The following is a 144,179-nucleotide window of genomic DNA, read 5'->3' as shown; positions in this document are numbered from 1 at the left end:
AGGGAGTAATGAACGAAATAATGGTGCTTGGGGGTAAAGGGTGAGCTGCCCATCAAGTTAAATTTTAATATGGATTGCCAAGAATTTACAGAGTTCACCGATAAAGCAGAGTAAAAATTAAGCTTCTTATGAGTGTGCTGGTGAATAATAAAAATAAATGGATATATGCATTTTAACGTTTCAGTAAATGTCAACTTGAGGTTTAATAAAATCCCGTATTGTGGAACGGGGCACTAGACGTGAGTGATGTGATTTGCTGGGGAAGAGAAAGTCGGGGCTCTAACAACTACCAAAGCATGTTGTTGCATGTGACAAACAATATCCTTGGCAAGAGATGATGATGCCCGCATGCAGAACAAGTAGGTAAAGCAGAACCTGCGGAGATGTGAAAACATCAGGGTGGGTATAGAAGAAAATGGGAAATGTAGTCCATGGGAAATGTAGTCCATGGACTACATGAGAAATGGGAAATGTAGTCCATGGACATCTGGAGGGCTGCAGTTTGACTACCCCTGGTATAAAACATATACAAGTCTGCCTTACACTGAGTTGAACCATTGGTCCTCATAGCTCACTACAGTCTATTCTGAGTGGCAGATCAGTGTTGATCTGATACAGCAGAACAGTGCAGTGTAGGGATCCCCAGCCAGGCTTCCAGAGAACCCTGGGGCCGGCCAAGATCTCCCCAGAGGTTACGTAGCCTTTCCCAGAAGTTCAGATGACCGCAGACATCACTAGACATCACTGAATCCCACTTCCCCACAAGTAGACTTGATTCCAGGTGATTAAAAATGTGACAAACATCAACATGCCAATGGGAGATGGAGGAGGACCATGCGGACGAGACTTGAGATCCTTCCCGACGGTTTCATGTACCACTAAACTGAGCTCTGCTCTCAGCTACACTTGGTGTCGGAATAATAAGTTATGTCTTCTTGCCTCCTACCCAACTGATAGCCCAAGGGACAGAGAAGGGAGGGAGTCATAGAATGGAGCTGAACAGCAGGCAAAAGTTGCTTAGATGGGGCTAAAGCAAAGAACTTTGAGGCAGAAGAGCAAAGGAGTTGTCCACAACTAAGAGGAACTGAAGAGCTCAGCAGACTCAATGGTCCATCAGCAGTTTCCAGTCAGTAACCAGGTGGCTTAATTGTGGTTATGTCAGCTTGATCCATCCTGGTGCATAAGAAGAGACCCCGATCCAGTAACCATTGAGATCTTCTTGTCTGGAACTGGGCTGGAGAGCCATGTTGCCAAGCAAGTGCTCATCCATCTTTGAATGGCTTCCATCTGATATTAGGGTCATTCCTGCTGGAGTAATTTGGAAAGCCTCCAGAGACAGACCAAGAGATGCATGGGGCGGGGGGTGTCCCTGAATTTTCTGGGGCCCAGTAGCTGAGTGCCCTCCATAAATATAATTTCAGAATCTCCTCAAAGAGGTGCTGTATCTTCTTGAATCCAAAATACTTGCATTGTATTTCCCCTCCTCTTCTGAGGAGGTCCCGTCCTTTTGACAGGCTGAGGGATCTGGTTAGTTTTGACCGCCACTGATGTGAGGTGGGTGCAAGGAGACCCCGCACATCACACGCAAGTCATGTTAGATATTACAAAGAAAAGAAAAGCAGAAGCCCCTATGTGACTGTGATGATGTTTCATTGCCCCTCAAGAAGGATCCTTGAATGGAATCACTGGGGGGTAATGGGGAGACTGCTGAACTAGGAGTGGAGGCCTGAATTAAAATCTCATGAAAATCACGGGGTGTCCTTCATCCTATCCCTCCGTCTCAGTTTAACCAACTTTCCAGGTTTGTTATGAGGATAAGAGGGAGACGGGGATATGCAGCCCAGAGACAAACGTGATAGATCTCACAAAAAAAAATGGCCTCCCTACAGAGAGACCAAACAAGGCCTACGGCTAGTGTGTTCCATATTTTCAGTGTCTCACAATCCCAAACAGAATCCGTGGGGGCCTGGTTATTTATTTCATGACTATCAGATCCCTGTAGTACACTGGCTTTTATATAAGCCTGTCGAGAGAATGCCCGGCAGCAGGCCGTAACCATGCGTGGCCTCGGAGTGCGCTGAGGTAAAACAAGGGACTTGTTTATGTACCAAACGGCTGTTGGAGGCCTTTTTACGGTCGTTATGGTCGCCTTTGGGGCCCCAGTGCTGCTGCTGGATGTCTCAAAGCCAAGCCATCTGGCTTTACACATGGAGGGACATGAAAGATAGCCTGCATATAAAAGAACTTCCCAGCTTTTCAATGCCCGACCCAAAGCCCTTTCAACAAGGTTGTGAGGTGGTGCGCTGATCCGAGATAAAAGGGTCCCCAGGACCGTTTTCACTATTTGAAAAGAGCCATGGCGTAACCCACCGGTGGAGACGGTGACTTGGCTGTGCCCATCCTTACGAAACCTTCACAGAGCCTGTGCTAGAAAGCACTCCCATATATATTGCCCTCGTTCTGCACCACCTCGCATTCTTAACGGTGACTCCAGCCCACGCTGCCTTCCCCCGAGCAGGCGTGCAGTAATGGATCCACATGACAATAATGCTGGTTTCTGTCCACGTTTCTCATTGTCTGACTCTCTGAGGTGTTGCCAAGAACAATTAGATTAATGACGTGGCATTGAAGGCTGAGATATGCATCTGTTCTCTGTTTTGGAGTTTGTTTTTTTTTAAGTCTGAAATCCCGAGCTGAGCAAACTCAAACGCCACGCTTAGAGCATGCACATCTGCAAACTGAAGGCCGTGGCATGGACATCTCTTGGGTTGCAGGAGTTTAAAAGTTTGTGGAGTCAACGGCAATGGGTTTATTCAGTTAATAAGTTGGATGGAAGAGGGGACAAGAGGGCAGAGCTTCAAGGGCTTATTAGCCCCGGGGCATCAGGGGTGGGGACCAAAAGAAATCATCAAGGCTGCATATGTTGTTGCAGTGGACCTGAAGACCAGCTTCCTGGCAAACGGGTGCTCACCTTATGTAGTTTCTAAATCTTCAACAGACACTTTTCACATTTCATTATTTCCCCTTTGCAATCATGAGAACTAGAAAATGGAATTGATCTTATAAACGTTACAAATCCTTAGAATGTCAAAAATTCTGCCAACATGATGGAGTGGAGCAGCAGTTTCTGTTGTGGTGAGCCCAGCTGGATTCCCCCACTCCCCCACGTGCAGCCAGCTGGATGACCTTGGGCTTGTCACAGCCCTGATAGTGCTGTTCTGACAGAGCAGGAATATCAGGGCTCTCTCAGCCTCACCCACCTCACAGGGGAGAGGAAGGGAAGGTGATTATAAGACACTTTGAGACTCCTGATAGTGTAAATCAGTGTATAAAAGTCAATTCTTCTTCTTCTTCTTGGTGATATGAAAGAGCTCCCAGGGAATTGGTGTTTATTCTAGCAATGCTGACATCAATAGAATAGTGATCTGACTCAGATTATGGAAGATCCATAATGTGTTCATATTTCCCATTGTTAATTTCAGCCCAAATTGGGAACCTTCTAAATATCATTTCTGCAATTGCAGCGTTGGCAGTTTTCCTCCTTTCATTCCATTTTCCATCTCTGTGTTATCAATGCCGTTACTAAACACCATGGGGAGGGGGGAATCATTTCAGCATAATTGTAAAAGAACAGTCCAGTGGCATCTTCAAGACTAACTACATCTATTTCAATAGGAGCTGCCATAGGCCGCAGCTCAACTTTCCAGATTTGTGAAGGGGAGATCATACTTGGGATTCCTCCAGGGAAGATTACAAAAGGATGACGGGAAGAGGAGGAGTTGAGGCAGAGAGGTTGAGTGTGAATTCATTCAGGAATCTTCCAAGTATAAACCCTCTCTGTAAGGCAGGGGTAGTCAACCTGTGGTCCTCCAGATGTTCATGGACTACAATTCCCATGAGCCCCTGCCAGCAAATGCTGGCAGGGGCTCATGGGAATTGTAGTCCATGAACATCTGGAGGACCACAGGTTGACTACCCCTGCTGTAAAGGACTGAAGCAGTAACACAGAATGGATGATGAGTAGCTATCAGTTGGCTTTTGGCCAGGCTTGTAGAGCTTCATGTTGTTTTTGGTACTGCTCCCCCTCTGACCCTGCAGTCTTGTGTTCATCAACTGACTGCCACCAAATACTGGAGGGCTTTTCTTTTGGCTAGGCTAAATGCTTCCCCCTCTACTGTTGTGATGGGTAGATTCCAGGGAATACCCAACTCAGATAAATTATGTGCATCCATGGCAGTCTAGAGCCATTGGAATGTTATCTCAAATGTTGGCATTTTGACTGCCCCTTTGAGAGATCTGTGGATGCAGCCAGTGAGAATTTCCAAGGTTTCACTTTCCTGGTAGTTGATCCTGATCCTGGTATCACTTTGGCTGGGATTAAATTTCAGGCAATGGCTAAATTTCAGGCAGTGGCTTCTATCCAAGAATGGAAATAGAGGGTAGTGTTCATAGGACTGTTTCTGTCCAAGACCACTGAGTCATCAGATTGTCAAAACAAAGGGATGATGAGAGAGATTGGAGAGGTGTCGGGCCTTCTTAAGTGTCAATCTGCAAAGGGGCAAAATTAACAGCCCACTTGTGCTTTCTCCATTGTGGCTTCCATGAGAGTCGGCTTGGTGTCATGGCTAAGAGCGACGGCCTCTAATCCGGTGAGCCAGGTTTGATTCCCCATTCCTCCACATACAGCCAGCTGGGTGACCTTGGGCTAGTCACAGTCCGGGTAGAACTGTTCTCACCGAGTAGTCCTGTCAGAGTTCTCTCAGCCCCGCCTATCGCACAGGGTGACTGTCGTGGGGGAGAGGAAGGGAAGGCGATTGTAAACCGCTTTGAGACTCCTCCGGGCAGTGAAAAGCGGGGTATGAAAACCAACTTTTCTTCTTTCACACAGAATGGTCCTTAATCCTCAAAGGCTACCTCTTGATGGGAGGGAAGGAAACAGTTAAAAGAACTGAGGGTGTGGTAAGGAGTCAGATGACCCAGAGCAAGGGAACATAAAGGTGGGGGGGATGGGCAAAGCAACTTCAGGGCCAGTCCCCTTAGGGAGTTCTGGGACTTTGGTCAGCCAATTCATAGCAGGTACTGACACCAGGAAGGGATAATTAGAGTCAAGATGCATAAATAACAGAGCAATAAGCACAGCTAAGACTGCATTAAAGCAGTTGGTGAATAGCAGCAAATTAGCATTAGATCACAAAAAAAAAACAGATATAAGAACGAAGTCTGTGTCCAGTGGCCCCCTTTTAAGACCCACAAAGTGTAATTCTGAGTTTCCAGTATGCTTGGTTGATTCTGCAAGCAAGACTGGATCGCCCCAAAGTCCTCTTGAAATTCACAAGGGAAATGTGAAAACCTCATTATTTTCACGACGAGGTAGAAACCTGTCCAATCAAATCCTCAGTCCAAAAGGCAGAGGAAGCGATGGCCCGGTCATGTTGATGAACTGCAAACATTGTCTGCGGGAGAGGGTCCCTTTTACCACCCCCTGATTATCAAGCAGCCTCTGAGTCAAATCACCTTTAGTGGGCTAGAGGAAGAGTGCGGCAGGGTAACATGGGAGGTGGAGTGTGTGTGATTTCCATTTCAATCATGAAAGAGAGACAACAGCGGCGGGAAAAAAGATGCGGTGTCAGAACCTGCTACAAACTGCAAGTTGTTACCTCGATGTTATTGATTTCCAGCCACCTGTCTTCCCCGGTTTTAAGAAGCCTGTTTGATTGCTGACAGGTTTATAGGATTATGGCTTTAATTGGATGTCTAGATTTTTGCTGGATGTAAGTAGAATTTATGGCAGGCCTGCTTCGCTGCATGGAAGGGGAGTCCTTTGCCATCCGCTTCAGGGAGCCGGGAAGGGGGAGGGGGTAGAGCCAACAAGAGGCAGAAAACATCCACAGGGGACAAAGGAACAGGGACCCAGGAATGTGTGCAAGTTAGAGAAGGCTTTCTCAACCAGGGTTTCGTGAAACCCTGGGGTTTCTTGATGGCCCTGGAAGGGTTTCACAAATGGGTGGAAATTAATTGAAATTTGTTAACCATTTGTTGGATGATACGACCACGTGGTCCTGTCAAACCACCCTCTTTCCCAAAATGGCCAGTGATGGGCTTGGAGGGGGTGGGAAGGGGAGGGGCCCCAGGTGGACGTGTCCACAGCTCTGCTTCCCAACCATATTCTGCACGATCGCACCACTTCTGGGATTTCTCAAAGCTTGAAGAATGTTTCAAGGATTTCTCAATGGTAAAAAAGAGCCTGTGGTTAGGATCTAGGAGACCCAGCTTTGAATCCCCACTCAGCACAAACACATGGGCAAGTTGCACACACCTGGCTTAACCTACCTGGTTTGTTGTGAGGCTAAAAAAGAAGAGGGGAGCCTGAGGTTGTCAGCAGCTTTGGGGCCTGCTTAGGATTGCCAAAGGCCTGGAGGGCAAATGTCCTTTGGAAGAGATGAGACTAAGGAAGAGAGTCAGTGGGGAGACATCAAGAGCGGTAGGGTATAAATCCAAATAATAAAATAAAAGGGAAACAACATCCGTGAGACTTTCGGATGGAACTGGGTGACTAAAGAGTGCTCCAGGAACAAGATGGCAAAACCATGTCTGTTTTCATCCTGCTCTAGAGGAACTGGCTGGCCATTATGTGAACCAGGAGGCTGGACCAGATGGACTATTTGTCCGATCCAGCAAGCCTCTTCTTGTGTTCTTATGTTCACTGGGCTCAGAATGGAATTTAGATAAGACAAATGTCCTGATTGCAGCTATTATGGACTGACAATCAGTTCTATCTAAAAAAAGGACGATATTTTAAATCCAAACCCCCTGCTTTCCAATAAAAAAAAACTAGGCCATTTTCTGCACAAGAAAATGAGGGTCAGCAAACATCATTGGAACCTTGAATTTTACCTGAAGGAGAATTCCTAGATTGAGAATTTAAGAAGTTCTCTTTTGAAAAATGCTTATAATGAAGGCTCAGCTTGGAATCTGCAGAGGGTAAATACTACTGAGATGGGCAGATGAAAATGTCAAATGGAAGGAATTATCTGGGGATATTAATATGAATGGGGTTATGTATGACAGCACAGTGCCGCTTGGTAATACTCCACTGGTTGATGTATATAAGTCCTTTAAAAAAAATACTCTTTTTATTTTGCTACCCTCCCCATGGGCCTTGTTTCTTTTGGAAAGGTGGGTGTATGTATAATAAATCAGTTGATAAATGAATACATTTTAAGAAATACAGACAATCTTTATAGCCAGCAGAAGTTAATGGAGCGGATTTTTATATGGGCTGTCCCATACGGACAGGCGATGGTGGAAACGTATATCAAAAAACTCCCCGCCCCCCAAAAAAAACCCAACCCCCCATCCTTTTAGAAAGAAAATTAGCTTCTAGAGGAGCAGGATTCTATGTTAAAATTATCCCCTTCAAGGGAACATTCCGACCTGCAGTTTGATTGGATATGCTGCATCACATGATTCGGTTGAAATGCATAATGGGTAATAATAGTAAGACAATTCACCTGTCATTTTGATTTGAGAATGCTAGGAATAAAAAACCTAGGAACTGTGACAATTTCAGACACAAACATGATCCACCTTGTTTGAATTCCCTCAGGCAGGGGTAGTCAAATTGTGGCCCTCCAGATGTCCATGGACTACAATTCCCATGAGCCCCAGGGACATCTGGAGGGCCGCAGTTTGACTACCCCTGCCAGGTATACGGCAAGTACTCTTGGTCAGATCATCTCAATGTCCTGTGGTTAAGTCTGTTTTAAGATCGAGGAATAAAATGGACAATGGAAGAAAACGTGTGTAAATTTTACTATATGATTTTTAAAAGGTATGGGGAAGCAGCAGATAGGATTTTCAGCAGGCCTGGAAGGGGAACAAATATCAGGTCCCTGTGAAAAAGGAATGCTTTACTTGATATAGAGGTAAATAGCATTACCTAGTGAATGGCAGACCATTAAACCTCTATAAGAATCCCCCCTTCAGGACTATAAGAATCCCCCCTTTAGAATCCTACCAGCAGATGAGAAGGAAGTAGCAGGAAGTTAATCTAATTGTGTGAGAAAACAATTTAATCGCCCAGATCAAATGCACCTGAATTTGCTCAGATACCTCTGAGCAGCTCACCGCATCATCCATTCCCTGCACACATCTAGTGGTTAAAATACGAGCCAAGTCCATGACACTAAAAGCGGCTACAAGTGGGAAATTAGTCTGATCTTCTGCAATTCTAATTAACTCAAATGTTGAAATTCCGATTGACAGGAGGGTTTCCAGGACAATGCCCGAAAAGAGCTCTTGGGCCTTTAAGAACTGCAGAAAAACTCTGCTTTTCTAATGGTCTTGAGATCCTTCATTGTTTCTTTGCTTTTCTTCTTTCAGAGCCGAGGACCAGTGTCTGGAGAACACCGGTGGCTTGCAAATGCATTCCGTGAGGTTCTCATTCTGCAGATCAGCTTGCTGAACGAGGGCTCTGTCACCAAATTTCACTGCCTGCCCAACTCCATTTCCCAATGAGCTCTGGGTTTCTCTGACTCAACATGCGTGAGAGACTGGACGCTTCAGAAGTGCCCAGCGGGAACAATGCTGTCGTACCGTACATAACAGTAGAAACTTCTATGCCTGGGAGGCAGCGGTGAGTCAAAAGCAGTTACCTTTCTCCTCTGGTGGCAGAGGACCAAATAGCCAGCAAAATGAATGAGCTTGGCAGTTTCAAATTAGCCCCTCAATGGAATTCCGACCAGGGCAAAAATTCATCATTTTATGTACGCCCAGGCAATCTCTTTGACAAATTGTCCAGGAATGGAACAAGGCAGTGAGCATGGAGAGAAAGAAGGGGAATGGAATATGGAAAGGGATGGAGAGTAGGATGAGATAAAGTGGAATAAAGAACTCCAATGGCACCTAACAGCGGGGATGACCAATTTCAATGGAACACAGAGCTCTAGAAGGTAGAGTGGTTAGAGTGGTTGACTGGGATCTAGGACATCCACCCTCAAATCCACGTTCCTCCTTGCATGGGTGACTTTGGGCCAGTTGTTCTCTTTTGTCCTACTCGCCAGGGTTATTGGATAAAATGGAGAAGGGGACCTGCATTGAGTCCTTGCTGTGGAGAAAAGTGGGAATATTAATCGCAATATACAGAAACACCATTGGCCAACATCCCAACTTGCCACAGTTCCTGTGTGATTAGAAGCATTTGGAGGCATAGAATCAGAGAATCATAGAATCATAGAGTTGGAAGGGGCCATACAGGCCATCTAGTCCAACCCCCTGCTCAACGCAGGATTAGCCCAAAGCATCCTAAAGCATCCAAGAAAAGTGTGTATCCAACCTTTGCTTGAAGACTACCAGTGAGGGGGAGCTCACCACCTCCTTAGGCAGCCTATTCCACTGCTGAACTACTCTGACTGTGAAAAATTTTTTCCTGCTATCTAGCCTATATCGTTGTACTTGAAGTTTAAACCCATTACTGCGTGTCCTCTCCTCTGCAGCCAACAGAAACAGCATCCTGCCCTCCTCCAAGTGGCAACCTTTCACATACTTATAGGGCTATCATGTCCCCTCTCAACCTCCTTTTCTCCAGGCTGAACATTCCCAAGTCCCTCAACATGTGTGTCTATGGTGGGAAGTGCTGTTAAGCTACATAATAGAGCTCTTATGGTGACCGCCCTGTGAAGGTAACAGGTAGCCTTCTCTCGTTGTCTTCTAAACAGGCTAAACACAAAGGAATTTTCATAAGCACCGGTCATTCTTGGTGCTAAGCCCCTGCTGTTTGTAAATAAACAGTTCCTCCTGGTCCACTGCGGCTTTTATCTCTAGCATGGATTCCTTGGGATTCAGAACCTGTAAAAGATCTCTTGAACCTGTCATTGCTCGGGGAAAAGGAGAACAATTATTTTTCAGAAGCTGACACTCTCCTTGTCAGCTTCTTACATCTGGTTCAGCCCTGCCTTTCAAGAACCGGGTGGGTGTCCTCATTATCCCTGCCCTTTGTGCTGTCCTCTTGAGGCTCCTCACACTGGATGGCTGGAGAAATGGCAATTCAATGAGCCCACCTCTCGCGGTGAGCACACCGCATCTGAGCTCTCAAACGACGGGGATGCTGTGGGTCTTGCGGCAATTTAGTAGCCTTGTCTATGAAATCCTCTGCTTGCTGGAACTCAGTAAACCACCATCTTTTCATTCCCCATTCATGATTCTTGGGTTAGAAGCACCGTGATGAGCAAAGGATCTGACATGATCAAGTAGCTCTTTGGAGATCTTGCACTAAGAGTAAGGGGTGATATCAATAAATTTTGCATGGTGTCAAGCACCATTGAAACCCAGTTGACTTATGCTGACCTCATAGGGTTTTCAAGGCAAGTAACATTCAGATGTGATTTGTCATTCCCTGCCTCTGTGTCATCACCCTGGAATAGTTCTTGGAGGTTGCCCATCCAAATGCTAGTCAAGGACAACCCGGCTTAGCTTCCCAAGATCTGATGAGATTGACCCAGCCTGAGCCATCCAGGTTTAATTCATAAATCCTCATTTAACTCATGTTTTGTGCCTTCATTCTGGGACATAAGGCCGTGCAGGCGACCTAGATGTATCTCCACCATGATTGAAAGAGAATTGACCATTAGCAGGTGGACAACCTAAGCATCTTAATGAAAGAAAGTTGAGTCCACTTTTGCTTGTTTTGCTACCCATGTCAGAAATCAGCTTCCCAATCTGTTAATCAGGTATTGTTGTTTTCTTTAAAAATGACCCTCCTGCAGACATTCCTTCGTTATATAAAATATATGCTCATCCATCATAATCTGCGTGCTTCTCCGCCTGGACGTCATCAATAGTTGGTTGCATTTCCTTTTATTACCCAATGGCAGCCATTACAGGACATGAAGAGCTGTTTTAGGAAATAAATATCTATCTTCTTGTCAGGGAAGCATGGCAGACGCTGGTGCCTGGCTGTCTGGGACAAGTGACAAGGTCTCCATAAAATTTAGGAAAACAGCTCCAGTAATGGATTAAAAAATCGACAGGCAGAGATGGCTTCAAGACGGATGTTCTCAGGGTTCCGTCATGACCCGGGACCCACATATCTAAGGGCCCATATGTATTCATGTGTGCCAGTTGCGATTCTGAGGACCGTCTCTCCTTGCTGTCTCCTCCTCATTGTCTGTTTGCCTTCCAGGAGGACCAGTTCCTTTCTGTGGAGGTTGCAACCTATATTTCAGAATCCTCATGGTTCTGCCATGATTTAAGAGGTTGTTTGTCGCTAGGTGCCTGAGTTTGGCCTTGTAGTAATTAAAGCAGCTTGCCTCTAATGCATGGTTTATGGCGCTTTCCCTTTCCCCGTCTACATTCCATCCCCCCCTCCTTTCCTTCACACACCATCCCCTCCCTCTCCCTGGTGTCTTGGAGTCTGGGTCCTTATCAGAATGCTATGGTTGTAAAAAGGCCCATCATTTGTAGGGACTTCCCAGGGGAAGATATATACAGAGATCTGTACCCCAAACGCCAATTCTGTCAATGCCTTGAATGAGTGTACTTGCTTGACTCAATAAATGGAACTTTTACTAAAATAAGAGTTTACTTTTTGCCCTAATGAAGATCCTCACATTATGGAATGGGCTTCTGGAAGGAGGCATCCTCATTTCTAGCTTTTGTTGTTGTTGTTTTTAAGGAAATATAGTGAGTCATGATTGACTGCCTTTAGAGAGGGGTGTAAGCTGCTTCTTTTTTTAAAGTCATGACCTGGATGGCTCAGACTAGCCTGTTCTCATCATATTTCAGAAGCTAAGCAGGAAGTCAGCCCCAGTTTGTACCTGCATGAGAGGCCACCATGTCCAGAGGCAGGCAATGGCAAACCATCTCTGAATGTCTCTTGGCGAGAAAATCCCAAGTCAGCTCTGAACTGATAGCACTTTACATACACAAGCATTTTTTTGCAAATGTTGGTTAAACTGGGAGACAGTGACTAACCTGGAACCACCCAGCAAGCTTTACAACATGGTGGGATGGATGCCACTGGTGGCTTTACGTAAGGAGTAGATAGATCCATGGAGGACACGTTCATCAGTGGCTACTAGCCATGGTAGCCAGTGCTGGAAGGTAACATCAGGGAAGACCTTCACCTCTACGTCCTTATTGTTGTCTATAAATGGAAACCATTTAGCCATTGTATGAAACAGGATTCTGGACTAGATGGAGCCGTGTGATCTGGCAGAAGACGTTTCTTAAGGACCTTACAGAACTGTGAGCTCAGGTCTCATAGTAAGAGTGGGTAAGACTGTTGGACTAGTATCTGGGAGACACAGGTTTGAATCTCCACTCATGACTTGGAAGGTCATCCATTCATGACTTAGAAGGCCATCTACAGCCCCCCTCCAAGTCCTTTTCAAGTCTGCCAGTTAAGGCGGAGAGTGATATCTCTTCCAATGACATGTCACTTCCGGGAGGTGTGGCAGGAAGGCGTGGCCAGCCTGAAAAATTATTCCAGGGGCTCCTCTATGGTCAAAAGGTTGAAAAAGGCTGACTTATGCCATGCCTACAAATGCATGGATGATGGCATGTCCCATGTTTCGTGGTTGTACTGGCTCACCCTGCATAATCTGCCTGGAGTCCCCATGAGAAAGGTGGATTATGAATCACATAAATTAAATTAAATAGAATAAGCTTCCCAAGCTACCTCTTTCTATTCATTCTGCTTCCTTTTGGCTTCCCTCTTCAGATTCTTCACTTCAGCAGACCTTGGGCATTCCAAGCACACACATCTTCCTCTGGAGGAAATTCTAGCATTACGGCATCACTCAGAGACATCCAGCTGGGAGAGGAGAGCTATTTCCTCCTGCGGACGTTTTTTTTCATTATTGCTGGAGCATCTGCCTTCTGCTTTGCATCCCTTCCTCTTTCCGTTTTGCTCAGCACATCTGTGTTCCTGGCTCTACCCTGAATAATATACCCCCCTTACCCAGAATGCTTTGCCTCCATATCCCCCCAGGGGATGCTAGGTGTTTTCGTCGACTGTGTTTGGAGCGGGGAGACCTCTCTGACTTCCGGCCCCTCCTTTCCCTTCAAATGAGATTCTCCAGCTCTCTTCGGGGAAACTCTCAAGATGACCCCTGGGGAGTATTCTATTTTCTGCACAAAGCTTGAATTTAGAACCCAGGAAGTTTCCAGACACATGGAAATAGTGCATAGAGAATGAGCCAGCGTTCAAAGTCCAGGAAAGAGAGCTGCCATCATTTCCGGACAATTTATTACAGATATTATTGCTGAACAGTTTTGATAACATGCTCTAAATTTTCTAGTCCTTTGGGCAATAAAGGAATCCTTTTATTCAGGCACACTGGAATATATAATGAGATCGGATCTGACAAATCTCATACTGAGATGTGTATAAGGACATGGGATGTATTGATGGTGGGTAGACCTGGACTTTACTAGGCCCTGCCCTGGATGGCCCCTTATATATGAGTGTGTGTGTACAATATATGGTTGTGTGCATGTGTATAGATATGTATATGGGTGCATATCTCTGTGTGTGTATATATGTGTGCATACATGTATGTTCTATGTGAATGTTCAAAAATGTTTTATGTAAACCGCCCAGAGCTGTAGGGAAGGGCGGTATAAAAAAATTAATAAATATACATATGAAGAAGAAGAGCTGAGTTTTATACTCTGCTTTTCAAAGGAGTCTCAAAGCAGTTTACAATCGCCTTTCCTTCCACTCCCCATACCAGACACCCTGTGAAGCAGGTAGGGCTGAGAGGCTGAGAGAACAGCCCTAGAAGAGCTGTGACTAGCCCAAGGTCACCCAGCTGGTGGCATGTGGAGGAGGAGCGGGGAATGATTCTTCCGATTTGAGTTGAGAATTAGAACCGACTCTCTTATAGCCAATTTGTTAATGTATATTTTATTCTGTTGGTCTATGGCCATAACAGGTTATTGATGTGAATACTCCCTCCTCCAAATAAATAATGTGTAAGTTGCTTATGAAGCTCATGCATCATGTGTACAGGAATGCAAACTAATTCAAACCCAAGTGGGCAATGGTGGATGCAAACAGTGGGGGAAATAAATAAAGGAGTGAATGCAAAGCGAACAGCAAGACAGAACAATTTGCCCAACCCTAACTGGATTCCTCTTTGTCATTTATGACCATTCTTCAGCGAAGAAGCCACAGTCCCCGTGCTGCTAACTGCCCTGAGCCACAGGAACAGGGAAGGGATATACATCTAATTGAGGATCTGTAATTATAGTGCTTGAGACAAGTTATAGAAACACTGATTATCCAGGCTCCTATCACCCCTTCCAAGAGATTAGCATACCATCTGTTCTGAATTTTGGAGAAAATATATCCCAACCTACACTTTTATCTCTGTGTTGTCGGAGAATATTTACCGATATCCAGAGTGTTGGGAAAGAAAAGGAAGGGAGGCAAAGTAGCGGCTGCTACCGGGAGTTAAATATATTAGTATGGTGAACGTTCATATCTATCACCTTCACAGACTGATTCTGGCAAACGCAAAAAATCTCCAAAACTTTTAATAGCTGGGTAGAAAAAAGCATTTTGCCAGGTGCAGCATGATGCGTGGGGGAGGAGACACACACCTGCCGAAACACCAACTTCTACACACTGATGAGGGGTTCAGGAGCCCTAATTTGGGAATGGTTGTTCATTGGGTAGGAGAAGAAGGACGGTGGGGACTGGAGGCTGGTGGTGGGGCATACTTAGAATGAACTGAAGATTCAGGATAGAAAATATTGCTTCAGCATTGAAACTGATAATTGATTGCACTGCTGGGGTTCCACAGGGTGAAAAAAAAACACACCATTAAAATCAGATATCTATGTTGCAGCCAATTGGCCAAGTTGCAGCCAATTGATGGCAGACCTGTAGGGATTCCAAGGCAAGAGACATTCAGAGGTGGTTTGCCATTGGCAACCTCTTTGTAGGAGCCCTGGACTTCCTTGGTGGTTTGCCATTCTAGCATCAACAAGGGCTGATCCTGCTTAGCTTCTGGGATTGGACGAGATATCGGGCTGTTCAGGACTGCCTCGGTGAAAGCAAAACTTAGTAGTTCTAAGAAACTTCTCTGATCTGGTAACTTTAGAACACGGGGGTCAAAGAGTCTTCCATATCTGCTGATTCAGCTCAAACTTAGATGGTTTGAGGGGTTCATCTAAGCTACAGAGAGCCAACATGGTGTAGTGGTTAAGAGTGATGGCCTCTCATCTGGAGTACTGGATTTGATGCCCCACTCCTCCACATGCAGCTGGCTGGATGACCTTGGACTAATTGCAGTTCTTTCAGAGCTCACTCTGCGTCATCCACCTCCCTGGGCGTCCATTGCAGGGAGAGGAAGGGCAAGTGATCGTAAGGCGTTGGGGCCCCTTTGGGTACTAAAAAGTGGGATGCCAAAAAACAGTTCTTCTAAAGTTGAAACCGTGGCCTCTGAACTTATTTAGAAAACTCCCCATAGCGTTGCTAGCTGAGAATTTCCAGGAACAATGCTGCTCCCTTGTTTCTCTTTGGATGAGTCTTTTAAAAAAATCATACAAGTAGAACACAGATGGGGAAAAAAGCAGATTTGCTACCCAGTATCAGGACCATGGAGAGAGCAACCCTGAATCCTAAAGCACCCTGGATGATTTGCAATTCTCAATCTAGCTTTTTCTCTGTTCCAAACAAAATGGTTCAGTTTTTGAAAAAACAGCTTGACCTTGTGCTGAGCTGGGAGCAATCACTTCATCCAAGCTCCCCAGGGAACTTAAGCAGAACCATTGGGAGACTGTTTCCTAATAATGAGTGGCGTGGAGGAGACACACACCACCTTCGGGGGTCTTTTGCCTAGGGCCTGAGTCCCAACAGGTGTGTGCTCAGCAAAAATGCTCAAAAACCATTGAACAGCATTATTGTCAATTGGGTACATGCGTGTCTCCGAAGCTGAACACAACCCGAACTAAAGAACAAAACTGTGGCTCTGATCCATCCCCCAGGGATAGGCAATGACCTCACTCCTGTGGAATGGGGAGATTGAGTCTAATTCTTGTCTTAATAAATTTTGATTGTCCCCCTTCCAATCAATTGGACAAAGAAAAGCTGGGTTTTTGTACCCCATTTTTTCTCCCTGAAGGAGTCTCAAAGTGGTTTACGATTTATTCTCTCTACAACACACACACAGTGTGGTGGGTGAGGCTGGGAGAGCTCTGAGAGAACCATGACTGGCCCAAGGTCAGCCAGCTCTTAGCCATTACACCACAATGGCTCTCTTAGAAGGCACCATCTTGCCAAAGAGACAGTAATTCCCACGATGGACAAGGGACAGCATCTCTCATCTTCCTAAAGAGAAATCAAAGAAGAAAATGCTTAAGAGCACCCTAAAGATACTACTTCCAGCACAATCTGTGGTTCCCATATTAATGCACCTTAGCAACGTGCTCTTTTTTTAAATTGCTCCTGACATCTTCATCAAGTTGTCCACGGTGAAGTCTGTATTATTTTCCTGAGAGGCTACAATTAATTCAGAAGCCATCAGGGTGTGTGAATAGTTTAATTGTTCCTCCCAGTGAGCATTCCCCTGCACTTGTCTGTGTTGAATAACATCTTCTAACATCACACAATTACAGCACAGAACTTGGTTAGGCCCCCTCTGGATTTCTCTCAAGGCTCCCATGGCTCGTGTAACCTAAATGCATACATCTCTTCTGCAACCTCTTTGTTGGTTTTTTTCTTAGTACACCGTGGACTCCTGCTTCACCAGGAGACAAACGCATGGAGCGCAGTGCACCAACTGCAGCACTGGCCACTGTTTTAGAATCCTGACAATAATTTAGAGGAGGGACGGGCACCAACCAGCTCAAAAACTAAACTGGCAGGTCACCCCGGACAAACCTTTCATGAACTTTCAAACTGTTACTGCCTGTTCATGCTGGTTTGTGAGTGGAGACATCTCCAGACCGAATGTTTCCGCTCAATCAAAATGTTTACAGAGCTTCCAAGCAATAACTTGGAGGGCATGTAGAGGAACATCTTGGGGAGGTGGTTCCCTGCTACAGTAATGCCTCTAGATTGTACACTCCTGAACCTTTTTCATTTTGATAAGCCAAGGTTCAGGAGTGTACAGAATGGGTCCTGTGCAAGTCACAAACACCAAACTTGATGAGGATCTCTGGCTAACTCTCCTCTACCTGCCCTCCAGGTTTAATGAAGATTGGATTTAAGGGGTCCAAGTCATAGCTCCCCATAAAAAAGTGCTTTCTGGGGAAATGACCACAACCACTTTCCTTGATTTACTTCTTTGGGAAGTCATAACTAGGACCACTTAAATTCCATCCTCACCAAACTTGGAGGACAGGTAGAAGAGAGTTAGCCAGAGATCTGTTACGAGTACAGTGTCTCTTGAGCACTACAGTAGGCATTCTACTCAGTCACAAGCCTCACAAATTGAAGAAGTTCACGAGGTGGCTAAAAAATTCATGAAGGTTCATAGTTCATGAACGATGCGCATCACCAAACTGCATTTTCCTGATTCATGACCACTACTAATCTAGAGGAAGCCAACATCTGAACATCTCAGCCTTTCCCCCATGCTCCTTTCAGCTAAATGCATCTATCAATCCCTGTTTTTAATTTAGGGGAGGGCCTTTTCAACATGTGTTCATTTGAACCTGGCCCATCAAGAGTGGAACTATGTAGCACATCACACTGCATAATTTACAGAGGTCAATGCAAGCTCCAAAGGCCTTCAAAGGAGCACCAGGCATACCACATGAATAGGTGAAGCAGCTGAACTAGAGTTTCTAATTCCATCTTGAGAGATTTTTATTGGGATGGGCTTGGGGAGGGAACAGATAATATCAGGACATAATGCCATAGATTCCATATTCCCAAGCAGCCATTTTCTCCAGCAGAACTGATCTATCTAGAGGTCTATTAAAATTCTGGGAGATCTCTTGGTCTCATGGGTAAGTTGACAACTACTTGGTCAACACTGAGTCAGAACATTGGTCAATCAAGGTTAGTTTTATCCATTTTGACTGATGGCAGCTCTTTGACGTCTCATGTAGGTTTTGCATCAGCATCTACTTGATCCTTTTAGCTGGAGATGCCAGGGATTGAACCTGGGATCTTCTCCACCCAAAGCAGATGTCTCTACCACTGAGCCACAGCCCCAATCTTAATTTCTTAGTACCAGTCAATGGTGCCAGCATCTTCTTAACCACAGCCAGGCCCATCCACATGGACAGGACATCAACGGACCCCATGAGAATTCCCTGAGAACTGCCAGGCGTTTGCTGAATGGTATCTGTGCATTGTACTTAATGAAAACCAAGGAGAAGGAAAAGACTTTTGTTCCTTGTTAAAATGGGATTAAATTAGAAGACTCGTGAGATACCAGAATATTCATGAAGAATGTAGGAAGCTATGCAAATTATAGCCCAGCCTCCCCACCTACATGCCTTATAAAATCAAACCCGAACATTTTCAGCACAGAAATCAGCTCTCTCGTTTGTTGGAAGGGAGGACTGAATGTTCACTCCCCACACATGCTGCTGCTTTAGACATGATCACAGCTCAAGCATTAAGGCAAGAGGGGAAAGGCCATGGACCCCATCCGGAGTTCCCATAGAGCCCCAGGGGTGGGCGGATCCCTGGTTGGGAATCTCTGCCCTGCAGTGTGGTACAGTGGTTAAGAGCGGTGCCTTCTTATCTAGTGAACTGGGTTTGATTCCGCACTACTTTACATACAGCCAGCTGGGTGGCCGTGGGCTAGTCACAGTCCTTTTAGAGCTGTTCTAACAGCAGTGCCGTCAGAGCTCTCTCAGCCCCATCTACCCCACAGGGTGTCTGTTGTGAGGAGAGGAAAGGAACATGATTGTAAGCCATTTTGGGGCTCCTGTGGAGAAAAACGGAGCATAAAAACCAACTCTTTTTCTTTTGCTTCTTCTATATATTTACGTAATTGATATGGATAAAGAGGCTCGCCTGTTTCCCCCTTTGTCTCTCTTCATACTCTCTTCATCCCATCTTCTCATGTTGCTTCTTCTCTCCCCCCCCCCCCCACTGTCAGCCTGTTTCCCCTCACATAACCTCCACCCTTCCCGGATCTTTGGTGCCTCGAAATGAAAGCGCCAAACCTAGTGGGTTTTCTTCTCTTTTACATCAGTCTCGGCTCTTGACAATTTCCATACAAATGTCACATTCCCTGCTGATTAATGAGTGAGCAGAGCCTGCTGAGCTGAAGATATTGAGGCCTACCAATGCTCCCCTCCCCGAGGAAATCTTCCGTGAGGGCAGGAGGGAGTGGAGCGGGAGGCTGTTTGGATCCAAGCCAAAGGAAAGGCTCCTTATCCCATCCTGGAGCAGGAAGAAAGAAGCAGGCCGAGTCTGCTGCATCCCATTGGGCAAGGCGCACATGATGCATGATGAGGGATTGAGGATAGACAGCTCTTCCTATAGGTAGGTAGGAAAAATAGGGAGGACATTAGTGGTTTCTCAGCTGTGCTTGCAGATTGTAAGAGACAGCGCAAGACTTAGGGCTTGAGACCTGAGGCCAGGATCCTGAGCCCTTGGCATTCGCCAGCCCAGGGTTCTTAGCCAATAATAAAAAGAACTTATGGACCAATCGAGAGCTAGACCTAAGGTCCAATCCTGGAGGGACGGACCAGAACCAATGGGATGAAATTAATCCAAAATAAATTATGTCTGAACATCCGGAAGAACTTCCTGATGGTGAGATCGGTTTCTCAGTGGAATAGGCTTCCTTGGGAAGTGGTGGGTTCTCTGTCTTTGGAAATTTTTAAACCGAGGCTGGATAGCCGTCTGATGGAGAGGCTGATTCTGTGAAGGTTCAAGAGGGTGGGAGGTTACAGTGGATGAGCAATTGGGATGTGAGTGTCCTGCATAGTGCAGGGGTGGGCTAGATGACCCAAGAGATCCCTTCCAATTCTGTTATTCTAGGATTCTATGATTCTACGGGCCTCCATTAAGGGCCAATCACATGTCTTGGCAGGAGTTCTGAGCATGTTTATAAGTTCCATTGTTTTGCTTTGCTGTGTTTGGTATTTCTGGTTCCAGTAAACACTCTCCATGTTCTCAAGCATCTACATTTAGCAGAATGCAGAAATACCAAGAAGAAATGCACGCTTCTAAACCTAGCCAGATGAGGGAAGTGGTTAAGAGCCAGCTAGGAGTACTGGTTAAGATCAGCGCCTCTAATCTGGTGAGTCGGGTTTGATTCCCTGCTCCTCCACAGGCAGCCAACTGGGTGACCTTGGGCTAGTCACAGTCCTATTAGAGCTGTTCCCACAGAGCAGTTCTCTCAGAGCTCTTTCAGCCTCACTTACCTCAGAGGGCATCTGTTGAGGGGAGAAGAAACAAGTATATAGTGAAAACACGATATACTAATATTGTTATCACTAAAAGGGGAAAGACAATTTGCTACCCCACTTTTCACTATTCACTACCCGGAGGAGTCTCAACGCAAGCCTTCCTTTCCTCTCCCCACAATGGACACCCTATGAAGCAGGTAGGGCTCAGAAAGCTCTGAGAGAACTGCTCTGTGATAACAGCCCTAGAAGAGCTGTGACTAGCCAAAGGTCTCCCAGCTGGCTGCATGTGGAGGAGGAGTGGGGAATTATTCTCCCAATTAGAGTTGAGAATTAGAGCTCAAACTGCTCTGTGAGAACAGCTCTGACAGGACTATAACTAGCCCGAGGTCTCCCAGCTTTGTAGAGGAGTAGGGAATCAAGCCCAGCTTGCCAGATTACAGGCCACTACTCTTACTCACTATAACAAGTGGATTGGGGAAGCTGGGGGTCTCGGGATGTTCTTTTCAAACATAACTGCCCCCTTCTAATCCAACGATCCCCTAAATTCCAAACAGAATGTCCAAAGGGGTTCAGTTTTACAACCCCCTGAAGTGGGTGCCTTTTGGTGCAGACACACTGCACTACTTGGGGGGAAATGGCCATGGCCCATCAGGAGTGCGCTGGCCACCAGCATGAAAAAACACACAAGCGGCACCACCATACCTCTGACATCCCTTTTAAAAACGTAATCTGCTAGTGATTGAGTGACAAAGAAATTACCGTTCCCCTGAAAACTCTGCATTTGCCATCCTTCCTCGCTTGGCTCCATTGTTCCCTTTCACAAAGGAAGAGAAGTTTCCTTTGCAGAAACCACCCCACCCACCCTGTCCCTGCAATTTTTGAAAACAGTTCAGGTTTTTCAAAAAAAAAAAAAAAGAGTATGTGTGCAAGAGATTGCACATGATGAATCAATCATCCAATTGCTATGTGACGTGTCTCCATGCTGGGCTCTCACTGTAGGGGGACCTGAACCAGTAATTAGTAGTACTACTATTTAAGACAGTCCTGGACGAGGAGGGGGAGGAGGAGGCTGAGATGGCAGGGCTTAGGTAGGGGAGTCCAGGGCTGAATTATATATGTTGCCTTGGTGTTTACAGCTCTGAGCAGCGTCTCGTGTCAACTTCTTTTGATTTAAGATTAATGGAAACTGATTTTGCTGATGAAAGGCAGCATGGGTGCAGGAGGGGGCTCTTGGGGGGGGAATAAAGATTCAGTAGCCCAACCGCAGTATCCATTTAATGGAATCCTTGTGCGTACAGCTGTAATTCTTTCCCCCTAGTGCACGGAGTACACGGGCATGGAAATGCTTGTAGCATGGGTTCTAATAATGAAATAGTTCTTGCTAGGTCATCAACATATGATCGCAGCTGGTCAAGAGGGCACAGTGATATAGATGCTAAAATGAGGCACTTAGGTCGATGTCGAGCAGAACATTTAAATACGACTGGAATGCTCTTCAAAGAGATGCTAGGCAGAAATGGTCTCCACTCTGCCTGAATTCAATCTGCCTTGGAATATTAACAGTTCCTAAATTGAGGAGAAGAAGAAGAAGAAGAAGAAGAAGAAGAAGAAGAAGAAGAAGAAGAAGAAGAAGAAGAAGAAGAAGAAGAAGAAGAAGAAGAAGAGTTGGTTCTTATATACCGCTTTTCTCTACCAGGAGACTCAAAGTGGCTTACAATCCCCTTCCCTTTCCTCTCCCTGGTCATAGATGATTGTGCACTGCTATATACTACTGGCAGCTCAAATTAAGTGTCGTTTTCTTCAAATACCCTCAAGGCAGCACTACTTGGACTACCAAATGGCGGGCCCTGATGCAGCATCCCATGTTCACCTTTACTGTCCAAAATATGAAGCAGAAAGAGGCATTTCTGAGAAAACAGATCCTGAAATGCTTATCCTTTTCTGATATTGTAAGATCTAGATGGTTTTTGAGCTACGTATTTCAACATTTTATCATTGACGTAGCCAACTTCTGGTTTACGGTTATTTAAATTCTTGAACTTTTAGGTGTATGGCTTATGGGCTATTAAACCTTAATAAAATGGAAATGGAGCTTGCAGCAGCTGAAATGCTGCTGATTACACATTTTCTTTTCTTTGGCAATAGTGATGAAGTACAATATTCAGTCTACAGTTGCTGAGCCCCCTGCTATGGCAGGAGTCCTCCCACTGGCCACCCTTACGTCCTGCCAACAATGAGATGTCATATCACACTCAGTTTTACTGGAAACTCTATGGTTTGACCACAGACTTCCCAACACTTCCTAGAGTGACACAATGTCATTTCCATTTTTCTCCAAAGAGATGTTGTGGCACATGGACTACTGTGACATCCTATGACCCTGCCCTCCCCACAAGCTCTCGCCAGTTGCCAGGCATGGCCAAGAAACCCTAATTCAAAACATTTACAAACATGGCATAAAGTTCAGCTTGAAGTGAAGTTGCCTGGGTTCAAATTCCCTGATTTGTATCTCAGGTTCTTGTGACAACCCTGTAGTTTCGGCAGTGAATAACCAAAGCATGAAAAGTATATATAGAGCACCAAATGCACTGATGACACATGTCAAGGAACTATGGCCAGTTTGGAGTGTATTCTCAATTGGAGACAAGTCAGTGGAATTGCTGTGCTCTGCACTGGAAAATGCCTGCTTATTTGGGGGAGAAACCTGGGGAGAGAAAGGGATCTCAGTGCAGAAGAAGAAGAAGAAGAAGAAGAAGAAGAAGAAGAAGAAGAAGAAGAAGAAGAAGAAGAAGAAGAAGAAGAAGAAGAAGAAGAGTTGGTTCTTGCCACTTTTCTCTACCCAAAGGAGTCTCAAAATGGCTTACATTCACCTTCTCTTTCCTCTTCCCATAACAGACACCCTGTGAGGTGGGTGAGGCTGAGAGAGCCCTGATATTATTGCTTGGCCAGAACAGCTTTCTCAGTGCTATGGCGAGCCCAAGGTCACCCAGCTGGCTGCATGTGGGGGAATACAGAATCGAACCCGGTTCGCCAGATTAGAAGTCCGCACTCCTAACCATTACACCAAGCTGGTCATAGTATCCATCTCATGCTTTTTCCTATTGGAGGCTAAGAGTTTAAGAAAAGTCCTGCTGGATAGGACCTGTTGTCCATCTCTTCTCACACCTTCTTTCATACAGTGGCCGACCAGTTACCTTGGAAGGTAACAAGTAGGGCAGAGAGGCCAAGACCTTCCCTTGACATTACTTCCTCACCCTGAGGCTTACACTGTGATCCACCTGGGTGTACAGGTAAAGAACGGTGCCAGCGGCCTCTAATCTGGAGATCTCAGTTCGATTCCCCACTCCTCCTCCACAGGGTGTGGGGAGAGGAAGGGAAAGTGATTGTAAGCCACTTTGAGACTCCTTTGCGTAGAGAAAGGTGACATATAAGAACCAACTCTTCTTGTTCTTCTTCTTCTTCAGTAATCTCAGGGCTCTCTCAGCCTCACCTCCCTCACAGGGTGTCTGTTGTGGGGAGAGGAAAGGGAAGCTGCTTTGAGACTCCTTCGGGTAGAGAAAAGTGGGGTAGAAAAAACTATCTCTTCTCCTTCTTCACCTTGAGCATCCGCAAGAAAGGCAGGCTACCGATACAGTATAACGATTCAGCATTTTAAATAAATTAATGTCACAGAGGCAAATTAAGTCAATTGAGAGTGAGGACAATGTTTTGATAATTGGTCACATGAGGGATCGTGGACAATCTGGGATGCTGCAGGGAACAGATTGTCACAGTTAGGCATCACAAAATCAGCCACATTTGGCCACATGACAAGATCACCGATGTAAACAAACGGGACAGTATTTTTGCAAGCTGCGCCAGAGTCTCGTTTTACAAAAGGGAACACTGCAGACAATGTTCTCTAAAAATGGGAAGTAGTTACAGTTTAGCCATATAAATGTGTGCTGGCACCTCCATACAGCCCAGCTGGCAGTAATCTCTCTCTATGCAGTGATGCACTGGCATATGTAGAGAAATTCAGCATCAAAAGTTGGCGTAGGCTGACAGCCCTCCACATGGAGAAACAAAGCGGGCATCGGAGGTGAATGAGAGCTCGCAGAATTCTCTTGGGTTAAAAATATCCTAGAAAGAACTCTTGAAAACTGAAAAGGCATAGAGGGAGAGACCTTCCATCACAATGCCTACTAGCCATCGATGGACGTCTCCTCCAGAAATTTGTCCATTCACGCTCAGTAACATGCGTTATCCTTCCTTAGAAGAAGAAGAAGAAGAAGAAGAAGAAGAAGAAGAAGAAGAAGAAGAAGAAGAAAAGAAGAAGAAGAAGAAGAAGAGTTGGTTCTTATATGCCGCTTTTCCCTACCCGAAGGAGGCTCAAAGCGGCTTACAGTCTCCTTCCCTTTCCTCTCCCCACAACAGACACCTTGTGGGGTGGGTGAGGTTGAGAGAGCCCTGATATCACTGCTTGGTCAGAACAGTTTTATCAGTGCCGTGGCGAGCCCAAGGTCACCCAGCTGGCTGCATGTGGGGGAGTGCAGAATCGAACCTGGCATGCCAGATTAGAAGTCCACAATCCTAACCACTACACCAAACTGGCTCCCTCTTAATATCTGAATGTCCAGCTTGAAGTCTACCCTTCGTTCCTTTGCAACTTTAATGTGTGCTACTGTTGCATGTGGATCCCCCCAAAACGTATTTTATTGGGTCAACAATGTCATTTCCACATTCCTGATTTCCTTTCGTACATTTTTGGCAGCAAAATGAGGGGGAGAAAGTTCTGAAATGAGGGATGCGGTGGGGAAAATTGGGGAGGGGGGAAGGAAACAGAAGTCTCCAAATTACAAATCGACTGCCTCGCCACTGGGAAAACAAAACAAAAGAATAATAAGAATAATAATATTGAAAAGTTGGTGCTGAAAAGCTGCAGAAAAAGAATCATTTTGTGGTTTTGTTTTCCGCAGAAACTCTAATATGTTCCAAGCCTGCCCTATGCCTGAGCTGGGAGCAACAATGTTTGCGAAATAGTTTACTAAATTTCCCCTGAGGCAGAAACAGCCTCTTTGTATTTTTCTTCCCAATGAGAAGAATTACGCTTTGCAAAAAGTTTTTTTTTATTATTATTATTATTTAATAAGCGTCAGTCATCCGAAAGGCCCCAGCGGAGTGCTCTCGATTCCGTATCTTACAGCTCCGGTCTTCTGGGTACGTAGATGTTAGCTTTCTTTTTTGCCCTAAAATAAAGTTGTAGCGTTTTTTTTCTCGTGCCATACTTAAAACCCATATTTTTTTTGTGTTTTCTAGATGGGGAACGTGAACGAACGGCTGTCGGTTTCAGCAGTCCTAATGGAGTATTTGATCAGCAAGTGATTTTTATGTACGTTAAAAAAAATCCCCTGGAAAATTTAGGACCTGCAAACATGGAGAGTGTTGATGGGTCAGGAAGGCAGATTTATCCACTGTGTTGACCCTTGGGGTCATGGAGTTGCAACCCAGGGCAGCCCCAGCCTCAAAGACTGCAATGAGTCTGCCCAACAAACCCTTATCCATCCTGCCCTGCTGGAGTATTGGACTAAATGGACCATTGGCCTGATCCAACATGGCTTCTCTTATGTTCTTCTCCAAGCCTCATGGACATAATGTAGTGCCGCTTTCTCATTTGAGGAAGGCCTGAATTCAGATGAAAAGCAATTTCCTGTTCACAACCTAATCAGGTTAGGTGGCTTCCTCTGGCAGTGCATGAAGAACTCACCTATATGAAAAACATCACAAGTGTCCCTGTTGAGGGCATTCTTGCTGTCTGCATGAGGGCAACAGAATGCAGGACACTCATTTGGAGAATGCTTCGAAAAGAAGAGAATTTGTGTAACTGTGGCCTCCGGAAGGGCCCGTTGAATTGTCTTAATCAGGATACCCCTAGATACTTTGGCCAACAGGAATGGATCTCCTTGACATGGTGCCATCGATGGGTGAGGTCACCTCTGACACCAAGCGAGAAGTGACATCATTGCATTGGGGAGACACTCTGGGAGTTACCCAGAAGTGACGTCATGCCATCAAGGCAATGTCAAGGCAATGGTTGCATTTTTGCCTCAGTCGGCCGTTCAAGAGGGTAGACTACGAGCCGTAGTGGGAAATTTGGTTTCCCCGTTTAGTTTACTATTTGTATTTCTGAAGCTGTTTGATGTTTTCATTTCTTGAAAAGTATTCAGTGTTTGAATGGTGTTTTCCCACCAACTGACCTTTCGTTTGGATGGCTCTATTATATTTTCTAACATTTTACATTTTGTTAAGGTTTGAGCAGACTCTGCTTCTCTCTGTGTCTTTCTTTTGGTAGATATTAGAGCAGCTGTGTTGTGGTTAAGAGCAGTGGCTTCTAATCTGGCGAGTTGGGTTTGATCCCCCATTCCTCCTCCACATGCAGCCAGCTGGATGACCTTGGGCCAGTCATGGTTCTCTCAGAGCACTCTCTGCCTCACCTTCCTCACAGGATGTCTACAGTGGTGAGAGGAAAGGTTGGTGATTATAAGCCACTTAAAGACTCCTTCGGATAACAAAAAAGTGGGGTACAAACCCCAGCTCTCCTAAATAAGCCAGGGGGGGTCAGAGGACAGAAGAAGCCCCACTAATGAGGAGTTGTTGCTCAGAGAGAAAGCATTCACTTTGCATGCAGAAGAGCCAAGGTTAATTCTTTGAGAATTAAGTAATGGTTCATAATAAGGTGGTTTGTAGAATGCGAATGTTCAGAGATGAGAGACATGTGTCACAAGGACAAAACAAGTGTAGTTACAATTCCTCAAGTCAGCTGGGGGACAGTTCAGCCCAGAGTCCCTTCCCACCCTTCCAGAAATGGGAATTTCACAAGAGCCATAATGAGAGTTTGGAGATCTTCGCAGGGTGTTTGCCTGGCTCTGGTGCTTGGCACACATTTTGTCTTATTTGATTAGCTTTTGATGTTCCTGATTGCAGCAGCGTTAAAGAACCGAAGCCAGAAAGGAGCAGGAGGTGACAGGAAATGTTATCACTTCATTCCGAGAGAAGGCTAATGAATTGGGCCGTGCAAAGAAAATTAATTTAAGGAAACCTACTCGGATTCAAAGTGAGATTCCCCAAACTGCTAGCAGCTTGTCAAAACAGGGCTTGGGGAGAGGTTGGTGTCAAAGCCAAATAAAAAAATAAAATAAAATCAAACTGTTTCCTCCATTTTTTAAAAAAAGTCGAGTGCAGTGCTTTCTTTTCTCCTTCTGTGCCTAGGCATGCTGCCAGCCCCCCAAATTTGGCTTCTGTGAAACAAAAACCTCCAAAGGGGTCTCCCACAGCTCCTGTCAGAAATAAAGATGCAATTGAGGCCTGTTTTTAAATTGGCAGCAACAGCCAGATTGGGCCTGATACTGAGAGCTTGTGTAAAGTAGCAGCTAAGAAGGTCAGCTAATGGCTGGGAAGGCCTCCACTTCAACCCTCTTCTCTTCGATGGGGCAAGTTCTTTTCTCTCGTTCCCCTACAGATTGTCTATCTGTGTAGGACTGTTGAATGCAGTTGTGACCAAAACTGCAACATCTGTAATTTAAGCCAAGGTCCTCCAGACCTTGATCCAATGCTCCAACCACTATACTCTACTGTCTCTTAGCAAACAATCCCATTTATTTCAATCCTAGGACAAGTTTGGAAGTGTGGTGGCCACTCCAGATGTTCAGTGGCTGAGAAGTACGACTCTACTGAGGAAAAATAGTGAATGACTATTTCCCCTCCACACACACCTTTCTTATTATGATGTTTTGCCCCCTCCTTCTATGTTTTTTTTGCCCGTCAGGAATGAAGCATGCCGATGACTCTATTCCCCGTGAGACTCTGGATTTCTCAGTGTAAGTCAGCATGGCAGAGCTTGAGAGCCAGCCTTTCCATCCGTACTCTCCGTCTATGAGATTTAGAGGGATCCAGGAAAGCCCTCTGCTAAGGGAAACATTTTATGGACTAACATTGCTCACGTTCCCCTCCGCGGCGTCTTTCTGCATCTGGAATTCTGAAAGTCTCAGCACAGTCATTGAGACCTCCAAAATGTTGTTTCATTTCCCCTTGACATCTTTATTTCCCTCTACTACCCAGGTTATGTTCTGAACTGCTCCTCCCGGTGATGGAAAGTGCTCCTTGTAAAATAGAGAAGTCCATTTATTACTATCCGCCGTGAAGTTAACTGGGGGAAATGTTACTTTCTTCTGTTCCTTTAAAGACCAAGAGACAGAAAGAGAGAGAAATATATAGAGAAAGAGCTGACAGGGTTTTTAGTATAAGCTTTTTCTCTGAGGGTTCTAGGGCAGGGGTAGTCAACCTGTGGTCCTCCAGATGTCCATGGACTGCAATTCCCATGAGCCCCTGCCAGCAAATGCTGGCAGGGGCTCATGGGAATTGTGGTCCATGGACATCTGGAGGACTACAGGTTGACTACCCCTGTTCTAGGGTACTAATTCAGGAACAGAATTTGCAATTTGCTCTAAAGCATCCATTTTCTTGAGAGAGATGAACTGTAATTCTGGGGGATCCCCAGGTCCCACCGGGGGGCTGGCCTTTCTATTTCTGCCTTAGAGGACAATGCAGCAAAGCTGATGTAGCAGACACAGAAGTATAGCAGTGAGCATGAATTGCAACAGATAATCTCTCGGAGTTCAGTCAGGGTCTTGGTGGGAAACTTTGTGATCAACGGAGTGCTCCTTCCAAGTCCACCACGGTGCAGGATTCTTCTCCTCCCGTTCTCTTTCCCAAGGATTCAGTGCCAAGAAACCGGACAGCGCAGTAATCAGACAGCAGTCTGCCGCTCGAAAGACAGAGCGCTCCAATAACAAGATAATTAACTCCAATAATGCAGTTAAACTAAATTTAATCATCCCCTTTACGAATTCATTTTCACATTCCAAGTCTTCCGATTAGCTTACACGAAAGCCCAGGAAATTTTATAGAGCAGCTACCCAGCCACTATCGTCTTTCTCTGTTGCTCATCTCCGTATGCTAAGCCTTTCCCTGCCGGGCTGGACCAACTAGTTCTACAGCGGTGTGATGGTCGAACTTTATGTGGAGAGATGAAGGGATTGGGCTGGCCCTCTTCCCTTAGCTCTGTTTCCCATGAACAGGCATGTTGTGAGCTTCAATGACATTTCTCACACTGGAATCGGTCCTCCCTGGCCTGTCGCAATCAAATATTAATATTCTACCAGTCTAAGTTATTCTTGAGCTGTTTTCTGAGTTATTAAGCACAGACTAAGGATGAATTTCCTGCTGACCATTCTATGAAGAGAATCCAACGCATTTGGGCACTTCCTGGGAGAATGTGTTGTGCATAAGAATAAAGACAATTCGGAGGTCCCTCCTCAGATTCTCCTTCACAGTGAGGAGTTCAGATTTATTTAGTCTGGAATGGATAAATAAGCAACTTTCCAGAACCCCTCACAAATGCCTGCATTTTTTTTTAAGAGAAGAAAAAGACATGGTTTCTATATCCTGCTTTTCATAACCCAAAGGAGTCTCAAAAAGGCTTCCAATCATCTTCCATTCCTCTCCCCACAACAGACACCTGTAAGGTAGGTGAGGCTGAGAGAGCCCTGATATTACTGAAGAAGAAGTAGAGTTGGTTCTTATATGCCACTTTACTCTACCCGAGGGAGTCCTCATTCCTTTGTTCTTTGTCTTCAGCCTTGTGGGATCGACTGATTTTGAATTTGGCACCTCCAGGGCTGATTGCCCTGCCCTGTCTTGTCCTGTCTGAGTACAGGAAACTTAAATGAACAGGATCGATCTGGTCCTGAACAGCCAAACTGTTCAACGGAAGATCAGCAACTTGTTTGGGACTGGTGAACAGAACGGACCCAACAGGTGTTCAAGTGTATTGAATCAGGACGCTTTCATGTTCTCCTCCCTGGTGAAAAATAAAGCACATGTCAATAAAGAAGCACCTAGAGATTATAATTATATAAGAAAACAGAACCTTAAATTAGTATCTTAACTAAGGCAGCAGTCCCAAAATAGCTTCATGAAAGTACGTCTTCTTGAAATCTCAATGAACGAGTGAGAAAATAGATCTTGGGATGCATCTCCATCCACAAGGAGATGTTTCTGCTTCAGAAGGCTCGAACGTGTGAGGTGGAGTTGACCTGTGAACTCTTAACCACCACACCAAGTTGGCTGAACCATATGCAAGAAGTGCTATAAAGGGGGTGAATATTTTTCAGTGCCGCTGATCGTATTCACATACACGTTCCGTGTTCATCTCAGCTCTGAAGAAGACTGACCCTAAGCCACCCGGTTCCCTTCCAAGATGGCTTCTTCAGATCCAGTGTTGGAGAAAAATCGTGGAGCAGGGATGTTACTGGCAGTCTTCAAGCAAAGGTTGGATGCACACTTTTCTTGGATGCTTTAGGATGCTGTGGGCTGATCCTGCGTTGAGCAGGGGGTTGGACTAGATGGCCTGAATGGCCCCTCCAACTCTATGGTTCTATGATTCTACTGAAGGCGGGAGAATTTAATGTGTAGAATTCCTGGCTGAGCGATTAGCCACTAGCCCCTAATTCCATAAATGCTTTGTTGATGACTCACGGAGATGCTTAGCAGCTGATCTGCTACACCACTGCAGTGTTAATGGGCCAACTGTATTATCACACATTTGCCTGCGAGAGACAGTAATGCTCAAAGAAATTGCAGCGTGCACATTTCAAGCACACACACCCACAATACTAAGAGATGAGCGAAGGAAACATGGCCCAGGATGACAGCTGGGTCTTTGAATAGCACTGACGTGTGTCCTCTGGGTTATCACTTTCTTTTCAGGCACGGTAGCCTGGCACCCATGATTTAGGGAGTGAATGGGGAAAGATGAGAGGGTGGGAGAGGGTGGGGTCTTCTTGGCACTTTGAATGGGGAGGAAGAAAGACTGGTACATAATCCTGATTGGTTGTAATTGAACCTGCAAGATGTGGATCAAAGTTCTGAGTCCAGTGGCCCCTTTAAGAGCAAGACAGTTTTATTTAAGGTATAGGCTTCTATGCACACTCATCAGATTCCATGCACACAGAAGATTACACCTTGAATAAAACTGTCTTGCTCTTAAAGGAGCCCTGGACTCTAACTTTGTTCTGCTGTGACACACCAGTATGGCTACCCACCTGCATCTACCTGCAAGACATGGAATGGTTAAATCTGAGAAGGAACAAACAGTCCTTTTTAACATTCAGTTGGATACTTCCTTCCACAGTTTTGGAGCTATGCTTTTCACCTACGGCTTCGTAGATTTATCTGAATTTTGAACTCGAGTATAAAAACATGTAGAGCCTCTTGTGGCGCAGAGTGGTAAGGCAGCAGACATGCTGTCTGAAGCTCTGACCATGAGGCTGGGAGTTCAATCCCAGCAGCCGGCTCAAGGTTGACTCAGCCTTCCATCCTCCCGAGGTCGGTAAAATGAGAACCCAGCTTGCTGGGGGGTAAACGGTAATGACTGGGGAAGGCACTGGCAAACCACCCCGTATTGAGTCTGCCATGAAAACGCTAGAGGGCGTCACCCCAAGGGTCAGAGATGACCTGGTGCTTGCGCAGGGGATACCTTTACCTTTATACAAAAATGTACGTTTTATTCCTTGTAATTACAATAATGGGGAGAATCAGTTATCAAGCCTGCGGCTCAGCTCTGTGCCATCTTTGACCTGTCTGGATGTCAGTTTGGTTGGCCTGGAAATGATGTAGCAGCACCCTGAATGGGAGCACCTCCTCCCTAGTAGAGGAATGTAAAAGGCAGGTGTGGTCAGGGCACATGGTGGCTGATAAGAGAGACTGGGAAGAAGGAGACTGACATCTCCAGGGCACTTGGACGAAGCTACAAGTTAATCATTATAGCAATAGCTGAAACTCCAGGGTAAATTGGTGAGCCAGGAGGTTTAATGATCCAGACCCAAAAGAGAGAAGAGGTAGCATGAAAAGGTATAGCTGTATTCTAGGGCTAGCCTGATTTAGGGCCTCTCATTGTGAATGATTCAAGACATGGCCTATGATCATTCTTGGAGGCTGGTAGTCCTTGCCTTGTATGACCACATGCCCCTGAAGTTCCCTTCTCTCAGCATACACCTGTGGCTCTGCCCAGGAAACAGGGTATGTTCCACCTGCTTTTCCTACTGAGCAAAGCTTATTTATTTATGGAAATATCCATGCCCTGTCTTTCCTTTGGACTCAAGTTTGAAGCCTTGCTCCCATCTTAGGAGGTGTCTTCCATCTTAAGTGGATCTTCCACTGGAAACAGCAAATGGCATAGAATTTTTTTAAAAAGGAGATTGATTTGCATGAAAAAGAAAGATAATTAAAATGGAGATTTGGGGACTGAAACAATAAGAATGAGAAAATTCAAAGTCTTTCTGAATCGAAAGCTTCCTGGAAAGGAAATGCTGTTTTCACAACATATGGGAGAACACAATGGTGTAGCTTGTCACTAAAGACGCCACATCTCTTTTCCCCCCTTAGGCCATAGTCATGCGCTCCCTCCATTGCAAGAATCATGTTGTGGGATGATCTTGTTTGTTTTCTGATAAAGGATGTGCAAAAATCCCCCGAGAACCTGAGTTGCTGTGTTTGAAATCCTTTTGGTTGCCATGAACATTCTTTCCATGTGTCGCCTGAGGGATCCCCTTGAATTGGCTTTGAATTTCACTGTTGTTAAAATCTGGTGACATTCTAGGCATCTCAGCAACTGAGAGATACACTTGACTTGCCGAAACTCTTCCAACTAGGGTTGGGCACTTCGGCGCCCGAAGTGGCTGTTCGCTCCCAACGCAGCCAGGTTCCAACTTCCTTGTCTTCTTCTTTTTCTTTTTTTGTCTGAGAAGAAATCCTGACCTTAGCTTGAAATGACTGTGTTTGTCAAAATGTAGTGGCAACCTTAAACCTGGATAAGCCAAGGGCACCAAGGTCCCTGCAGACACTTCTCCTGGTGCACAGGAAGTAATTTTCAAAAATGGCGGTGGTCATGGAGGAATAGGGCTTCTGACCGGCCATTGAAGAAATGATGGACTGTGCCTTGACTGTAGCACAAGGATCTGCACTGAGAAGGTATGGGACAGCAGCCATTTTATGGCTGACTCCACTTCCTGTGGCAGCCATTTTGCTGTGTCAGAATTCAAAAGGTGTCTGCTGGCCGAGAAGCCTTAGTCCAGAGCCTCAGGTAGTTCAGGGTCCTTCCCAGCACCTAGCAGACTTTAATGGGAGAGGTCAGGGATTGAACTGGGAATCTTTTGCATACATAGCAGATGATGTACTCATGGCCAAAGGGGCTATGTTTTCAGAAAAGGATTTGAATCCCTATTTGTGGAACTCATGTAGTAGATTTGTGGCTACTACTGGTCCTTCTTCCACTGCTGCTTCTACGGGTATGTAAATTAAGGGTGTTGAGGAGGAGGGAAGGAGAAATAGGAGGGGAAACTCTTCTCTGGCTTGGATCCCAATCCAACCTAGAAAGCAGTGTACTGTCCTAATCACTGTACAGAAAGCAAGACCATTTCCACACAAGGAATCTGTCCCTGGACAGTCTTAGAGCCCCCTCCACATGACATCACCTGCATCCCTGATATAGCCTGTTCAGGGGCTGGCTCACGTTTTACACAGATTTGCTTCCGTTTGAGGGAAATCATAAAAAGTGGATTTGCTACTTTTATCTCACATCCCGTCAGTGAGCAACCAGGTTAATTTCGGGGTTCGGGGAGGAGAGAAAGTTTCAGTACACAAGAGAACCGCTGTGCTGTGATTAGTTGCTTGCTTTGATTGACAAGCCAAGGAGCAGGAAGTTCAGCTTGTTTTCCCTTGCAACCTTGTCAGAAGGCAAAAAGCCATGACGGGGCAGAGGGAAAATGCAGGAGGGGGCTCTCCGTGAGGAGGGCAGAAAATGCAAGGTTTATCATCCCACGTTTGCAAGCAGAAGGCCATGAGCGTTTTACCCCTCCAAGTGGAAATGGTCCAAGAGTTGGAAGTCACTCCAGTTCCTATCCGGAGTTTAGGGAGTTCAACAGAAGCACTGTTTCCATCTCCTCAGCCAATAAAATAGTTCCATTTTAATAATCCCCTGCTCCCATCCTTCTAGGATCAAAAACTGGGCCAAGGAATGGGATTTGGTCCGCATATGTGGCCAAGGCTTTAAAAGGAAGCACTGCTTGCATCTCATTTTATTTGAGTGTTAACTAAAGGCGAGGAATTCATTAACGTGGGTGATTTCTTCACACAAGTGTTCTTTCAAAAAACAAAAATAACAAATGCTGGCCTAGAGGGGGGAAATCACAGACCAAAATATATGTGTCAATTAATGCAATTGGGAAGAAGGTTCTGACAACATACTGAATTTCTTGCACTGTTGAGGATCATGCTGGCTGTGCGGCTGGATTCCGTCTTCATTTCCTGACTTTGTTTGTCCTCTCTAAAGCCACTTCCTTGCCAGTATTTTGTACTCAATGGTTTCTCCCCAAAGAGGGACAAAGATATTAGATTGGGGTTCAGATTGGGTGCATTTTTGTTTAGATTCTTGAATATTGTGACAATATGATCTGCCGGTATTTGGTTAATACTTCCCCTAGGGATCATAGGCAAACATCTTTCCACCAGTAATATTTGTGTCTGCTGGTCAAATGAGATGAGATGCTGAGGCTTTCTACTTCTCACCCAAGGGATTCTCCCTCCAGCTTTCCAGACAGCTGGAGAAAACCTTCTGCTTCTAGAGGCAATTCCGTTTCTTACTTTCACAGGAAGGTGGGGGAAGCTTGTCAAAACACCCAAGGGAAAAACACAACAAAATAATGCAGGGAGAACTGAGTTTGCCTCGCCTAACCTTTTGTTTTATCTGACTGTTCTTTTTCCTAAAGACTGCATCATGCTTTAAACATATGATGTTGGGAGTTTTGTATAACAGGTCCCTCATGTCTGTATCTTAACATGTGAGACATTCTCCCAGTTCTGCACACGTTGGGTAACACCCTTGGCAGCTGGATTATCCGATGTGTGCAGAATTCTGAGAAAGATGATGTGATCCTTCATTATCACTCTGATTTCTTTGAATGCTGTTTCGTTGTTGTTGTTATTTTGCCGAAATCCATTACCAAGTCCCTCCCATCTACAGGTTGGATCTGCTGTACATTGACGGGTGGCCAAAGGCTATCACTCTTTCTCTCTCTTCCTGTAATCAGGAACACAAACTGAGACAATCCTGTGTTTGGTGTGAACATGGGCTAAAGGTTCTGGTGAGACACTGTTAATGTCAGAACCAGAGCTCCTGAGTCAGTCTTTCTCCTTTCCATTCCTTCTTTCCCCCTTACTAATTGGATGACACATGGATACAGGAAGCAGAAGGCCTCCACTGACACTTAACACAATGTGGATGTGGATATTATTTTCCGTAATAAAAATTGGATGTATTGTTCTTTACCTTTGCTACCCGTCCGAACAAACAGGGAGAATGCAGATCAAATGTGGATAAGATATGTAGTGCATGTATAAGCTCCCCCCCCAAAAAAAACTAGATGGTTTATTCCAGTAGGTACAGAATCAGTATATGAAGCGATTCAGCAGAGGAAGAGATGCTTATCCTATTGTCCGGGGACATCTGAAAAACGCGTATGTGAAAATGAATTAACAAAGGATTAAATTTAGTATACCTGGTATTGTGGTTTTAATCGCATTGTTGCTGCAGAGCTATGTCCTTCAGACTGTAGATTGCAATCTGGTTACTGTGCAGTCCAATTTGTTAGAACTGGATGCCCTTGAAAGAGAAGTGGTTGGGAAGAGTCCAGAACCTTGGTAGAGTTGAGAGGTGGGGCTTAACCCACCATGAAATGTTGCAAGCAAGAACCTGCCGTTTAATTGAACCAGAGAGAGAGAGATTATCTAGCACAAGTGCTTGCCCACTGCTGTATGTATGTGGTACCTTTATTTATTTTTATTTTATTGATAATTCAGCTTCTATCCCACTACTCCCTGGAACTGGCTCATGGCGGCTAACAAATTATAAAACCCCACACTAAAACCTACCTTAAAACCACAAAACCTCTTACATCTAAAACACAGCCAATTCAAGACAGCTGCAGCCAACCCTCCCTGCCTGCATAAGCAGGCAAGCGTTCCCTTGGGTAAGTGGGGTCCTGACCAGGACCTTAAACCTGATCTGGGGCACAACTGTCAACCAATGCAGCTGCCTCAGCACAGGCTGAATATGGGCCCTCCAAGATGTACCTAATGAATTTTGCTGCACTATTCTGTATGGAAGAAATATGGAGGCAAAGATTTTTTAAAAAATTTAAATCAATTTGTCTCAGATGTCCTTTACCTGAATTAGCCCCACTGATCGCACACAGGAACAATCATTAGAGATGGGCACAAACCTAAAAGTTCCAGTTTGGTTCGGGGCAACCACCAACCTGAACCCCAAACCAAGCCAGAATTTTCTTGAACCAGCCAGTCTGGACCCTTTTTCTTCTGGCCATTGGGATCAGTCATTTAACCTGTCCATTTCACTTTCCCTACTTCAAAGCAGGTGGGAGTGAATTCGGTGACTCTCAGTCATTTAAATCTAATCATGGATTGGCACACTTGCCTTGCTGTTAACCTTAAATGGCTGGTTGTCATTTCATTTGAACAGCAGTGTAGATGCTCTCCTCCCCTCTTAGGCTGAAATGGCTGCTAACTATTTTTTGCTCCCCATTTCACTAAGCAAAATGGGAAATAAACTAGATAGGTTAAACCTAAGAGCGGATGTGCACACCTGTCACACTACTAAGTTTAAATGGCTGGATGCCATTTCACAGGTTGGTTTTGTTTCCCTTCACTTCCAAGCAGTGAAGTGAAACCAGCTGGCGAAATTGTTCTCATGTGGGGAGGGCTGTTATGCTGAGAGGGTTGCAAGCCATTTTACTGATCCATTTCACTTCCCCCCACTTGGAAGCAAGGCAGAGTGAAACGGAAGAGTTAAGTGGTCTGCAGCCATTTAAACCTAACAGCTGACAGGCAGACCCACCCTGCTTGGCTGTTCAGTTCAAATGTCGAACCAAACTGAACAAAAGTCCGGTATATGTTCAGGGAAGGCTCCTGAACATCTGTTCATGGGCTCCAAACTGACTCACATTCGTGCTGAATTTTGGCTCATGAATTATTTCATGTCCAACCCGTGTCAAATTGTATTTTCCTTGGGTTCTTATCACGCTGAGAGATGCAGAGGATGGTGACTCTCTCACTGGGGCACAAGATTCAAAGGGCCCCAAACAAAAGGACCTGATATGTAATTCTCTCCTATGACAGCTCTTTCTTGCAGTCTGTTTTCATACTTCATCCCTTGCATGGTGGAAATCACAAGAGGGATGAGAGGGGATTGCCTTTCCTTCTATTTGGTTGATAAATAATAATCATCATCATTACAATAATAGTGGTAATAATAAAACCCATCCGTTGCTCTTTCCCTTCTTCCTGAAAGTGTTCCTGATTTCTCGGCTTGCTCATTAATCTCTTGGATGTGGGGGAATGCAAAACATTTGACTTCAGCTCGAGCTGCTGTAGAACAAATATCCCTGCAGCACGTTAGGAATTAAAAGTATTTTTCACAGATGAAAATCTTTCAAGTGGAACCCTCCGTGCAGCAATCATTTTGGGGCTGGGGAGGTTCCAAATGCAGCCCGAGAATTTTCTGTTCTTCTGAAATCCTTGCCAATATGTTAGCAGTCTGGGAACAAGTGCGAAAATTTCCTGGAGGAATCATGAAGCATTATGTTCCCCGTTGTTTCTTGTTTCTTCCATATTTCTCATCACAAGCGGCAGTGTTGATTTGCTTGCTTTTTGTTTCTGTCACTAATGTTTCTTTGACGCTGTTTTGATGCCATTTTTAAGTCATTTATTCATAAGAGGGGAGGGGAGGAGGCATGGTAGAGCGTGCTCTTATCAGATCTCGGATCATAAGCAGGGTCAGTACTTGGAAGGGAGACATCAAGATCTCTCTCCCCCCCCCCGCCCGCTCCTATAATAGAAGAGTTGGTTCTTTTTTCCCCCGCTCCTATAATAGAAGACTTGTTTTTTATACCCCGCAGCAGCTTATTGTTATTATCTTTCCTTCCTCTCCCCACAACAGGCCCCTTGTGAGGTAAGGGAGGCTGAGAGAGTTCTGAGAGAACTGTGACTGGCCCAAGGTCACACAGCAGGCCTCAGGCGGAGGAGGAGTGAGAAGACTCAGACCCTGTTCTCCAGATTAGAGGCTACCGCTCTTAACCACTACACACCACACAAACATGGCAAAATTCACCATGTTTGTTGCCACACATCCCCTCCTGGCAGGCGCTAACAGTCTTGTGAGTGAAACAGGGATCTGTCCGGTTTGACAGTGACGCCTCCTCACGGATGAGGGATGCGGGTGAAGACGGGGGCATCTGAGGCACCTGACTATTTATGGCTCCCGGCGCTGCAAAGGAATCCGTCATAATTAACACTCTCCCTCTGAATGTGTCCCCCCCCCCCCTCGAGTATGAGGGCCTTTCATTTGCCGTCCGTGCTGAGTCAGTTATTCTGCCTCCTGTAATAATTACCCTGTCTGCTTGGGATAATAGATGCCAGCCGGGGAGGCAGGGAAATACGCAAACACCTGTGTGAAGGCTGCAAGTCTCCAGAGGTAACGCCAGGCAGCTCAGAAGCGCTGCGTGCTTCTTGCTGTGATCCAAAGCTCGGGGAAGCTAATGAGAAGCTGTCCATTAACTTTCAAGGGCACAGTGGCCAAGTCCCTGAAGCAACACCTGAAAATGAGCTGGGTGTTGGGGGGGGGGCGGGCGGGCGAAATGATTCTTCCGGACCGAAATGGAATTAGAGTTGAATGAATATTCAAAAGCAAGGCTTGAATTTCGATGCATGTAATGAGGCGCCTCTGCCTGTCATTCTGAGCCTTGAGGGGACCAGGGTTCCCGGATATTCAAGTAGCTTCATCCCGTAGCCCAGGGGTAGTCAAACTGCAGCCCTCCAGATGTCCATGGACTACAATTCTCAGCAAATGCTGGCAGGGGCTCATGGGAGTTGTAGCCCATGGACATCTGGAAAGCTGCAGTTTGACTACCCCTGCCGTAGCCAATCGGATCAGGGGAGGAGCGAAGGAGGATCTACTACCGGCGCTCTCTGGAGTCCCACATGGCTAGAAAGTGCGAAAGTGTAAAGCAAAGGAAACTGCCGCTGTGATAATACTCTGCCCTTGCTGTGTCCTGTGGCCTTAGCCGGGGAATAGTGTGCTTTTTAATGCAAATATGATCAGCAAGCTGATTTACCCGGATCAGACTCCATCACAGACATGTGGTCAAAAGTGATCTGATCTTGATGTGTTTGGAGAAAACTCTTCTTTTCAGCCGTGTGGGAGTTCCTTGTACTATGGGTCAGATCACACTGGAAAGCAAGTGTGGACTGTGTTGGGTAGGTAAGAGATCTCGGAGAACCAGAATCAGAAAAACAATTGAGCCATTATTATTATTATTATTATTATTATTATTATTATTATTATTATTATTATTATTATTATTATTATTATTATTATTATTATCATCATCATCATCATCATCATCATCATCATCATCATCATCATCATCATAGTATTAGTATTAGTATTAGTATTAGTATTAGTATTAGTATTAGTATTAGTATTAGTATTAGTATTAGTATTAGTATTATCATTTTATAGGCCACTCCTCCCTACTAGCAGGCCCAAGGCAGCTTATGGTAAATTTAATAGTAGCATCAATGTTTTTTAAAAAACATTATAGCTTAAAATTGTGTCTTGCTAATCCCTTCCCATAGCTCCCCTGGCATTTTGTATCAAGTTATTCCAGACCTATGGCGGGAGGTCTTTCCGGGTGGGGAGTAACTGGTATCCCTAGAGATGCTGATATGAGGGCGGCAAAGGAAGGCCTCTAGCTGTTCTCATTGTATCCTGGCCTCAACCGTTGGCTGAGCGGAAGAGCACCATTTTACGTGTCCTGTGGAACTTCACTAGCTCCATCAGGGCCCAGATCTCCATGGGTAATTATTATTATTATTATTTATTTATTACGGTCATTGACCAGCATCCTCCATGGGTAATATGTTCCACCAGGCAGGAGTGCCGGCTGTCTGGGGTCAGGCATAACCAGCAGAATTTTATTTGCAAATCATAGCATTCACAAGGGGACAGACTAGGAGAGGCGGGCCTGTAGGTATGTAGGGCCAAGACTGGGGTTACCAACCTCCAGGTGGTAACTGGAGATCTCCTGGGATTGCAACTGACCTCCAGGCAACAGAGATGAGTTCACGTGGAGAAAATGGAAGGTGGACACTATGGAATTATAGCCCATTGAGATCTCTCCCCTCCGTAAATGCCACCCTCCTCATCTCCCACATCTCCACAAATTTCCAAACCTAGAGCTTGCCGCCCTACCATTTGAAGTTGACAAAATCCCCAGGATTATCTGAAACGCAGGAAAAACCTTGTGCTCAGAGGTCCTTGGAGAACCATCGCTGGTCAAAAAAACAGACCAATGCCTCACTCCAGTACTCAAGCCCCCTCATCGGCTCAGTGCAGACTCAAAGAGCTTTCCTTCTTGCTTGCTAATCCCTGTCTCGCGACACGCCTTCTGGAAGAAGAAGAAAAAAAGGGAGAAGGATTTGCACTCTTCTCCCTCCTTACGTTTCCCTCTCTTGCAATTACAGTGGCCATTGATTTGAGGAGAGAAAAGGCAATATTGAAAATGGTCGGAGTCTGTTTGCCCATAAACCTTTTAAAACCAATATGCACTAAAGGATATTGATCGGGACGTGTAATTTATCATGTTGTCTCCCGCACGAGAACATTGATTGTTTAAGGCTTACATTTAATACGAGCAAGAACAGATACTTGTCCTCGTGGTGATCAGCTACTGAAGAAGCATGGGGTCCACTGAGCCTTTGCGTCTCTTAGAGTCGCCCCGTCGTTCACTCGGCTCCCTGCCTCTTTGTGTACAGCGGGGATTAGGGGAAAACATTGGCTTGTGCGGTGCAGAAAACAGCCGAGGATAATTCACAAATGATTACTTGTAAAGCATTAGACCTTGGAACAAAAGGAGATGGGAAAGCAAACACGGCTTAAGGGGGGGGGGGGGGGGAATTGCTAAGGTTGAACTCATCCAGTTGCCTTTTGCTGACTCAGATTCGCAGTCTCTCAAGGCCGGTATTGACTGACATTAGCTTTGCAGAGTTTCGGAGCTTTTTCCAGCAACTATTGCAGGGGTAGTCAAACTGCGGCCCTCTAGATGTCCATGGACTACAATTCCCAGGAGCCCTTGCCAGATAAAGCCCTCCAGATCTGGAGGGCTTTAGCTGGCAGGGGCTCCTGGGAATTGTAGTCCATGGACATCTGGAGGGCTTTAGCTGGCAGGGGCTCCTGGGAATTGTAGTCCATGGACATCTGGAGGGCTTTAGATGGCAGGGGCTCCTGGGAATTGTAGTCCATGGACATCTGGAGGGCTTTAGCTGGCAGGGGCTCCTGGGAATTGTAGTCCATGGACATCTGGAGGGCTTTAGCTGGCCGGGGCTCCTGGGAATTGTAGTCCATGGACATCTGGAGGGCTTTAGCTGGCAGGGGCTCCTGGGAATTGTAGTCCATGGACATCTGGAGGGCTTTAGCTGGCAGGGGCTCCTGGGAATTGTAGTCCATGGACATCTGGAGGGCCGTAGTTTGACTACCCCTGATCTATTGCATGAGCTTGCCCTGCTTGCATAGCCCAGGCTAGGCCCATCTCAATGGATCTCAGATGTGAAGCAGGGATGGTCCTGGTTAATATTTGGAAGAGAGACCACCACCAAGGAAATCCAGGGTTGTGACACAGTGGCAGGTAATGCCAAACCACCCTTGTATGTCTACTGCTTTGAAAATGTCACGTGGTCACCATGAGTCGGATTTGCCTTTTTATACATAAAGAGATAATTGAAAACAGAGAGTTCCCTATCCATGAAAACAGGGCTCACGTAGGCCCAGCCAGACTGAAATCCTGACACCCGGCAATAAGATCTGCACAAATCCTGCAATCACAGAATTTTGATCCGGGGGATGATTGGTTGAAAACATGGATGAAATCACTTTTACCCAAAATCCATAACCTGATAAAAAACCAACAAGAGGCCTGCAGGATTTGACTTGCCACATAAAGCATGGAAGATGGCTAATAGTATATGAACAAGCTTTGGCAGTTTTGCAGACCTGTTGTTTAAACAGGGCAAGATACCTGGTCCTGAATGTGACTGAGGTGCAGCCTACCAAGCTATTTTCCCTCTGTCCCAGGAATGTGAGGCTTGTGCTTTCTGGGGAGATGTGACGGAGCTTTTGGAATTCTCCCCAGCTGCGACTGAGTGGATTGAAAATTGAGATATTTGTACTAAACAATCTCAGCATGGTGCCCATTTTCTTGTTAGGAAATGACAACTCAATTTTGTTTTTACTTCATTTGTTTCCCTATCTAAAGGTAAGCATTAGAAAATGTGAAAAATGCAAACGGTAACAGAAAACTGAAACAGGAACAAACTGGATTTAGCCCTAGCTCAGTTCTGCTGACAGTTTGGACACTTACTGACCTGGTGGTTGATCTACCTCAGTTTTGGCAACTTAGGCACTTCCACCTGGAAGGCTATAGCAGCAAACAGGAAGCATTCTACTACAAAAAAATGCTTCCTGTCCCTGGAATTTAGACCAACTTTGTGTGTGTGTGTATGGTGACTGGTGTGTCTCCTGCCAATCCTGTAGCCATCCAGCCTCACAACAACTGGAATAAGGGTGACCTACTTAAATCTGAAGAATGTGCTGGGAATACATCTTCTGTTTTAGTGGGCCAATCACTTTCCAAGTGCATTGTCTGACTTCATGTGCTGATCCCTGCTCAAAGTTGCCTTGGGGAATTTGAACAGCATCTAAAGATGCTGGTCCTCAGCTAGGACGTGGGGATCCCCTGGTTTTACAGCTCATCTCCAGGTGAAAGAGATCGGTTCCCCTCGAGATAATGGTTGCTTTGGAGAGAGGACACCACTGAGGATCTTCCTAGCCCCAAATCCCGCCCACTTCTAGATCTACCCCCAACATTCCCAGGTAGAATCATAGAATCATAGAGTTGGAAAGGACCCTACAGGCTATCTGGCCCATCCCCCTGCTCAATGCAGGGTTAGCCTCAAGCATCCAGGAGAAGGATCTGTCCAGCCACTGCCTGCAGACTGCCAGTGAGCTGGAGCTCCCCACCTCCTTAGGCAGCCCATTCCACTGCTGAACTAGACTCAAAGAATCCTAGAGTGGGAAGAGGTCATCCAGGTCATCTAGTCCTGTCCCCCACCCCCCGGTGCTCAATGCAGGATCAGCCTCAAGCATCCAGGAGAAGGATCTGTGCAGCCACTGTTTAAAGATGACCAGTGAGAGGGACTCCCCACCTCCTTAGGCAGCCCATTATGCTGCTGAACTAGACTCATAGATCCCTAGAGTTGGAAGAGGCCACAAAGGCCATCTGGTCCATCCCCCTGCTCAATGCAGGATCAGCCTAAAGCATCCCTGATAAATAATGTCCAGCTGCTGCTTGAAGACAGCCAGCAAGGGGGAGCTCACCACCTCCTTAGGCAGCCGATTCCCAACCCAGAGTTGGCAACCCTATTTCCCTTGCCCAAACTCAACTCACTGTTCCTCGCGTGACATGAGCACTCAAGCTCCTTGGCTCCACAAGTGCCAAAGGAAGGAAGGCGGGACCCCTGAGAGTGCTCTTCTGGCCCGTTTCCTGTTACTTTCCCATGCTTACGTTGTTGGCTCCTCTCCCAAGTACAAATAAGCCGCTCGGAATCTTCTCCTTTAATGCCCTTGTTTGAAAATGTTAATAACTGGTCACTGACAGCCTGATTAAACCTTCCTTTCTCCCTTATTTAGATTGGTGTCACTGGGCCCGCTTTAACAGAGCCGTAAAGAACATTAACACCCAGGCCGCAATGACAGGGCAAACCATTCCCTGGAAATTGATAAGGGCTTTTTCTGGAAACGAATCTGGTGCGGGCAAACAAACGGATGTCTTGGGCTTCATCCATCTCCTTTCCTTTAATAACTTTCATTTGTTTGGCGCTATCTCCGGCACCGATGGGTGTAACAAATGCTTTCGTCTCTGAAGGATGTCTCTGCTGGAGTTTTCGAGACGCCCAGGCGAATCTCTCCTGGCTTGCTTCTCACTCCTTCTCTTTAAGCTAACTTGTATATTATCACTTGTTTCCTGCTTTGTGCAGCTTGGAGATCTCCAATGGGCCCCGGCTGTATCAGCAACTGGACGGATATAGGACACGAGGGGGAGATGCCCGGTGCAAAGAAGGAAAATAAAAACAGGGGGAAGCGAATAGCCTAGTCTTATGACCTCTTGAAAGTAATTGATTTATTGGGGCCTAAGATTTTGTGGGCCTTGGAGATTAAAATTCTGTATTTGTGGAGGGGAAGGAAGGAAAGAAGGGAAGATATACAGAGAAGATGGGGGGAGGGAGGGGGTGGATCTTTGATTGCCTCTGGGAATCCCACGTTTCCCATGGATAGTTTGACCCTCCTAGCCTGTAGCATATCGCCACTAGGATATTGGATTTAATTGCTTGTGGGTTTAAATGGGGGGTTTATTGGGGGAATGAGTCCTGTTACCCACCATGAGCTGCTTGTTGGAATGGCGGGCTAGTTATAATCAAATAAGTTAGCCAATTAATTAATTAATTAATTAAGGGTGTGCCCGTGGAAAGTGAGTGGGCGGGGAATGGTGACGCAAGGGGCGGGGCCTCCCCAGGGAAATACCTGCTCGCAAACTCTCTCCCCAGCGCTTGATGTGGCAGCACTGAAGCCAAGTGTCTTGAGTCGCAAGTCCCTAGAATCATCTCTGCTCCTGGGAAGGTGGAATGTGGGGCTGATGATCATCAGGGAGCAGTCCACACTAATGCACACACCAGAGGGAAGGCTGTGGGGGGGTTGTGTCAGGTGGCCATTGGGCATTGCACCTTTGTGAGCATCTGTTATACCCTGTCTCAGTTCTGCAGCATCCAGGGACTAGGCTGACCATGGCTAGGATACTCTCCTCTGAGCCATCTTCTGGCCATTGGGGCGGGTGTCAGGGATGTGGGTTAGTCAGGGCATGTGTCTCCTATCACCTTCAGGGGCTCGATGGGTTAGCCCCAGGTGCCATGCCATAGTTTCTCTATTGGTCCTAGCCCCTTAATGTCCTGATCTAATTGGCCCAGGGTAGAAGAAAAAGAAGAAGAGTTGATTCTTATATGCCACTTTTCTCTACCTGAAGGAGTCTCAGAGTGGTTTACAGTCACCTTCCCTTTCCTCTCCCCATATCAGGCACCCTGTGAGGGAGGTGAGGCTGAGAGAGCCCTGATATTACTGCTCAGTCAGAACAGCTTTATCAGTGCTGTGGTGATCCCAAGGTCACCCAGCTGGCTGCATGTGGAAGAGCGGGGAATCAAACCGGCTCACCAGATTAGAAGTCCACACTCCTAATCACTACACCCAACTGGCCTGATGTTGTCAGATTGTAGAAGTTAAGCAGAGTTGGCCTTGCTTAATATTGGAGGGAGGGAGGGTGGCACCAGCAAGGATGCCCAGGACTGCTACACAGAAGCAGACAATGGCAAACCATCTCTGTTAGTCTCCTGCTTGATCGGACGGCCATCGTTCATCCACCATGTCACAGCCCTTCCTAGCACCAGCCCCTTAATCCTCATCCCTGGCTGAAACAAAGCCGACGTGTGTGTAAAAGTCCACGTCCGCATAGAAGCACATCAACCTTTCATCGGAGAAAACTGAAGCAGCCTTTAAATTTGCTCTTTTTTCATACTCAAGATCGATGCCAGATTCTCCCCATCCCATTACACCTTTGCTGAAGGCTCTCTTCGGTTTGTTGCTGGGTTCATTTGTTCTGCAATAGCCTGTCCACTGCTGCTTGAAAAGACAATGTGATGTTTGTTCTTTCAGTTAAAGACATATTGGGAGGGGGGGGGGTAGGTGGGATATAATTGTCTGACAACAGGTTCTTGCATTGCAAAGTATTCCTCAACAGCTGCAGGGTGTGCAATGAAGGCGTTTTGGGGATTGCATGTGTGCATGTATATACCTGTACGCACAAGACAAGAGATATCCACCCAGCCACTGAGAAATACAGGGGCCCCTGGGGAGGAACCTGAACCCTGAAAAACCCTAGCTGCTGATTGGGGAGGAACCAAAACCCTAGCTGCCAATTGTGAGGTGGAGCCATCCGATCTTTCCATTTTTCTTCTTTGCTATAGTCTTTCCCCCTCCTGGCTTTTGTCCATAGAAGTCTCATGACCTTCAGCATATCCTTTTGAGGTGATCAAATTCCTACCTTTTCCCATCAGCCCCAAAGCCAGTTTCATCCATTTCCCCAATTTAAGGAAGGCAAGGACAGATATGAAAGCACATCTAAACACCTATGAAGCCACCTTATAGTGAATTAGACCACTGGTTCATCAAGGTCAGGGTGAAGTCAAAGGATGTTATGATTTGCGCATCTGAATAAATGTTTCCAGTTGTTTTTAGTATCTGTTCTGTTTTAATCTTCTCCACTTGTGTGGCATTTCTTGAAAAGCATCTTGGGGAAAGCACGATAAAGCACTGTAAATAAGCCCAGGATTATACCAACAATGATAGAAGACTTGATAAAGGCTGGCGTCATCAGGGGCCAGAGCCTCTTGTGGCGCAGAGTGTTAAGGCAGCACACATGCAGTCTGAAAGCTCTGCCCATGAGGCTGGGAGTTCAATCCCAGCAGCCGACTCGGCCTTCCATCCTTCTGAGGTCGGTAAAACGAGTACCCAGCTTGCTGCTGGGGGGTAAACAGTAATGACTGGGGAAGGCACTGGCAAACCACCCCGTATTGAGTCTGCCAAGAAAACGCTAGAGGGCGTCACCCCAAGGGTCAGACATGACGCAGTGCTTGCACAGGGGATACCTTTACCTTTACATCAGGGGCCATGAGTAGATTTAGCCCCACCATTCTGATATACTGGGGTATACCCCATCACCCCAGCAAAAGTCACAAACGAAGAAATACGACAGCGCATAAAGCCCGATATATCACTGGAAGGCAAAATCACAAAACTCCGGCTCACTTAGTTTGGCCATATCATGCGATCCAACTCAGAGGAGAGAGCAATTATGCTAGGATCGGCCAGTGGAAAAAGGAAACCAGGTCGACAAAGAGAGAGGTGGTTAGATAGGATCAAAATGAATAATGCTGGCCGGAGCGTTATTCAACTACAAGAAGTCGTGCAAGACAGAAAAACGTGGCGCCAAAAAATGAGCCACAGGATCACCAAAAGTTGGATATGACTGAATGGCTGACTTCATCATCTTCACCCCGTCGCTGTCATCCATATTTTTAAAAATGCCTTCAGTACTGTAAAGAAAAGTCCTGCACTTCAGGGTGCTGGATCCATGAGGGCAAAATGTGCTCTCCTCTAATGACATGGTATGGTCCAGTCCAATTCAGCCTAGAGTTGCCAGGCTGTACTTGTAAATATTTGGGGGGTGAGGATATAGGGCATGTATATTGCATGCAGCAAGCCTGGAAATGATGTCATGTCACTCTAGGGCTTGCCTGAAACTCAGTGGTAAAATCCTGGAAATGATGTCATAGCATGAACAATGCTGTTTAAAAAAAAAAAATCTCTCCATACCAATAGACAGCAAGGATTGACAGTAAGATACATGGCAAAATCCTACTTCAGTTCTCATAACAGTGTTGCGGGTAAATCTGGGGCATTGGTTAGGATTTTGTGTTAATCCAGTGCATATGTATCCTGCTGTTCTTTTAAGTTTCTCAGGGCGTTATGCATCATCCCCCCCCCGCTTCCGTTTTATCCTTACAACAACCCTGTGAGTTAAACTGAGAAAATGGGAGTGGCCTAAAATCACTCTGTAATCTTCCGCGGCACGGAAGGGATTTCAATTTGGCTGTACCAGATCTAAAACTAACACTGTAACTCCCCCAGCACCCTGCCTTCCCGCATATTCCCTCCCTCCATGGAAGCCCAGTCCATCATAACAATGACCAGTTTTTGTGAAAGCAACACAAAATGCAATTCTATTATTATGATTAAAGGGAACATTCTCTTTCCAAGTAAGTCTTTTACTTCTCAAAGCTCTGGGAAGATATTCTCTCTCTCTCTCTCTCTCTCTCTCTCTCTCTCTCTCTCTCTCTCTCTCTCTCTCTCTCTCTCTCTCTTTCTCCCTCTCTCTCTCTTTCTCCCCCCCCCTCTCTCTCTTTAAAATCTTCCTGAACTTTTGTCTTCTATCCCAAATGATTTTCCATTTCATCTGGTTGGACTATAACAGACGAGGAACGGAGTGCATGAGGCAATGGGGAGCTTTCACTTTTATGGGCTTGATCATAGTGTTTGAAAATAATCTCCTATTTAATGAGAAATAAATGTCACCGTGAGACAAACTCTGATGAGCTTTCCTTTTTTTATAGGGACTGGCTGATCATATACCCTTATAATGTCTTCTTTCCTTAAGCCAAGCTTTCGCAGCCAGGATTTCATGAAACCCTGGGGTTTCTTGATGGCCCTGGAAGGGTTTCCTGAATGCGTTAAAAATTTATTGGCGATCTGGCCATATACGGTCATGTTGACCCATTCCTCCCCTCCCAAAATAGCCAGTGATGGGCCTGGAGGGGGTGGGAAGGGGAGGAGCCTCAGGTGGGCATGTACACAGCTGTGCTTCCCAATCATATTCTGCACAATCACACCATTTCTTGGGTTTCTCAAAGCCTGAAGAATGTTTCAGGGCTTTCTCGATGGTAAGAAAGTTGAGAAAAGCTTCCTTAAACCAACATTTCCCTGAAGCTGGCTCCACAAACATGACCCACACTCCTTCACGGATAGCTTCGTGGGTGGCATCATTACAACACTTTCCTGGCATGCTCTCTGCATTCACCAAATGCCGATTTGTGGGAAATTCCCAGCCCCAAAGAGATCTGCCTGGCCTCGACTAGAGCTATGACCATGATGGCCCTGGCCCCACCCTGGTGGAACGACTTGCCATCAAAGATTAGGGCCTGGACAGAGTTATCACAGTTCTGCAGGATCTGTAAGATGGCACTCTTCTGCCAGGCCTATGGCTGAGACTGGGGAGGCTTAACATCCCCCCCCCACCCCTTGTCTCCTTGGCTGGACATTTGTTCCCAGCCAATAGCCAGTCTGTAGGCCAGAGGGAAGATGCTTGTGTCAGAGTGGGATTCAGTGAGCAGGTGGGATGGGAAGGGTCTGGAGTTTCCATTGTAGGATGCTGTACAATTTGATGATGAATATTTAAACTTTTTGTAAACCCCCCCAGAGCCTGCTTGCAGGGAAGGGTGGTCTATAAATCTAATGATAGTGATGCTGCTGAAGCTGATGCACAGATAGATAGTGGGAGCAAGTATACAGGCCCTGCACAGTTGAATGTACTGACCCCAGCTTCAGAAAACTTGTGGCTAGCTAATTGTTCATGATAGATCCTTATTTTATTTGTTTCCTACCAGGGCAGGAGTGCCATATGCTATAAGGATTTCTTCCCCCTCGTTGCCTTGGGCAACAGAATGCCTCCGATTATCTCCGGCTCCCAAGCAGGCGGGAAAGAGGTTTATGAGTTTGAGAGCTAGTTTGGTGTACGTCCCTTCCAAAAGAAATGGAGGCTGTCACAATTGAGCCTCCTCAAGTTAATTAGATGCCAAGACAGGAATGTTCTCTCCTTTTTGAGCCCGCACTTCTTTAATGTCGATCGCTCTTCATTTGAAGAAGTTGACTGACAGGTTACTCAAAAAGTTCATTAGCTTTCCTAAATGCACAGCTTGGAGCTCAGCCCAACTAGATGTGCTGCGTTTTCCGATGGAAAGGCACGAATTCTAAAGAATCTTAGTGGAAGAGCGATCAACAATGAGCTACAAGGAGAGAGGGAGGGAGGTCTACAGCAGGGGTCCCCAGCTTGGTACCTGTGTGGGCCATAAGAAGGCCAGTCTCCAGGTAGGACCTGGAGATCCCCCAGAATGACAGATATTTTGACTATAGAGATTAGTTTCCCTGGAGAAAATGGATGCTTTGGAGCAGGGGTAGTCAAACTGCGGCCCTCCAGATGTCCATGGACTACAATTCCCAGGATCCCCCTGCCAGCATTCGCTGGCAGGGGCTCCTGGGAATTGTAGTCCATGGACATCTGGAGGGCCGCAGTTTGACTACCCCTGCTTTGGAAGGTAGATGTTAAATCTGTGGGTTCAGAGACCAGAAGACCCTGGGAGTTCATTTCAGCAGTATATTTTTTTCATATTACCCCCTTCTTTCCCTTGCACTTGGGCTTTGTCTGTGTGCATGTGAATCCTGCTGCGTCCATTTTGAGGCTGACTTTGGCAGCTATTTTGTAGTAATGCCCATCACCTTTGGTCAGAAATCCAGAGGCTCTCCCAGATTCAAAAAGACCAGGGACCCCTGATCTAACGAAACCTTCCATTGGGTGGTCAAAGGTGTTCTCCCTGGACTATACTAATTCCAGAAGACAAGAGAGTAATTTTGTGAAGAGTAATTCTCTGGGCCATTTCGCACGGCTTCAAAGTAGCACAATGGTTGCTATTTGGAAACGCTACTAATTTGCCATAACCCACGATGTCGTAGACAATCTGCAACAATCCTGAAACCGACCCGCAAAAAGCGCTTCGTTGTAGCGCTTTCAGGGGAATCCAGAAAAGTGGATTCACCCTCCGGATAGCGATACACTCCTGCAACCAATCTGCAACAGTAGCGCTAAAGACCTGTGCGTTACCATTGTTGCTGGTTCTTCAAAGTCCCTCCCCCTGGCTCTCTCCTCCAAACTTCCGGCGAAGCGATCGCCATTTTTTTTTTCTCCGAGCGAGCGGGGATAAATGCACCAGCGAGCCTCTTTCTGTTTAGAGGCTTCCCTGGCTTCAGTCCTTCACCTTTAGTCACTAAGCACAAACCACTGAAAAGCCCGTTTGCTGAAATAAAGTCCCTTTATTTTTTACAAATAAATTCAGCCGAAAATCGGGCCCGTGAGAGGGGGGGGGATTTTTTTTTTATCACTCGAGGCAGCGTGCAAACGATCATACAATCAAACGACAGCTCACATTAGGCAGCTGGATGGGTCTCTCCGTAGCAACGAATCTACCTAGATTCGTTGCTATGGGTCGTTTTTTTTTTTTAAAAAAAAACCTTTCTTAAAGGGAAAGGGGCTGTTTGGGAGCATGCTAACGGCTGCCCATTGGCTGCTTGACGGCCAGGGGCGGGACGAGCTTGGCAATAGCGCTTCCTTTCTAGCGATTTCTGCCGAGACCGGAAGCCTGTGGGAAACGCTAAAAAACGCAACTGATTCCACTACAAAGGCAGGTATGCATAACGACGAATTCCACTATTTTAAATGGCGATTTTTCATTCCGCAAACAATTTGCAACAAAGATCCCCGTGCGAAAAGGCCCTCTTAATTCCTCTTTTCTTCTCATCTTTTTTTTTTTGGTATTTGGAGTTTTTGTGAGGATAAATAGGGGAAAACTACATACTTTTCCTTGGAGTAGAAATGGGATAAAAGCAAGAGAAAGAGAACATTCAATCGGTATTGGTCTGATTTATTTAAGGGAATCCTGTTTACCACTATGTATGGCTGGGTCATTTTTTTAAAATTATTAACCAAGAAGTAAGGCAGAATAGGATATATTAAGAGAAAGTGTTGCTTAAAGGATCAAGAAAGGGGAAGGGGGAGAATAAAGGGAAGCTTCAGGTGAGCAATAAAGATTGAGGAGTTTCAAGGGCCTCTTTGCAGAAGGAAATCCCTTTTAAACGCACCTCTTGAAGAAGGCTGGAAAGCCGAGGAAGACAGGTGTTGGCAAGAAAACCTCTAAGGCAGAAGGCCCCCGGAGAGAGAAATCTCTCATCCTTAGCGGAGATAAGGGGGGGAAATGCTGCTGCAACTGATACGGCTAAGAAAAGGAATTGTCTACTTGATCTCTCTCAGTCACCTTTGGATGACCTCATTCCACCCCCTTTGTGGTTGAAGGGCTTTTCTTGTCCTGAGTCCTCCTCCCCCTTTCCCCATCTCGGTCAGACACATAAAGCGCCAGCAGCTGAATTTCACAAGAAGCAGGCAGGGGATGTGTGAGAGACCATCCCATCTTACCTCCTAATCCACCCCTCCTTAAATCTTTGACTTACAGCGGTCTGATTTCAGGTCCCCGAAGAAGAGCTCTGAAGAGTCTGCTGTGGTGTGAAGGTGAAGAGCCTGGTCGCTGAAGGAGCTTTGTGGGCTCTAATCCAGGGGTAGGCAACCTGTGGTCCTCCAGATGTCCATGGACTACAATTCCCACGAGCCCCTGCCAGCGTTGGCTGGCAGGGGCTCGTGGGAATTGTAGTCCATGGACATCTGGAGGACCACAGGTTGACTACTCCTGCTCTAATCCACCCCAGTGCAGAAAGACATCGGTAATGCTTGGAGACCGAATCGTCTCCCACAGCTAAAATGAGCAAGGGACATGCAACAGTTCGGCATGCGCATTTAGTGTAGGCGTTGGGATCCAAGAAGAAAGTTCTCTGTCATCTTGAGAGACTGGCTCGAACGACTGTGTCCTCTGTGCTTTTGTAGGAGAAATGCATGAGATGAGAACAAAGCATTATGAAGGGATATTGAAGGAACACACAAGAGGTGTGATATCCCCTTGGCTGGGTCCTCCATGCTACGTCCTCTTTTCCTAATGTCTTAGTCTTTTCCTAACATATTATCTTTTCCAATGAGTCTTTCCATTCACGATGTGAAAGTACGATAGCCTCAGTATAGTTGTTTTAGCTTCTAGAATATTTGTTTTTTTTTCCTGGCAAGAGTCATTCAGAGGTGACTTGCCATTGCTTGGCTCTGTGTAGTGGCCTCTGACTTCCTCAGTGGTCTCCCATCCAAGTACTAACTGGGGCCAATTCTGCTTAGCTTCCAAGATCTATAAGACAGCAGGTTAGCCAGGGTGGCCCCAGTCAGGGATACAACTGGTTAAATCTAATGGAAGAACGATAGTAAGAGAATGGCAAAATGAATTAAGCCTGGGCTTTGTCTTGTTAAAGGTAAAGGTATCCCCTGTGCAAGCACAGGGTCATGTCTGACCCTTGGGGTGACGCCCTCCAGCATTTTCATGGCAGACTCAATACGGGGTGGTTTGCCAGTGCCTTCCCCAGTCATTACCGTTTACCCCCCAGCATGCTGGGTACTTATTTTACCGACCTCGGAAGGATGGAAGGTTGAGTCAACCTTGAGCTGGCTGCTGGGATTGAACTCCCAGCCTCATGGGCAGAGCTTTCAGACTGCATGTCTGCTGCCTTACCACTCTGCACCACAATAGGCTTGTTAGGCTTGTTAGGCTTGTTTGTCTTGTTAGGCTATAACTAATTGGAAAGAAGAGGGTGGGTTGCTCAAGATAGGTAAGGATAAGGCAAGCACCTCAAGGCATCGTGCATGATGGAGGATCATGTCCTGAACCATCCATCACAAGCTTTATGGCTGGGTGGGTTGTGATGGAAAGCCCTTGGTGCTGAGTAGCATTGCTCCAGACGTGGTACAGGCAAGTGCACCAGGGAGTGGAGTGAGGCCAGGCTGTTCTCATTGTATCACATGCACAGGCAGGGCTGGGGAATTGTTGGCCAAGTCTGGAGCCAGGGCAGATCTGTCCAGCAAAGGCAGCCATTGGTCCAATGTATTAGCATAGTTCAATAACTGATGACATTGCTCAGCTATTACTTTTTAAAATTAAAACAAAACAATTGGTAAATGTTGAAATGTGCAAGATTTGTGGGGTGCGTGATTGAGCAGTGTCCTGCAGGGGGCATCAGAGGAGATGTCTATTCGGCATAGAGAGGAGAGGAATTTCCTGGTGATTTTCAGATTATCTCCTGGTGATTTTCAGATTATCTCTAGCATCCTTATTGGCTCAACAGGAGACGTCCTGCGTTTTGAGCACATTTCCTCCCTGCTTGCCTTCAAAACAATGGAACAGCAGAATGGCTGTAGACAACAGCTAGCTAGACAGTTAGATCTCTCTCTCTCTCTCTCTCTCTCTCTCTCTCTCTCTCCCTCTCTCTCTTTCTATGCAAAGCAGCCACTTCATAAATACAAATAGTTTATTTGTTAAGCAGCCTAGTGCTCGTCTCGGCTCTCTCTGCATATTCAAACTCCGCCCACAAAGCCACATTTTTGCCTGGCGTCCTTGTGAGGGGGGAGGGGCTTGGCAAGGTGTTAGGTTACCAATTAAATAAACATAAGAAGAAACCGGCAATAGAGAAGATCCCGTTATCAATTAGCAAAGCCCTTAAATCAAGACCAGGCAGTTCTTCAGCACCTCAAAATCAATTAGCTAGAATTGCATACACAGCCCGGCTCAGGCCAATAATTCAATCTTTTGCTCCTGTGATTCATGCCATGGATACAACATGGACGTTTTTGTTACCTTCAGCCTCTCCAGTACTGTCAAAAGTGCTACACAAATTGGACAGAATTCCTTCCCCCCCCCTCCAAGCCAATTTCTTGTTCTTAACCTTTTGGCTAATGCTATTAGATAAAATTATAGCATTTCCCGCTGGGAGCTATTTCTCAGCCCCTCGAAATAACCAGCCCGCGCCGGTGCTGAAGGTGAGGGCCCTGCCGCCCATCATGCTCCCCTAATCACATCCCAGTCCTCATTTCATAAGATGTTTTGAACATCAGGCCTTCCCCGCCCCACAAGTAAGAAGTCACTTCTCTCATTCTCCCAGGAGAGAAAAGCCATGCATGGCATTGTGCAATGACCTCACGTTTGTGCGTCTTTGTGGGTTTTTCTCACACTGCTCCCGAGCTAGGATGCGGGCTTGAGGGACGAAGTCGATTTCTGCTCCTTTATGATCCTGTTTTATTCCCCCAGTGGAGCGTCTCACATAAAAAGCTACATATAATTCAAATAAATAACTGTTGAACAGGCCTAATACAACAGGAATGAACAAAAGCAGGACAAAAATAAAAACCACACGGCTACATCTTGAAGGAGTTCTGACTCCTGTGAGGCGGTTTGCAGAAGGGTGCCAGATCCTCTGGGTCTTGTACTTGGGCTCACACCAGAAGGCCTCTGGCCACATCCATGCTTTTATACCGGAGACAGCTCTGGGTGAAGAAATACCTGGAGCCTGGAGAGGGCAGGGTCCGAGGAAGAGAGGGACCTTCATTCATTCATTTGTTCGTTCATTTGTTCATTTGTTGGTTCATTCATTTGATTTATATACAACCCCTCACTGTGATACAGGATACAATGCCCTAGATCGGGGATTCCCAACCACGGCTTCCTGGGGCGCCATGAGTGCTCCCAGGGGTCCCCTGGCCTTTCCCCTATGTCCTGCTTTAATGGACTCAGCTACAAGCCATCCCTAGCATCGCCATGAAAGCAGGGAACCATTGACCTGGGGGTGGTGTTCTCACATGGTAACCATGCCTGGGAAAGGGAGCAGAACCTGAAGGTCCACTCCTGCCTCAAACTGCTTCATTTCTCCTTGGGTCTGACAGGGAGGTGTGATCAGCGAACGTCACTTCTGGCCCATTTCCAGGGCTCCTTGAAGTCTGAACTTTATTTCAGGGGCTTCCCCATGGTCAAAAGTTTGAAGAAGGCTGCCTAAGAATCTACCGTCCAAAGCAACCACTTCCTCTTTGTAACAGCAGGAGATCCCCAGGCCCTACCTTGAGGATGGCAACCCCATTTTACACGAGCAGGCAGGACAGAGACAAAAACTTGGCTAGATATACAGATGTCAAGACGTCCCTTGAAACTCCCTCCCTCTGTCCTTGTTTCCATTTGACAAGGAAGACCACGTCTCTTCCCTTCACACGATGTAGCTTGACTTCCATGGGGATCTTGTAAGATCTGGCCTTGCTCACACATCTGTGCAACCGAGCCAACTTGAATTTGAATGGTTGAGTTGGAATGCTGGAGAAATCGCCACTTCACTGCGGAGAGCCTTTTCCCATTCACCTGTTCATCAGCCCTTGTGATCAGCATCCTTTCGGGAGAGGATGCATCTCACCGGAGAACTCCTTCAGATGCCGCGTGTGAGCTTCTTGTCTCTGATTAAGTGCAAAGAGGAGCGCTATGAGGGAGGCTGCATGGTGCCCCTGGAGGAAATGAATCAGCAAATGTGTCTTGTCCCATCGCCCCAGAATGGCAGCATGACAGGAGCCGGGATGTCAGGAGCAGGCAGAGAGATGATGGGCTATTTTGGCTGCAGCGATTTGTGTTTCCTGAGCCCTGGAGCTCACAATTGGATTGATTGAATAGAAAAGCTGTGCACTTGCCTCTCAGCAAAAGGAGAGATGGGAACATATCAGGAGCTGCATTATGCACTATTCATCAAGTTCAAAACTGCCTACCCAGACTGGCAGTAGCTCTCTGGGGACATGGGCAAAGGTCTTTCCCAGAAATGCTGCTCTGTTTGAGATAAAGATGCTGGGCAGGGGGTGGAATATAAGACCCAAACCACATGCTCCTGTCATTGAATGATCATAGAGTTGGAAGGGGCCATATAGGCCATCCAGTCCACCCCCCTGCTCAGTGCCGCATGAGCCTAAATCATCTTCGATAAGTATTTTTCCAGATGCTGCTTGAAGACCACCACTGATGGTCTTAGGCAGACGATTTCACTGTTGAACTACACTGAATGCAAATCCCCCCCCCCAATATCTACCTGGTACCATTCTACAGGTAGTTTAAACCCATTACTGTGGGTCCTATCCGCTGCTGTGAACAGGAACATCTCCCTGTCTTCCTCCAAGTGACAACCTTTCAAAGACTTACTGAAAGACCAAAAAGGACCTGGACCTGGTCAAGGCCAGATGAATGTCCTGGGGGCCAGGGAAAACCAGCAAATTCCTGGCCACAGAGTGAAGAGCCCAGATAAGTCCCTCAGAAAAGTGGGGCCCATGCCACAGATGGCCTTAAAGGTAAGTACCAAAACCTTGAATCTAATCTGGAAGCCGATTGGCAACCAATGTCAATGGATCAAACTCAGGACCACCCCCCCCCCCAAGGCATTTTATCTCTTTGGGAGCCTGGATGCAAATTTTAATGCATGCCTCTAGAGGAAGAGCACCATTCCTATGAGGTTCTACCTAGATCAGTGGTTCTCAACCTTCCTGATATAGTTCCTGGATGACCCCCAGGGATAAAATTATGCAAGGGTTCTTTCACAGAAGTTAAACCAAAACTGACCAATGGCATGAAGATCCATTGCTCATGATTGTATATAAATTGGGTTTTTTCCCAGGGGTTTCTCGGTTCAGCTCTGCCACTTGTCCCACCATGCCCATCTCGCTCTTTTCCGCTGCTCAGATGAATGTTCTATCTTGATCTACCCTGCAAGGCTGTTGTGTGGATGGCGCCCCCCTCCACCAAGCTGCTTGCCCTGCCGCGACCCTTGTGAAAGAGTCATTTGACCCCAAAGGGGTCCCATCCCCCAGGTTGAGAACCACTGACCTAGATGGAAAGAGTCAGGCCTATCGATGCAGCAACACCTCTAAGCCCTGCAGGCCTCTCCACGAGACCGATTGCTTTACAAGAGGAAAGATCTGGAAAACATCATCGTCGTTAGCGCTATCTGCCTACATTATTCCGGTTTCAGAAACGCTTTCCCTCCAGCTCGCAGAATGAATTTGGGATATTAGCTCCCTCCGCACCTCCGCTAATAACCAAGTCTCAATTATTCAGCAGGCTAGTCAGAGTGTGCTAATGTGAAGCATATGTGCAGGTACTGTGGTGCATGAGGGTGGAGAAAGACCCTTCCGGGGCAACCCACCGAGCTGCTAATTATTGGCCCAAACACTGTTGCACATGATGTGAAACCTCCGTCAACATGTAAATGACTCGCACAACAGAACCGGGGCAAAAGTCGCTGCAATTATTGTCAGGAAACAAACAGCTTGACCATGTCTCCGAGCTGGAAAGAGCAAATGGAGAGGTGTCTCATGAGAACCAACAGCGGAATGCTAAGCAGCCTAAACGGGCATCACTGGTTTTCTTTTGGGGGTGAGCGTGGAATGGTTTTTACCTGCTAAACAAACATTCCGGTTCTCTCTCTCCCCCTCCCCCCCCCCCCAGCCTGGGAACATGGCCCTCATCCCAATTAGCCCAGCAAACACATATATCGGCGCCCCTCTGATCATGTCATTTTTTGAATGACCCCCTCCAGGAAATACGCCCCTGGCAGGCTGATTCCCGCCCCAGAATCATGATCCTCTCAGCATCCAATTTGCATGAGCCGTTTCCGATGTTCAGGCTTTAAAACACACCGGGAGTCTTTCTTAAACACATATCTGACAATATTAAGCGAATGGTTCTGACAGCTGAGTGACTTCTGCCGACTGAGTGGGAAAAGAAAAATTCCACAGAGATAAGTTGCCTGCAGCACCGTGCTGCTTTTATTAAGCTTGTGTGTCCGTGTGTGTGTGTGTGTGCGTGTGCGCGTGCGGGGGACGATATGCGTGGACGTCACCTGCCACATGGGTTGCGGTTATGTCGATAAAAGCATTGATGGGCACGCAGAGAGATATAGACACATTTCTAGGGAAATGAGGACTTGGCCATTGAAATCAATACCATTCCTGAGAAGTCCTTTTTTGTGGTGGTGGGGGGGGGGGAGTCGCCAGTGAGATGTAGAGGTTGGTCTAGCCAGTAGGGTTGCCAGACTCCAGGTGGTCAAAAGTATAAGGCCAAAGGGTACAGGTTGAAAAATTAGCAAAAAAAAAAAAAAAAAAGTGAGCTCATATACCATAAATATTACTCACATAGGATATTTTTTTGATTTTCCTTGTCTCGAATGGTTTCTGCTAATTTTTCAGCTCCCGGGTGGTAACTGGGGAATCTCCTGGGATAATCAGTGATCTCCAGGTCACAGAGATGAGTTCACGTGGACAAAAAAAGCTGCTTTGGAAGGTGAACTGCATCACCAGGGGTGGTTTATTCTAGTAGCACATGCACCTTGTATTACGGGGCCCCATAGTCCGAGGGAGCCCACGATGCAGTACAATTAGGGGGCCTTCCCACTGTGCTTCTTACGGGTCTTCATACTTCTGCAGCTTGCAGACTGTAAGAATGAAACAAAGAAGCAGGGAGATGCGGCCAGAATGCCAACTATCCCTGGAATGGTGCTGTAGGGCTACAGCAAGTAACCAGTTGCCTTTTGCTAAGGCCCTGCAAAACCTTAAAGTGGCTCTGGTGCTAGGGGCCCCACAAACCCATTATTATTATTATTATTATTATTATTATTATTATTATTATTATTATTATTATTATTATTATTATTATTATTATTATCATCATCATCATCATCATCATCATCATCATCATCATCATCATCATCATCATCATCATCATTATTATTATTTGATTTATTTCCCACCACTCCCTGGGTAGGCTCGTGGCGGGTAACAGTTGTCTTAAAAACCCCAATTAAAACCCCATTAGAAGACATTAAAAATCATTAAATAACATGGTGGCAGCCAATCACAATCTACTCCCACCTACCAAGGCGATAGAGAATGGCGGGAGATGATGTATATTTCAGACCCCCCGGGGGGGGCAACGCTCTACCTCGCAGACCCCAGCCCCAAGCATACACCTGGCGGAAGAGCTCCGTTTTACAGAGCTCTTGAACTGGCTCAGAGCTACGGGCCTCTCGAATCCTTGAATCAAGGCCGATTGTAACCCACTTAAGTCCCTCCTCTCCCCAACTTGCCCTCCTTAGGCTCCACCTCCCAAATCTCCGACTATTTCCCGATTTGAAGGTGGCAACCCTCCCAAGGTCCTACATCCGAAACAGGCTCGTCTTTCTTACCAACCATGCGCTGTAATTTGAGCGCCACATTAACGAGCAGCCCTCAGCCCCCCTGCAACCTCCTTTGAATCCTTTGCTAACCCATTAAAAGCCGCGAGAAGACGTTCTGCGCAGCGCCCAGCAGGATGGAGCAGCTCCGGGCGACTGACAAAGGACCCCATGTCAGGAAGCAGACCCTGCATACCTTCTGAAGTAATGAGCCCTTCCAAACGCTGCCCCTCGCTGAGAGCTACTGACCCGTTTTTGCTGGCTGTCAATTAGACGCCGTTTGGGATATTATTTGTGTGTCTGTTGCTTGTCAGGCCAAACGACAACAACAACAGAAGGGTGTCTAAAAGGGCCTGCGATCGGAATGAATGATTAATTGGGAACAGGCCGGTCTCTCGCCTCACCCTCCCTTGCCCTGGAGAGAGCTGTGGGTCAGAACTGCAGCAAGGTGAACCCTCGGCCCTTTCGAATGTTTTCCGTCTCACGTATTCCCTTGGGAGGGGCTGTGGCTTGGTGGGGAAGGATCTGCTTTGCAGGCAGAAGGTCCCTGGTTCAAGTCCAGAGATATCCAATTATTTTTTTTTAAAGGAATGGGTGATGTGGGAAGAGAGGGGAGGAGAGGGGAGGAGATGTAGCATAGCCCAACCTCACCCGATCTGGGAAGCAAAGCAAGGTCAGCACTTGGGAGGGAGATCAGAAAGGCAATGGTAACCCACCTCTGCTTCTCACCTGCCTCGAAAACCCCTTGCTGGGATGCCTGCGACTTGATGGCACTTGAGACGCACCATCGGTGATGTGGAAAGGCCTCCATCTGACCTCTGCCTGAGATTGTTGAAAGCAGCTGCCGGTCTGAGCAGACAATCCCGACATTGAAGGACCAGTCAGGCCATCCATCTGTCAAGATCAGCATTGCCTTGCTCAGACTGGTAGCAGCTCTCCTGGGTCTCCAGCAGAGGTCGCTCACATCGCCGATGGCCATGAGGCTGCTCGGCATGCCAGGATTACAGAAGTGCAACGAACCCGGGAGCTGCACTGCAAGGATAAACCCTCCAACCTTTCACGGGGCAATTGAGATGAGGCTTTCACGCTGCGTGCAATCCCAAGAAGAGTCGCCCCATTTCACGTCCGTTGAAGTCAATGGCCTTCATAGGGTGCAGTTCTGCCTAGGATGGCACAGTTGCTCTCCTGCTAAAGATCAATGCCTGATTCCGCCCCTTCTCGTTACGCATTTGCTGGAGGCGCTCCCCTGCGGCACGCTGAGCTCATTTGCTCTGCAATAGCCAGCTCTCTGCTGATTTGAAAGACAAGATGGTGTTTCTTCTTTTGGGTCGGAAATACATTAAAAAAAAAACACATCATTATGGTCTGACAACATGGCACCACTTTTCAAAACATCCCTCGGCAGGCTCGCGGCACGGAACGGCCAGCTGCACACGGCAAGGTGCTTTAGGGATCATGCACATGTAGTTCCAAGCCTGTGCAGATGAGGCAAGAGGTGCTCACCCAACCACTCCGAATTGCAGGAGACCCTGGGGAGGGAGCTGAGCCCTGACGAACAACAACGGGAGTGTTTCAAAGAAGGCTGCTGTTCCAGGGTGTCTTCCAAAGAACGACAAAGAGGGCTTTTCTCTGGGAAATAGGGGCAGCTGGAGTGTTTGCATGCAAGGGGATGTAGTTGCTTGCATTCACATGCCATTCAGAGAGGACAGCCAGGTTGCCCACAATAGAAGAAGAGTTGGGTTCTTATTCCCCACTTTTCACTACCCGAAGGAGTCTCATAGCAGTTAACGATCACCTTCCCTTCTTCTTCTCACAAGAGACACCCTGTGAGGAAAGTGGGGCTGAGAGAGCTCTACGAGAACTGTGCCCAGCCACAGGTCATCCAGCTGGCTGCACGTGGCGTAGGAGTGGGGAATCAAACCCGGTTCTCCAGATTAGAGGCTGCCGCTCTTAACAACTACGCCAAGCTGGCTCTCCAGCTGCTCTTAACCACTACAATGGCTCTCCATAGCAGGCTGCCGCCCACACACCCCTGAGTCTCGGCTCCTGCCACTGCTTGTTGGAGTAAGGACAAGCCATCAGCCGAAGATGGGCAGACAGGAGAAAGTAGCTTTCCAGCTGGCAATGGCAAAAACTTTATTCAAACAATATAAGCAAATATAAGCAGAACGAGTTCTTAGGTACAACAGGCTCTTTTTTGTTTTATCTTCATCAGTGAAATTTTTCAACATAATGTGGTATTTCTTTAAAGTCGGTTTCTACAAGGATCCTAACAAAATTACACAGAGTTACTTCAGCCGACTGGTATCCCTGGGCTTAGATTAGATAAACTATGCATAGTTTTGCGCTGTCAAATTTTGTGGCCTCCCTGTTTTGGTTTCAAATCCCAGTTCCTTCCCTTCGCTGCTTGAGCCGAAACTGCAGCTGCATTTTCTTCGGGACTAGACTAACAACATTCAATAAAAAAATGCCATTAAAATGGAGGCCTGTCTCCTGTGTCTACTGTGTCTAAATGGAAAATAAATGGCATATAAATGGCGCAAAGGAAATGAATAACTTGGGAACACAAACAGTGACAATGGGGAAGGTGAAAAGGCCCCAGGGGACTGACACACTTGTTTGAAGGCAAGGGGAAATGAAAAAGGGACCCCAAACTCATGCAGGGTTATAAAATACGTGTGGCATAGTCTGGAGACACCCCTCAATGATGTCCCTGGACTCTGACCAGAACTGGCCAAAAAGTGTTATGTCTAGGGTGTGTTGCAGAAATATATCCATTCCAACTGGATGACAGCAGCCTGAGTTCTGACTGGGGCAGTCCTTTGCTTAGCCTTTTGTATTCTTGTTCAAATCTTTCCGGAAGGGTAGCCAGGTTTGCCTGTTGCAGCAAAACTAAGCAGAAGTCCAGGCGTTCCTGAAAGGCTCACAAAATGTATGCAAGCATAAATCTCTATATTCATAGAATCATAGAGCTGGAAGGGGCCAGACAGGCCATCTCATCTGACACCCTGCTCAATGCAGGGTCTGCCTCAAGCATCCAGGATAAGTATCTGTCCCGTTGCTGCTTGAAGACCACCAGTGAGGGGGAGCTCCCCACCTCCTCAGGCAGCCTGTTCCACTGCTGAACTACTCGGACTTTGAACATTTTTTTCCTGATATCTAGCCGGTATCGTTCAACATGTAGTTTAAACCCATTACTGTGGGTCCTCTCCTCTGCCCTCAACAGGAACCACTCCCTGCTCTCCTCCAAAAAGTGACAACCTTTCAAATACTTAAAGAGAGCAATCATGTCCCCAAATTCCTCAAAGGGCTTGGTCCCCAGGCCCTAGATCATCCTCATAGGTCTCCTCTGCACCCTCTCAATTTTGTCCACATCCTTTTTGACGTGAGGCCTCCAAAACTGAACACAGTACTCCAGGTGTCGTCTGACCAATGCGGTATACAGCGGGACCAGAATATCTTGCGATTTCGATGTGTTGCCTCTGTTGATACAGCCCAAGACTGCATTTGCCTTCTTTACCACCACATCACCCTGTCTGCTCATATTTAGCTTAGAGTCCACCATTGCCCCTAGATCTCATTCACACACATTGCTGTATCTCCCATCTAGTATCCGTGCTTCTCATTTTTGAGACCCAGATGTAGAACTCGGCTCTTTATTGAATTGGACCCTGTTCTCATTTACCCATTTTCCCAGCATATTGAGATTGCTTCACTGATTCACTTGATTCATTCATCTGATCAAGTGAGACTTGACTGATGAAAGCTGGAGATGCCAGGGAGTTGTGAATTTCCTGCATTCTGCAGCGGGTTGGATTAGATGACCCCGGAGATCCCTTCCAACTCTAGGAACCTATGATTCTATGAATGAATGAAGAACAGGGCATCAGGCTATGTCTCTGACATATGGGAATCTACGTGAAGGTGTGTCAAGGTCCTACAAGGTATGTGTTTAATCGAGCTTCCCAGTTGTGGACAGAGAGCCTTCCTTGTGTGCTTGTTTTTTCTATTGGGTAATAAATGATCAGTGATAACTATTCACCTTTGAAGACTTATGCCTCATAGAGCTTTCGTCCAAGGAAAGGAAAGGAAAGGATATGTATGCTTGTAAGACCTTTACAAATGTCCAAGGGGGCGGAGCTTGCTGCCACAATGGCCACTCCCTCTCGCACGTCCATACACCATTGACCTGCTATGTAAACTCGAGTCTCTCTGTGTGTGTTTGTGAAGGATAGTAAAGTAATTTGCAGTCAGAACAATCCCCAGGGTGACTGTTCTTCCACAATCAGAGCTCATTCCTGTCACGCAAACCACACTACTGGCTTCTCTTCAGTCCTGCGCAGTCCATCTGCCCTCCGAGACTTGGTGTGGTTAATTTTCTATTCAAGCTGGTGGCATAAAAGAGAAAGTGGGAGATGTAGTTGAGGGGGAAAGATGTGTACTTGTTCTCTTTTGTCCCGTGCTGAATAGTGATCATTACGGGAACAAAGGACATTTAAACAGACCATTGTACACAGAAGGATACAATTGTCATTTCTGTCTAATTGTTCCACCTGTACTTAAAACCATTGATTGTGGCTTCTGTTGGTATGATGCAGGGAGCCAGGGATTTGTCAAAAAAAATATATATGTAATATCAAACCATCATAGAACTCGAGGGAAGAAAGGAAGGCCAAAATTGCAGTGGGAAGGAGACAATAAAAATACTTTGGATTAGAGTGGAATCTGCTAATCAATCCTACCTTAAGAAGAGAGGGATTTGATTGTTGTTTTGCAGCTTGTAGGAAAATGAGGCCATTGTTTAAAAAAAAAAGAAGAGACAGAATTCTAAGGCTTGAAGAAGTTTATCCTCTTATCAAATCACGCATTTAACAGACCGCTCCCATAGCACAGCCTCCCTCCCCAACCTGAATAATCCCGGCTTTCTGGTTGCCCCCTCTCAAAAAACAACTAAGGCAGAAATGTTTGCATCCTACTGCAAAACCTCCCATTTCTTGAAGGAGATAAGGATGGCATCCCTAATTCAGACAGTGTAGTATGGTGGTTTGAATGTCACAAAAGGATCTGGAAGACTCACGTCCAGATCCTCACTCTGTCATGGAAGGCTGATAGACGACCTTGGATTATGGCTAGCCATGCATTCTTAGCCCAACCCACCTCCAGGTTCCTTGTAAGGATAAAATGGAGGTGGGAGGGACAATTGTTAGCTATTATGGATCCCCATGGAGACTCAGTGGTAGAGCACCTGCTTGGCGGACAGGAGTTCCCAGGTCAGTCTCTGGACATGTCTACTTAAAGGGCCAGGCAATAGGTGATGTAATAGACCAGTGGTCCCCAACCTTTTTATCACCGGGGACCACTCAACGCTTGACAATTTTACTGAGGCCCAGTGGGGGGGGGGTAGTTTACTCCTCTACTCTCAGCCACTGCCCTAACACTCTCTGATCGCTATGGTAATGTTTAAACATCCCTTCAAAATAAGATACAGACACGCCGCAACAATGAACATAAGGAACATTTTATTTTCATGGAAATTTTAACTCATGACAATGACAAATCAATGGGAACCCTGAGCTTGTTTCTCTGCAACGAGATAGTCCCATCTGGGAGTGATGGGAGACAATGACACCCGAAGTGTGTTGTAAAGGGCTGGGGGGGATGAAGTAAAGGGCCGGGGGAGGGGGGGAGAAGGCGTCCTTCGCGGTCCACCTCCAATTAGTCGATGGACCACATGTGGTCCGAAGCCCACAGGTTGGGGATTGCTATGATAAACCATTACCTGAGACCCTGAAGAGCTACTGCCAGCCTGAGTAGACAATACCAACCTTGATGGACCAAAGGTCTGATTTGGCCTTAAGCAACTGCTTGTGCTCATGAGTCCCCAAAGTGGGATATAGATGAAGTAAATAAAATTATCCTCATAAAATAGTACTAAGCCACCAGAGATGGCTTAGGAAGTGGACAAAAATCCCTTAATACTACAGACAAAAATTCTAGTACCTTAACCATGAATTTATTTATCGTATGCCAGAATCTGGCCACCTCATGAGAAGGAAGGACTCCCTGGAGAAGAGCCTAATGCTGGGAGCGATTGAGGGTAAACGAAGAAGGGGACGACAGAGAACGAGGTGGCTGGATGGAGTCCCTGAACCAGTCGGTGCAAACTTAAATGGACTCCGGGGAATGGTAGAGGACAGGAAGGCCTGGAGGATCATTGTCCATGGGGTAGTGATGGGTCGGACACGATTTCGCAACTAACAATAACAATGCCAGAATTGCACACAGGAAACATATAATAATATAAAAAATGTAATCAATGGGGTGCAATTCTAGCTCACTTCCTCGCAGTACACCTGCAGTAACATTAAAGACCTAGAACTTCTGGCTGCCACACAACTGAAGGATCTCCTGGCTACACTACACACATGGAAACAAGCAACCTACCTTGAATGCCATTGGCAACTTGGAACCAAGTGTGAATTCTCTCTCCAACTGGAGTTATGGGATTGGATCTGGGATAAATAAACCATTTCCCTTTCCAATGTAGACCCCCCCCCATCATTCCTCTGGACCCCCTGCCCCCCTCCCCCTAAGATCAGTATTTGCAGCGATCGGTGAGCTTCAGTAGTAGTAGGAAGGCAGGCAAGTTCCATTCTGCTACTGTAAAATGTAGTCTGGATCCAACCCATGGTATCCAGAAACACCTCTTACCTCTCTTTTTATAGTGCAATCCTGACCAGAGTTACATCCCTCTAAATCCATAGATGTCGAAGGGCTTAGAAGGGGGTAACTTCACTAACGATCACATTGGGGTGGACTCAAGTCATGTAGCGGGCCAGCCCTGGTGAACAGAACGAGAAAAGTTGAATGGGAAAATGAAGGACGCCGCATAAATGCTCTGGGGCTCCGGCTTTTATATATCTGCCATTCATCTGCACTCCTATCATCATTTGTACGCGCACCGGATTCTCTAAGCCACGGCTTGTACATGAGTCCACGTGTGACATGAAGTCTCCACTTGGCAGCTGCGGCGACCCTCTCGTTTCAGTCTGCTGCTTTGAGCCCAAGCAGAATCCCGGCGCAGCTGGAGAAAGGTTGAGCAAGTGGGAGATGACAGTGGCACTAAGAAAAGGCTGGCGGGGGACTCCCTGCAGATGGCTGTAGCAACTGTCAGACCTGCTAGCTGCTACAGTCACTGGGAGGCTTCCTGTACAAGGCCCTATATGAAACGAGGGCACGTTTTTGCAATATTCTTAGATAAGGAAAGGGGAGCGAACACATTTGCCTGTCTGCTGCTAGTGAAAACATTCTACTCAATCCCAGGAAAAGCTGCCATAAGCCCCTTGCTCAGCTGAGACTCTTCTTTCTTCCAGACATATGGCTGAAGTCCAAGATTCTCTGACTTGCAATCCACAATCGGCACCAAGCCGTACTACAGCGAAATTTGCCGCAACTGACGTAGGATGGTCAACGCTAGCTTGGCGACCGGCCACTCAGAAAGCTGTTGATGTGGGGTCAGGGCAAGGAAGCAATTTTCTTCCGCAAGTCACCCATGGCGGAGAGCCCAGTTGGATCCTTGGACCTGAGAATCAAGATAACAAAATGGAAATGCAGATGGAGGATGTGTGCTACCAAGAAAAAATGGTGTAGGTCAGTCAATCCTGTAGGTTACAGAAGGATCCATATATTCCAACTGGAGGTCAACAGCACTTTGCTCTGTGGGAGCTAATTTGTTGGAGGTTCCTGGTCCTAAGGAATCATGCTTGGCCTCAACCTGGACCAGGGACCTTTTCAGTCCTGGACCTCACCTGGCGGAATGAGCTCCCCAGAGAGCTGAAGGCCCTGCTGGAGCTGTAAACCAAAGACCTGGTGGAAGAGCTCCATTTTGCAGTGCTCAGAACAACATAGCACCTCCTCAGGCTTGGTTTGCTATTCCATCTGCACCCCGATTTCTAGAGAGGTCTGCTCATGGGTGGAAATTTTGACCGCCAATCTTGTGCCTTGCAGGGGGTCTTATGGCCTGAGAGCTAAATGGGGATTTTATACAGGGTTTTTTTTTAATGGGGGAAGGGTTATGTGCCTAAGCAGCTGCAAGTCTTTGGAAAGCGGCAGGATATAGTTTCAAATGATGATGATGATGAGGAGGAGGAGGCATGAAGAAAAGTTCTTGTCTTCTGTAGACAAAGCAAAGACCTCCTGGTGGGATATATGAATTCTTCTATAACCTGCAGGATTTATTGAGAGACACCATTTTTTTCTTGTTTGCATAGATCCTTGGACCTAACATACGTGTGTGTGTGTGTGTGTGTGTGTGTGTTAAGATCTATGAACCCCTTTCCAAACATGCAATTACCTTGCTGCAATCTACAGGGGTGAGGGAAGCCGATATTCGAACCGCCAGCCGGATTGAATTGTTTCCGCCATTCAAGCTCTTGAATTCCTTTATCTTCCTCATCAGCGAGAAGATGGCAGCTCCGATGCCATCCGCTGACAGCTGTTCCCGTCTGTTAACAGATTGTTCCACATGCTGGTCGGGATTGTTCACCAAACTGTTATCCTTGTCGCGTATGCGGATCTGGCACCGTCAAATAGAGTGACACAAACTCTCACCCCTTATAATATCCTTACGATGGAATTGCAGGCGCAACGCCAGCCACCGTTAAATCGCTAGGTGTGCCCATTATTGGATGAATCCATCAGAATCCTAATGGACATGCTTCACGGACAATATTTGCAGGTAATTTCCCCACTGTGAGTCTAAACAAGGAAAGCGGGGGTGAGGGAGAGGGACAACTCGAGAGTCGTGCGGCAAGAGGTAATTATTCTGACATGCTACTTTAATTACCTCACTGAAATGCAAAGTGTGCTATAATCCCTTGCTGAAAGAGAGGGAGAGAAAAATAATAATAAAAAAACCCCACAGTCCTTATGTCCGTGTCGGTACAAATTGACTTTGCAATGCACTCTGGGAAAGGCTGATGCTATTTCGTCCCCTCTCTGTTGTGCTTACGAGGCTGGTACACTAGTAAGCAGGTTAGCAACACAATCTCCTCTCTTCTCTTTGGAGGGTTGTTTAGTGGAACTGTTCAGAAATCTCTTCAAGGGAGGCAGCTGCACTTCGATGGACGCAAGCAGGCACTCAGAAAGATTAGCAGGAGGCATGTTACAAGGATCCGGGAAAGAGATAAAACGGGTAATAATCTGGATCTAGTAGGTAAGCATCTCCCTCCTCCTAAATCACGTATCAACAGAAGTGTAAACAGCTGTCAAGTCACAGCTGACTTCGGGTGATCCCTTTGGGTTTACAAGGTGAGAGACAAACAGAGGTGGGGTACCATGTCTGTCTCTACATCGATGACCTTGCTTAGCTTCCAAAATCAGAACAGGCTTGCCTGGGCTATTGAGGTCAGGAAATTGGTGCAATAACATCATGGCAAAGTGTGCTGTGAATAATGCAATGTTAACATTGTTGTTCTCTGGAAATTGATGCTCTACCACAGGCTTTCTCAACCAGGGTTTCCTGAAACCCTGGGGTTTCTAGACAGCCCCGGAAGGGTCTCCCAAATAGGTGGGAGTGAATTAATTATAAAGGTATCCCCTGTGCAAGCACCGAGTCATGTCTGACCTTTGGGGTGACGCCCTCTAGCGTTTTCATGGCAGACTCAATACGGGGTGGTTTGCCAGTGCCTTCCCCAGTCATGACCGTTTACCCCCAGCAAGCTGGGTACTCATTTTACCGACCTCGGAAGGATGGAAGGCTGAGTCAACCTTGAGCCGGCTGCTGGGATTGAACTCCCAGCCTCATGGGCAAAGCTTTCAGACAGCTGCCTTACCACTCTGCGCCACAAGAGGCTCTAAATTAATTATATATATACATATATATATATTTAAATTTGTTAAACATTTAGCAGGTGGGATAACAGATTAGCCCCCTAGCTAGTTAACTGACTACAGGGGCCGGCAGTAGAAAGAGTGAAAGGAGACTTAGGCTGCTGTTAACCCCTTCATGTCTCTAATCTGTCAGTGCATCTAAGAGGGACTCTGCAAAGTATCTTGGCCCCACCGACCCAGACGGTGTGGCGGATACTTGAAACAGTGTTCTTTTTCATTTGCAGTAGGTCTTACCTTTATTTCTGTTGTAAACTAAGCAAAGTTTCCCCCATTCACATACACGCACACATTTCTGAGATCTACCAAATAGGCAGGGACCCCTGCTTTGTTTGTGAGTGGCCCCATTGTGTGACTTCTGTCATCCCCGCTGGGGACAAGCTGTATACTGTTAGATTCAGCGAAGCATTGTGCTTCTATTCACGGTCCCATCTTATAGATCACAAAGATACCCGGAGAAGTTCTAACACTTTCCTTCTCTCCGTATCCACCGAGCTAGCAGCTCACATGTAACCTGGAGCCATCTGTTTTTTCCAGAAGTTGGCAGTTAAAACAGCCCAAGATGTTCCTCTGCAGATGTGTTACTGTTTTGAACTTTTGTCAGCTTTCAGATTGCTCGCGCACAGGTGGCTTTGGGTCTGCCGTTACATTAACTAGCCAATTTATTCTTTCTGGGATCAAAAAGCTACAATAGTCTAGGGCAATTTCTCTCTAACTGCCCCACCTGAGAATTGGGGCAGCTAGGTGCCGTGAGCCCTCTAGAGAAACAGCATTAAATTTTCTTTTGGAACTCCAGGATTTGAACAGAAGACAATCTTTTTATTCAGAATCAGGACATTGGCCTGTTAACTGAACTCTGTATCATCTTTTCTGACGGGTGGTGGGTGGCCTTTCTTCGTCTGATTCCTGGGACACAGCAATAGAACAAGGCTGTGTGACAACATGCATTTGGGCCAGGACATTTGGCCCACGTTTGTGATTTTTAGAATGGATTTTCAAGTGAGCTGTTGTTGAGGTCTTGCAGATTCATGAGGGAAGCCATGTTGGTCAGAAGCAGAAGAAAAAATAGAGAGTCCAGAGGGACCTTTAAGACCAACCAAGATGTATTCAAGGTGTGAGCTTTTGTGTGCAGGCACACGTCCTCAGATGCAACACTGTATCTGAGGAATCATAGAATCATAAAATCATAGAATCATAGAGTTGGAAGGGACCTCATGGGCCATCTAGTCCAACCCCCTGCACTATGCAGGACACTTACAACCCTATCACTCATCCACTGTAACCTGCCACCTCTTGAACCTTCACAGAATCAGCCTCTCCGTCAGATGGCTCTCCAGCCTCTGTTTAAACATTTCCAAAGATGGAGAACCCACCACCTCCCGAGGAAGCCTATTCCACTGAGAAACCACTCTAACTGTCAGGGACTTCTTCTGCATGTATGGATGCACAGAAAAGCTCATACATTGAATAACATTTGGTTGGTCTTAAAGATACCTCGGACTCTCAATTTGTTCCATTGAGTTCTTAGAGCATTTTAAACTTTCACTGCAAAGAAATACATGTGTTTCTTGTACATTTTAACATCTTTCATTTTTTAAAATGCATTGCACTTACAATATAAGTGAACCAGGTCGGTGTAGTGGTGAAGAGTGGTGACCTCGAATCTGGAGAGCCAGGTTGGGTCCCCCGCTCCTCCACAAGCAGCCAGCTGGGTGACCTTGGGCTAGTCAGTCCCCTTTGAGCTGTTCTCACAGAGCAGTTCTGTTAGGGCTGTTTGAGCCCCACCAACCTCACAGGGTATCAGTTTTGGGGAGAGGATGGGAAGGCGCTTGGAATCCCCTTTGAGACTCCCTTGGCTAGCGAACAACACGGTAGAGAAGCCAATTCTTTTTCTTCTTCCTTTAACCTTTCTGATTACTTGATTTGGGGAGGGGGTTTAGACTTTCTCCTCTTTCTCACCAGATATGACAGGCCAGAGGCGCTCTGATTTCACTCTTTGGCCCACATTATGCCGGTGACCTATAAAAATACGACCCCTCACAAGGGGAGTCCCGCCAGCTGTGCTCCGTGGTGACGCCTACCGCATTTAGTACATAATCAGTGATTTCTTTTCCTTTCCCTGTTGGACAACGGAGGCGCTGTCGTTCTCACAGCAACGAAGTGGAGTGCTCCAACTGGCTCGGTACAGAAAACACGACTTGCGACTTGGGGGGGGGGGCACACCAAATTGCTTCAACCTCCCCCCCCCCAGGCTCATATTTCTTTTCTTGTCCCCAGTGGTCCCAAAGGTGCCTCCTAATCAGAGGAATGCCGTGACAGTCACATGCCTTGCTTCTCTCCCTGGTCCCCAGCTGTAGTGCAGCTTTCTAGGCAATTAGAGCTCATTTGAGGTTGTTTGCAAGATGATTATTTTCGTCACTGCAGGGAGGTTTCTGAATGCTGGTGCGAGGGACGACGCTGAAGGCTTTTCAGAAGAGCCGTGTGGAAGGAAGGAGCTAATGATACATTGCTGTTCCCTTTCGCTCCTGTCTTCCTCTCCTTTCTGATTGGCAGGATGAAGACATCTGTGCATATTTCTTTGTTTACTTCCTTTGTACCCTGCCTTTCCCCTCCCAAACCAGCTGACATTCTTCTCCTCTTCTTTGTTTTAGACTCACAACAACCTTGTTGGCTGAGAATAGGTGACTAGCCCAAGGTCACCCAAGGAGCTTCCATGGTAAAGTGGGGAAGGGATTCATAAGAACATCAGAAGATCCCTGGTGGATCAGACCAGTGGTCCATCTAGTCTAGCATCCTGCCTCACACAACCGTCAACCAGTTCCTCTGAAGGTTCAACAAAGAAGAAGAAGAAGAAGAAGAAGAAGAAGAAGAAGAAGAAGAAGAAGAAGAAGAAGAAGAAGAAGAAGAAGAAGAAGAAGAAGAAGAAGAAGAAGAAGAAGAGTTGGTTCTTATATGACGCTTTTCTCTACCCAAAGGAGGCTCAAAGCAGCTTACAGTCACCTTCCCTTTCCTCTCCCCACAACAGACCCCCTGTGAGGTGGGTGAGGCTGAGAGAGCCCTGATATTACTGCTCAGTCAGAACAGCTTTATCAGTGCCATGGCGAGCCCAAGGTCACCCAGCTGGTTGCATGTGGGGGAGATCAGAATCGAACCTGGCATGCCAGATTAAAAGTCTGCACTCCTAACCACTAGACCAAACTGGCTCTCACCAAACAAGGCAGAGAGGCCTTCATGAGAACATCAGAAGAGCTCTGGCGGATCAGACCAGTGGTCCATTTGATCCAGCATCCTGCCTCACACAGTCATCAACCTGAAGGGTCAACAAACAAGGCAGAGAGGCCTCCTGGGTGACCTCGGGACAGTCACAGTATCTCTCAGAGCTCTCTCAGCCCCACCTACCTCACAGGGTGCCTGTTGTGGGGAGAGGAAGGGAAGGTGATTGCAAGCCCCCTTGGGACTCCTTCAGGTAGTAAATAGCCTCTCTCACATACACACACAAACACGGGAGCGTGGGGGAGAGATTTGACTGTATATATGAAATTAATGGAGGTAGTGAGAGAGAACATAACTACCACCACTCACTTATAACTAAGGGGAAGGGGATGAATCAGCATCGGGGATGTTGCCGCCCCCTCGGACTAAAGGAGAGCTCCTTCAAACCACCTCCGTGGAGCTGGCTGCTTCCCTTTCAGGCCGCCGTGCACTGACTGCACGCTGGTTCTCGGGGTGATATTTTATTTATCAAAGGACAGGCCATCACAGAAGTAGCTGCAGGGCATGGCACTGGGTTCTGAGTGGCTGGCTGCATGTTTAGCTGGAACTGTACGCCAGGTAGCAGAGTGTGACTGGTAAGTACCTCTGCTGCACTTGCCTGGGAAATAAAACCTCAGCGACTGGGAACTTGCGGAGGTAAATGAGTCTCCCGGCAGCAGCTGTGGTTCTGAAAAGGCCAGCTTCTGAAGGGCTGCCAAAGATGCTCCTTATTTTGAAAAGCAGTCATTTCCCCACCGGAAAGTGGACTGCAGAACATCATGGGGGGGTCTGATTTGTGGAAGACAGGGGTGGGCCGTGCCCCTTGTTCTCAGATTTTGTTCAGTGCTGTGTTTCACCCCAGTTGTGACGTAGGGGAGGGAAGCAGGGGTCATTGCCCCCCCCCCCCACTACACACACCTCTGAAAGGGGAAGGGAAGCTGGCCCTTTTCCTGGCAAGTCAACCCTGCGAAGCGGAATATAACTGTGTGAAGTTGAATTAGCCAAGAGGGTTTTTCTACACAGGCAACAGGGCAGGATCGTACAAAATGATTCACAAAGCTCCTTGGACCAATTATCAGGGACTGTAGCCTATACTACTGTGTCTAGTTTGCTGGAAGCTAAATCCTGCTATGTAATTGGTTGGAGATCCCTGGCCTGCATGAAGTTCGCCTGGTCTCGAACTTTTTGGTTAGAATGCCTGGTGGAATGAACTCCCAGAAGAGCAGAGGGTCCCGATGGAACTCCTCCAGTTTTGCAGGGTCTGTAAGATGAAGCTCTTCCACCGGGCATTTGGTTGAGGCCATGATGAGGAAGAGTTGGCCAACCCAACAGTGTCCTGCCCCTAGTTACACCCTTCCCTGGATGCATCTAGCAGCTATTTGACAGCTTTGGGGAGGGGGTAGAGGGAGGGTGGGAGGGTTTTTTTTTAACTGTATATTTTTTTTGTTTTTGTGGTATAGTTGTGTATTTTAATGAATGTTGTTAGCTGCCGCAAGCTACCCAGCATAGAGGGGTGGCATAGAAATTAAATAAATAAATAACAAATAAAAATTTTTTATGGATCCCATGACCACTTATACTTTGCTAAAAGGTAAAGGTATCCCCTGTGCAAGCACCGAGTCATGTCTGACCCTTGGGGAGACGCCCTCCAGCATTTTCATGGCAGACTCAATACAGGGTGGCCTTGCCAGTGCCTTCCCCAGTCATTCCCGTTGCTACAGTTCTGCTTAAAAAAAAAAAAGATTTCCGGTTGGTTCAACAACCCGGATCCTGTTTTATTGTTTATTGAGTATCCCATTCTGTTGATTGGATTGACTCAGTCTCGTCTGAGGCACCTCAAGTCCCAGTGATAAAGGTGTACTATGAATAACGTCAATAAGACTAAATTAAATAAAGAGTCACCCCTCCAAAGCAGGGGTGGTCTAGCTGTGGCCCTCCAGATGTCCAGTAGGAGATGGCCTGCTGCATTGGTTTCTTTTAAGAAAGAAGACCAGCAAACTCAGAGCCTTATTATGCAAAAGGACTTTGTCGGAGGAGAAGTTCAGAACCACTTATTCTCTCAAAGAACTCCCAGATCCACAGAAGAGGGAAGTACCCAGCAGTATATTGAAGGCGGCTTTTAGAGAGGGGCCAGTTAGAGAACTATCGTTAAGTAGCAATGGTGGCAAATCATCCAGCAGGCATTTCTGGGAAGGGAAACGGAACTGGCTACAGCCGCCTTCTGCTTTGATCCTTTGCAGCTGTGATATTCTGGAAGGAAGAACACTTTTAAACCAGGAAACATATGGCCAAAGATTAGGCTGGTGTTTCATGTGCATATGAATGTGAGCCTTTGTGGGTTCTGCAATTCTCCTCTCTGCCCATCCATTTGGACACTTTCAGCATCCCTCCTGCCATTTCTGTCTTCTCTGTGTTCTGTAGGCTCACTCTCCCTTCTTCTTTCTTAAACCCCACTGATTCCTTCTTTAGCACCCGCCTGCTTCTGTCCTAGGCCCATCTGTTTCATCTACTGGCTCTCTTTCTCTATGATTTTTTTTTTTAAATCTACTCTAATGTGGTTTCTTCTGGCTGCTCAGCCATTGCGTGTCAAGCATCTGTGCATCTGAAACACTATCAAAAGACGGCAAAGTGTTTGACATCATGCATGCCCCAAATCCATTAGGTTCCATGGGAGAAGCTGACAAAGAGAAAGAGGGACGTCCTTTGGATTCTGTGATATTCTAGAAACCGGAACAACACTTTGAAACAGCCTCTTTAAACCTTGGTGAGTCATCAAGGCATCCCGATATTGCTACCCAGCACAGACTTTCTGTCTCTAGTCCAAGGATGAAAGCACCTTACATTTCTTATAGGTAGTGTCTCTCTTGGGTGGCTTGAAGCAGAAGACTTCAGTTCAGTCACTTTCTTACCAGTGCTCCCTGCAAGCTTACCTGTATGTCTGACATGGAAGACATGTTGCCTGTAAGGCAGGGACATTTCTTTTGAAGGGGGAGGGAAGTATCCTGAACTGTTTTGTCCCCCATGATGAACATCTCCATTTTGCCAATTTTGGAAGGTGTACTAGGAACAGGGGCAAACATTGTGTCTGATTCAGAGTGAGGGCAAAAAACGTCCTTACCTGGGACTGGCTTCAAGATGTTGTTCTATAGTCTACTCAGTTGGGCTGTCTGGCATGGTGGCCTCATAATGTGGGTTACATGGAAGAAACAGAGGGGGTTTCCACACCTGTTAAAAATAGTGAAATGCTTACCTTTCGTTGTCGTTATATTCCGGCCCCTCCATATGACGTCACCAACATGCAGCATCTGGGCAGTAAACGGCCGGCTACATCCTCCTTTTTAAAGCTCTAGTTGGGGAATCCCCAAAAGTGGATTCACCAACCTATGTAGCTCTATCTAATGGAGAGCAACCAGCAGGCAACCTGGGAATAAGATTAATTTTTTAAATTAACAAGACTCATGATTCAATGACATGTGAGGTTAGAGATTCATTATTAGATTCCTTGATTTGTAAATTAGCTGCAAAACAACCGGGAGTGGGGCAGTATGACTCTGTTCCCCAAATCAAAATCAGGACCATGATTAGCTCTTCTCCCTCATACCTTCTCCTTGAACAAAGGATCCCAACAGAGGGGAAATAACAGACATATACCAGTGGCTCAGTGGGAGAGCTTTTGCTTTGTATCCAGAATGTCCCAAGTTCAATTCCTCTTATCCCTGATTAAAAGGATGGAGTAGTAGGCAATGTGAAAGACCCCAACTGTAGACCTTGGAGAGGTGCTGCCGGTCAGAGAAGGCAATAATGACTGTGATATATGTATATTGATATTATTTATATTTATAGTCCGCCTTCCACCTGGGACTCAAGATGGCTACAAAGACCCTCCTATCACCCCCACAGTCATCAAACAAAAGGTTCACCTGGTCTGGTTCAGTTTAAGGCATCTCCGGGTATTTCTGTTTAATTGCATTTCTCTTTGAGTTAATTTAATTAACTTCTGTAAACCACCCTGGTATGTCCAGGAGGAGCAGTCCATTAATCCTTATGTTGAATGAATGAATGAATGAATGAATGAATGAATGAATGAATGAATGAATGAATGAATGAATGAATGAATGAATGAATGAATTTCCCTGACTGGCCTCTAATCTGGAGAACCGGGTTTTATTCCTCACTCTTCCTCCACATGCAGCCAGCTGGGTCACCTTGGGCTACCCAGTTCCCACCAGTCTCTGCCCCCCCCCCCGCCAACCTCACAGGGTATTGATTTTGGGGAGAGGAAGGGAAGACAATTTCAAGTTGTTTTGAGATTCTTTTAGGTAGTGAAAAGTGAGGTATAAAAACCAAGTCTTCTTCTTCTATGTTTGTACGTGGAGGAGTTTGAAATAGGTGAACCTCTTCTTATTCACAGTCCGTCAATTATATCCCCTTTCCATGACCACTTTTGGGAGCTGAATTTCAGGTTAAGGGGATCAAAACTCTGCCACCCACACCCCCCAGTCTCCTACAGAGGAAGAACTGTGCTCAGAACCAGCTCATCGACTTCAAGCCAGGCTGTCTTTTAAAATATAGATTTAGAGGGAAATGTGTTATAGGACACAGCAAAGAGTAATATCAAATATGCTCTCTCAAAATCCCAGCCTAATACAGGTAAATTATTCTGGAGGAGCATCATGCATAGCGATATTCATTGACTGATCATGCCCACTCTGAAAACTGTCTCAGCTAATAATTGCTGTCAAGGAAAAAAAATATTAGGGGGATAATAGGAGGTCAGTTCTCTGGTTTAACAGGATGCAACCAGCTGGGGATAGCTGGTGATGCCCTTCTGAGATAACTAATGGAGGATCCTTCCTCCTTCAAACACAAAAGTTCTTCACTTCCTGAATAACAGGAGATGGGTGGTAGCCCAGCTTCAACAAAAGGATTCCCTGGCCATGTGGAGTGGAAAACAACAAGCATATGTTTAGAGAGCCGATTGCAATCCCGGGAGTGGCCTCACTGTGTCACTAGTGAGTACATAGGCATAGTTTAGCGGTCCCCAACCTTTCTCAGGTCAGGGACTGCCTCCGGAGTGAGGGAAGAGCCGACGGCCCGGGTGCTGTGAAAACGCGTATGCGCAATTGCAGCACATGCATGTTTTCGCCACCAGGTGGCGCTAACGCACATGCACGGCAACAGCGTGCATGCGCGTTTGCGTCACCGCCATGCCGGCGGCTGCGCCTGCCTCTTCCCTTCCTTCTTGCTGCCAGCAGGGGAAGGTAGGCGTGGCTGGCAGCGGCCTGGTACTGTGGCCTTTGCGGCCCGCCACCGATCCGCAGACCGGGGGTTGATGACCCCTGGTTTAGACGCTTAAGAACCTTTCAAGGCTGACCTCACCAAATTACTTGCTGATTGCTCTTCCAACATAACAGAAGGTGTGACTTTTGAACCAATTTGAATAGAGTTTGAGACTTGGCATTTTTAATAATAGTAACAGCTTTATTTTTATAGCTTGCCCTTCCTGGTTGGCTCAGGGCAGGTCCAATAAGTTCTTCATAATGTAGAAGAAGGTCTAACTATGTTTTTTTTTCCTAGCTGATCATGGAACAGTTCTCTGTGCTCCAAAGCAATCGCAACCCTTACACACACACATACACGCACACACACACACACAGGATGCACGCTTACTACCAGAAATATAATGAAGCTAATTCTCAATTAGATGCATTGATGGGCTGAGGTCAAAGAAGAAGCCACAGACAATCACCGAGTCAATTGCACTGGGATTTGGTCATGCTAATGAAGAGGGAAAAGAGACACTCAGATGATGCTGACATGCTTATTGAAAGCTGGGGATATTTGAACTTAGGAACCAGGAACAGAAAAACTCAGCGAGCAGAAACACAGCAGAACTTTGACGCTGTAAGCCGACAAGTCAATCAAATCCGTCTTTGCGTTTATTAAAATGAGATTGCTGAAGTTAATGAATCCTTCCAAAGTCCTAAAGCTCTCAGGGTGAGGGTGGGGGGTGGGTGCCTATTCCTTGGCTCAAGGCAACACCATCCACTTGTCCTCCAGATCAACCCATAGAATTGCAATTGCTTTCTATGACTCACTGCAAATGGTTCAAAAGGAGAGCCAAGCCACACAAGACAGGGGACAGGCAACAAACTAACGTAGCCAATCAGATATGGGGGGAGAGGGGCTGCTTCAGTACGTAGTATGGCAGAAATTGTTCTGTTTATTGGGGATATTGGGTTAATCTAGCAGAGTTTGCCTAGTCATAAAGGTGTGTTGCTGAGTGCAGTAAATAAATCTCCCACGTAATATGTTGCAAAAAAAGGGTAAACTTTCATTTATTCAAGTCAATCCAGCATCAGGTGTATGGGAGTACAAGGCCATTGTATTGTCAGGAGTGACCTGCTGAGACCTGCTTCTCCATGGAAGGTCAAGGGAAATGAGTAAGAGGACAAAGAGAGAGGAGGGGTCGGACGTCAGCTCCCAGGATAAGACAAAGAGATCCCGTTCAGGCAGGTAACACCTATATAGACCTATATTCAGGGAGATAACACCTAAATCTGATAGAGCAAGAAGTTCAATCGCAGGGTGTTGGTTAGCAAAGACATTTTGATTCCAGAAGCATTCAATGCAGATGTCCTCATGGCCTGCTGATGCCTCAATGTTTACTCCTGTGCATTAAAAACCCAATCAGGGTAATGCAGACCTAGAGCCAGTGAATGTAATATTTTTGTCCCAGAAAGGTACACTGCTGCTGCAAACCTGAAATTGTGCTTGTTAACACCGCTGTGCTTGCAAAGGTCATGCTGTGAGAAGCACTTGTTTATTGCTCACGTTTACAGTGACAATGCGTAGCAGAAGGTGAGCGTGTCTCTGGATGGCTCCCTGAAGAGGTCTCTGGTTCAGCCAGACAGTATTCCCCTAGCTCGTTATGTCAGTTTTGCCATGCTTCAAGGTGTAAGACATAGTGAAGGATATCAACATTTCATGTCCTGCTCATTTTACAGAATGGTAAATCCCTTTTCCTACAAAGAGGATCAGATCAGCACCCCAATGGCTTCTGTCCAACAGGAGCTGATGAGATGCCTCTGGGAAGGCCCCACATACGGCATGAAGACCTTTTCCTGCTGAGCTCCCCTAAACTCTAGTCGAGCCTTTCTCAACTTTTTTACTATTGAGAAACCCCTGGGAAAAAGTCTTCAAGTTTTGAGAAACCTCAGAAGTGGCATGACTGTGCAGAATCCTATTGGGAAGCAGAGCTGTGGACACGCCCACCTGGGGCCCCTCCCCTTCCCATCCACTCCAGGTCATCACTGGCCATTTTGAGAGGGAGGGCAAGTTGACGTGATCATATATTGTCATATCACCCAACAAATGTTTAACAATAACAACAAAAAACGTATTAAAAATTAATCAACTCCCACCCATTTGGGAAACCCTTCCAAAACCATCAAGAAACCCCAGGGTTTCATGAAAATCTGGTTGAGAAAGTCTGCTCTAGTCAGAAGCAAACTATATTTGAACATGGAGGTTCCATTTAGCAAGCATAGTTAATAGCCATGAACAGGTCAACAGGTGGATTGTCTAAACCAGGCTTCCTCAACCAGTGTTACTAAAGGATTATGGCTCTCCGACTATCTAGATTGCACCCTAAGCCAGGAGTCTTCATCAATTCTCTAAGCCAGGGACAATTCTATCATTTAAATTCATTGGGTGCAGTATGGAGATAAATGGTGCATTGTTGACTTTTATTCTGAAATGAGTCTCTTCCCCTGCTTTCTGCTCCCCAAGAAAAACAGATGAGCAATGGGGAAATCAGTTGTAGTACTAGGAGATCTCCAGGCTATTTAAACCCCTGGCTTACTGAGCTATACAGGAAGATCTCAGAGCCATTTAAATCCCAGCTTTAAGCTCCCTGCTATTTTTCCATGCGGAAAACTCCCTTTCTGCTACCCACCACTTTTCAAGGGGAACAGAAAGCAGGGGTTTGAGTGGCTCCAAGCCATTTAAATCCCAGCATCCTACTCTCCATGAACGACCACTAATTGATTCGTGGAAGTTTGTGGCAGCTCTTCATTTCACGAACTTCAGTTCGCAACCCACGAATCAGCCGAAATTCATTACAAAGTTTTGTTTGCGAGCTGCTTCGTGCCCATCCCTACTTAGTCCCGTCTTATGGAAGCCCTACCTTATGGAGACACCTGAGTATTCACAGTAATATGGACCCCTGCAAAAAGCCCTGGTGAACCAACTTCCCATCCCAAGAGGCTTCCGACCTCTCCCAGTTGCCACAACACTAGAAAAAGCAGAAGGATGCATTGACAAAAGAAGATAAAGTGAAAAAGAATTCGGGGTGGGGGCTAGGATTCACCTCCAGCACAGGATTGTTTTAACTTCCCCCGTTCAGGTCAGCTTCAACGAGGTCACCTGGAGGCGGTGTACCTTCAAAAGAAAGCCCTTAATCGGCTGATGGATATGAAAAAATAAATTACAGTGGCAAAATGTAATAAACATTAAAGGAAAAATGATGAGGGTAATATAAGTACATTGATTTAACGAGGATGATGTAGAGGAATTGTCTGTTTTATAGGTTTCTGGATGTCTATTAGGAACTCTGTATTAAGGGATATGGCTGTTCTCTTGATATACTTAAGAGCTGTCAGTAATTCCTATTTCACAGTCCGCTGCTTCAATTCAGAAACCATGTTCCAGCCTCGCCGACCCCATCCTGGGTTTGCTGGAGGGTGACCGCCTGCCAAAGGTGCGCTTTCAGGGGTCTGTCAGGGGGAAACAGCGATATTCTTCACAATTGGGCAGTGGTTAAGGCGAGCGGATGATTGCTGACCCCCCTTTTCTCCTCGCCCTCTCCTCTACACCCTGCTCTGAGACTGCAGTGCCATTTGTTTCAATAACTCCTGTCTCCTCCTGCTTGGTGATGTCTTGATCTTCTCCTCTGTTGGGCTGCCTTCCTTTCTGGTTTGGGCAGGAAGCAGAAAAAAAAACATGTTGCTGAATGCACCAGACTGCAGGGGGAGTCAACCTGTGGTCCTCCCGATGTTCATGGGCTACAATTCCCATGAGCCCCTGCCAGTGTTCGCTTGTAGCAGACCTTGTGCCATCGAGGTTGCAAAGATACAGCAACTGGGTGACCAGTGAATCCAATTGCCAACTTCCAAGTAGGCCCTGGAGATTCCCCTGATTTATAACTGATCTCCAGATTATGGAGCTCAGTTCCCCTGGAGAACATGGCTGCTCTGGAAGGCGGCCTTTATGACATTAATACCCCTTGGAGGTCCCTCCTTCTCCTAACCCCACCCCAGGTGGGAGTTCTGAGACAGAGACAGAGACAGAAATACAGAGAGACAGAGAGAGACAGAGACTGTGTTCCACATCCATATGGGACAGGGTTGTGTGTGAGTTTAGCTGACCCTGCAGTAATCTACATAGAAAATGTGGCCTTTGTCCTCCTTTGCAGTCAGAGCTCTAGCCACATCCAGTAGGCTGGTCAACCTCCTGGGTGGGGGCGAGAAATCTCCCTGGATTATTACTGATTTCTAGACATCAGAGATTAGTCCCCCAAGAGGGGGAGGGAAATGGCAGCTTTGGAGAGGGATTTCCCAGCATTCCACCCTGGTGAAGTCCCTCCCCCCACCCAGCCCCAAATCCCCCTGGCTCCAGCCCTGAATTTCCAGGAATTCTCCATCCCAGAGTTGGCATCCCTTAATCCCTGCCTCCCCTCTGCCATGCCCTCCATTAGCTGAGCATAAGGGCCAGGCTGTGCCCCCTAAGTTTCCAGTCAGGGAAGAAGTTTAAATCCAAATGCTGCAGGGGAAGTGTGGTGGGGAAGCTTTCCCATTCGGCTTTAAAGCACTCCTTCGTGCAACGGGCTGTCAGCTCTCCTCTGGACTCTGCCTTGCCATCCCGCACTCCCCTGACCCAACTTGCTTTTTCTTCCCATCACCCAAGAAGGCTCCGGGAAACCAGCTTTTGGCAAAAGGGGGTGGGGGGAGAGAAGATGCCCAACAGGCACTCAGATGTGAGTTCCTCCTGCATCAGCAGGAAGCCTGATTGAACGAGCAAAAGAGACTGGCCTTTTCGCCTCGACCTGCGTTCCCCCGTCAACCTTCCCCGCGCCGGCCTGGCCCTCATTTCCACTTCTGCCTCCCGGCTCACATTTTAAGGGCCTCTCGCTGTGCAGACAAGGCCACAAAGCAAAATCAAACCATCCTTCAGGTTTTCTTTGCTTGTTAGCTGAATGCCGGCCAAAGGAATCTTGGACTCCTGCCTGTCCATGCCTGGGGCTTAGCCTTTGGGGCCAGTGCAAATGAAGATATTGGTTGGCGTCCTGGAGTTGCCTGAACATCCCGGCAACCAAAAAATGAGCCGCTGCTATACTTTTGCTCGTTTGGTGAATGCAGGCGCCCCGGGACTGATTTGAGCACACGTGCAAGATGCCTCACTCCGAGCTACGTTCCACATCTCTCTGCCACAGGTGTACCATGTCGTCTTGCTATAGGTTCTCTGTGGGACACAGATTCACACTGCAGTGCAGGAGTCAAAAGGGCTGCCACCTCCCATGATTATGTTTTCTTGACTTAAAACGGCCTCAGGACACTATTTGGCAGCTGCACATGTAGCTAGCAATGCCAACTCCGGACTGAAATACCGACCAATGTGCCACGCTTTGAGACATGGCCTAAAAGTCAAGAAGCCAAGGCCCCCTTGGCTCTTGACCTTTGGGCCACACCAAAGCTCTCAGGCTGCTGGCATGGTGCAAAACCTGCCACAAAAGGAGAACCACAAATTCAATTCAGATTTTATGTGTCAGACACATTCGCAAGAATTATTCTTCCTTGCTGTTATAGCCTTTGGCTAGAGATAAGCTTTCAGAGGCTTGCATTGGGAAGAGAAACAGAAGAGAGGTCTTTTTCTTATGCAGCTAGATGCCATATTCTGCAAATTCCTCTTCATTACTAGAACTGCCTCTGGCCATGGACTCAAATACCTCCAATATGGTTACTGATCAATGTAAAGTTATGTATTATTACATCACAATGCTCTTGTGTGTTTGTGTGTCTGTGGTGCTTTTACTGATGAGTGTACATGAACTTCCTTTGCATCAAGAAGGCACAAAAATGTGAGACAATTGCTTTATCTTTGCCGTTATTAGTGATGCAGACCGGCACAGGGAGAGAGCCATACGGATGTCTTGATCTTCTCCTCTGTGGTACTTGTAATAACAGAAAATTACTAATTCATTGGTTCTGTTTCAAAAGCAGGGACAGCTAATCTGGGACTCCCAAAACTGCCGAGGAATGTGGATGAACAGACCTTTGAAAACAGGCCTAGTGCATAGACAAGTCCTGATAATCTCAGGACTTTGGGGCTCACAGATAAACAGATAAAACATTTAAAAGTGTTGCCTTTTCCAAGTGCAAAGTGTCAGCAGAGCCGCAGTGTTTGTGGTATTTCATCTATAATGATCACTTCCCAAGCCACTAATCTTGATGAAAGCAGCCTAAAGGGCACAATGAAACCATTTGAAGAAGGGCGGTCAATAAATGGCTTAAAACACAAGAACTGAGGTCATGTATAAGTCTGCACACTCAGCAGTGTTTCTAGGAAACCTTTAAGGCCATCCATAGCACGGGCCCTACCCATCTGAAGAACTGCTTATCTCCTTATGCCCCCTGCAGTGCTCTTCTCTCTGCAGGTGTTAATCTGTTGGAGGTCCCTGGCCCTAGTCACCTGGCCTTGGCCCCAGCCAGGGCTTTTTCAATCTTGGTCCAGACCTCATGGAATGAGCTTCCAGGATTGCTGAAGGCCCTGATGGAACAGTCAAAGTTCCACAAGGTCTGCAAAGTGGAGCTCTTCCACCAGGTCTTTGGTTGAGGCCGGGACTAGGAATAACAGGGGCCCCTCCTTGGGCTATGCTGTAACATCATGCAGACCCATACCCTGAGGTGGACAGATTGGGTTGGTTGGGTTGGGTAGGGGGGATTATACCGGCAATGTTATGCCTTGTTTTATATGGTGTCGATGGGTTCTAATGGGCTTTTATATGTATGTGTATCCCTCCACTAGTCTTTGGAGAGTGGAGGGCTAAAAACTAAATAATAATTTTTTTAAAAAAACTTGGCCTCTAAAGCTTAACAAGCAAAATACCAGGCAATTTAATATGTGTGTGTGTGTGTGTGGGGGGGGGGGTGTTCTATGGCACCACTGCAGAAAAGTCCCTGTCACTGAGCACTTGGGAAAGTAGGATTCCATAAAGGCAAATGTCAGATGCAAATCTTTGCTGGTGGTCAGTTTATATGGCAGAAACTGGTTCTCAGACTTTAGTTGGAAGCTTCCAGAGAGCCAGCATGGTGTAGTGGTTAGGAGTGTGGACAAACCCGGTGAGCCGGGTTTGATTCTGTGCTCCCCCACATGCAACCAGCTGGGTTACCTTGGGTTCAACACAGCACTGATAAAGCAGTGATATCAGGGCTCTCTCAGACTCACCTCCCTCACAGGGTGTCTGATGTGGGGAGAAGAAAGGGAAGGCAACTGTAAGCTGCTTTGAGACTCCTTTGGGTAGAGAAAAAGTGGCATATAAGAACCAACTCTTTCTCTTCTTCTTCTTCTTCTTCTTCTTCTTCTTCTTCTTCTTCTTCTTCTTCTTCTTCTTCTTCTTCTTCTACTACTACTACTACTACTACTACTACTACTACTGCTACTACCACTACTATTACTACTACAAATGATGATGATGATGTAAATCAGTTGCTGTTTTTTTTTAATGGTGCGACACAGTGGTTGTCAATTCCATCTATAGAAATTAATGGAGATTTGGGAACCATGCTTGGGGAAAGGTATGAACTCCACAGCAGTCTGATGCCACTCTAGCACTTCCATTTCTCCCAGACTCTGTGGTGTACCATAGAGTCCAACCTCCAAAGCTGTCATGTCCTCCAAGGGGACTGATCTCTGCAGTCTGTTAATCCTGGTGAACCCTGCTTCACAACCTGCCTGTTTCTTCAGACATAATATTATCCCACATCCTCCCCCTGGAGCCATTGGCCACCCATTGGCCTTTGTGTTCATGGTGACCCTCAGATCCGCAGTGACCTTGTTCCCTCCCCTGACGATTCTCTCAAAGGAAAGCATTCAAATTGGTTACCAAATCTCTATGTTATGTCTGCTGCTGATAGTAAATTCTGGAAATTAGCTTGCCTCTCTCGGGGGAAATTGCAAACAAAGGGAGAAAAAGAGCTCCATTAGCAAGGAAGAGGGGGAGACTCTGACAGCTCCACCGAAGGCTTCTTATATTGGCACATTTCTCAGTGTGCTGATAATGCCCGATTGGAGCTTCAGAAAAGAGTTGGGCTGCATATGGTTCTCTCCTGCCTCTCTGCTCCCATTTCTCATACAGTTTTACCGGAGGAATGAAATGCTTCTCCAAAATAATACATTAATGATTGATTAAAGCCCCCCCCCACCTCCGACTTTGCACAGCCAGACACACAAACAATACAATCATGCAAGAATGGGAAGAATGCATGCTTGTTTTTAAGTCCAGGTCAAGATTAAGAGAAGCACGAAGGCAATTGAATCAAAGCAAAGCATTTAAACTCATTTGAATCAAGAAAGCACTGTCTACAAAAAAAAGTGAATAAAAGACAATCAGTCTGATATAAAGTTTTTTTCCCCCTTTGTTTTTCTTTGTATCTCACCGTTTGTGAGATATACACACTTATGATAGCCTAGTATTACAGTGAGACCGGTTTGGTGGAATAAAATTCTCAAACGCTCCCAACAATATACAATAATGATTTCAAATGTAGATCTCACCGTCAAAAATCAAAATAATCAAGAACTGCCCTTCTGTGCAGAGCCAAGATTCAATCCTGAGTGCGTATCCTCATGTGTAAACCATCATGTTGTATAAGCAGGGGTGGCCAAATTGTGACTCTCTAGATGCTCACAGGGGATCATGGGAATTGTAATAGACATCTATAGAGCAGTAATTTGGCCACCCCTGGGTAGGGGATAATAGCAGCATTTAATCCCTCCTGGTAGAAAGAGGCAATGGAATTATCTACCCTCACTGGAGGTTGCCTGTTGTGCCCCTGGCTCTGGGATTGCCTCCTCCTCATCCGGGAGCAGGTTCAGAGCAGTAACTCATCGAAATAAAGGCTGTGAGCTCCTCAGAGGTAATTGCATTTATGGCATTAGTTTACCACTTTTCCTGCATGCAAGCAGGAAAACATCCTTTGCATCAAAACAAAACAATTTAACCATGCATTCGAAACAACAAACTAAGCAATTAAGCTTTTTTTAAAAAATTGCCCATCGTTTGAAAACAAACCTTTTGGGTTGTAAGAGCAAAATGTTCTTCCAATTAATTCAGGGTGTGTGTGTGTGTGGGGGTGAGCCCGTTTCAGCTATCAAATGTCTTGGAAAACATGGTATAATTTCCTTTTTTCCTAAATATTATGGCTCAGAGAGCTACGCTACCAAAATGAGTATGAGCAGATTTCTTCCATTCTTCACATTTATTGTCAGGGAATTTCTCTCATCTCCTTGTCCTTAACTCCACTGGGCCTAGCCGAATCTCTAAAATTAATTCCAGCAGGAAATGCTTCTTTTGAGATCTGTTTGATCGTTTATGCACTGGAGGTTTCATGCCGGGCTGCAGGCTGGAGTTTTAGTGTGGCAGGTTGCCCCACCTCTTCCTGCACCCACATGGGGGGAGCTTTTGGCCTGGTGCACCTCATCCGTCCCTGATTTGTGCACCTGCACAGAAGCTGGGGCAGTGAAGTTCCCAGTGTGTAAACGGTCTTTGTGAGACAAGTAAGGTCTTGCCTAGGCTACTAGCATCTCGTGTAAATGCAAAACTGCACCCAACATCAGTGCAGCCTTTTGAGTGGTTGACCCAGCCAGTGTTTTGAAATTCATCTCCTTGAGAAGTTCTTCTCTGTGCCTCTCAATTCGGAGGCAACCGAAGATGGTCCTTTCCTGCTGGGTGCTTGAGAAATGTTTTTCGTCTTATCATTTGTGTACATCATCAGCCTCAGGCTAGGATTTGGGTTCACGATCTTCCCTCTGCCATGAGGGTCTCTGCAGGACTACCTGAAGTTCCCTTGAGACCTTATTTGGCTTTTTGAGCTTTCACTGGAAGTGGCCTATATGCTTCCCAGGGTTTTGGGAGCCATAAAGACTGGAAAGGTGCAACGTTTCACAATGAATGTTGAAATTCTGAGGGCATTTCCACACATCTTAAAAAATAGCGTTACGCCAGCATCTTGGTGTAGAGCTAAAAATAATCATGCCTCACCTTCCTCCTGTCTCGCGTTCATCTGTCGCCTTTTCGTGCTTCTTACACTCCACATGCCTGCTTGAAATGGCAGAAGAGAGCCAAAAGAGAGAGCCAAAAATCGGAGAGGAGACCAGTCAGAAATCTGGTCTTAGCGATCTTAGGAACTGGATATATCATATCCCTCTTACATACTTAACACAGTACATCATGACGAGAGCACTTTTAATAACCAATTGAAGGAGAATTGAAGCATAAATTATGCATCCCTAGCCCTGCTATACCTCATCTAGTGAGTTATGAAGTGGCTTCTCCAGCTCCTTCCAATGAAAGGCTGGCATCAGACATAGAATCATAGAGTTGGAAGGGACCTCCGGGGTCATCTAGTCCAACCTCTTGCAGAATACCTCATCTAGTGAGTTATGAAGTGGCTTCTCCAGCTCCTTCCAATGAAAGGCTGGCATCAGACATAGAATCATAGAGTTGGACGGGACCTCCAGGGTCATCTAGTCCAACCTCTTGCAGAATGCAGGAAATTCACAGCTACACCCACAGTGACCACAATTCCATGTCTAGATGATGCTTTCCCCCCCCCCCACACACACACACCAAAACACACACACACACCAGAATCTCTAGCCAATCTGGTCTGGATGAAATTCACCTTCTAACCCCAAAGTTTTCGAAAGGCCCAGCCTTTGTTTAGGACTGTCTTTTTCTCCAGTAGGAATAGATCCTGGTTTTCAGTGATACTTTAACAAAGCAGTCTAAGTATGGCCACTTAAAAGGTTGAGAAAAAGAAAAGACCAGGAAATCACATTTGTTCCCCTCATAAAGGGAAGCCGAGCACTCACATCTCCTTGTTGAAAGTTCACTCACAGGGACGTTAGTTAGCTCTGAGTTTTCTGGAGGGACCACTTAGAGAAAAAGGGGATGAACCAACACCTAAAGGCCAATTCCTTAAAGTGCCTGTCAAAAAGTTATCTTGCCACAAATGCCAAACAACTTTTTGGGGGAGTGGTCAGCCTTCCTCAAGCAGCAGATGATGGTGATGGGGTCTTTAACTGATGTCCCCTACATCAGGGGTAGTCAACCTGTGGTCCTCCAGATGTCCATGGACTACAATTCCCATGAGCCCCTGCCAGCGTATACGCTGGCAGGGGCTCATGGGAATTGTAGTCCATGGACATCTGGAGGACCACAGGTTGACTACCCCTGCTCTACATAATGGTGAATTTCAGATGTCAACCACCTTCACTCAATGGTCCATCCATCTTGTCCCTTCAATATCCTCTTGGCTTTTGTAAGACCCAAAGTAAAGAATTGCAGAAGACACAGGGCTGCCTTCAAAAATGACATCGTGGTGTGCGGTCCACTTCCTCTTCCCAATAGCGTCTTCTAAAATGCAGCACAGGGTGCGATCTCATCAGACTGTGTGACGTTCTCCCCTTTCTGCTTCCTCTCACCATCTGATGTTGACGGGGAGGCTGAAGACACGCCATACTATGAAGTCATGTCACACAATTAAATTAAAGGAGAATTCCTCCAGGCTTAGGACCATCCTAGCCGTGGATACATTTCATGCCCATGCCTTCAATTTTTTTTTTTTATGAATGTTTCACATTTTTGCAAATCCATCAGGTCTGTCACTCGCTTCCCAAGCGTGGCCATCCAACATGCTCTTTCCAGCAGGCGTTATCTGTGGGAAAGAGGGCAGGGACACAAATCCCTGTTCTTAAAGGGATATAGCCTTCTAAAATGGGAGCCATTAATAGTCAGTGACAGTCCTATCATCCAGGGATTTTGCTATCAAAGATCAGACTGCTGGCACCAAGTGGATTTTAAAGCCCCTGAGCGACTCGCTGTTCTCAAACGGATCTCCTTACTCCATCTGCACCCTCTAGTTTCTCGCTCTTGTGAGTCTAGCCGTTTAGAATGTCAACCTGAGCACACAAGCGGTTGGTTTATCTATGAACACCACCTTGTCACTGGAGCCTGGGGATGGGCAAGTGACAGCATGGCTGGGATTTTAATACAGCCTTCGGGGGGGTTTCATTTAGATCTACATCTCCCAATCATAAGGATGTTAGGCATTTGAGCCACTTTGACACAAAGGCAGAGATGTCTTTATTTCCCCTCCTCCATTGAGAACAACAAAGAAGGCGCTGTCAGATTTTTTTTTTTTAATTAGGGAGCTCCATTGCTGATTATCATATTGGCAAGGAAGCCTGTAATTCTCACACTGGCAAGGATGCACATCAAGGCAGCTGGTTTCCTAACCCAGGGGTAGTCAACCTGTGGTCCTCCAGATGTTCATGGACTACAATTCCTATGAGCTCCTGCCAGCAAACCCCTGTCCTAACCTATATCTTGGTTCCTGTAAGCACGCCCCTGCCCCAATTTCTTTTTTGATTCCCCTCTGGCAACATCCAAGAAGAAGAAGAAGAAGAAGAAGAAGAAGAAGAAGAAGAAGAAGAAGAAGAAGAAGAAGAAGAAGAAGAGTTGGTTCTTATATGCCGCTTTTCCCTACCCGAAGAAGAAGAAGAAGATGCCGCTTTTCTCTACCCGAAGGAGGCTCAAAGTGGCTTACAGTCACCTTCCCTTTCCTCTCCCCACAACAGGCCCCCTGTGGGGTGGGTGAGGCTGAGAGAGCCCTGATATACCTGCTAAGTCAGAACAGCATTATCAGTGCTGTGGCGAGCCCAAGGCCACCCAGCTGGCTGCATGTGGGGGAGTGCAGAATCAAACCCGGCATGCCATATTAAAAGTCTGCACTCCTAATCACTACACCAAAAGATTCCCCCCCTCTGGGCCTCAGTAAAATTGTCAAATGTTGATTGGTCCCCGGTGATAAAAAGGTTGGGGGCCACTGATCTAAAGTATAGGCTTTCTTGCGGCAGTTCTTGGGTGCTGCGGCTTCATAGCCCGGCCTGGGATACAGATGGTCTGGCCACTGTACCTTCAAATCCCGTGCAAAAGCTGTGCAGCAAGGTTATGTGATCCAAGCAGATCTTCAGCAAAACCAAAAATAGTGTCGGCATAATAAGGAATGTGGGGAAAAGAACACAGTGAGCTGTTAAAGAGGAATTATTTTGGGCTGAACCTGTTGCCAGTGAGAGGAATTTTTATCTATGTGTGAGCCATGAAGTCGCAAACAACTTAAGGCAACTCCCGGCGAGGGGATTTTGGAACAAGTGAGAAGTGGGGGGGGGTGCCATTGCTTTCCTCTGCAGAACCTTCCTTGTTGGTCTCCTGTCCACATACAAACCCCTGGCAAAAGCAGGCCATAGCATGCCACCGTCTTTACTGTCTCATTGTGTCTCTAAGACTGATTGTTCATGGCAGCAACCACACCAGGCCACTGCTGATTCATTGCGGGAGATGTATGGAGGACACATTTCAGCAGAGGAGTTGGTCCGCTGCTTTCTGCATCCCTGCAGGAGACATGTTTTGGTGACAGAGAATCTCCTCTGCCGAAATGAGTCCCCCTGGGGAACGCAGCCATGGCTGAAAGGTTCTGCTGCAGGGGAGGGGGTTGCTTTGCAGGAAGGTGGGATTGCATGAGAACATGATTCCACCTTCCTGCAAACTAGCACAAAAAAACTAAACCCATTCGATCCACGGAGCTGAGTGGGACATTTTCGGTTCCCTCCCGGCCACCGTAGCACAAGTGCATGGGCCTGGCCGGGCCACTGATGGAGGCCATGGCAGAAATGGGAATGTCGGAAAATCATCATTCCCTTGCCATGGGCCATCAGGGGCCCTAAAGCAGACCAGGACTAAAGGAGGCCCAGGCCAGCGCCAACATGATGCATAAGAGATTAGCCCCGATGTCTTTGAGAACACTTTTTAATGGGTCTCCTTAGAAGTAAGTTCCATTTTAGACACTGTGCTTAGGGCAGGCTTGGGGTTTCTCAATGTCCCAGGCAGGGTTGCCTAAATGGATGACAGTTTTAGTTTTTGTATATTTTTTAAATTTGTTAAACATTTATTGGGTAATAAATGGCCCTCCAAATGGCCAATGATGGGCTTGGGGGGGGAGGGGAGGGGCCCTGGGTGGGCGTGTCCACAGCTATGCTTTGTATTCTGAATGATTGTGACTCTTCTGAGGTTTCTGAAATCCTGAAGGATTCTTAGGATAGCAGCCTCATGTTTCACCCAAAGGTTACCTTGTGAGTCAACTGAAGACTCTCAGAGTCTTTCCCAACCTCACAGTCACCAGACCGGTCTGGTTGCCCGAACGATACGTTTGATTTCTAAATCCCTGCTGCTTAAAATATTAATCTAGTATGTTATTAATAACGCAGAGCGAGGGATCCATATTTCAAAAGGCGATTTTCATCATCCTTATGCCCCTTTAATTTGCGGTTTGTCCTTTTCTCCAAGAGGAAATGGCTCTTCTGAGCGGAGTCAGAGAATCTTTCAAAATGCATAACCTTAAAATGCCACTTGCTATTAAAAGGCCGTCGGGAAAAAAAAAGGCCGTGCTTTGATAAACTGTGATCTGATTTTCATACCCCCGTTTCAGATGAAAAAACAAGTGCGGCGTCGACAGAAAAGGAAACAGCCATGGGTTGCCATTGAGATCACAACCTTGCAGACACCGGTGCTGCTGCTTGTGGATAGATCTAATTTAAAAAAATGCAGCAACTATTCACACAAAATAAATGTTTCTCTTCTGAACTCTGCAGCTGATGGCGTTCGCCCATCCAGCGCATAGTTGATAATGCAATAGATAATGCAGTTTCAATGCACCTTAGAAGTAGATTTTCCTGTTCCGCAAAGGAAAACCCAACTGCCGAAGCACATTGAAAGTGGATTATCCTGTGTGTGCGGAATGGGGCTGGAGAACCACTGCCAGTTACAGCTGATAACACTGCCCTGGGTAGACAACGGGTCTCGCTACACCTTGACAAGGACAGTGCTGGCTCTGTCCTTTAGAGCGGAAAGTATGAAAAGACCATCAAATGCCACCATTCTACAGACCACGGGTAGTCAAACTGCGGCCCTCCAGATGTCCATGGACCACAATTCCCATGAAAATGTTGGCAGGGGCTCATGGGAATTGTAGTCCATGGACATCTGGAGGGGCGCAGTTTGACTACTCCTGCTACAGACCTTTCGAGAACGGACCCGATTCTCAGCCTCCAATTCAGCCACATTTTCTGCTGCTCTCTCTTCGCTTTCAGATCCTCGAGTAACTTCCATCTCCACACCGTACGTTTTCTGGCTCTCCAAGTGGACACCTGTGAACACAGGCCTCTTCTCAAAGGCTACACTTGACAGCGTTGTTAAATATCAAAATATCTCTGGTGCAAATCCAAGCAGCAACAAGGGCAAATGCAGCTGATGTTGACGGGAGCTTATAAAATGTGTCACTTTTTCAGGTCTGGGAAATGACTGCATTGTATTGGGTGTTATTTGAGCCCCCCCCCCCCAATACACACACATAGTTGGTCTGCACTCATTTTTGTTGGGTTTTTTTTTTTCCCTTGAGCAAGTATGGTCCTTGAGGCGCTACCACACGAATGCCCACGCGCCAGCTGTTTCTCGGGCTTAGCAAGGAGGAAACTCACAGCTGGAGGAGGAGAGAGCTCTCAGCTGTGATTAGCTGCTGCTTACCAGGCTGACATGCCATATGGCTTCTGGCCAGACCGCGGCAGGCTGCACATGGCTAGGTGGTTTTCCTGCAGGAAACGGCTTGACAGGGAGTCAGATCGCTGGGACTGTTCCCCTCAGCAGTGTCTGATGCGATGGCCGGTCGCCCTTCGCACCACCTTCTGCCTGACTGGGACTGAACTGGAACCTCTGAGGGTGACGGGTGTGCTCGACCACAGCGTCATGGCCCCACTACTCAAAAAGCAATATTTAACATCAGATCCCCAAAATGTGTGTGTGCGTGTGTGTGTGTGCATGCGCGCACAAGGTGCCATGAAGTTGCATTTGATTTATACAGACCTCAGCAATACCCCCCAGCCCAAATTCAAGAAAAGAAAGAAAGAGACTCCTTCTGTGCCTGGCTCCCCTCCCTGCTGAGCCTCCTCAATCAAGTGCAGAACACTTTCTGTTTCAATTGCAGGGTGGGGGGAGGGATAGAGGAAGATCTGAGTTCAAATCGATCTCAATTCAGCTGAATCCACAACAGAAAAAAAACAAGCAAGTGCTGAATCAACTGTAGTAGCCTCCGGAGTGTTGAAGCTGTTGTCATACGAATACACACAAAAAAAAGAAAAAATTGTGAAGACATTTTGTTGAATCCTGGGTCTTTTGGATACTATACGACATAAAAGACAGTGGAAAGAAAGAATTTATGTGCAAGATTCTTGAATTTGAGCCACTGGTGAAAGTGTAGACTTTGAAAACAAGCAAGCTTCTTTTACCTTGGTGCTTTTGGTTTTTGAATAAAGAAGACTCAGTTTCCTGGACTTGTTGCTTTGCCATTTTGTTTTCCCGTCTTTGGCTGTTTCGGCTGATGGGTCTTTCTTTTTATGAACCCCAAGTGGTGTCTGGAGCTTTCCCAGAATTACAACTGATCCCCAAATTACAGAGATCAATTTCCATGGAGAAAATGCATTTTTGGGGAGTGGGGTGTGTGTAGAATACCTGGCATTATATCCTGCTGTAGTCTGTGCCCCAGCCTTGTCCTCCCTAAGGTCTACACCCAGATCACAATTATTTTGTATCCTGGAGTTGGCAACCCTAGTTATTGTTTGTTTCTCTTTTTAAAGGCTGCACAAAATATTGTCGTATTTGAAGGACTGATGGGGAAGGGTCACAAAGAAAGAAAGAAAGAAAGAAAGAAGAAAGAAAGAAAGAAAGAAAGAAAGAAAGAAAGAAAGAAAGAAAGAAAGAAAGAAAGAAAAGAAAGAAAGAAAGAGGGAGGGAGGGAGGGAGGGAGGGAGGGAGAGAGAGAGAGAAAGAAGGAAGGAAGGAAGGAAGGAAGGAAGGAAGGAAGGAAGGAAGAAAGAAAGAAAGAAAGAAAGAAAGAAAGAAGGAAGGAAGGAAGGAAGGAAGGAAGGAAGGAAGGAAGGAAGGAAGGAAGGAAGGAAGGAAGGAAGGAAGGAAGAAAGAAAGAAAGAAAGAGGGAGGGAGGGAGGGGGGGGAGGGAGGGAGGGAGGGAGAGAAAGAAAGAAAGAAAGAAAGAAAGAAAGAAAGAAAGAAAGAAAGAAAGAAAGAAAGAAAGAAAAGGTCTTCATTATATTAACACAATGTTACAGGCACAGAAGGGAGTGTTGCTTGTGACATCACAGTCACTATCCAGTAGGTGCTTGTCGCTTCTCTGTAGCCTCCGGGAAGCCTCCCATTTTCCTTGCGATCAAATCTGGACTGAGCAGCAGCAAGTGGAGAAAGTGCCTGGATCTCCTGCGAAGGATGACTAACAACCGTGTGTTGACAAAAATGATAGCCGGGGAAAGCCCCAAGTGAGTTCGTCACTCGGCGCTCTGCCGCCTCTCCCTTCTCGCAATCAGTCGCCGCTTGTCAGCCATCAACCCATTCTTCATTGACAAGCTAACTGGGTTGCGGACAGTTTCGGCTGCTCCCTGGGCTGCTTTGCTAGTTTGTCAAACCAATGGGAAGTCTTCACTTCTCAAACGCCCAGCTGAGCCGGGAGAAAGAAATACACCAAACAACATTTGCAAGCACTGCTGCTCTGCTGATTGGATAGAAGTGGTGAGAATCAGGGTGTAGTCAACCTGTGGCCCTCCAGATGTTCATGGACTACAATTCCCATGAGCCCCTGCCAGCAAATGCTGGCAGGGGCTCATGGGAATTGTAGTCCATGAACATCTGGAGGGCCACAGGTTGACTACCCCTGGTGAGAATACCAGGATATGTTCCTGGATGGGGGGAGAGGAGAGGCAAGGAGGAAACTCAAATATCCATTGTGCCCAGATTTTTTATTCAACGTTGCCCAGCTCCAAGATCTGAATTCGAGCCACAGTTTAGGATAAGATTATATTGTGCTACAGAATAAAATCTGAGTCTAGTAGCACCTTTAAGAACAACAAAGATTTATTTAAGGTGTGAGCTTTTGAGTGCAAGCTCTCTTCCCCAGACTAGTCTTAAATAATCTTTGTTGCCTTAAATAAATATTTGTTGGTCTTAAAGGTGCTCCTGGACTCAGACCAACACGGCTACCCATCTGAATCTATCATTTTGTGCTAGAGGTCTAGGACCAGAATTCCAGATTTGCCCCTGCAAAGAAGATGCATTGGGGTCCAATCATGACCCTGGGGAAAGGAATATTCCAATATCCCCTGCTCCCTACACACCCCAATGCAATTCTGTTGGTCCTTTAGTGCCATGGCTCTAATTCAAGGGTTGACAACTATTTTTTCTTTAATGAGAGCTACTTCTGATTAATGAAGTCAATTATGAAGGGAGGAATCAGATGGAGCGCATCTTTGCCAGCTGTGTAACTTCTACACAGATGATGGCTTTCTAGCTTCCTGTCTCGGGGGTTCTATATAGTTTGGGCCAAAGGGCAAGAGGTGATGGGCTCTTGGCCCATGATTCCCAACCTGACTTCAGCCAACCAGCCCATGATTCCAGGGACCAACCTGAGACATACTTGTGCTTTCTTGGTCTGCTTGCCACACCCTAGTTCATTGTACGTATTTTTCTTGTGGTTCAAGTTGCTAAGCCTCTCCGGGCAACCAGCGCAAGATGCAGGGACTGGCCAGGAATTGAAGGGAGGCCCAGGCAATGTTGCCGGTGATGTGATTACATCACTTCCGGCACGTCCTGGAAGTGACATCATGACATAGGCAACATTGGGGCAATGTTCTGGTATTTGGGCAAAAAACTCTGTGGTAAGAAATGATTTCTACCATAGAGTTTTTGCCCAAATACCAGAGCAGCTCCTGGACATGGCTGACATGATGGCTTCATTTCTGATGCATACCGGAAGTGATGCCACCACATAGCAGGTAATGTAGTTTGGGCCTCCCCTGGCAAACTGGCAACCCTACTTGTGGTCAGCTGGTTTGAACTGGTTAGCCAGTGTCCAGGTAATGCCTGGCGATCTCCCCGAATTACAATTGGTGTCAAAATCAGTTCCTCTGAAGGCTGATTTGGAAGTTGGAGCCTATGCTCCCACTGAGGTTATTCCTCTCCCCAAACCCCATCTTCTCCAGGCTCCAACCTCAACTAAACTAAGCAAGGGGTTCAAGTTCCAGCTCTGCAATGGATCCCAAGGTGGTTTTAAGTCTTTCTGTCAGTCCTCACCTCCCTGACAGGGCAGTTGTAAGGCCTGCAGCAGGTCTCATGCGCAGGAAGCATGCTGAGCCCTTGAACACGCTAAGCACCTGCATTATAAACCCATGGAGAAGAATGATCTAAGCTAGCGATCCCCAGCCTGTGGGCCGCGACCATATGTGGTCCTTTGACTAATTGGAGGTGGGCCGCGAAGGACGCCTTCTCCCCCCCCCCCCGGCCCTTTACTTCATCCCCCCTGGCCCTTTACAACACACTTCGGGTGTCATTGTCTCCCATCACTCCCAGATGGGACCATCTCGTTGCAGAGAAACAAGCTCAGGGTTCCCATTGATTTGTCATTGTCATGAGTTAAAATTTCCATGAAAATAAAATGTTCCTTATGTTCATTGTTGTGGCGTGTCTGTATCTTATTTTGAAGGATGTTTAAACATTACCATAGTGATCAGAGAGCGTTAGGGCAGTGGTTGAGAGTAGAGGAGTAAACTACCCCTCCCTCCCACTGGGCCTCAGTAAAATTGTCAAGCGTTGAGTGGTCCCCGGTGATAAAAAGGTTGGGGACCACTGATCTAAGCCACTCACCCATTGGGGAGAAATGTGGCATATAAATAAACAAACAAACAAACAGTGGGACCAAATCAGGGGAGTATAAGGTTGTCAAGGCTCCAGGTGGGGCCTGATTACAATTCATCTCCAGATTAAAGAGGTCAGTTCCCCTAAGGGGACTGGTTGCTTTGGGAAATGGACTTTACGTGTCCTAGCTCTACCCGACTGCATCCCTCCCCGCAGCAAATCCTGGATATTCCCAGGCTCCACCTCCTCAAAACTACAGGAATTTCTCAACCGAGAGTCATCAACCCTATCTATGAATATTTTTTTTTTGCCTCAGTATTTGTACACAGCCGTTGTACACCTTTTAATTTCGCTCAGATTTGTTGCTGATGTCCCCGGCGCATTTTCTCGTGCCTTACGCAGTCAACCGATAATGATGTTAAAAATGGCATCAATTTAGAGAGAGAAGGAACAGAAAATGGGAGCATAAATGAAAGAGATGGGGGCCTGATTTGCACACATAAGAACCAAATCTGAAACGGGGATTTTTGAGCTAAAACAGTCGAACGGAGGAATTCGGTGTTAGATAAAGGGGGAGGGTAATATCCGTTTCTTCCTTCTCTCCTTCTTCCCTCCAGGCCTCATTAAAACAGGATGCTGGTAAATACAAAGGACTTATTTGTGCGATCTTCCTAGTATCTCTGAGTTCTCAGCTGCTTGGTGCAGAGCTTCAGAGCATCACAATTTCATAACCAGCATGCACATTGGACTGGTGCGCTGATGTGTGAGGTGCAGATGTGTTGTGTAAATGAGATGGTGGCCACATGCAAGACAACAAAGGTCCATTCTGGGCAGCAGTGCCATGTTTAAACCAGGCCTCTCTCTCAGCTGGATGTCTGCCAAATTGGCAAGCTCACAAGCACACACGGACAGCCATCTTGGGATCACAGGGAGCAGAAATAGCTGGCAACACACAGGAGCAGAGGGCTGTGGTCCATAGGGCCGCTGTGTTACCATTTTATGCTGCAATCAAACGATTGTGTAAAGAGCAACAATCTAAGACACTAACTCAGACAATGCATAAACTATTTGTCCAAACCAGTCACTTGATCGAATCATCAAATTCTGACCAGTCACGATTCAGCAAATCAAGCAAGGCTGATTTGGCCATTTACACCAAGGTGGGGATCAGAACTGGAATACAGAATCATAAAAATTCAATCTTTCAGGGGACAAGCAAGTCCGCAAGGAAATCTTCAGTCTGTATCATGAAGGGGAGTTTCCCCGTTTTGCCGTTAGAGTGTCTGGGAATAAAAATTGAGACCAAGAAAACCTTGGAGACCAACAAAGATTGATTTGATCTTAATCTTAAAGGTGTTGGTCTTCAAGGTGCTCTTGGACTAAATTCTTGTTGAGCTACTTCAGACCAACATGGCTACCCACTTGCATCTATCTTTATGGAAGTATTCATAAATGTTTGCTTGGGGAGATTGGGAGGTTAGAAAAGTAAGTCTATAGTCAGGTACTTGCCATGATTGAAGAATGGAGGGAACATTCCTGTCTGGAAGATCTGGGATATTCGTTAAGATCAAACTATCTGGCTCTGATGTCCTTCAGGGAAACGGCGTTTTATTGAATCTCTCTTAGGAAGGGTTTGTGCATTACTGATAGAGGAGCCTTCCTCCTTCCGTTCTTTCCTCCTTGGCATGACACATACTGCCTTTTGACTGTAGTTTGAGTCAACGTCATTCTGTCATTGCTAGGCTCTCACTACTGGTCCATAGAAAAAAAGGGGGGGGTGAGCCATAACAAAAAGAGGGGCTTCCAGAGGTGAGAGCTTCATGTCTTCACACTCACAGCCTGTCCTATATCTCAGGGTTCTTTCGAGAATATAATGGAGGAGAGGAGAAAGATGTCAGTCACCTTCCTCCCCCCCCCCATTGGTTGAAAAGCTGGGGTATACATGAAGAAACTCAACAAATACAGGGACAGATGCCCTGTTAGATAGGTGGGTCATAATCAGCACCCTGAATCCAACTCCAAAACAAACAGGCCAACAACGTAGATATTTTCAAGCAGGCAAAATGTGTCCCCCCCAAGCTTGGGATCCAGAGAGCATAGCAAAAAGCATGTGCCCCTTTATGGCAGCACTAGTTTCTGCCACTGACTCTGCCATAGGATCTCTGTTGAGCTGGTAGCTTATTGGCACCCTGGCACACTCCTACAGATAATGGTATGGTGGTTGGTGAACTTTCCGAACTTGGCTTTGGAGCACACCAACAATCATCTCTTCTCATCCAGCCCGTCTCCGTTCTTTCTTCCACCCTTGGATCCCGACATAGCAGTGCGAGGACAGCGACATGCAAGGATGTTTTACCCATTAAGATTTAAACTAATACTGTTCTTTTTGTTCATATTTTTAAAAAAGAAAGAAAACCGGCCTGCAATCCTTCCGCCCAGGCCCTCTTTGACGTGTCTCAAAAATCGATTAGTTTACATGGAAAGGTCGGGGGCTGCTAGAATGACATTCTCTCTGCTGTGCCTTTGTTCTATTTTTAATGGCCCTGGCTGACACTAATTTTAAAAGGAGCTGGTCCCTTACACCGTCCGCTGATTGTGGAGCACCGATCCACGGTTTGATGCTGATTCCCTGGGTACGAGGCTGTGTAAAAGCAGACAGGACTGTAATCAGCGTCCTGTTTCCCCCGCCTGGGACCTGCAGTTGGAACCAGCTGCCTTTGGTGTTTGACCTCAAAGATAGGGAAGGGATCCCCCCTCCTTCCTTTGGCAGAAGTCTGGCTCATCAGAAATCATGTTATCATTCCCTGGAATATCTGCTGATTTGTCTGTCTTTTGGCACTCTGTCTTATCCGGGCCACCTCCTACCTGCAGGCACCTGCCTCTTCTATTTCCTCCCCCACAATCCTTTCTCTCCCGTGCCCTTCTATTCATTATAGCTTCAAATAATACACACATCAATACACTTATTCCTGAAGATCTATTGGAAATCCATTTCTCCTGATGGAGGGAGGGCTCCAGACACATCACTGGAACAATAATTTTTAATTAAACTTGCTGCAAGAGACTTTTTATCGCTTCCATCAGACAATCAACCCAGGAGCTTTCTATCTTCCTTGCCCTTCTTTAAAAAAAACAAACCCACAAGACTTGCTGTCAATAAAATCTTTATCAGATGAGGGGTGCGGTGGCAGACCTTTTGGTGGCTGATCAGCAAAGGGGTTGTGACTGGATCCTTGGTCTTGTGCATTGTTATCACTTTTAGGGCTTTCAGCTTGAAAGAAGTAGCCATCCATTGGGTGCAGAAGAAGATGAAGAGATGGGTTTTTTTTAATGCCCCACTTCTCCTATCCAAAGGACTCCCAAAGTGGCTTACAAATTCCTTGCCTTTCCTCTCCCCAGAATAGACACCCTGTGAGGTTGGTAGACTGAAAGACCTCTAGGAGAATTGCTCTGCAAGGACAGGTCTAAGAAAACTGTGATGAGCCCAAGGTCACCCAGATGGCTTCATCTGGAGGAGTGGGCAACCCAACCCGGTTCTCTGCTGCTCTTAACCCACTACACCAGGCTGGTTTCCATCCCCCAACATGACATGTGGGATTTTTCTCCAACAATGTGGATTTTTAAAAAGTTGCAGTGAATTTAAAAGTCCCATCTTAAACTTGCTTCCCAAAACCCAATAACCCTTTGTAACCCTTCGTAACCCTTTTACATGTTGCATTCAGAGGTTCTCAACCATGGCCCTGGAAGGGTTTCCCAAATGGGTAGGAGTTATCATCTTTCTTTAAAGGGTTTCTACCTGGGAAAAGGACCTCATCAACATTGGTTAGAAAGAGCCAGCCTCTTGCTAAAATATTCAAATTCCCCATAATCCCACTCGAGGGATCAGTTTCGAGTAACATGTCCTCCTGCAGCTTTACCCATCCTGTATCCTCCAGCTTCTATTTCATTTCTTTCGTACATCTTTATCCAGTTCTTCCCCCAAGGATCTCAGGGCAGGAGCACCATTTCCTCCTCCTCTGCCTTCGTTCTGTCCTCACAGCAACTTGTGAAGTAAACTGACTGGCAGAATGGGGATTTGAACCCAGGTCTTCCAGATCCTCATCTGGCACAGTGCAACACATGTTCCCACCATTGTACCACACTGGCAGAGCGAGGTTCTGTCCCCTCTCCCTGGTCTTTGCAGGATTTTATTAGAGCTGGATATCCAATCAACGTGTTCTCCAGGATCTTTAGAAGAACAACCATGGAACAACTGTGGTTAGATGGCCATCCCTTGCAAGGCCAGTTCTAGGCTAATTCCCAATTTGAGACAGACAGGGCCTTTCTATGTTCCTCCTTTCCAGCATGGTGTAGTGGTTAAGAACAGCAGCTTCTAATCGGGCATACCGGGGTTGATTCCCCAGTCTGCCACATGCGGCCAGTTGGACTACTCATAGTCCTATTAGAACTGTTCTCACAGAGCAGTTCTGTCAGGGCTCTCTCAGCCTCACTTACCTCACAGGGTGTCTATTGTGTGGAGAGGAAGAGAAAGTGATTGCAGGCCACTCCGAGACTCTTGGTAGAGAAAAGTGGGGTATAGAAACCAGCTCTTCTTCTTTCTCCCTCTTCCTATTCACAGTGATTGAGTTCAACAGGTTAACTTTGATTGCCTTTGCCTCCGTAGTATTCTCTTCATCTCAGCATGAAACAGGCAGGAGGAGTTTCCCTCCAGCCAGACTTCCGTGAACAAACAATGTGACTCCCAGAGCCACCTTACGGGGCCAGAATAATTTAGTTAGACAACTCCCCGGCTTTTTCTTTTCCACCCTGTCTTGGGTTTCTTTTGATTCTAGCAAAATCCAGAGAGCAGATCGATAAACCTGAGCTTTCAGCATTATATCGATTGGCTGTTTCCCCCACCTCCCTCCTTCTCCTTTTATAGAATTTGACGCCAAAGAATAAATTGGAAATAGGTCATTAGAGAGGAAAGCCTGGTTATTTTGCTCGGTTCTTCTGGTTATCAAAGCAGGACGGAAGGGGGTTAACTGAACTGGAAGAAGGGACGGCTATGCCCCCGAGCACTGAGGTTTTAGCACAGCCTGGATACACACACACAATATACACACATATACACACACGCACATGTACACACACACACAAACAGGCCTGAATGAAGGTTTCGCTCGGAAGTAAATACTATATAAGGCAATGCTGTTTACTTTTCCAAAAGATAAACACTTAAAACAGAGACATCTGAAAATTCTCAACATACGATACGTTTGAATAGTTTAATTTGTGTTAAATTGTGGTTTGGAACATTTGGTGCTACCGGTGCTAGCCCCTTCCCTGTTTTGAAATTCAAACGAAAAGTGCAGGAATTTTTATAGGAGTAGGAACATCCCTTAGTCATGGGATGGGAAGATAGGCACCTCGTAAGAGCCAGCGGCTAACTTTTACTTAAAGCAAAATCCCAGTTTCATTGAGAAATGTATACACCAGCAAGGACAATACCGGCACTCAAATGAGGAAGTAACATGTGCAGACAAACCCTATGGATCTTCTGTTATGTTTCCCCTTCCCCCCCCCTCCATCATCGGCCATTTTGGGAGGGGGTCAACATGGCCATATATGGTCATAAAGGTAAAGATACAGGTATCCCCTGTCCAAGCACTGAGTCATGTCTGGCCCTTGGGCGCTCTAGCGTTTTCATGGCAGACTCAATACGGGGTGGTTTGCCAGTGCCTTCCACAGTCATTACCGTTTACCCCCAGCAAGCTGGGTACTCATTTTACCGACCTCGGGAGGATGGAAGGCCTTGAGCCAGCTCCCAAATCACTCAATAAATGTTTAACAAATTGTAAAAATATATTAACATTTTATTAACTCCCAACCCACTCAAGAAACCCTTCCAGGGCCGTCAAGAAACCCCAGGATTTCACAAAACCCTGGTTGAGAAAGCCTGCTTTAAGGTATTAGGGCAGGGGTAGTCAACCTGTGGTCCTCCAGATGTTCATGGACTACAATTCCCATGAGCCCCTGCCAGCAAACGCTGGCAGATGCTCATGGGAATTGTAATCCATGGACATCTGGAAGACCACAGGTTGACTACCCCTGTATTAAGGGATTCAGTCTTTTTCTTTCCTACTCCTCCAGGCTCCCATGGCCACCCACCTTGGTCTGGTTCTCTGGTGAATGCTATCTGAGCATACATCCTGGACACTCCCTCCACATTTGAGTCTGTGTATCTTCTCCAGATCTATAACAACTGGGCTGTTGTTATTTTCCTTTTCCGTGAATGCTGAACTGCACAGACCCCAAATAAGAACATCATTTCCACCAGCTAGCCTAGGTTCCTTTCCAAGAGAGAAGCGGCAGGGATGGTGTGAAATCCTTGCGATGCTGAGGCAACGGCTGGCAAAAGCAGCGGGCAGTCTTCAGTGAGAAAGAAAAAGCAACCATCACGCCTGGAAACTGCTTTGAAACTGATACTTAGACGGACGGGTTGCTGACTTTTAATGCAGTTATCCACAGATAGAATCAGCCACGGATGTCTCTGCTCCGACTCCCATGCACTTCTGCACGCCCCGGCCTATTGCAGTTCCCCACTGCCTATCGCCACAGCTGTAGCATAAAGCAAAACCCGATGCATTTGTTTGCTCTTTCCCTGACAAGAGGACAGAAACAACCTCCCTCAGCAAGAAGTCGAGGGCGCTCAGAGGGAAAAGAAAGACCGCTCTCTGGCATGCTATCCTCAAGTGCCTCTCCTCAGGCTCTTCAAGGCAGAAGCTACAATACAGATAGCTGGCTCTGGACAAGCCTCAGCCAAGCAGGTCTGGCTGCCAGTTACTGACGGGAAGCATTCTAGGAGCTGCAGTGTGGCCTGGGGGAAAAGCAGTCAGACAATAGCCTCTCTTTCTGTCCAAACGCAATTCACAGCAGGGCAGCCCTAAGCAGAGCGACACCCTTCTAAGCTCATTGACTCTGGTGGCCTTCGAGCACTATGACTTGGCTGGCTCATGTTTGCTTGGCTATTCTCTTGCTGAATACAAGCAAAGGCCCCTTAACAACTGCAGACGGTTCCTTGGTGGGCGTTTATCGGTAGGACGTGATCTCCGATTGGCTCTGCTCTTGGGGAAGGACACGCCTCCCAGCAGAAAGGGTGAATCAGATGAATCAAATGCCAAATAGAATGGGGGGGGGGGTTGGAGAGGTAGTTGCAAAGAAACAGCATGCTAAATTTGAAGCAGACCCTTCTCACTGACTTTAGTGAGGGACTAGCAGAGCAAACTCAAGCCCAGTCACCCGGTTGGAAAGCCACTGAAGTCCATGAGCTTAGACGGTGTCCCTCGGTCTTTTGCAACGTTTATGGTTGAGAAACCCCTGAAACATTCTCAAGGCTTAGAGAAACCCCAAAAGTGGCACACTCATGCAGAATTTGGTTGGGAAACAGAGCTGTGGACACGCCTACTCGGGGCCCCTCCCCTTCCGTCCCTCCAGGCCCAACATTGGTCATTTTTGGGAAGAAGGGGGCAGGTTGACTTGACCATATACGGTCATATCACCCAATCAGTGTTTAACACATTTTAAAAATTCGCTCCCACCCATTCGGGAAACCCTTCTGATATCATCCAGAAACTCCACGTTTTCATGAAACTCTTGTTGAGAAGGCCTGGCTTAGAGAGATGGAGGAAGGGCCTGCTGTTGAGTTGGCTGAATGTCAGGGTAAGGGTCTCTCAATAATAATAATAATAATAATAATAATAATAATAATAATAATAATAATAATAATAATAATAATAATAATAATAATAATAATAATTTTATTCTTTCTATCCCACCCTTCCATATTGCTCAGGATGGGTAACAACCATAAAACAGCAAACAAAATTAGACATTAAAAAAAAAACCTCTGCACAGGATTGGGCTCCACAATTAGGAGTCAGCCCAGAGTTTGTTTGTTTTTTTTTTCCCAAAAGGAAAATATTTTCTACTTCTTTAAAAACTGTCCTTGTCTTTCCCCACTTTTCTAGCAGCCCCAATTTGCCGTCTATTCAAAGCAAAATGTTGCGATTGATTTTTCTTTTTAATAGCCTAGTGTCTGTTTACACTTATAGCGACTGGAGTAAATGAATGTAAGATAATTTGGGCCCTAGAAAAGAATGGGAAAGAACACAGGCCTCGGATTCTCCGTTTATTTCCCCATCCAAAAACATGGCGAGGGAGCTTTGTAAGGAGAACTGACGGCAGCAGGATGTCTCTAACTCTGAAATCTCCCTTTGTTCAGGTAGGAGGAGAAAAAGGGAACAGTCTTTATGAAAAAGGAGAAATTATAGGGGAAATGGACAGAGCAGAATAAACTTCTTTGTTCCCAAAGGGCTAATGTTTTGTAAAAGAGATGCAGATTCTAAATGGTTATTCTGAAGGAGGAAGTTGTGGTATGTTGCTTCATATCCCAAAGTGAAGATGCCAACATAGAAAAACAACAAAAGAAGGGGGGGGGGAAAACACAACCCAAAATCTTCCCGTTTTGTGCAGTTTTGTCAGAATGTGTGTTATGTTTTCAATATATTTGTAACCACTGAGGAAGGCTACAGCAGCCAAAATACATCTGGTTTTACATGGTTCATAGACATATTCATCCACTGGGAATACTTGCAAATTGTATGGCTGATATTCAGATTTAATTAAAAAAATTATAAGCGCGCACTATATAATAAATATTTGATTTGTCATTTGACAAACTGACAACATATGAAAGTGATGTCTTGCTTACCCTTTCAACACACACACAAAACACTATTTCAATGGATGTTTCCCATCAATCTCACCACCATCCACCATTCATCTCCAGCCTGTGGACACCTCTGGAACTCTGGATGCAGCATGATGGGTGCAGCCACAAAATGGCTGCCCAGTGACAAAATGGCTGCCCCAACCACAAAATGCTTGCCACAGTTCACCTTCAGTCACCCAGTAATGATCCTTGTTCTGTGGTTTTCTGTTGCCCCAGAACAGTCAGACCAGAACCAATGGGCTGAAATTAATTCAAAAGAATTTTCAGCTAAACATCCAGAAGAAATTCTTGTTCTTCAGAAAAACAGGCTTCCTCTGGAGGTGGCAGGTAGTTTTGAAGCAGAGGCTACATGAAGAAGACTTGGTTCTTATATGCCACTTTTCTCTACCTGAAGGAGTCTCAAAGCGGCTTGCATTGGCTTTCCCTTTCCTCTCCCCACAACAGACACCTTGTGAGGGAGGTGAGGCTGAGAGAGCCCTGAGATTACTGCTCGGTCAGAACAGCTTTATCAGTGCTGGTGGGAGGTGAATTTTTTCCAGGCCAGACTGGGCCAGGGATACTGTGAGATTTTTATGGGTGGGAGTATCATATGGACATGGACCTGGGTTCACAGTGGTTGGGCAGGGAACTGTAGGTTGCCTGCATTTTGCAGGGTGTTAGACTAGATGACCCTGGATGTCCCTTTCAACTCTTTGCTTCCATGATTCTATAACCATATGAGGCAGTTCAGGCTGAGAGTGTGAGAACGGTCCAAGGTCTCCCAACAAGCTTCCACACCAGAGTGGGGATTCAGATCTCAGTTTGACCCTTTAACCACTACACTGTACCATCTCTCACTCTTCATTGACCAATGGCAAACCCCTTCTCTTAGGTCACAGCTGAGCAGAAGGTCTATTCAGAGACCAATCTTAAGTAGGTCTGCTTGGAATCTTACACAAGTCTCTTCACCAAGTGTTCTTAGGATTGCACTGTTAGACCTTCAGATCAATATATGGCGGTCAGATCAGCAGTCGCAATCCTGCTTCTCTTTCAGCCCATTGATTAACCCGGTCAGGGCAGGATAGCCGTTTATTTAGTTCAATGTGATATTTTTATCACCACTGGATTTTCTCCCTGAGGCACCAAAATCTCCCAGGCCACCTCTGCTTAAGTTGTAACTCCGGGCAGAAGTAGGACAGCTCCCCAAATGCAGCAGAGTGGGACAAAACAAGGAACAGGAGGATAGGAGAAAGGGGAATGGAAGAGCGAATGCACTGAGAATGTCACTTAAGCCCAGATGCCCTCCCTGATCTCATCACATCTCACCCAGCTTCTAGCCCAATCCCACTCTATTCTGACAGATCCTAACCTTTGACGATTGGTTCAGTTCAGTTCCCATTCTTGTCTATGAAATTCAAAGTTGTCCAGATGGATGTGAGTCAACATTCAGCCAGGGCTACAAGATTGCCTGGCCCCAGAGACTCCTGCATCCTAACCATTTTGGTTGTGGTTGTGTGTGTGTGTGTGTTTTATTTTAATATAAAACTTTTATTCAGAATTGTAAAGGAACAAAGAGAAATACAAATGAAAAAAAGAAAAGAAAAGAAGAAGAACAAAAGAAGTAAAGAGGCTTCTGGTTTTATCCATGATGATTTTTGAATCATTAGTATGTTTACACTATGATAGTATATAAAGAAATTTAAACGAACATTTCCCCCCTTCGTTTTCAAAGCCATGAACCATCATTTCATTTTTGTTCGTATCGTGCAGAAAGGTCATCAAAGGTTTCCAAATAGCTACAAATACAGTCGCTGTCTTTTCTCCAATTAAAGCTGAAAGATTGGCCATTTCAGACACATCTACCATCTTTATCAACCGTTCTTCTATTGTTGGGTAATAATAACGAGCGTTTCCATTTTTTGAGCATATGAGAGTCTCGCTGCTGTAATCACTTAAAGAGACAATGTTCCATTCCCCCCTCCCGCCCAAAAAATCCTTTCTCATTAATCCCAAAAGGAATGTCATCCTAACCATTTTGGTACAAGAATTCCATCACATTCATCTGGAATTAGCTCATAGGGTGGCGGGGTGGAGGGGGATAACTGTTGATTTTTTTTTTTTGCGAGTAAAAGGCTAGTGAGTTATGAAAGGATTAATTAGTTAATGTCTGCAAAACACCATACAGGCTGCCAAGTATTATTAATATTATCCCATTCAACAGAGAGCGTGTGTGCTTTACTTGTGATTAATTATTATTATTACAAGCACTTTGGCAACGACGGGAGAAAATCAAGGGTTTATTTAGAAATTAAATAGTTGCCCTCCCTCCGGAGTCTTTTGCAGAAACGGATCGTGCCATTTGCATGGCGTGAGGATGCAGCTACGCGGAAATAGAGAGCACCTCGGGGGAAATGGGGAATGGGGTGGGGATCGCGTCTGGTATGGGGAAGGCCAGCTTTCTGGCTTTGGCTGAGGGAATATGTCTGTGGACAACACATACTTTGTATTGGGTATGATTTCAGTCTTCTCCCTGTTGAGTAGGGTTGCCAGGCTCTAGGGGCAGGGGTGGCCAAATGGTGGCTCTCCAGATGTCCATGGACTACTATTCCCAGGAGCCCCTACCAATGTTGACAGGTGCTCATGGGAATTGTAGTCCATGGACATCTGGAGAGCCACCGTTTGGCCACCCCTGCTCTAAGGGGGTGGTAGGAGATTTCTTGCTATTATGGAGTGATCACCTGATATTTTGTAAGTTTTAGATGTTTCGATATTTCTATAAAGAATACTTTTGAATACTTTTTTTGGTAAACCTTTAGCTATACACATTTGATGAAATAAGAGTTCTGATATCTTTTATAAGCGTATATGAGCCATTTATTGAAAGAGCCACATTTTCGTTCCTTGCACTTAGTAGATGTTAAAAATACTACTCGATATTCATTTACCATATCAGTATTCTGTCAGTTGTTCTGTATTTTGCCTTAGTAGAACTTCTGCCACGTTGTTTGAAGGTAGGCTGTGATGATTGGACTGCACAATGGGTGTAAATGGACATAAAGTCCACAGGCAGGGACTGCAATTGCGATAGATCTCCAGAAAACCAAGATCAGGAAAAAAGAGAAAGAGCGGAGAAACGAGTGACTTTACAGGGTGGACCTTGTGAGGTCCCTCTCCTCCCCTCTCCTGCCCTTTCCAAGCTCCACCTCCCAATCCTCCAGATATTTCCCATGGAATTCTGGCAACCCTACTGGTGATTCTAGTGCTACCATCTCTGCTTTGAGGAATTCCCAGAGATTCGGGGGCACTATCTGAGGAGGGCAGAGATTGGAAAGAGGCTCAGCAAGGATGTGATGCTACAGAGTCCACCTTCCACTTCCACCACGTCATCCAGGAGAATTGATCTCTGTAAGCCTGAAGATCAGTGGTAACTCTGTGAGAACCTGAAGTTAGTAGCGCTGTTTTCATTGTGTAGTTTTGCATGTGTGTAATTGTTGGTTGCTGGGGGAGGCGGCTGATGATTTCAACTGATCTGATAAATCAGATTGGGAGACTACACCGAGTGTCCTTGGTGTGATAGCGGTCATTCATCCCAGGCGTGCCAACCTGGGGAATCCTCCAGAATTATAGCTCATCTCCAGACTACAGAGATTGGTTCCACTGGAGAAAATGGTCACTTAGGAGGGTGGGCTTTATGGAAGCCCCCATCCTGGTAGCCAGGGAGAACCTGGTAACCCCAGTTCATTCCCATCTTTGGAATCCACCATCCCATTTCACCAACTCAACTCTGCAGCCTGGTGTGCTGTTCCCAGGCACCTAATGGTGAAAGGGTGTTTAAAGTCCCTGGGTTGCTTTTCAAGCTACGTTGAACGTCCCTGCAAATCCCCCACTTGACCGTACCTTGTTATCGATGCAAAACAAGCAAAGCAAACAACCCAGGAAAATGCCAGCCATTGAGTTGGATTTACCTCCTGGTCCAGGGAAATTTAAACCCCAGTGTTCTCCTGGGGTTCGGAAGCACACAGTCGTAGATAAGCTGGACAAATCCCTTCTCCTAGGAATACCTGGCTGCTTTCATACCCCTGTTTCCAAACTCCGTATCTCACGGCGTGTTAAATTATTCAGAGAACTTTAAAAGCTGATGGGGAAGTTAACGCAGGCTGTTAGCAAGACAGGCATGCTCCTAAATGAGCTTGGGGGAGAGAGATGGAATGGAGGAGACTGCCTCAGACACCATGGAATCACCAAGGCCCAATGCCAACCACTCTGTCTGCGTCACAACTGTTTGCCCAAATCTGATGCCATTGCAAACATCCCCAAGGCCACAGACAGGGAAGCAGGATTCAGTCTGGCTCACGTCTTTAAGGACTGGCACAAACTACATTTCCAAGTGCCAAAAAGCTATTCTTGGCTGCTTTTTTCAGAAGAGGATCTCGGAGTGCTTTTGTGTTCTTTTGGGAAGAAAGAAGCTGCAGACATTCTTATGGATTCATAAAAAGCCAGCGTAGATGAACAGCAAAAACACTGGCAGCGTTCCCCCCCCCCCCCCCCGGTCAGGACAATTCTAGGCTGCAGGGGTTTGCACATTTAGGTCAAACTCTGCATTGCAGAAAACTAGTGTTTCAGGAAGAAACACTCAGCTTTCTAGGAGCAGGGAAGTCTCTTGTTTGAAAACATGAAATATGAACATATGGACAGTCTTGCTGGATAAAACCAGTAGTCCATCTAGTCCAGCTTCGTGTCTCACACAGGTTCCTCTTAAGATCCAGCAATAGCACATAGAGACTGAGGCCTTCCCCCAATGTTAACTCCTGACATGGTTTTTTAGGAGTTTTACTTCCTCTGGAACAATGAGGTTCTCTTTAATCACCAGGGCTAGTTGCTACTGATAAACTTTTCCTCCATGAATCTGTCTAATCCCCTTTTAAAGCTGACTGTGCCTGTGGACATCACTACATCCTCTGGCAGCAAATTCCACATTTGAATCACTTGCTGGGTAAAGGAATATTTCCTTTTCTTTTTGGCTGTCTCGAACCCCGACCGTCACCCGCATGTTGCAGCACACAAATCCAGGGTGAGTTTTTCGTTGCTGACTTCTTCTGGTTTTATAAGCTGGGTTGGAGTGCCCACTCCTCCACATGTAGCCAGCTGGTTGAACTTGGGCTCGTCACAGTCCTGATAGTGCTGTTCTGACCGAGCAGTCCTGTCAGAGCTCTCTCAGCCCCACCTACCTCACAGGGTGTGGAGAGAGGAAGGGGAGGTGATTGATTGTAAGCCACTTTAAGACTCTATCAGGGAGTGAAAAGTGGAGTATAAAAACCAACTCTTCTTCTAGGGCTATTCTGTACTTTCTGTACTTATCCCATCGATTTCCATTGGGTAACTTCCACCCCCATCCAACTGGAATGAAATTCTCAGGGACTGTTCCCTTGCCCGTCTAAAGCATCCTCTCAGCTGTGCCGATGACAGGGCCCCTGTGTTACAAGCAGCTGCCTTCCTCACTTGTTCATGGGATACAGCTGCACAAAGCAAGGGTGTGTTTAAAGTGCCATTAAACTGCAACTGACTTATGATGATCCCCCGCAGTGTTTTCAAAGCTCCATAGTATGGTTCGAGAGATTAGCAAAGATAGTGTACCATTGCTCACCTCTGCATAGCCACCCTGTACTTCCTTGGTGGTCTCCCATCTGAATCCTAACCAGGGTTGATCCCACTAACTTCCAGGTTCCAGTCTCAGGTTCAGTCCTGGGATCTCCAGATAAAGGAAATTAAGTAAGAGGTCTTGGGACCTCTGCCTGGAGAGCAAATACCAGTAAATGTGGACAAGGTTGAGCCAGGTGGATTAAAAGTCTAACTTGTAGCCAGTTTGGTGTAGTGGTTAGGCGTGCGGACTTCTAATCTGGCATGCCAGGTTCGATTCTGCGCTCCCCCACAAGCAACCAGCTGGGTGACTTTGGGCTTTCCACGACACTGATAAAACTGTTTTGACCGAGCAGGAATATCAGGGCTCTCTCAGCCTCCCCTCCCTCACAGGGTGTCTGTTGTGGGGAGAGGAAAGAAAAGGCGACTGTAAGCTGCTTTGAGCCTCCTTTGGGTAGGGAAAAGTGGCATATAAGAACCAACTCTTCTTCTTCTTCAGTAATATCAGGGCTCTCTCAGCCTCCCCTCCCTCACAGGGTGTCTGTTGTGGGGAGAGGAAAGAAAAGGCGACTGTAAACCACTTTGAGCCTCCTTCGGGTAGGGAAAAGTGGCATATAAGAACCAACTCTTCTTCTTCTTCAGTAATATCAGGGCTCTCTCAGCCTCCCCTCCCTCACAGGGTGTCTGTTGTGGGGAGAGGAAAGAAAAGGCGACTGTAAGCCGCTTTGAGCCTCCTTCGGGTAGGGAGAAGCGGCATATAAGAACCAACTCTTCTTCTTCTTCTTGTTAAATGGCTGTTCCGTATATGTTCAAGAGATCTTCTGTCTGAGTTCAACATACAGTGGACTGGATGTAATCCACGGCTGTTTATTGCAAGTGAAACATTTGACAATTCCACTTAGAGTCAAATGTGTCTGCCCTTTATTTGTTAAGATGTTTGTTTGAGGTAAGTTAGCGTGACACAAGAGAGCATTATTCCCCCCCCCCGCCCCGCCCCCCGGAACAGTGATGGGATTATTTAGGTAGCTAAGCAACGCGGCACAAATTGCAAATGCGATACTCAAGTATATACCTCTTGCACATCATTTTTTTTGTTGAATATTTTACAAGCTGAAGATGCCCTTTTCATCAGTATTCATGATCCTGAGGCACGGGCGTTCAAATGTTCACAGGAAGCGAACACAAAAGGGCCGTGAATACGTTCGAGCTTGCGCTGGCTTTTAAATAAAACAAATGTCTGCACATTTCGCTTTTCTCTGTTTTCTGCTTACCTCTAATTAGCAGGCGACCCAGAAAAAAGCAACAGTAACCTTCCTGAGGAGAACAAAGTCTGCCGGTTGTCCGTAGTCCAAGAACCTCATTTCTTTGGAAGACATGCGTGCAAAAATCACATTCCTAGCCATGCTGTGTTTTATTTTTAACGAAGTTCCGATTCAACTGTCTTTCTCTTCTTTCTTTCTTTCTTTTTTCCCCCCGGCTCCACAGAAATCTGCCTCCGATGGCTTTTAATGAGCAGGCCCCCAAGTTTGTTCAGAGGACTTCTGCAGATCTTTCGATGACACCAGGATGAGCATAGCCATGTATGGCCGCCCATTGCAGGAACCACAATGATACCAATGGCTCAATGGTGCCATGCACATTTTGCAAGATGGTCCTGTGTTTAATCCATAGCACCTCTACTGCCCTGGCTTGGATAGCCCAGGCTAGCCCAATCTCATCAGATCTTGGAAGCTAAGCAGGATCAACCCTGGTGAGCATTTAGGTGGGAGACCCCCCCCCCAGGAAGTTCAGAGGCAGGGCATGACAAACCACCTCTGAGCATCTCTTGCCGTGAAACTCCTATGGAGTTGCCATAAATTGCATTTTGAGGGCAATTTCTACTATCACCACCAATTTTATTTTAAGGATCTCAGGAGGTAGGTTTTGGAAAGAACATATTCTGCCTGAACCCTCAGAGAAGTGAGCTGAAGTTAGTAAGATATTTCCCCCTTCTGGACTTATTATAAGGATGCTTCCTAAAATCATATGGCACCACACATATGAAGAGAAACTTGCTGTTTGTGTTCTTCCTGATACATGTGGTCTGAAAGGGACAACACATGTATTTTCAGCTTTGGTGCACATGGACCAAACCCCTGGCAACTCAGGGACGCTCTAGAATGCTATTTTGTGCACTGAGCATGATTTTCAACTAGACGCTGGCAGGGGCTCATGGGAATTGTAGTCCATGGACATCTGGAAGACCACAGATTGACTAGTCCTGGCCTACAAGACCCTTTCAGCTTCTGGAGCTCTAGAGACCTTGAACAGGAACTCTGACCTCACCAGGCATTAACATGTTTCATTGTACACAACTTGGCTGAAGATTTTAGTCTTCAAGTATTAATGATATTAGGTTTGGACATACATGAAGCAGAAGGGAAAAAATCTGCCTTTTTGGAGCCCATGTTTTACTACCCAAAGGAGTCTCAAAGCCATTTACAATCGCCTACCCTTCCTCTCCCCACAGCAGACACCTTGTGAGGTAGATGGGCCTGAGAGAGGTCTGAGAGAACTGAGGTCACCCAGCTGGCTGCATGTGGAGGAGCGGGGAATCAAACCCGGTTCCACAGATTAGAAGCCACTGCTCTTAACCGATGCACCGAGCTGGTTCTCTAGAGCAGCGATCCCCAACCCCCAGTCTTGGTCCATGAATCAGTCGGTACTCAGCTATGGCTCCACCGCATCCTCCTCCTGGCTGCTTCTCGGGGGCTGCCCTGCCATTCTGCCTTTGGTGCTCTCCGGCAGCCGCCATGGCTGGGGCTCCCCCTCAGCGTGGCACTGCACAGCTGCTGCTGGCAGCGCCCCCAGTGGGTGGCAGGAAGTCAGGGGCACCGGCAGGAAAGCAAGTGGAGCAGGGGCTCAGGCGGTGGCAGCAATATCCCTTGGCAAAAGACTACCCCCCCGGGCCTCAATAAAATTGTCAAACGTTGACCGGTCCTCGGTGATAAAAAGGTTGGGGACCACTGCTCTAGAGAAACAAGGCCTCCAAGATTGGGAAGACAACAGCACCCTTTTTCTTCTAGCACTAAAAACAAGGCTGACGGACCCGTCCATGCCATCTTTTAGCAGCCTTCCGTTAGCCTGATTTGTTGATGGACAGTACCATCAGCTTTCCCAATGCACTGTCAGGATGTAATTTATGGTACCCACCTCTCATGCAGCCTCCATGCGTTTTACAAGGGAATGCTGAGATCTTTTCCAACGGGAGAAGTGGTTTTCAGGATAGCCTTGATTTAGACATTTCTGATAAAAACTCAACAAGACCCTAATAAGTAGCGAGGCCATAGTGGCTTTTTTCACGTTCAGGCAAATTGCCTTCGCCATCAATAGATTCCACCCTAATGTTTGCAAAGCCAAGAGCCTCAGGAATTTTTCTGATGCATTACTTAGAAAGGCTCTTGTTACATCCTAGAGTGTTATTGACAGCAATACATGGTGCTCTCTTTACCGCTTGGAAAGGATTTTCTCTTACAGTAGACGGCAGATGTAAGTTGAGTCAACACTTACTGGAACGGCGGGTTATGAATTTTTCATATAAACAAGGAAATCTGAGACCTGGTTTGGTTGTTTTATTAAACATACAAGCTGGGAACCTTCAGGGAAGACATTCCATGCAATTATGGAGTTCTGATTGGCACTGTGGATAACATGGCTGTACAGATGTTAATGCCTAATTTGCTGCAGTGATTTGCACCAGGAAGATCCTACAAAGGGGACGGGGGGGGGGGGTCCATCTGCTTCAAGAAAGGGGGCTTGGTTGGGACAGCACCCCACTGGACAGGAGATTGGAAAGCTTGCCAATTTTTTAATGTTTTATTTTGCCTTTCTCCAAAGGGAAAAAAATAAATCCTTGCAGAGACTAGCAGGGATCTTATATTTCTAAAATAACTAAAACAGTTTAGCCCAGTGAATGTAATTTGTGTAATCTTATGTATTAATTATTACATGTATATACTGCCCCTCCTTGTGGGTGGGCTCAGAGCAGTTTACAACATGTTATTCAGTGGTAGGATGGGATTTTATTTTGGAGCCCTATTGGTAGCTCTTGTAGCTAACAAAATAAGCATGGGAGGGAAGATGGGGGATTAGGAAGGCCAGAATCCTTGTTGGCTTCTTTGCAGTGCTCACAACATGCTGAAGAGACAAGCCACTTTTTGGTTGGCGAGGATTTAGATGAGAAAAGCCTTGGCTTTTTAGCCATGAAAGTGTTTCCAATAGAAAGTGTCTACAAAAGTTAGGATTGTACAGTGGGGCAAAGAGCAGGTATAGGGTTTCCACCTTCATGTTGGGAAATAACTAGAGATTTCGGGGTGGAGCCTGAGGACAGTAGGGTTTGGGGAGGGGAAGGACTTCAAAGCCATAGAATCCGCTTCCCAAAGCAGCCGTTGTGTCTGGGTGAGCAGATCTCTGTCACCTGAAGATCAGTTGTAATAGCAGGAGATCTCCAGAGCCTGCCTGGAGGTTGGCAGGCCTAAAATTGGAACGTTGGTGGAAACCAGAAGGCACTTAGGATTTTACTGTAATATTAAAGAGGACCCATGGAGATGGGCAGTGCCAGGTTTGTTACTAGCCCGAGTACATTGACATAGGGTGACTGCTTAAGTTGGAGAATGTTCTTAGATGGTGGCTCAGAAATTTAAGAAACAAACAAAAAAATTGCACAGATTTATTTAAAGGAGATGCTGGTGTTTACTGATATTGCTACCATGCCAGCTGGCATGATTTATGCTTTGCCCATGCTCAAGCAGACCATATTGTGGGCATTCACACATGTGCATTAATTAGTTGCTGATTGGTTTGGCCTTTACAAGTATAGCATACCACACAGCACTTGCGTGGTTATAGTATACCATCACAAACACAATATCTTTATTTGTTTTGTTTGTTAGTGAAATCAGCTCAGATATAAATTAGCTATTAAAGCCCTGTACAGGGGGTCTCTAACTTGTGGCAATGGGAACTTAGGGAAGATTTTCCAGGCTCTGAAAGACCTCAACAATTACATTAGGGGTCGCATGGCCAATTTACCTGCTATGGGAAGCCTTCTCCTGCCACTCTCCCTGACCACAGCTCAAATGAGAGATGTGTGAAATTAGGAAGTAACATTATCAACATGTCAATGTAATTTCTGGAAAAACCCAGGAGTGAAGTCAATGACAATCTAGGATTTTGCCATTCTCTATAGTTTCATTTAGATCAGGGGTAGTCAACCTGTGGTCCTCCAGATGTTAATGGACTACAATTCCCATGAGCCCCTGCCAGCAAATGCTGGCAGGGGCTCATGGGAAATGTAGTCCATTAACATCTGGAGGACCACAGGTTGACTACCCCTGATTTAGATGCTTGTAAAACCGTAGAACACCAGTGTCATCACATCCAAGGGCTACGTCCTCTGGTGACCCCATAGGGCTTTCGTGGCAAGAGATGAACAGAGGAGACTTGATATCACTGGCCTCTGTGTAGCTACCCTGGGATTCCTTAGTGGCTCTCCCTCCAAACACGAACAAAGCCAACTCTACTTAGTTTCCGTGATCTGATGAGATTGGGGTAATGTGGACCATCGAAATCAGGGCAACTTAGCCATGTGCAAGTAAAAGAAGAAGAAGTGTCAGTTTTTCTACTCAACACTTCACTACCTGAAGGAGTCTCGAAGTGGCTTATAATTGCCTTTCCTTTCTCTCCCTGCGAGGTAGAGGAGGCTGAGAGAGCTCTGAGAGACAGTGCTCTGTGAGAGCAGCTCTAACAGGCCTGGGACTAGCCCAAGATCTGTCTTAACCACTGCTCTTAACCATTGCACCACCCCTGCACATGCTAGCAGGGGATCATGGGAATTGTAGTCCATGAACATCCCTGGACTACACCAAGCTGGATCAGTATCATAGAATCATAGAGTTGGAAGGGGCCATACAGGCCATCTAGTCCAACTCCCTGCTCAACGCAGGATCAGACCTAGGCATCCTAAAGCATCCAAGAAAAGTGTGTATCCAACCTTTGCTTGAAGACTGCCAGTGAGGGGGAGCTCACCGCCTCCTTAGAAACAGGGCTCATCCCTTTACCCAACCACATTGATAATGTTTTGTATAAGTATCACCATTCAAATCGGCAGCTGTTGTTCTGCATCTGTTGCAGATGGATGGTGCAAAAATGGCCCAAGAAGACCAATGGAAATAACAAATTTGCCTAGGAAAATAGCTAATCTGCCTAAGAAAATAAGTGGGATCAAAAGCATCTTTCCAATGTTGCATGACCATGTAAAAGGGAAAAAAAGGCACATTCTTACTAATCACTAATTTCATCTTGACTGTCTGCCAAGATTTTGGCATAACTGTTATCAAGTGATATGCGTACATGTGTGAATCCATCTGTCATTAATGCAGAAGAGTGACAGCCATGCCCGTAAGTGCAAAGAGAACCGAAAGGAGAAGAGCAGGAACGGCTGGTATAGTTAAAGGCAGGAAACTTCCTTGGCGACCTTTCTCTCTCCAGAAGGCACCTTGCAAAAAGTTTGCCTTTCCAGAAAAGAAAGAGATCGGATGCATTATTATGTTTCCTGTCTTCCCCCTACCTCAGTAAAAAAGAGGATCCAGCAAAACTGCAGCCAAAAGAAGGGGGTGGGGGAGGAAAAAGGAAACCTGAATAACTTAATGGTAGCTCTGGCTTTTTGCTTATGAGCATTACCTGTTCTGATATGGCTACAATTCCCTGCTGGATTGAAATTTCCAGCACTGCAGTGATAAATAGTTTAATAAAGTACAGGGGAAAGAGAGAGCAGGGGAATGCAAAATTCACTCTTAGCCCATAAATATATAAATAAATGGGGGTTATATGTGACTCTCTATACTCTTTAGTGATCTGAGGAAGTCATCAGACTGCCGCTAATGGGAATAAATAGAATTAAATTAATTAAATACATCGAAGGAAGCACCTCACTTCTATTATGTTTCTTCCTTTCAAGAAATGAAACTTCTAGAGCTTCCATGCCAAGCCTGGTAACCAATGTAAGGATTAGGAGGTGAGGTGTTATGCATGGCAGGACCCCTGCCTCACCCACCGGCATGCTGTCTTCTACAACCAGTGGCACCCCTATATAGTCTAGGCTTAAGCCAACACCATGACCCTGTTAATGTCTTCCAAACCAGGTCAGACTCTATCTTGAAGGTTCTTGGCCACAGGCTCAGAATGTCTATGTCTGACACAGGTACCTCCTGACTCAAGATTGCTTTCCTCCTAAAAAAGCCACACCCCATTATGTTGCTGATTTAATGGACCGGCTAAAAGCTGTTTGCCCAGGGGCTCCTAGGCCAACCTCTTTGTCTTTCATATGACTACTACTTGGCCCCTCTGCCATGGGAAATCTCTTCCCCAAACTGTTCCACTAGACCTATTTAGACATGATGGCTCCCTTTTCTTAGACCCATTAACACCTTTGTCTAAGCCCATCACGGGCCATCTCCAGACCTGGCCAGGACATTGCCCAGCATCCTGACCATGGAAAATTCCATCATGTGCTCACCTAGGCCACGTCACATAGCCCCCTCCCCAAAAACCCTATATAAACCTGGCTGTACACAGCCTCTCTGAGTGCTTTTCAACCCCAGATCCATTGGAACCTCCCATCACGCTGGCTCATGTCGTTGCTCCCTGACTCTCTACTCTACAGGAATGGTAACTATACGGAACCTTTTTTCTCACCCTGGTTCTTCTCTATACAACTACTTGATACAATTTTTTTTACAATTCAGCAACATTGTCTGCCTTGAGTTCTTAAGGGTTTAATTACCTTGTAAACACAGGCATTCAATCCTTTAATGCTAAGTTACCTCCCTCTTGCTCTGCTGATTCCCCATGGCTTAATACATGTGTGACAGGACATATGTAAGCACGATTTTGGTTACACAGGGGGCATGGGGAGGCACACTGAGTCAACAGCATCACCAATGCCTCTATATCATTTCCAATCACAACCCTGAAATACTAACAGGTACTTCTAGGAATCACTGGAAGCTCTGTGGCTCAGCTTGGAAATGACATACCAATAGCATTAAAAAATATTTCCTGCCTCTGTTTGCGGAGCTGGCAGGTAACAGATACTCAGTAGGAGCCCATCTCCTATAAAAAGAAGAGTTGGTTTTTAGACCCACTTTCCTTTAACTTAAGGAGTCTCAAAATGGTTGACAATCACCTGACCTTCCTCTCCCCACAACAAGCACCTTGTGAGGTAGGTGGAACTAAGAGAGCTCAGAGAGAATGGTGACTCAGAGAGAAAGAGAGCTCAGAGAGAAAGGTCACCCATCCGGTTCTAACATAACTTCCCCCCAACCTAATGGACTGCCGAGGAGTCTTCGTTTTCGCACCAGCTTCCCATTCCTAATAAATGTAACCCACGTTACTGAATAAATAATTTTAAAATCTTTCATATAGCTATACGAGTCGACGGAACAGGCCTATGATAACGTCTTGCAAAATAGCAGACCAACAAATATCGTCTGTCACCTTGTTTTCAACTCGGAAGTGATGATCGGGTGAGAAAAGTGCAAGAACCAAGTGCAAATTGGTACTCTCAAAATAAGGTTAACTGCTTTTTGTGGCAGTTGATTGGATGTCCTCTTTTTTGTGTTTGAGAAAAGACTAAACAGGCGTGTTCACAGGCCGGGCTCGTGGCTCCTTCTTAGTTCCGTAATCAGAAGATGGAAGCGTTCGTGATTGCCCAGGGTTCGCATCAATCGTGTGTGTGTTTTGACTTGAATAGCCTGCCTTGTTCATTTGGTCAGAGCAGTCCCCGGCTAACGGGTCTGGCACAGCTGCCTTTCCCGATGACTATTCTCATATTCAGGTCATCTGGAAATCTCCACCGCTGCATCTCGGCCGTGTTTGTGCTCATTTCGAATTGTCCAATAGAGAGCACTGACTTGGCAAAGTTTTTCTTTTAAAAAAAAAAAAGCAAAATAACCCACCGTTGAACAGCGATCATGTCTTTTGAGGATGAAAACGGCCGGAGAGCTCTTTCGCGTTATCATCCTTTCGTAATGAACTTTGAAATATAAAACCGTGAGCAGATTTCCTCTGCCGTATCTTTTATTGTTCTGGAATTCCACCCTGCACTGTGATTAAGATCCTATTTCGGTTTGGCTGGAAACAGAATTCTGAAAGTGAACGCTAATTAGGATAGGAAGTTTATCAAAACACAGCGCAAATGTTGCCTCCCGTGGCACCTTTCAGACCAATGAAATTTAATGGTGAATATGCGCAACAAGAGCTAGAAAACGCTAGAGGGCGTCACCCCAAGGGTCAGACATGACTCGGTGATTGCACAGGGGATACCTTTACCTTTTACCTTTTATGCGCCACAAAATGGCTGGGTGGGAGGTAGTGCTAGCCACAAGATGGCCACTGCGTAACTTTGGTCATGAGATCAAGATCCTTGCACTCAGCTGGCAGCTCTAACAAGGCAATGTTTGTAAAAAAAAATTGACACAACCAATCAAGTGGGCCCAGAGTTACCATCGGCAGATTTATTAGCAGTGGCATTAGTCAAATCAGGAGTAGGATTGTGTACGGTGGTGCCTGAATTGGCCATTCCAGGCTGTTGCAGCCAGCACCGCACCGCATGGGGGGCGGGAGGAGGTGTGGACACCAGTGCGTAACTTGGTGCACACATGCAAGCGCAGAACTCCTGCATCTGCCTGGAATGGCCGATTCGGATGCCACCGCACACAACCCTAATCAGGACCCTCACTCTCAATGAGAGAGAGCTCTTGGCCCATAGTTGGACAGAGGGAGAGGGTGGGGGTTAGAACTCTGTATCACCATCTTTTAATGTTTACGGTTTAACTTTTTAAAGGGGTTTTTATGGGGCTATACTGGTTTTTTATTGTTTTATTGTAAACCGCCGTGAGTTCGAATGGAGAGCGGTGGGATATAAATTCAAAAATAAATAAAAATATATAAATAAATAAAAGCATTCAGTAGCCAATCGGAAGACTTGCTGAGCAGAAGCCACACTTGACCCCACCCACTTTCTTAAATAAAACCCTTGGGCACCAGAAAAGATGCCAGTGGCAACCACATCGGGGACCCCAGTCCTATACCAATAAAGTCAGCAATGGCTCTGTTTTAGGGGTGAAAGATATGGGGAAAGAAGCAAGTGGGCACCAGGAATCATACTGGTATGGTCCATATCAGGGGCCGTTCACCCAGAGACTGTTGAAGGGCTCACAGCCAGTCCTTGGATGTTCTGAAATGGATCTCCAAACCACCTCTTATCTAAGGGCTGCTCCCCCAATCTGGAGCTAGTGCTGTATTACATATGTGGATAATTATATGAAGGCTGGAGGCAGCATGCAAATGAAGGCTGCATAAAAGAGCCTATCAGAAACCCTCCATGCTGGTTGCAAGTTACCCTTTCACATCAAAATCACAAGATGTCATAGTCCCATTGTATACGGCACAGGTCAGACCACACCTGGAGTACTGTGTGCAGTTCTGGAGGCCTCACTTCAAGAAGGACGTCGATAAAATTGAAAGGGTACAGAGGAGAGCAACGAAGATGATCTGGGGCCAAGGGACCAAGCCCTATGAAGATAGGTTGAGGGACTTGGGAATGTTCAGCCTGGAGAAAAGGAGGTTGAGAGGGGACATGATAGCCCTCTTTAAGTATTTGAAAGGTTGTCACTTGGAGGAGGGCAGGATGCTGTTTCTGCTGGCTGCAGAGGAGAGGACACGCAGTAATGGGTTTAAACGATATAGGCTAGATATCAGGAAAAAGTTTTTCATAGTCCAGAGTAGTTCAGCAGTGGAATAGGCTGCCTAAGGAGGTGGTGAGCTCCCCCTCACTGGCAGTCTTCAAGCAAAGGTTGGATACACACTTTTCTTGGATGCTTTAGGATGCTTAGGGCTGATCCTGCATTGAGCAGGGGGTTGGACTAGATGGCCTGTATGGCCCCTTCCAACTCTAGGATTCTATGATTCTATAATTCTATGATTCTTTATAAAAACTGATCAGGTTAAAAGGGCTGTGGGAAATATGCAGCTTGATTCAGGGCTGTGCTGTCCTCCCACTGGCGAGAGATGTCAGTTCGGAAAATCAGCCTCCTGTGAGTTCTCTGTCAAACAAGTCTTGCTGTCAGTCTTGCTGCCCAAGCCTTCAAAAATCAATCTGTCTGTGCTTACCAAATTCTTATGCCAAACACAGATCTCCTGAGAGCTGAAAAGAAATCTGGGAACGTTGCATGACTACAGTGCGCTAGTTTGTCTGCTATTTCCCCGACAACACGGCCAAACTAACCCTGAGGCCCCAACGATGGCCCAGGTGACCATTCAAAGGTATTTACGAATGGCACTTCCTTATTATAATTGTTGGAAGTAGTGTCCAAAATAAGCATGAAATGCAGGAACAAAACAATAAAATACGTCAGCAAACCCTTCAGGAACACAAAATGCATATTCAAAGAGTAATCAGCCTAAGAAGCTCAGCACACACACATCTACATTGTGGAGATCATATGCAACAGTTTGTATTCATCACAGGTCACCATAATTCAAGGATGATCTCAAAGCTCAAAAGTGAACGATTTCAGCTCAAATGAAGGTTTTTATATGGGGCAGGGATTGCCATCCCTGCCTCTGTGCCCCTATTGATGGCAACCATGATGCTTTTCATTCAATGACATTGGGTGCCATTTTGCTTCTCTGCTTCTTAACCAAAATGCCCCAATAAAGGCAAAAGCATTCTTCCACCATTGTATTTTAGAACCAAGAAATTGCCGGGCAGGCCACCATCACAGAATGAGCCAATGTTCCCTACTTCATGTCATTTTATGCGCATATTTTTGTCATCTCTCAGAGTGGTTTCTCTGCTTCTCCCTGGTATTTGTGCTGCTGCCAGTTAGAATTATAACTGCGAAGGAAACCTGCACTCCTAACACTCCAGCACTCCATTTAAATAATCCACCTACTGCCTGTTTTTCCCACTAACCAGCTATTGGTTAACATGGTGGTGGTACTGATGGGTACTGCAATTGCACACTCCCTGGGAGAAAACAAGCTATCAACGAACCACCTTCTCCCTTAGTGCTTCTTTGATGCTTGAAGCATGGTAGCACATGTGATGCAATGGTGGGAAGTGTCATGAAATCACAACCTAGGGTGGCCCTGCATGGTTTTCAAGGAAAGAGACCAACAGAGATATTTTGCCTTGACCTGCCTCCATTTAGCCACAGAACAACCACCAGTATTTTACAAAGAACAGGGATGTGGCTTTTTTTTGGGGGGGGGGAAGAGTTCACCCTCACATTCTTCAAAGCTATGGAATGATCAAAGACTAAATGAACTGGTGTAAACATGCAGTCCTTTGTCTTTCTGCTATAGACATGCCCTTGGACTGCAAGGCGAACAAACCGGTCAGTCCTAGAGCAGATCAGCCCTGACTGCTCTTTCGAAGGCCAGATTCTGAAGATGAAACTCAAATACTTTGGCCACCTCATGAGAAGGAAGGACTCCCTGGAGAAGAGCCTAATGCTGGGAGCAATCGAGGGCAAAAGAAGAAGGGGACGACAGAGAATGAGGTGGCTGGATGGAGTACCTGAAGCAGTAGGTACAAACTTAAATGGACTCCGGGGAATGGTAGAGGACAGGAAGGCCTGGAGGATCATTGTCCATGGGGTCACGATGGGTTGGACACAACTTCACAACTAACAACAACAACAACAGTGGACTCAAGGACACATAAGAGGTTAAAAAGCAAGCCAGCTTTGAACTCTGGTCTCTTAGGTTCCATTTGATCACTCTAACCACTATGCCACATAGGAAGGTCAAATTATTTTACTATGGTAGCGTCATTCAATTTTTCATGAATCCAGTCCAGGCTTTACAGTAGACATGAGCTGAACCTTATACAGCAACACAATACAAGAACCACCACCATATGGTCTTTCCACGTTCATTTTTTTCTTGTATTTCTTAAGGCGGGAAGACAATAAAGTCCCCAAAATACCCCATGGTTGCTATCGAAACCTAGCAGCCCAGTGAATAGCTAGGAAAAGGCATTTTTAAAGCCAGCACTCCTTGCAGCTGCAGCATTTGGGAGAAATTTCATCTATTCGTTTTGCAGCGAACAAAAGATTTGTTAGCTTCCCAAGAAGGTGCAAAAAGCCTTGTGCATCTTTTATATTTGTGTACAAAGGCATGATGTTATATCCAATAAAAAAGTACATTAGGTGTCAACCACATATGGTGGGAAGAGAATGCATTACTTCTTTGCCCAGGCGATTGTGTTTTTGTGTTTAGATAAATGTTGCCCATCGACTGACCTTTATTGATAGGCCGTGCATTGTGCGAACATAGAAGTGTCGCTGTTTATTTTGGGGTTCATTTCGTGCGGAGCATAACTTAACCAAGTGTGCTTGCAAATATCATTAAAATGACCTTGAAATTAGCATACACAAAGGGGGTATGTTACGAGCCTCCGGGGGTAGGCGGGATATAAATAAAATGATGATGATGATGATGATGATGATGATGATGATGATGATGATGATAACAATTCTCTTATCAAACCCCAGAGGTGACACGATTGTGAAGAATATGGTTGGGAAGCACAGCTGAGTACATTCCCATCCCCTCCAGGCTCACCATTGGCCATTTCTCTTCCCCACATCATCCTGGTCTGTCTGGTCCTTTGTAGCCAAAGTACTTGATTCAGGACCACATAGTCAAATTAGGGCTGAATAGCAGGAATGAGCAGTATATCCTCCAAGCTCTGCTCAATGAGTAGAATTATGCTCTACTGATTAAAGTTGCCATTGTACTTTGTTCAATGTTAAAGTTTAATTTTTTTATGTTTGCAAAAATGCTGGACTGCGTTTCGGGTTTTAGCGTCCACCACCTTTGTCCATCGGAGTTGTGGCTATCTGTATCTACTTGGATTTTTAGGCCATCTCAGGGAATCATCTATGTCTAATGGGCCATTTTGGGAGGAAGGGCTGTGGGTCAACATGACCATATATGGTCATATCACCCAATAAACATTTAACAATTAAAAAAATATATATATATATTAAAAATTGATTCACTCCTACCCATTTGGAAAACCCTTCCAGGGTTGTCAAGAAGCCCCAGGGTTTCATGAGCCCCTGGTTGAGAAAGCCTGCCGTGTAGGTTGGAAGAGGCAGTGTGATGTCATGATTACAGAGTCAGACTAAGATCTGGGCATCTCAGGTTCTAATCCCCACTCTTTCTTGGAAACTTGCTGAGTGACCTTGGGCCAGTCATACGCACTAATCCTAACCTACCTCACAAGGTTGTTGCGAGGATCAAATGGAGAACTAGAGAATGCTGCAAACCACGTTGGATTCCCATGAGAGAGAAAATTGGGTATAAGTGAAATAAATAAATACATTTTGGGGTGCCTTTTGCCATTGTTATATGTCAGTGTTGTTCCATTTGTTCGTTATTTAAATATAACTGGTGCAAAAAATATCATATTTTGTTGACATGGTCCATTTGATCAAGCTATAGACCAGGGGTGGGCAATGTGGCCCTCCATTCACTGGCAGGGGCTCATGGTAATTGTAGTCCATGAACATCTGAAGGGCCACAGTTTGCCCACCCCTGCCATAGACAAACCAGACTGAGAGTGTATTCTCTCTCTCTCTCTCTCTCTCTCTCTCTCTCTCTCTCAGACACATTTTTGGGCTTCTGCTCCCAGCCTGCCAGCTCCCGTCAGCTAACAACAATAAAATGGCAAAAACATAAACCCCACACTCTCACCCCTGATAATCACAGCCGAATCCTTCCTATCATCTTCGCCTGGCCTACAATCAGTCACCAAGACTGATGGCTTATCGGGGGCGGGAGGGGGACCCTTTCTTGCCTGGCCCTGCTCCCCTGTTTGCCTCCCTCAATACTGGATTTTGCCTGCCCGCGGTGCTGATAAATGATTCAAAACAACTTGGAATGGAAGAGAAAGGGAAGGACCAGAAGAGTTAATAGTTAGCAGCACCAGGCCTCCCAGCTGAGTTAATGAGACGCCCATGGAGCGAACAGAGGTGGATATTCATAACTAAATGCTGATTAGAGAGTCGCAGGCTAGCATTAAGGTCCATTTGTGGCTCTGCAAGGAGGATTCTGTCCAATAAGTAGCACTGTTAATAGTCCGAAAATGGCTCTGGGATTAATATTCTGGTAATAGGAATGATCGGGAGGCGTTTGCATGGGGAGATGCCAGTCCCTTAAGCAAAGTGTTAATGAAACATGCCTTTCCATGTTGTGTCTCTATCCATCAGAGTCAGGGCCCTTCCTCAACTGTGGAAAAGTTACGATAGTAATCTCAACGACATAAACATGAAATATAATCCCATTTGCGAATGAAACAAGGAAGATGCGTCTTGCACTCCAGTGACGCAACAGCCCCTCGTGCTGTGCACTCCTCTTTAGGCCCCCCGGATGACCAAAATGCCATTATTTCTTCGGTAATTGTGGCCTCGGTACTCTTGACTTTATAACTGTCCATTTCGGGATGGGAATTGACTCATGCTTCTCCATAAAAACGTAGGCAAGGATCTAACATTAAAGAAGAATGTATTCGTCATGCCATTCCCCCCCCCCAACCCCAACCCCCATTTTCAATTGGAGTCACATTTCAAATTGATGCCTGAGACGGTTGTTCTTTTGAGAGAGTGGAAGAGTTGCTCAGTCATGGATAAACCTGCCCTTTGTGTTTTGGCCTGATTTATAGTTCTAAATGTGACTTTGGCATGCAGGAGGCCGGTTCAGACTCATGCAGAGACGCAACAGACAGTGTCCTGTACCGTCCCCCCCCCCCCAATGCTGGTAATTCAGCTTTGGATTGGGAATGAGTAGGGAGGTGATTGGGGTTCTCCGGGCCGAAAGGAGGTGGGAACAGACCAGATAATCATGCAGAGGTTCAGCAAGCAGCCTCATCCGGGGAGGGATACTTTGAGCTTCCAGGAGATTAATTTGTTGTGGCCTAAGAGCAGATTTGATAGAAGTGTTCTTGACCTATAATTCACTATGGCCCACCGAGTTCAAAACATTATCATTGAATTCCCACCCCTGGTGACAAATTAAAAGTTAGGGTGTATAAATAGTACTTCAGACGAGGAAACCGGACGGACACAGATATCTTGATGATCTATGCATACAGTACATAAAAGCCTGTGGAATCTGTCTTACCCTGAGTCAGACCATTGATCTTTCAAGATCAGTCTGACTGGCAGAAGCTCTCCGGGGGTCTCGGGGCGTTTTAGTTTTGCATCATCTGCTGTATAAGTCCGTAAAGGCTGTCAAGTCGGTGCCCACTATTGTGTGCCCCTTCACTTCAAGATGCTCCCAGCTTTGGAAGTCTTGCACAAATTGTTTCGTGTTTGATTGATGTTTGCCTTCAACATTCTTGTTACGGCTCAGTGTTGTGATTAAGAGCGGCGGCTTCTCGTCTGGAGCACCGGGTTTGGTTTCACAGTCCTCTTAGAGCTGTTCTCACATGACAGTTCTGTCAGAGCTCTCTCAGTCCCATCTACCTCCCAGGTGTCTGTTGTGGGAAGAGGAAGGGAAGGTGATTGTAAACCGCCCCGAGACTCCTTTGAGTAGTGAAAAGCAAGGTTTCAAAAACAGCTCTTCTTTTTCTGCTTAATGTTACTATTAACATACTTGTTAAAGAATATATTGGTGCTTCGTCTGCTTGTGAGTCATATAAATTGGCATAAAATGGCACAAAAGGAGAGCCACCAGCATCTAGGTGAGATGTGAACATCCTCAGAATTCCAGTTCATCTCCACACTACAGAGATTAGTTCCCCTGGAAAAAATGCATGTTTTGGAGGGTGGACTCCATGGGCTTGTACTCCACTGAGATCCTTGTCCTCCCCAGGGTCCATCCCCAAATCTCCAGAAGCTTCCCAACCTGGATATGGCAATCCTACAGCAGCCGAAAGAGACTTGGCAACCCAATACAAAACAAACAGGTTGGGCATACTAATGACAAATGAGGGTAAAACAAAAAGGCTCACAATGGGTACACAATTACGTATCAATCTATCCATCCATCCATCACTCATCCATTTAGACATCATCTACCATCCATCTATCCATCCATCCATTAATCATCTACCATCTACCATCATCTACCATCTATCCATCCATCTAAACATCATCCATCCATCCAGACATCATCTACCATCCATCCATCCATCCATCCACCCATCCATCCAGACATCACCTATCATCTAGGAGAGGTAGATGGATGCCCCCCGGGGGTTGAGTAGTACTGCATCAGACCTTCTCCACCCCCCTAGTAGTGGGGGTTGGGAGTGGGTTTTCTGCCATGTTGAGCTTTTTTGATGTCTTTTAATGGGGTTTTAATAGGGACTTTTGATAAGACATTGTAACCCGTCACGAGCCGGTCAGGGAGTGGCGGGGAATAAATATCATCATCATCATCATCATCATCATCATCATCATCATCAATTCGTCCATGTGTCCATCCATCTGTCTGTCTATCTATCCATCACCAATCATCTACCTATTTGAGGCTTTTGACCCTGTGCACTGCCTAGGGGGTACCACATTTCTCTCTGCACCTCTGTCAATTCATAGAGAAAGAGAAAGCGATAAACAGCTTATGCAAAAGGGAGAAAAACTGACAAACACGAAAGCATGGCATCCAAGCAGCCTCCTGTTAAGTGACGGTCACTGAACATCCATCCCATTTAGATTTAACACGGCAAATATTGAGCATCAAGGAAATAAGTGATTATTAAATCTCTGCAAATAGGCATGCAGCGGGATGTGCTCCAATCATGCCGCTGTAATAAATATCTTTGGGGGTGTTTTATTTAATATCTATCTGCCCACATACATTAAAATGATGCATATTTCGGGGTCTTGATGTAAAACAGAGCCTAAGCCGCATAGCCATCAATCAGACGCTAAGATGTTCTTAATAGCCTTCCCTACGGGCAAACTGCAGGCAAATAGTTATGAATTTGGCAATATGGAGCCTTTATTCAACCATACCCGAGAGCTCATTCGGCTTCCTTCTCCCGGGAGAAAAATGGGCAGTTGTGACAGGCAGAGGGAGGGAGGCTGAAAACTAGAAAGGACCCTGGCTCCAAATTTCAGAAGAAATTGTTCTCCTACAACTATTTAACAGTTATTTTTTTAAAATATAGATAAAAATCCACAGGAAGCTGGAGAGGGGCTGATGTGAGGATTGCGTGTTATTATGAGAGCCAGTGGAGTATACTGGTGAAGAGTGTCGTAGTCAGTGCCTGGGAGATGCGGGTTCGAATCCCCACTTGTGCCATGGTGGTGGCTTGCTTGGTGACTCTGGGGCTGGTCATACTCTCTCAGTCTAGCCTGCCTCACAGGGATGTTGTGAGGATGAAATGGAGAAGAAGGCGATGATGTAGGTTGCTGCTAGGGAGTAGCGCAAGATATAAATGAATTAAATGACTGAACAAATGAATTGCTGTTTCCCCTACACACACACACACACACACACACACCACTGAAAGATTCCCTTTGATTTTCTGTTCGGCTTCCCAAAATCAAGTCAAATCCTGCTTGAGATTTTTAGATTTATTCCTCTCCCCTGATTCAGGCACGTTGAACACTTAAAAACAAACAAAAAACAAATAATATTACTAAATGCCAAGTGACTAAGTACTAAAAGAATTCTGCAGGGCCTGCAAAACGGAGCTCTTCCACCAGGCTTTCGGTCGAATCAACCACGCACCAGAGTCCACTGGCCCCTCCCGCCGTCCACTGCACCCACCGAAGAAGAAATGAACTCTAGTGCCGTAAAACGGAGTCAAATGTTACATTGTTGAAGGTTAATGGTAAAAATTTCCCATTCTGGCATAGGTTTTTGGATTTCGACATGAGTTCCTATTGTTAAAAAGTTCCTGTTGTTATATATTCAAAGCAGGTTGTTATATTGTATCGTACAGTGAAAATTCCAATGTAAACCACCCTGAGCCACAAAGGAGGGGGGTTATATAAATATAACATCATAAATAAATAAATATTTTAATTGTTTGCCAGTTTATCTGATTTAATGTTTCCCAGGTGTGTGATTTCCTTCCAAAAAAGCCCCAAGAACTTAGGAATTGTTTGTGAGGATGGATGGATTTTTCCTTTCACCAAATGCTGCCCATTTTGTTTAATGGGTCACGCTCGCAGTACCAATCCCCACCCCGTCAAAAAAAAAAATTAATCCTAAGAAGTTTGCATATGGGAATGAAAGGCCATGCATAGACTTGGGCAAATAACTTTTTAAAGATATAAGGCCATGGGTTCCTCCTCATGATTCCTGCACTCAACACAACTTTGATCTGGTTTGGAATTTCCTATAGCTCTGGATGTGTATAACACCAACCAGTAGACAGAGCCAAATAGGGACCTCAGGGAGGCCATGGATTCCACCCTCCGAAGCAGGGGTAGTCAAACTGCGGCCCTCCAGATGTCCATGGACTACAATTCCCAGAAGCTCCTGCCAGCATTCGCTGGCAGGGGCTTCTGGGAATTGTAGTCCATGGACATCTGGAGGGCCGCAGTTTGACTACCCCTGCTCCAAAGCATCCATTTTCTCCAGGGGAACCTATTTCTGTAGTTTGGAGATGAGCTGTAAGACTGGGGGATCCCTAGGTCCCACCAAGAGGCTAGCCTCCATACTAGCAGCTCCATCTTAGTGAATCTTCCGTCACAAGGTTTATAAGTGGATAAAAATGGATACCAGAGGATACATGCACAGCTTCGAGCTCCGCGTTTGGATAAAATATCCCAGAGAGATCATTCCAAATCAGCACGCAGGCCCCTCTGTACTCTCAGGTATGAAATACCATGGCAATGCAGCTGTCAAAGAGCATCTGGCGTGAAAGATCAGCACTTGCCATCCATCAGATCTTGAAATCATGGCAGGTTAAATGGAGATATGAAATATTCAGCGTTTGTGTCATACGACAGAATCCGCGGGCTGCATATTTCACTAGGACTTCAGCAATACGGCCTGCTTTTCAAGCCCGGCGATTAATGATTTCACTTGCTTTAATAGCTGACGACTCCCGCTCGGAATCAAAGCGCCGGATGGCATGCAGATGGTGCGTGTGCACACTTTTGACTAAGCAGAAGTCCTCTCCATATGGCAGAGTTGTCAGGTGTGAATTAGGAATCAACAGATTTCCCTTCTTCCATAACAATATTAAGGTGGAAGGTTGTTCCCCTCTCGGTCCCGCCTCTCCGTAATAGCCATTGAACCAGGAGATCTTGTAAAATAAATTCCAGAAACGGAACATGTGCAGCTCGCTGGAAGTTTTCCTGTTTTGACTTTGCTAATATTTTTCTCTCACCTCTCGCTGTGTCATTGATGTACTGATATAACCCTGCAAAATCATCATACTCATACATTTGGGACCCTGTTTGGGCAGCAAGGCGCGCCTTAGGGACCTCAGTGTGAACAGGACTTCTGGAAAGAGCTTACACTGCTCGTAAAAAGACCGTACAACAGCCAGAAAATGAAAATGGGAATCATACTGGAGAATTCTTACATTCTTCCATACATGTTTTTTGCTCATTGTTTATTCAGCTGATTAATTTTAAATGCTGCTATCCCACCTTGCCTCTTAGAAACAGGGCCAAGAAAGCTTACAAAACTATAGAAAAAGGTACCGTATATACTTGTATATAAAACAACCTGCATATAAGCCGAGGCCTTTAATTTTTCCACAAAATCTGGGGAAACTTATTGACTCGCATATAAGCCGAGGGTGGGAAATGCTCCATCATCACAGGCTCTCCCATCCAACATTGTCATTCCTTTATGCCATTAAAGGCAAAAAGGGAAAAAAAAGATCAGAGTCCCTCAGTCAAACCGTTGATGTCCTACAAGCTGCCAGAACAAGCTCAGCTTGCTGTACACATTTGCAAACGGCAATACAATGATTGGCTGGCTGCAGCAGGCTTTTATTTCAATTACCGTATATACCCGCGTATAAGCCAAGGAGGGCTTTTTCAGAGTGAAAAAAGGTGCTGAAAAACTGAGCTTATACGCAAGTATATAGGGTAGTCTCCCTGAGCCAGGAAGCAACATGAAGGGAAGGTCTTGGCCTCTCTGCCCTATTGTTGGCCCTCCAGAAGAACAGGTTGGCCACTGTGCAAAGCAGGATGCTGCTCTAGATGGGCCACTAGCCTGACCCAGTAGGTCAACATTCTTGTAAAATCAACTCCCAAATGCAGTCCAACACAAAGCTCTTTGAAGTGGTAATTTTTTTCAAGGTAATTCAAAGTTATCAAGGAGGACCTTCTCTGGTAATCCATTAAAAAAATGGTATGTCGTTGTTATGTGCGAAGTCGTGTCCGACCCATCGCGACCCCATGGACAATGATCCTCCAGGCCTTCCTGTCCTCTACCATTCCCCGGAGTCCATTTAAGTTTGCACCTACTGCTTCAGTGACTCCATCCATCCACCTCATTCTCTGTCGTCCCCTTCTTCTTTTGCCCTCGATCTCTCCCAGCATTAGGCTCTTCTCCAGGGAGTCCTTCCTTCTCATGAGGTGGCCAAAATATTTGAGTTTCATCTTCAGGATCTGGCCTTCTAAAGAGCAGTCAGGGCTGATCTCCTCTAGGACTGACTGGTTTGTTCGCCTTGCAGTCCAAGGGACTCGCAAGAGTCTTCTCCAGCACCAGAGTTCAAAAGCCTCAATTCTTTGACGCTCGGCCTTCCTTATGGTCCAACTTTCGCAGCCATACATTGCAACTGGGAAGACCATAGCCTTGACTAAACGCACTTTTGTTGGCAGGGTGATGTCTCTGCTTTTTAGGATGCTGTCTAGATTTGCCATAGCTTTCCTCCCCAGGAGCAAGCGTCTTTTAATTTCTTTGCTGCAGTCCCCATCTGCAGTGATCTTGGAGCCCAGGAAAATAAAATCTGTCACTATCTCCATTTCTTCCCCTTCTATTTGCCAGGAATTGAGAGGGCCGGATGCCATGATCTTTGTTTTCTTGATGTTGAGTTTCAAGCCAACTTTGGCACTCTCCTCCTTCACCCGCATCAACAGGCTCTTTAGTTCCTCTTCACTTTCTGCCATTAGAGTGGTATCATCTGCATATCTGAGGTTGTTGATATTTCTCCCTGCAATCTTGATCCCAATTTGTGACTCCTCTAATCCCGCATTTCTCATGATGTGCTCTGCATACAAGTTAAATAGGCAAGGCGACAGTATACAGCCTTGCCGAACTCCTTTCTCAATTTTGAACCAGTCAGTGATTCCATGTTCAGTTCTCACTGTTGCTTCTTGACCTGCATATAAATTTCTCAAGAGACAAATAAGATGCTCTGGTATTCCCATCTCTTTAAGAACTTGCCACAATTTGTTGTGCTCCACACAATCAAAGGCTTTAGCATAGTCAATGAAGCAGAAGTAGACGTTCTTCTGGTACTCCCTAGCTTTCTCCATGATCCAGCGTATGTTGGCAATTTGATCTCTAGTTCCTCTGCCTCTTCGAAATCCTGCCTGTACTTCTGGAAGTTCTCGGTCCACATATTGCTGGATCCTAGCTTGTAGGATTTTGAGCATAACTTTGCTAGCATGAGAAATTAGTGCGATGGTGCGGTAGTTTGAACATTCTTTGGCATTGCCCTTCTTTGGGATTGGAATGTAAACTGACCTTTTCCAATCCTGTGGCCATTGTTGAGTTTTCCAAATTTGCTGGCATATTGAGTGTAGCACTTTTACTGCATCGTCCTTTAAGATTTTGAATAGTTCAACTGGAATGCTGTCACTACCACTAGCTTTATTGTTGCTCAGACTTCCTAAGGCCCATTTGACTTCACATTCCAGGATGTCTGGCTCCAGGTCAGTAACAACCCCATTGTGGTCATCAGGGATGTTAAGCTCGCTCTTGTATAGTTCTTCTGTATAATTTTGCCACCTTTGTTTGATCTCTTCTGCTTCTGTGAGGTCCCTACCATTTTGGTCCCTTATCATACCCATCTTTGCATGAAACGTTCTCTTCATATCTCCAATTTTCTTGAAAAGATCTCTGGTCCTCCCCATTCTATTGTTTTCTTCTATTTGTTTGCACTGTTCATTTAAGAAGGCATTCTTATCTCTTCTAGCTTTTCTCTGGAATTCTGCATTCAATTGGGTGTATCTTTCTCTTTCTCCCTTGCCTTTCACTTCCCTTCTCTCCTTAGCTATTTGTAAAGCTTCCTCAGACAGCCATTTTGATTTCTTGCATTTCTTTTTCTTTGGGATGGTTTTAGTTGCTACCTCTTGTACAATGTTGCGAACCTCCGTCCATAGTTCTTCAGGCATTCTGTCTATCAGATCTAATTCCTTAAATCTATTTGTCACCTCCACTGTGTATTCGTCAGGGATATGATTTAGTTCATACCTGAGTGGCCTAGTGCTTTTCCCTACTTTCTTCAATTTAAGCCTAAATTTTGCAACAAGAAGCTCATGATCTGAACCACAATCAGCTCCTGGTCTTGTTTTTATTGACTGGATAGAACTTTTCCATCTTTGGCTGCAGAGCACATAGTCAATCTGATTTCTGTGTTGACCGTCTGGTGATGTCCATGTGTAGAGTCGTCTCTTGGGTTGCTGGAAAAGAGTGTTTGCTATGACCATTGTATTCTCTTGACAAAATTCTACCAGCCTGTGCCCTGCTTCATTTTGTACTCCAAGGCCAAACTTGCCTGTTATCCCGGTTATCTTTTGGCTTCCTACTTTAGCATTCCAATCCCCCATGATGATAAGCACATCATTTTTGGGCGTTGCTTCTAGAAGGTGTTGTAGGGCTTCATAGAACTGATCAACTTCATCCTCTTCAGCAGCAGTGGTTGGGGCGTAGACCTGGATCACTGTGATGTTGAATGGTTTGCCTTGGATTCGAACTGAGATCATTCTGTCATTTTGGGGATTGTATCCCAAGACTGCTTTTCCTACTCTCTTATTGATTATGAATGCTACTCCATTTCTTCTGCGAGATTCTTGTCCACAGTAGTATACCTGATGGTCATCTGAATTAAATTCACCCATTCCTGTCCATTTTAGTTCGCTGATTCCTAAAATGTCGATGTTCAGTCTTCTCATTTCTTGTTTAACCACGTCCAGCTTGCCTTGATTCATGGATCTGACGTTCCAGGTTCCTATGGAATAAAAATCTTTACAGCATCGGACTGTCTTTTCGCCACCAGTTACTTCCACAACTGAGCGTCCTTTCGGCTTTGGCCCAGCCGCTTCATTCATTCTGGCGCTACTCGTACTAGCCGTCTGCTCATCCCCAGTAGCATATTGGACACCTTCCGACCTGAGGGGCTCATCTTCCAGCGTCATATCGTTATGCCTATTGGAACTGTCCATAGAGTTTTCATGGCAAAGATACTGGAGTGGTTTGCCATTGCCTTCTCCAGTGGATCACCTTTTGTCAGAGCTCTCAGCTATGACCTGTCCGTCTTGGGTGGCCCTGCACGGCATAGCTCATAGCTTCACTGAACTACGCAAGCCCCCTTGCCACAACAAGGCAGCGATCCTTGAAGGGGAAAAAAAAAAAAAAAAAAATGGTATACCAACCAAGAAAAAAGTGTAACTTCTTTGTTGTTTGTGTATCCCCTCAAAAATACTTTGTGACAGTCCCACAAGTGAAAGATGGTGGTAGGGTGGAAAAAGCTGACTATGGATTGCTCTTAGGAATTCAGGTGGTGCTTCCCAAATATTTTCGTGATGTTCCAAATATTCCTGTGGCACAGCAGACATTGTTCTGTTCACACGGTGACCCCTCTTGGAATTTTCAAGGTTAGAGATATTCAGGTGTTGTTTGCCATTGCCACCTCTGTGTAGCAACCCTGGCTGTCTTGGGTGGTCTCCCATCCAAATATTTACCAGGACTGGCCTTGCTTAGCTTCTGAAATCTCATGAGATTGGGTTAGCCTGGGCTATCCAGGGCAGATGGGGACTTTACACAGTTCTGGGAAAATAGGAGTCAGATCAACAATTGCCAGGTTTATGAAACTCATGAGGACCAGAGCCATTGCATGGAACTTCTGTAGGTTTTGTAGAAGACATAAATATAACATCCCTGAACAACTTCACATTGAAATTGCCACAGGAATTCTATCAGTACCTTCCAAGTATTTTTCTTTTTTAAATATACTGGCACAGCTAAACGAAAAGGCAGAAGAAAACAATTACGGCACTTAATCCATAAAGCCCTATAAATGCACGGTGATTGCCTGTCTCGTGTTCACTTTTCTCCCCCTGCCTTAAGAGGGATCAATCACAATCAATCGTAAACTCATTATTATCAGTTCCTCTCCAATAACCTGTCTGGAGAGATGGAATTTCAAGGAAAGAGGGCAGAGCAGTGATGAGTCAAAGGTGGAGCGAGACAGACCTGAGAGCCTGATGTCGGACTGGCTATCTCCGGGGAAATTTTAAAATCAGTTTTCAGTATATGTTTTGGGGGGAGGGAGAAATGCTCTTCCAAAGGGAAAGAAAGAAAAACTTTGTGCATAGGTGCACATCCTTGTACATGCTCAGAGCCAGAGCTGAGTTGTTAGGTTCTGCCAACTCATTTCTGACTCCTGGTGACTTTATGAACAAAGGCCCACCATCCAGCTCTGTCTGCAGTTATTTCTTTAAGTTTCTTTGCAAGGTCAATCCACTTATTTCTTTAGGATCAACAACCCTACCCACACTGACTGCAGGCACCATTGAACATAGAGGCAAATATGCTTAGGATCACACTGAGTCCTTCAACAGGGAGCCATGGGGCAGAAAAAGCTAGGTCAAAAAAAACAACAACATTGAGTCCAGTAGCACTGTGAAGGGTCCATACTATCTGCTACATGGACTACTATGTTGAACTGAATATCATCATCATCATCATCATCATCATCATCATCATCATCATCATCATCATCATCATCATCATTTTCTTCAATTTATTACCCACCATTCCCAAATGGCTCGTGGCGGGATACAAGGTCAGAATAAAATCCGCAATAAAACTCCCATTAAAACCCCAGACAAAAAACACAGGTCCATAAACAGAGTCAAGAAAAATTATGGCAGGAAAAAAAACCAATGCAATCACAATTCATTTCCCCCACTAAGAATCCCATAGAGGGAGGAGGGAAGAGGGGGGGCAGATGGAACCCATGGCTGCCATACACATTGCATTATCCTGGAAGGGGGACCATACAGATCTTCCCTGCCGCGCCGGCCTCAACCATAGGCCTGGTGGAAGAGCTCCATTTTGCAGGCCTTGTGGAACACCGGAAGCTCTTGCAGGGCCCGCAGCTCTTCCGGGAGCTCGTTCCACCAGGTAGGGGCCAGGAGCAAAAAGGCCCTGGCCCTAGTCAAGGCCAGGTGCGCTTTCCTGGGGCTAGGAATGACCAACAAATGAGCACCCGCAGAGCGTAAGGCCCTGCAGGGGGCATAGGGCAACAAGCACTCCCTCAGATATGCGGGTCCCATACAGCATAGGGCCTTAAAGGTTAATACCAAAACCTTGGACCTATGGGCTCATCCCCAAATCTCCAGAAATCTCCCCATCCGGAATAGGGAGCACGTCTGGCTTCATTCACCCTCTGTGGCTAGTCAAGATGCATGATCTTCGTCTTCACATTAAACTTTCTACACCGGCACAATTACTGGATCAAACCGCCGCCCGGATAAATTCCTCTAGACAAGCAGAATTGGAAAAACCTTGATCGGCTCCAGGAGAGCTGCCCGAAGCGCGAATGAAGAGATCTTTCCCGTCTCTTCTCAATTTGACTCTCTATTGGGCTGAACACCATTATCTTTCTCCTTTTTTTGTGAAATAAAAATTTAACAAGGCCAGGCGAAGCTCCAAATGAGGATATTTTTGCGGTGTTTGAAGGTCCGTAATGAGAACAGGAAATAATGCATAATTGAACAGAGAGCGAACGCAGGACGAGCCATCAGGGTAACAAACTGAAACACGCCACCTGTGAAGCACCAAGCCCCCGATTTATTTTGTATGAATTTGAGAGAGGTTACTTTGAACTGCTGGTGGGATTTATTTTTCATTATCATCAGGGCCGCTTCTCAGGGTTAACAGACTGAGTAGAACCGTTTAATGAAGCTGACGGGAGTGGAAGGAGCACTTACGTCAGTGGGAAGGATGGCGTTGAAGGGAAGGTGCGGAAATGGGCCCTCGGGAGTTGTCAGAGCAAAGTCTCTTCTGCCCCGAAAAACTGGGGCACCAAACTCCGCTCCTGAAAATGGGCCCCGGTTGCGAGGAATTCAGCATGAATGCTTGGGATGGGTGGCTTCTATGGCCTTCGCTGGCAGGGGCTCCTGGGAATTGTAGTCCATGGACATCTGGAGGGCCGCAGTTTGACTACCCCTGCAGGTGTGGAGATTCCATTTCAGGAAAAAGAAGGAATTTGATGACAAGCCAACCACATTTTGATGCGTGGGATCTCTAAGGGTGGCTGTATAAACCCACCATTAATATATTCTGAGAGCTTTGAATGGGGGCTGTCCCATTTGCGTTCCAATTGCTGACGCTAATAAAGCAAAATATGGTCTATCCATTGTTAGTTCATTTCCAGTGAATGTTCACATACCTCTTAAAGGAGACTGGAAAGTTCATAACACCAGCAAGAAGGAAAGAGAGATGATGCCCATGACCAAGAGTGGGAAGGGGGGAAATGTGTCTGTTCCTATGAAAAGCAATTAGGTCTGAAACTTTGATCTCCTTCCTTTGGCTTCTCACATGCAAAAGTACAAATCCACCACTGAGTCGCTGATGGACGGATCGCAGGCGGGGGCTACTGACACTTCGGGTCCCCCCGAGTTTCATTTATCTGTCACCTTTGTTTACTCTCATTTGTGTACTTAACTAATTTGACTTGACACAATAAGGGCATGGCCACCCGAAGCAAAAGACATTGTTTAAATATTTTATACAATGCTTGAAAAAGAGTGAGAGAGAAAAAGTGCCGAGTTGTCTATCCTACTTATTTTTATTGGGGGGGGGGAGCATTTAAGCAAGAAAAAAGTAGGCATCATTATAGCCAGGCTGCGCATGAATTCATAATAAACTCCTCAAGATACGTGGGATACCAGTGCACTTGCTAATGGGAATTGATTCAGAATTTTATTCATTTTTAACTAGGTTTAATGAACTTTCCTTGTACTTTGCTCCCAGTTGCTCATTATTCCTTTAAGTGCCATTTAATCGAGGAGACATATGTCGAAGATAACAGCTCGTGATGGGTTTGGTGGGACGAATGCCTCACTGGCTGTCAACCTGCTTGACGGGAAGTGACAGAGCCCACCCCTTTTCAACATGGCGGCCGTTGTCTGCCACATTTTCCATCGTCTCATCAAAGATGGATGAGATCAGCTGGGAGCCAATGGGTCCTACTGGATGCGGTCGAGGCAGATATCTGCATCTCCAATGAAAAATGGATAAGGTAGGCCACCGTTATTTATGGTGCAATCATTGACAATGGGCTCCGCTGTGCCAGGCAGCCGTTCAAATTGCAGCTCAGCCAATCTGCGTAGATGGTGGGCCATCCATTCGGAAATCCTTCCTTGTAAAGCATGGACATTTTGCAACTGTGTTAACCATGCAAGGTAGTTTGCAATTATATTTATGGGTCTACAATCCTGGGTATTGGTGAAGAAGAAGAAGAAGAAGAAGAAGAAGAAGAAGAAGAAGAAGAAGAAGAAGAAGAAGAAGAAGAAGAAGAAGAGGTGATTCCTATATGACACTTTTCCCGACTGGAAGGAGTCTCAAGGTGGCTTACAGTTGCCTTCCCTTTCCTCTCCCACAACAGACACCTTGTGAGGTAGGGGAGGCTGAGACAGCCCTGATATAACTGCTTGCTCAGAAGAGCTTTATCAGTGCTGTGGCAAGCCTAAGGTCACCCAGCTGGCTGCATGTGAGGGAGCGCGGAAATAAACCCCGCTTGCCAGATTAGAAGTCCACACTCCTAACCACTACACCAAGCTGGCTATAGATGGCCATCTCCGAAGGGACATCCCTATTGTTGCCAACGCCTACCCCAGATGACACCAATGTGGGGATACATTTTCTAAAATACACTTGGCTTCATTAGTAACTGAGTTAATGAGTTCTACTTAGCAAGGAGGGGACTCAATTGCATTCTTCTTGTCAAAACACTGTGCTTAGATGGGAAGAGGCCTGAACTGAACTTCTATGGGTTTGGGTGATTAAAAGGAAATTTCAACAGGCCTGATATGTTCTTCAAAAGCTTCCTCAAGGCCTTGATTTGGTGTGGTTTCGCTCCATTTTTGCTCCCATTAGCTGCTGCTCTTATCAGCTGCTGTTGCCCAATTAAAAGGCATATTCTGTCTTCTTTCTGGTCATTTGAGCCAGTCAATGTGTGTTCACAAAGCCCTTGTGATGGCAACAGGGTACACATAACCAATAATGAGGAGCTATGTAATAACATCACAAAGCCAAACCAGAGAGGAGACAATGTTTTCTGCCTTCCCCCTCCTGTCTCTTTTTTCAGCTTCCTCAAATGATTTGGAATGTGGGGAATTAATGGCCATTACCCATGGTCAGGGGACTAACAGACCTCAAACAGTTCTGCAGGGACTGCAAATGGGAGCTCCTCCACCTGGCATTTGGTTGAGGTTGACTTGAACCACCACTTCCCATGGGCCCCCTGAGGTTCCCTTCTGCGATGACCTCTGTAGATCCACCCAACCCACTGCACCATCATTATGCTCTGAATTAATGTTCACCATATTATTCTATCGTCCTACTGTGTTGCTTGCCGTTATCACTGTATTATTGTTATGAACTGAATTACCTGTATCGCTTCTGTTTCATGTAAACCGCCCTGAGCCTTCGGGGAGAGAGGTATATAAACAGAATAAAATAAATAAATAAAATAAAATGGTGAGTAAAGGGAAACTGATATCCAGAGGCAGGCAACCTCTGAATCCTAGTGCCAGGAGGGGAGCATCAAGGGATGGCCCTGACCTCTTGGCTTTGTTTCTTGGCTCCCCAGGACTATTGTTTAGCCATTGCAGGAGATGGCATGATGGACTCCATGGGCTACTGGCCTGGGTCAGCAGGGTCTTTCAGAAGTCCTTAACCCAAATTGGAGATGTGATTCAGAGATGACTATCTATAGAGCTGTCAACCTCCTGATGGTACCTGGAGATCTCCTAGAATTACAATTGATCTCCAGGCTACATAGCTCAGTTTCCCTGGAGAACATGGCCGCCTGGGAGGGTGGACTCGATGGCATTGTACCCTGCTGAGACATTATGCCCAGCCCTCACCCACCCCAGGCTCAACGGCCCAAATCTCCAGCTTGCATCCCTACGAATTTATTATAGAAGTTAAATAAATAATAATATTACAGAAACACTTGAGCTAACCTGGTATACTGGTTAGGAGCAGCAGCTTCTAATATGGTGAGCCAGGTTTGATTCCCCGCTCCGCCACATGCAGCCAGCTGGGTGACCTTGGGCTAGTCGCAGTCCTGATAGAGCTGCTGTCACAGAACAGTTCTGGCAGGGCTCTCTCAGCCTCATCTACCTCACAGGGTTTATGTTGTGAGGAGAGGAAGGGAAAGCGATTGTGAGCTGGTTTGAGACTCCTTATATGCAAAGCAGGGTATAAAACCCAACTTTTCTTCTTTTTTAAATACCAAAAGTCCTTGAATCCAAACACATTTTTCTGTCTTGCTAATCAACACAAATGCTAATCTGCATGAAGGGCCTATTGAACCCTAGCTATGATTTCATACAGAAATTTCAAGAGACATTTTTTTTTGGGGGGGGGAGAGAGGATGAGCTAGCCATCCTCAAGGAATTCCCCACCATCCTGCCCTGATGTTCTTCCCAGTTTGTAATTATTTGCATCTAGACAGCCAGATATCATAATGCTAGCTTGGCTGCTGCAGAAACCACAGAGATATGATTTTTTTTCAATTACATCTGCAGGCCAAGTTAATTCTCTAGTTCTCCGAGGCTGCATTTATCGACACAAAGCCTTTTAGCAAACATTATACCATTGAAACTGAAACAGATTGTGGACCTCAGAATTATCTCTGGGTAGCTAGACACAGTTCCTGAAGTAAGAGGGGAGGGAGGGGAGGGGGTGTCATTTGGAATTCAAAACTCCAGGAAAGAAATTAGAAAAACAAGAGGTTGAGAAGCATCTGTGCTAGGGTTGCCAATTTCCAGGAGGTGGCTGGAGATCCCCTGGGATTATAATTGATCTCTAAGCGGAAAAAAAACAGTTCCCCTGAAGAAGAAGAAGAAGAAGAAGAAGAAGAA

The sequence above is a fragment of the Paroedura picta genome, chromosome 12, assembly GCF_049243985.1.
Source record: "Paroedura picta isolate Pp20150507F chromosome 12, Ppicta_v3.0, whole genome shotgun sequence".
Lineage (NCBI taxonomy): Eukaryota > Metazoa > Chordata > Lepidosauria > Squamata > Gekkonidae > Paroedura > Paroedura picta.
Note: the sequence above shows the minus strand (reverse complement) of the source record.